At 45.8% G+C, this 144,179-nt stretch overlaps 1 protein-coding gene and 1 long non-coding RNA gene across 2 annotated transcripts; both read right to left on the minus strand.

Moving 5' to 3' along the window:
- Positions 1 to 5,281: 5,281 nt before the first annotated feature.
- On the minus strand, positions 5,282 to 105,681 carry LOC138657828 (uncharacterized). The gene is made up of 3 exons (XR_011317207.1): positions 105,545 to 105,681; positions 105,384 to 105,456; positions 5,282 to 5,416 (listed from the first exon to the last, which is right to left on the minus strand). It is a non-coding gene; the product is annotated as an uncharacterized lncRNA (long non-coding RNA).
- LOC138657827 (uncharacterized) lies at positions 95,743 to 97,436 on the minus strand. The gene is made up of 3 exons (XM_069745470.1): positions 97,296 to 97,436; positions 97,011 to 97,167; positions 95,743 to 96,884 (listed from the first exon to the last, which is right to left on the minus strand). The coding sequence occupies exons 2-3, from the start codon at positions 97,136 to 97,138 to the stop codon at positions 96,248 to 96,250; spliced, it is 765 nt and encodes a 254-aa protein (XP_069601571.1). The 5' UTR covers positions 97,139 to 97,167; positions 97,296 to 97,436; the 3' UTR covers positions 95,743 to 96,247.
- Positions 105,682 to 144,179: the final 38,498 nt, after the last annotated feature.

A 144,179-nucleotide genomic window follows, 5' to 3' on the forward strand; every position in this document is an offset into this window, starting at 1 on the left:
GAGCAGAGCATAGCGGTGACGTCACCGCTGTGCTCTGCTTTACGGCCGGCGCTGACAGTCAGTGCAGGGAAGCTGACGGTGGCGATGGCCATGACACGGGTGATCAGCGACCAAAAAAAGGTCCTGATCATTCCCCAACGACCAACGATCTCCCAGCAGGGGCCTGATCGTTGGTCGCTGTCACACATAACGAGATAGTTAGCGGGATCGTTGCTATGTCACAAAAAACGTGACGTTGCAACGATATCGTTAACGAAATCGTTATGTGTGAAGGTACCTTTAAGTCACCAGCCCTTCTCTATCCACATATCCTGTGAGTTTTAGACCCCCTGTTGCAGACATAATTAAATTTATGTTTTGAGTCTCTTTCAAATATCGAAAAACTCTCTTAATGACATTCCAGTCTTTTTGGCTTGGTTTTTCCACATATCTGCAGAGAATGTCAATTTGTGCTGAGATATCTGGTCAAGTCATAGTTGCTATGTGTAGAAGTGCCTCCAATACCTGTGTGTATTTCTCACTGTTAGGTAACAGATCATCTTTTCCTTCCAACTTTAAGTATGATAGGTCCATTGGGGTTGATATACCATTGGCTTCTGACATTCGAAACTGATTCAGAATTGAGTTGATTTTTGCACTTTGGTTGAGCAGAAAGCTTCCATCTTCTTCAATTTGGACCTGGATTCCTAGATAATATGTCACATTTCCAATGTCTTTACTGTAGTTTCAAAATGCTGATTCAGAATTTTAGCCATCTTTGCAAATTTTGTTTCTATGTGCCATAATCACATTCTCCACATATAAATAAGAGAATATACACCCACTTTCCATCTGTTCATATCGTGTATAAACACAGAACTGCTTGACCTCTTTAAAATCCTTCTTCCAATAAGATGTTGTTCATTTTGGTGTTCCATGCTCTTGCCCAGGGCCGCTATCAGGGCATTACTGCATTTACTGCTGTATGGGGCCTGGTGAGCAGAAGGAAAGAGGGAGGCCCAGACATGATGGCTGCCCAGACCCCTCCCCTCTTTGCTTCTGCTCCCTGGGCCCCAGGGACAAGGGGGGCGGTCATCGTCACTTGCCAACAGTAACACTGGTTTACTTTTTACAATTTTGCATGCAGCATCTCCCCTCTCCTGTCTTCCCAGTTGCTCCTCCTCCCATCCCATCCTGTCTGGCACCTGTTGTTAGATCACCTCCTTTTCCCTGCACACACTTCCAGCCTGTGCTGTTTAATCTGTGCAGGATTCTCATCCACACACAGTACCGATCAGAGAGCTCAGAGCTGGTGAAATGACTAGCTGTATTCTCTGACAGGCAGACTCCAGTCATCACTGCTGTAACAAATCCAGGCTGGGACTGACCCCATTGCCCAGTGAAGCCTTTATACACATATACTGGACCAGTTGTATTTATCACACAGGTACAATACATAGACACATACGTATAATACATAAATGTATAGTACAGGTCCTTCTCAAAAAATTAGCATATAGTGTTAAATTTCATTATTTACCATAATGTAATGATTACAATTAAACTTTCATATATTATAGATTCATTATCCACCAACTGAAATTTGTCAGGTCTTTTATTGTTTTAATATTGATGATTTTGGCATACAACTCCTGATAACCCAAAAAACCTGTCTCAATAAATTAGCATATTTCACCCATCCAATCAAATAAAAGTGTTTTTTAATAACAAACAAAAAAACCATCAAATAATAATGTTCAGTTATGCACTCAATACTTGGTCGGGAATCCTTTGGCAGAAATGACTGCTTCAATGCGGCGTGGCATGGAGGCAATCAGCCTGTGACACTGCTGAGATGTTATGGAGGCCCAGGATGCTTCAATAGCGGCCTTAAGCTCATCCAGAGTGTTGGGTCTTGCGTCTCTCAACTTTCTCTTCACAATATCCCACAGATTCTCTATGGGGTTCAGGTCAGGAGAGTTGGCAGGCCAATTGAGCACAGTAATACCATGGTCAGTAAACCATTTACCAGTGGTTTTGGCACTGTGAGCAGGTGCCAGGTCGTGCTGAAAAATGAAATCTTCATCTCCATAAAGCATTTCAGCCGATGGAAGCATGAAGTGCTCCAAAATCTCCTGATAGCTAGCTGCATTGACCCTGCCCTTGATGAAACACAGTGGACCAACACCAGCAGCTGACATGGCACCCCACACCATCACTGACTGTGGGTACTTGACACTGGACTTCAGGCATTTTGGCATTTCCTTCTCCCCAGTCTTCCTCCAGACTCTGGCACCTTGATTTCCGAATGACATGCAAAATTTGCTTTCATCAGAAAAAAGTACTTGGGACCACTTAGCAACAGTCCAGTGCTGCTTCTCTGTAGCCCAGGTCAGGCGCCTCTGCCGCTGTTTATGGTTCAAAAGTGGCTTTACCTGGGGAATGCGGCACCTGTAGCCCATTTCATGCACACGCCTGTGCACGGTGGCTCTGGATGTTTCCACACCAGACTCAGTCCACTGCTTCCTCAGGTTCCCCAAGGTCTGGAATCGGTCCTTCTCCACAATCTTCCTCAGGGTCCGGTCTCCTCTTCTCGTTGTATAGCGTTTTCTGCCACATTGTTTCCTTCCAACAGACTTACCATTGAGGTGCCTTGATACAGCACTCTGGGAACAGCCTATTTGTTGAGAAATTTCTTTCTGGGTCTTACCCTCTTGCTTGAGGGTGTCAATGATGGCCTTCTTGACATCTGTCAGGTTGCTAGTCTTACCCATGATGGGGGTTTTGAGTAATGAACCAGGTAGGGAGTTTATAAAAGCCTCAGGTATCTTTTGCATGTGTTTAGAGTTAATTAGTTGATTCAGAAGATTAGGGTAATAGGTCGTTTAGAGAAGCTTTTCTTGATATGCTAATTTATTGAGACAGGTTTTTTGGGTTATCAGGAGTTGTATGCCAAAATCATCAGTATTAAAACAATAAAAGACCTGACAAATTTCAGTTGGTGGATAATGAATCTATAATATATGAAAGTTTAATTGTAATCATTACATTATGGTAAATAATGAAATTTAACACTATATGCTAATTTTTTGAGAAGGACCTGTATATCACATATGCAGTAGACACAGGTGTTTATTATACATGAGCATATTCTATATGTGTGTATTATATAGATGAGCATATTCTATATGTGTGTATTATATAGATATGTACTGTGAGTGTACTTCATATATAGCTATACACTGATGCATTGATATAGGCAGCTACATCATTTTTGCCTACTACTAGTTTTGAAAAATCTCCCCAGGGTGTTTAAGTCCTTAATGAAATATGACATACTGGCGGGATCGGTGTTAGGGGCAGGCAGACCAGGCAGCCACCTAGGGTCCTCGCTCCTCCCGGGGCCCCCAGCTAGTAGTGGCACACCACACGGCCGCTATGGGGCCCCTAAGTAAGAGGGGACTAGCGGCGCCACCCCCTTGCATAGTGCCTTCAACTTATCTGCATCATAGATGCCGATACAGTTGAAAGCAGTGATGGAGGAGAGAGCATCATGTGACCTCCCTCTCCCATCACTCCCCCTCTGCCTGTGACTCAGCATGTGCCAGCAGTGGAGCTGATGAGACTCTAAGATGCTCTGCAGAAACCAGAGCAGCTGGAGAAGGAGGAAGAGAGGTAAGTATTGTGTGTGTGTATATGTGTGTGTTTGGTGGGACTGCACTATACTGTGTTGTTTGTATCTGCTGCCCTATACTGTGTGTGTGGGGGACTGCAATATGCTGTGTGTGTGTGTATGTGTGTGTGTGTGTGTGTGAAAGGGCTGCATTATACTGTGTGTGTAGGGGGACTGCACTATACTGTGTGTGTGAGCTGCATTATACTGTGTGTGGGAGGACTGCACTATACTTTGTGTGTGGGGGGCTGCATTATTCTGTATGTATGGGGGACTGCATAACACTGTGTGGGGGCTACATTATACAGTGTGTGTGTGGGGGGACTGCACTATACTGTGTGTGTAGGGGCTGCATTATACTGTGTGTGCGAGGAATGCACTATACTTTGTGTGGTGGCTGCACTATACTGTGTGTGTCTGCTGCACTATACTGTGTGTGTCGGGGCTGCACTATACTTTGTGTGGGGGCTGCACTATACTGTGTGTGGGGGGACTGCACTATACTGTGTGTGAGGGTGCTGTATTATACTGTGTGTAGGGGGCTGCAATATACTGTGTGTTTGTGGGTGGCTGAATTATACTGTCTGTGTGGGGGTCTGCATTATGCTGTGTGTGGGTCTGCATTATACTCTGAAAGGACTGCATTATAATGTGTGTGTGGGGCTGCATTATACTCTGAGGGGGCTGCATTATACTCTGTGGGGGGCTGCATTATACTCTGAGGGGGCTGCATCATACTCTGAAGGGACTGATGGCACCACCCCCTTGCATAGTGCCTTCAATTTTTCTGCATCATAGATGCCGATACAGTTGAAAGCAGTGATGGAGGAGAGAGCATCATGTGATGCTCCTTCTCCCATCTACTCTGTTCCATGGAATAACTGTACAAATGTTATATATATTTGTTTTTGTTTTTATACTGTGTGTGAGGGGACTGTATTATACTGTGTGTAGGGGGCTGCAATATACTGTGTGTTTGTGGGTGGCTGAATTATACTGTCTGTGTGGAGGTCTGCATTATACTCTGAAAGGACTGCATTATACTGTGTGTGGGGCTGCATTATACTCTGAGGGGGCTGCACTATACTGTGTGGGGGGCTGCATTATACTGTCTGTGTGGGGGTCTGCATTATGCTGTGTGTGGGTCTGCATTATACTCTGAAAGGACTGCGTTATACTGTGTGTGTGGGGCTGCATTATACTCTGAGGGGGCTGCATTATACTGTGTGGGGGGCTGCATTATACTCTGAGGGGGCTGCATCATACTCTGAAGGGACTGGTGGCACCACCCCCTTGCATAGTGCCTTCAACTTTTCTGCATTATAGATGCCGATACAGTTGAAAGCAGTGATGGAGGAGAGAGCATCATGTGATGCTCCTTCTCCCATCTACTCTGTTCCATGGAATAACTGTACAAATGTTATATATATTTGTTTTAATTTTTATACTTTTAAAGATAATGAATTAATGTATTATGTTTATTTAAGAATCACACATTCATATGCTTTTTAATAAATTAATAAATAGTTATTATTATTTCTAATGGTGGAAATCTCAACTACACACATATTTTAATTCATATATACTTTACATCCATTTTTTAGACCATACTCTATACTTAGTCTGGAAGTGTGGCTCATCAGCTTGCTGGGTTGGAGTGACCTTAGTCCATATATTTTTTGGAACAAGTTCGTGTCCACAATTTTTCTTTTTCGGTCTTCTTTTATATTTATTCTTTTCTTTTCTTCTTCTTTATGAATACATCTATAAATGAGAATACAGTGTTTTAATTATATAATATTAGTTTCAACAAAATTGTATAACCTGAACTGTCATTTGCTGTATCATGTGTCAGCTTCATTAACTTTGACACTATTGGACATGTGATTCCCTTTGGCTCCAGATTGTATGTGGAATCTATTTAAACAGTATGTAGAGATTTTGTACACTTATAGCATCTCCTGAGGAAGAAGTCCTATTGACTTCAAAACGCCATGAGAATAAAACACCATTTCCTATCTTCTACACACATGGACCGTTATTTGCACAGCAGCGTGGATGATATCCACAAGTTTTCCAATTTTAAAACTATGATTCAGTCATCAGTTTGATCGGTGGATCTGCAGTAGCTGTCAAACTCCAAGGAGTTTACACGCTTTGACATTAAAAAATATCAGGTGAGTGCAATATCAGGTGAGTGCAAACTGATTGTGAACTTGAAATAATCATCAGATAAAACCCTATTGGCGCTTTTCTCTCCTGTAGTGTTTTTTTTGGTCACAAACTCAAACAGTCACACTCCAAACTCCATTATGGTGAAGACCAAAGAGGCAGCCTGAGTGTATAAATGGGAATCTCCCATATAACATGGATATGCTCCAAGCTTTGCACCATTGGTAGTGTGTTTTTATAGAATTACCAATCAATCAGCTCCTTGACTATTAGGGTTTTGAATTTAGAAAAGATGTTGAAAAAACGCATTACGAATAGCATACGCATGTATTACAGATTACATAAAACCCACTGTCATGATCCAGTCCAGGGTTTGTTTTCTGTTATTCCCTCTCTGAACTTGTCATCCGGGGATTAACACCCTCTGCCTCGCTTTGGAGCTGGCTGGGCTTTTTCAGACCTCTGCAGTCTGCTGGCCAGCGTCAGTGATAGTTCATGTTTCCAGGCTAGAGCAGCTGACCCATATAGCCTGGTGATCCTTCTGCCTCTGACTTCCCATATTTGTGTGAGACCCATTCCCTATCCCTGACATAGTATTTGTCTGGTGATTTTCCTTACAGTGTATGGTTCGGCCTGATCTCTGAGCCCCGCCTCTTGCTTTCCATATCAGATACCTCGCTCCCCGACCAGCTTTGACTTCTGGCTTGTACCCCGACTTCGTCTTACGTCTCACGTTTTGGATACCACTCTACCGTTTGGCTCTGACTTCTGACTTGTCTCTGACTTCGTGCATGCTGTGACCTCTGGTACCTCTGCTCCTGACAGTTTCTGACTCTGCTCATCTGACCACTCTTTCATTACCTGTGACACCTGTGCGGCTGATCAGTGTTGCTACACTGTTAGTGTGCAACCTCTTTTCCCTCACCAGCACCCCCTGGTGGAGGTAGCGCTAAACTGCACCGCAGCCACATCACAACCATAAAATCGCATTGCACTTGCATCATGTATGGAATAACATGCGCATTTTTTATATGCTAGTGTGAACGTACCCTCACAGCCAGCTCTTAGAACGGCCTGAATCCCTCCGGGAAGGAATGGCAGAAAGCAGCCGTCAGGAAAGAAAACTTTGGACTACCACAAATGCCCCACCGGTTCCCCTCAGATACACCACTGATCCATAGTATACTCAGTGGGAAAAATAAGTATTTGATACACTGACGATTTTGCAAGTTTTCCCACCTACAAATGGAGAGGTCTTTAATTTTTATTGTAAGTACACTTCAACTGTGAGAGACAAAATCTAAAAATAAAAACTAGAAAATCACATTGTATGATTTTTAAATAATTAAATTGCATTTTATTGCATGGGATAAGTATTTGATAACCTACCAACCAGCAAGAATTCTGGCTCCCACATACCTGTTAGTTTTTCTTAACAAGTCCTGCACTCTACACTCATTACCTGTATTAATTGCACCTGTTTGAACTTGTTACCTGTATAAAAGACACCTGTCCACACACCCAATCAATCACACTCCAACCTCTCCACCATGGCCAAGACTAAAGAGCTGCCTAAGGAAACCAGGGATAAAATTGTATACAGAAATGAGTCCAGCTTACCGTAATAGACATCGATAGGTGTTCAGAGCACAGGAAACGCTGTGTCAAGGTATGGAGCAATCACAAAAAAGAAGAAAATCTAGCTCAACAAGCTTGTGAACAAACTTCTTTCATTATACACTGAAAGTACTCAGTAGAGGATAAAATAGCATCAGCGATGCAAGCTACATGATATGCGACATCAATGCGTTTCAGGTGACTACGCACCCGATTTTCAGTGAATAAAGAAAGAAGTTTGTTCACAAGATTGTTGAGCTGGTTTTCTTCTGTTTCGTGATAAAATTGTAGACCTGCATAAGGCTAGGATGGGCTACAGGACAATAGGCAAGCAGCTTGGTGGGAAGGTAAAAACTGTTGGGACAATCATTAGAAAATGGGAGAAACTCAAAATGACTGTCAATCTTCCTCGGTCTGGGGCTCCATGCAAGATCTCACCTCGTGGGGTAAGAATGATTCTGAGAAAGGTCAGTAATCATCCCGGAACTACAGTGGAGGACCTGGTCAATGACCTAAAGAGAGCTGGGACCACAGTCTCAAACATTACCTTTAGATACACACTATGCCGTCATGGATTAAAATCCAGAAGGGCAAGTAAGGTCCCTCTGCTCACACCAGCACATGTCCAGGCCCGTTTGATGTTTGCCAGTGATTATCTGGCAGATCCAGAGTAGGCATGGGAGAGGTTAATGTTATGTCAGATGAGACAAAAATAGAAATTTTTGTTATCAGCTCCACTCACTGTGTTTGGAGGAAGAAGAAGGTTGAGTACAACCCCCAAAACATTATCCCAACCGTGAAGCATGGTGGGGGGGAAAACATACTTTGCTTTTCTGCAAAGGGGACAAGACGACTTGATCGTATTGAGGAGAGGATGGATAGGGTCATGTATTGCAAGATTTTGGCCAACAACCTCCTTTCCTCAGTAAGTTGGGTCTTGGCTGGGTCTTCCATAAGAAGCATTTCAAGGTCCTGGAGTGGCCTAGCCAGACTTCAGACCTGAACCCAATAGAAAATCTTTGGTGGTAGCTGAAACTCAATATTGCCCAGCGACAGTCCCGAAACCTGAAAGATTTGGAGAAGATCTGATTGGAGGAGTGGGCCAAAATGCCTGCTGCAGTGTGTGCAAACTTGCTCAAGAACTACAAAAACGTATGACCTCTGTAATTACAAACAAAGGTTTCTGTACCAAATACTAAGTATCCAATACTTTTTTTATGCAATAAAACACAAATTAATTATGCAAAAATCATACAATGTGATTTTCTAGATTTTTTTCAAGATTCTGTCTCTCACGGTTGAAGACTGACCTCTCCATTCTTTGTAGGTGGGAAAACTTGCAAAATCGGCAGTGTATCAGATACTTATTTTCCCCACTGTACATGCTGCACATTTTAGATTGCAGACTTCCCTATGCATTAGACGTCACTGACAAGCATATGGTCTCTGACCACTAAATCCTGTATGAGCTTGTGTGATGACTGGCACCATGGTTGCTCACTTGTCAATTTTGAGTTCTCTAAAAAATTAATATACTCTAATAAAATATCATGTTAGCTTTAGCATTAATAAGTGCAGTGTTGGTAATTAGGTGAGTTACATCTAAAATGTTATACTCAGATGAAAATGACACATAATAAAATACAGTCATCAAATAAAGCTGTCTTGTTAATGTAATGAATATCATTAATGTACAAGTCTGTACAGGGCCGGTTTGAGACAAAGTGGGGCCCTGTGAAAAATTTAAAGGGGGGCCCAAATGCTCACAAATTGCACCATCACACAGACATTTTAGTTACATTTACATGCGCTTAGGTCAGGCCATTAAGCGAGCGTGATCAACAATATTGAAGTCATGCGACGCTTGCCTCTTTACACCTGAGGAAGAATGATGGGGACAGAACAATCACTAATAGATCAATCTGTCCCCATACAGTATCATGTTATCAGCAGTAGGGTTGAGCGAAACGGGTCGGCCATTTTCAGAAGTCGCCGACTTTTGGCAAAGTCGGGTTTTATGAAACCCGACCCGACCCTTGTGTGGGGTCGGCCATGAAGTCGGCGATCTTCTGAATCTGGTATCGGAATTCCGATCCCGAGTTCCGATATGTTTGCAATATCAGAAATCGGTATCGGAATCCATATTAAGTGTAAAATAAAGAATTAAAATAAAAAATATTGCTATACTCACCCTCTGACGCGCCCTGGTACTAACCGGCAGCCTTTCTTCCTTCGAATCAGCGCTTGCAGGACCTTGCGGTGACGTCGCGGCTTGTGATTGGTCGCGCGACCACCCATGTGACCGCTCGCGCGACCAATCACAAGCCGCGACGTCACCGCAAGGTCCTGCAAGCGCTGATTCTTAGGAAGGAAGGCTGCCGGAAAGAAGCAGGGCGCGTCCGAGGGTGAGTATATACCTAATAGGAATATACTCACCCTCGGACATGCCCTGCTTCTTTCCGGCAGCCTTCCTTCCTAAGAATCAGCGCTTGCAGGACCTTGCGGTGACGTCGCGGCTTGTGATTGGTCGCGCGACCGCCCATGTGACCGCTCGCGCGACCAATCACAAGCCGCGACGTCACCGCAAGGTCCTGCAAGCGCTGATTCGAAGGAAGGAAGGTTCCCGGTTAGTACCAGAGCGCGTCCGAGGGTGAGTATAGCGATATTTTTTATTTTAATTCTTTATTTTACACTTAAATATGGATCGCAGGGCCTGAAGGAGAGTTTCCTCTCCTTCAGACCCTGGGAACCATTGGAAACCCAATGCACTGCATTGGGTTTCGAATTTCGGCCGACCCCAACCCCGACTTTTTTATAGGATCGGCCGATTTCACTCGACCCGACTTTTGAAAAAGGCGGGTTTCGTGAAACCCGACCCGATCCTATAAAAGTAAAAGTCACTCAACCCTAATCAGCAGGATATCTGCAGTTTTCACTGGGTGATATGTGGCTGAGAACAATTATTTCTATTCCATCATAAACAATCCAATCACTAAATGAATAGGCAGAATTTTGCTTGGTTAGTATAATGCACTCAATAGTCCTCCATATAGCATAATACACCCCCCATAGTCCTCCATACAGTACAACGCAGCCTGACACAGGAGTACAACACAGACCCCCACACAAGAGTACAATGCAGCCCCACAGAATGTAATGCAGTCTGGCCAGCCCCCATAGCATGTAATAGTCAGGCCAGCCCCCATAGAATGTAATGCAGCCAGCCCTCATACAATGTAATGCAGACAGCCCCCATACAATGTAATGTAGCCAGCCGTCATACAAAGTAATGTTGCCCCCTTCAAACAAGACAATGACCCAAAGCATACTGCTAAAGCAACACTCGAGTGGTTTAAGAGAAATGTGTAAATGTTTTGGAGTGGCCTAATCAAAGCTCAGACATTAATCTAATTGAGAATCTGTGCTCAGAATTGAAGATTGCTGTTCACCAGAGGAAACCAACTTGAAGGAGCTGGAGCAGTGTTGTCAATGGTCAAAATCCCAGCGGCAAGATGTGGAAAGCTCATAGAGACTTATCCACAGTGACTTACAGCTGTAATTGCCGAAAAAGGAGGCTCTACAATGTACTGACTTTAGGGGAGGTGAATAGTTATGCTCACTAACGTTTTCAGTTCTTTTGTCCAATTTGTTGTTTGCTTCACAATAAAAAGAAAACCAAATGTCCACAGTTGTAGGTATGTTCTTTACATGAACTGATGAAAACTCAAAAAACAAGTGGAATTCTGATTGTGAGGCAAGCCACTGTCAATGTTACTCAAAATATAGAAAAATAGGAGTACAACGTCCAATTTAATAAGAAAATGTAGATTTTATTAATTACTTACAATTAAATTAAACAGACTAGAATCAGGTAGTGATGGCTTCCAGTGTCAAGACATACAGATATACCATTGGGCATAAGTAAAGTGCTTAGTGCATAGTAATATTAATTTATTTGTAAGTAATTAATAAAATCTACATTTTCTTATTAAATTGGACGTTGTACTCCTATTTTTCTATATTTTGAATAACATTTATCCGGAGTGTCCGTTAGGTGTATCTTTAAAGACAACCACATGGGGATTAGTCTTGTTGGTACCTTCTTATGTATGTGGCCCTTGGTGGTCTTGTTTTCTTTCCAAACCACTGTCAGTGGCAGATTTAATATCTAAGTACTTTGCAAATGTCAAAAGGCAGCTAACCTGAAGCGCCTTCCCTGCTTTTCTGTGACTTCGGAACTAATGACTTTGGCAGTAATATGTAACTAACCAGACATGAGAATATGAACCCTTCAGGTACAGTTATTAAGTCAATGTACATCGTGTGAATGTTCAATTTTGACCTAAGGTGTGTTCACATGGCGTTTATTTACAAAGATTTTGTAGTGGATCTGCTTCAAAACCCACATTGAAACCCCCTTCAAAAACTCTTTAATTTGTCATTTGAAGCAGGTTTGCTTCAAAAATCTAAAACAAAACACGCGTGTGGACATAACCAAATGCAAAAGTCACCTATGTCTCTTCCTTATGTGATGCTATAGCTTTTTCTGCTGCCAACCCTGTGAAGTTTGGACAGCCCTGACCTCTATAATTTCACAATTATATAAATAGATGAGAATCACCTCTGTGCTATCACTTTGCAATGATAGATAACAAAGAGGAATGGGTTCTTCCCTTTGGTAATGATAATGCAGAACTCAGCTACAGAACTTAGCAATTTTCATATTTTCAAAACTCACCAGTTCCTAATACTTATATAACAAAAACCAAAAAACCACATTTCCATTAAATAAATACTAGAAATATCTTATTGTTTTAGCTGATTATTACATTATTGTAATATCTGAAACATAATTGCTTTATGTGAGCAGATACTAAAAGCCTTCATGGCTGATGGATGGGGTCTGACCACTCGGACCTACAAAAATCCAGAGAAGGAACTTTGTCGAGCCTCATCCTGATTAGAGCAGAGGTGAGCATGCTCAAAGTTTGCTCTTCTTCTTCTTCTTATTATTATTATACATTTTTATAGCGCCATTTATTCCATGGCGCTTTACATGTGAATACGGGGCAAATATAGACAAATACATTAAACATGAGCAAAAAACAAGGCACACGGGTACATAAGGAGGGAGGACCCTGCCCGCGAGGGCTCACAGTCTGCAGGGGGTGGGTGAGGATACACTAGGAGAGGGAAGAGCTGGCTGTGCGGCTGTTCAGTAGGTTGAGGATCACTGCAGGCATTCTTACTAACTTTTACTAACAATTCTTACATTCTTACTAACTATAGGGTTGCTGGATGAGGCGCAGTACAGTGCTCGGCTTCATCAGGCACAGTCCCATAGAGAATGAATCGAGAGGTGGTCGAGGATATATATCTGCTCCGTTTCCACACGTGTTCAGGTCTCAGTGATTGGAAACCCAGCACTCTAGCAGTTATCACCTCGCCTTTAAGTACTGCCCATAAACCCATATAATGCTAATGTGGTGCCCCAGGGTCCTGGTCATCACTGTAGCATTGCTTTCCTCATGGGGAGAGTAATGTTACTCTTGGAGGCGATGAAAGATAACCCTCACCAGGTAATCACAATGCACACAACATGTTCACACTCCAAGGGGGAGCTTTTGATCCTATTTACTAGGTGACTCCCCTATATATATTGTGGTTTGGAGGGAAAGAGAGTTCAGATTGTCAGAGAGACAGAAGAGAGCAGATGGACCTAGAGGGTCAGAACACCTGAAGGGGCCATGTGGTCTGAAGTACCACAGCTCCTGGAAAGAGACTTACAGAAAGCCGAACATTGTTCAGTGAGCATGCAGGAGAGTGAAGCACAGGACGGTGATATCAGGGGAGACCAGCTAAGAGCAGGCTGCCTCCCTCTGAAGCATAGTTATCCGGTAGCCAGAACACCGAGGTTGTAAGGATCTCTACGACTTACAGCATAAACCGGCAGGACAGCTGAACTGCAGGTTACCTGTCCGTCTTAATACCCAGGAGGCAAGGTAAAACCTATAGAGTCCGGGCGTGCTAGAGTCCCTATAAACAGGCTCAAGTCACCAGTCATATGGGTTATTGTCCTATCCTATACGGGGACAGAGAGAGAACATCTGTGAGGACCTTATGTGAAGCCATAGGCAGTAAGGAACTACAACAACACAGCGCTATAGGAAGGCTTTTACCTCCACCTGGAAAAGGGGGACTCTGGATTCGCTTCCAAACTGGCCGAACCTTGCCTGTCCTGTGATCTGGTGCCCTGGACTGTGGCTGCCACGGGCTTCAGTAAACAAGGTAAAGAGACTGCAAACCTGTGTCCTCGTTCTTTACTGCACCTTCCACCATCTTCCATCTAGACACCGGAGCCCTGGGGATATACTTCACCTGTGGGAAATTATACCATCTAGCTGCCATAACATCACCCCAGAGGACCCCTTAAAGCAGCGTCGGTCCCCACTGACCGAATACCACAGGTGGCGTCACGAACATAAACTTCATTCCCTTTAAAGACCATTCCCTTTTACATGGGCGCCCAGGACCACGGACCAGGTCGCCACCGTGACATCCCCCTGTGAACATCGGACCCGGTACCGATTACCCCACGGCCCTGGCGGGGCGACTCACTAACGTGTTGAGTTGATGAGTATCAACAATGGAAATAGTTGTCCAGGTCATAATGCTGCTTAAAGAATCTGAAAAGGGGTTGTCTGGTCTAGGAATAAACAACTGCTGTCATTATTTGTGACTGAAGACTTCTGAATCCTTACAGTGTGCGTACCGCAATCTGCCAGCATTTTCCATTGTTGAGGCGAGATTCAGCAGTCATGTGACTGCAAAAGTATATGATTTGCATACTCTCGGCCACATTTTAACTAGACGTGGTTGGCCTCGCTCAATACAAATGTATACAGTGAGGCCGAACACATCTAGTCTGCACTTGACCGCATGTTTGGAAATGGCATACTTGTGGTCAGGTGACTGCACACCAGCAACACCAGAGAATCCTAACAACGTGCGGTACACACATTTTATGGATTCAGAAGTCTGCAGTCACAAATAGTGACTGCAGACTTTTATCATCAAACCCAACAACCCTTTAGTATTTATATAGCTCAGACTTCAAGGGATTTCTGTCTGATAAGAGGCTGAATTATGTTAATGGATACTTACAGTCTGCAGTATGCTTACTTAATGTGTGCTTTCCACCATATTTCCAATCTGTATGCCTCTTACCACAAAAAAGTTGATGCAACATTTCCATATTCTGAAATGGCTGCTTTAATGAACTGCACTACTCCCTGCTTATACAATAAGACCAAAATTGTGCCTGCTCGCTTGTATTACGCTTATAATCCTCAGAATATGATCTAATAGAAGCCTCAATCACTCAGGTCTTACCCCACCCACTCCAATATAGCGTGCTGAACAGGATAAACTCACTTGTAATCCTAGATATATGCACAGCTGTGCGACAGCACTTCCAAAAATGAACTACACTCAACACAAAGAATCACTTTACTTTTACAACCTGTCACATCATGATTGTGTTACCAGCAATTTTCTGTTGTATTAAATGAGTCAGGTGACATGGGTAATTGGGAAAATTAGTCAAAATTACTTTGTGTTATGTTTTATAGTTTGTTCCTGAATGGCATCACAGTGTAACATATATAAAAAAAAATATTTATACATGAAGATTAAAAAAACAAAACAACAACTAGAACAAAACAACCACAAAAAACAGCCTATAAACTTGCACTATGTTTATGGCTCATTGTCAAATGTCCAGAAGACCTAAATAAGGCCTTACTCAGACTAGTGCATTTTAGCACCCATGCTATAGCCACAAGCCCTGGTCATAGATTTGAATATTTAGGATCCCCTATGCTGCATCTAGATGACAGTTTGATGGGTTTGGATCTTCTGGCCTAAACAACTTGCAATGCTTTTTACTTTGCAATGCAGCCAGGCGAGGCAGAAAGGAGCACCACTGATACATTCAATTCCATCCATGTCCTTATGCAGTTCAATATATTAGTGGCATTTCAAGAAGCCGTGGCCAGCTTCCTACCTTCCTGCCTCTAAGGCCGGGGTCACACTGACGAGTGCAGTGTGAGAAACTCACACGAGTCTCTCGCATCAATACCCGGCACTGCCGCTGGCACTCTGGACCGGAGTGTTCAGTACATGTAGCCGCACGCTCCGGTCCCGAGTGCCGGTGGCAGTGCCTGGTACTGATGCGAGAGACTCATGCCAGTTTCAAATGTGACCCCGGCCTAAGACATAGCATATTTTTCAAACTCTAACATTTTTCGCCACTAAATTTGGGAGGAAAATGGGCGGGTGTCTTATAGTCTGAATGTAGCCAGGTTCAATGTGGGCGGCAGGGCTGTCAGCAGTAAAGCGGGGTCACAGGAGCAGGAAGCTGGCAGCAGGTCTTTTGTCATGCCACTGTTGTCTTCAGCAGCCAGCACGTCATGAGTTCATTGCTGTCGCGCTGGACAGGAGGAATTTGGCGGTGTCTGGTCCAGATCACGAGCTGCAGTGACGTAATAAAGAGGCAAGGCCTGAGCAGCACAGTACCGCCCCCTGCCTCGTCATTACGTCACTGCAGCTCGTGATCTGGACAGAAGATCGCCCACTTCCTCCTGCCTAGCGCGGCGACGGCAGAGAGAACTGACAATGAGAACTGTACTTAGAGAAGCTGTTAAGAGGCAAACGTTACTAAGCTCTAATAAAAAAAAAGAATAAAAGCACTCTACCCCTCCTGTGGTGAAGTACAACTCCCAGCATGCCATATTAGCTGCAGGACATGCTAGGAGTTTGAGTTCTGATCAAAGGCAAAAGGAGGATGGTTAAATATTTTACCACATTTTTTGCTTCAATTTTTTTTTACCTATTCTCCACCTAGAAAACCGAGGTGCATCTCATGGTCTGGTGCGCCTTATAGTCCGAAAAATACTGTAGGTGCTGAAATGATGTAATTGTACCATCTCCATCAATTAATAGGAGCTTGGTCAGTAGAAGCCAAGACAGCTAGAAGAATGTGCTGCACACACAGAAACTGAATGATTTCTCTTTTGGTTTTATTTCTGGGGCACTGTGGTTATTTAAAGGGAACCTGTCAGCACGTCTTTAAATTTGAGACATGAGAATAGTGGTATAGCTGGTATAGCACTTGTGATACTTTTTCTGTAAATATTTGATGTGCTAGTCATGAAAAATCATATTTGGAAGCCATATGAAAATCAGAGTTGAAGTGCATTGGGGGGTTGCTAGCAGGGCCGGACTGGGATAAAAAAAAGCAGCCCCTGCCACACAAACCACACCAGTCAGGGCTGGACTGGCCATCTGGCAATTCTGGCAAATACTAGAAGGGCCTGTCTGGTCATGGGCTGCCTTGTCTGCTATGTTGTTAACAGAATCAGTGTTCTCAAGACACACACACTGTTAAGAGTTGTGATGGAGCACAAAGTCGCTGACTCCGTCACTTACCCCAGCAGGTCACCAGTATCATTAGAAATATTGGTCTTGTAGAAAATCTTCCTTTCCTCCATCCAGGGTAATATTAGTAATATATCCTATCTAGTTCATGGGGATGGGGACAACATGGGCCTCTGTGATTTCAAATGCCAGGGCTGAATTTCAGCCCCAGTCCGTACCTGACACCAGCCCACATATTATAACACTCCCCCTACATCCGATCAGTGGATTTTGTTATACTTTGTCGTGCCCCTCAAAAGTCCTCTTAAGGCTATGTGCACACTTAAGAAAAGAGGTGCAGAATTTGTGCGGTTTTTATGCGGAATTGCTGCGGATTTTGTGCGGATTTTCTGCGTTTTTTGCCACTGTGGATTTTTTATCATGGAGGGGTGCAGAAACGCTGCAGATCTGCACAAAGGAAGTGACATGCACTTCTTTGAAATCTGCAGCAATTCCGCATTGATTTTTTCGCACCATCTGCACATATTTTTTTTTCCCATTGAAGAACATTGCACTGTACATGACAGTGCGGATCTGCAGCGTTTCTGCGCTGATAAATCCGCTGCGGATCTGCATCAAATCCACATCGATTCATAACCCTTTCAAAGACCAATGTCACTTCTCCAACAACAGGACAGGAGAAGTGGTGCTGTGCAGTGTATACAGGACAGGAGGAATGGTGCTGTGCAGTGCATACAGGACAGGAGGAGTGGTACTGTGCAGTGCATATATACAGGACAGGAGAAGTGGCACTGTGCAGTGTATATATAGGTGATTCTCCCAAATATAGAATATCATCAAAAAGTTAATTTATTTCAGTTCTTCAATACAAAAAGTGAAACTCATATATAATATAGAGTCATTACAAACAGAGTGATCTATTTCAAGTGTTTATTTCTGTTAATGTTGATGATTATGGCTTACTGCCAATGAAAACCCAAACGTAAATATCACAATAAATTAGAATACTTTATAACACCAGCTTGAAAAATGATTTTAAAATCCGAAATGTTGGTCTACTGAAATGTATGTTCAGTAAATGCACCCAATACTTGGTCAGGGCTCTTTTTGCATAAATTACTACATCATTGCAGCGTGGCATGGAGGCGATCAGCCTGTGGCACTGCTGAGGTGTTATGGAAGCCCAGGTTGCTTTGATAGCATCCTTCAGCTCGTCTGCATTGTTGGGTCTGGTGTCTCTCATCTTCCTCTTGACAGTACCCCATAGATTCTCTCTGGGGTTAAGGTCAGGAGAGTTTGCTGGACAATCAAGCACAGTGATACTGTTGTTTTTATACTACTGTTGTTTTTATACCAGGTACTGGGACTTTTGGCAGTGTAGACAGGTGCCAAGTCCTGCTAGAGAATGAAATTTCCATCTCTAAAAAGCTTGTCGGCAGAGGGAAGCATGAAGTGCTCTAAAATTTCCTGGTAGACGGCTGCACTGACTTTGGTCTTGATAAAACACAGTGGACCTACACCAGCAGATGACATGGCTCCCCAAACCATCACTGATTGTGGAAAATTCACACAAGACCTCAAGCAGCTTGGATTGTGTACCTCTCCACTCTTCCTCCAGACTCTGGGACCTTGATTTCCAAACTAAATGCAAAAGTTACTTTCATCTGAAAACAACACCTTGGTTCAATGAGCAACATTCCAGTTCTTTTTCTCCATGGCCCAGGTAAGACGCTTCTGACATTGTTTATTGGTCATGAGTGGTTTGACACAAGGAATGCGTCAATTGTAGCCCATGTCCTGTTTACATCAGCATGTGGTGGCTCTTGATGCAATTACTCCAGCGGCAGTCCAGTCCTTGTGAATCTCCCCCAAAATTTTGAATGGCCTTTTCATAACAATCCTTTCAAGGCTGCGGTTATCCCGGTTGCTTGTGCACCTTTTTCTACCACACTTTTTCCTTCCACTCAATTTTCGAATAATATTGGATTCAGCACTCTGTGAACAGCCAGCTTCTTTAGCAATGACCTTTTGTGGCATACCCTCCTTGTGGAGTGTGTCAGTGACTGCCTTCTGGACACCTGTCAAGTCAGCAGTCTTCCCCATGATTGTGTAGTCTACTGAAACAGACTAAGGGACCTTTTTAAATGCTTATGAAGACTTTGCAGGTGTTTTTTGTTAATTATTCCAATTTACTGAAATAATGACTTTTGGGTTTTTATTGGCTGTAAGCCATAATCATCATTAACAGAAATGAACACTTGAAATAAATCACTCTGCTTGTAATTACTCTATATAATACAAGTTTCACTTTTTGTATTGAAGATTTTAAATAAATTAACTTTTTGATGATATTCTAATTTTGTAAGAAGCACTTGTGTATGCAGGACAGGAGGAGTGGTGCTGTGCAGTGTATATATAAAAGACAGGAGGATTGGTACTGTGCAGTGTATGTATACAGGAGAAGTGGTACTGTGCAGTGTATATATACAAGAGAAGTGGTACTGTGCAGTGTATATATGCAGGAGAAGTTGTACTGTGCAGTGTATATATACAGGAGAAGTGGTAATGTGCAGTGTATATATACAGGATGAGTGGTACCAGGGTTGGACTGGCCATCGGGCACTTCTGGCAAATGCTAGAAGGGCCGGTGGCAGTAGTGGGCCACTCGCGTGTGCCGCTGTCAGCACACTCCCTCCACTGTCAGCACACTCCCCCCGCTGTCTGAACACTCCCCGCCCCGCATTCAACTATACCGGCGTTGGTACAGTTAAATGCAATGATGGAGGAGAGAGCGTCTGCTGTCGCTCCCTCTCCCATCATTCCCCGCTCTGCCTCTGACACTGCGGGTGCGCGATGACGTCACATCATGGCGTACCTGCTGTGTGCCGGGCGGGCAGACTGGAGCCGCTGAGACTGGAGCCGGGAGCAGCGCGGGCACGAGGAGAGGTGAGGAGAGTGTGTGTGTTTTTTAAATATATATCAATGAGTGATAACTGGACTGTGGGGCAATTGGGCCTGGCTGTATTACATTCGACGGGGGGGGGGGGGGGGGGGGCTGGGGGCTTTATTACATTCTATGGGGGCTGGCTGCGTTACATTCTATGGGGGCTGTGCTGTATTACATTCTATGGGGGCTGTGCTGTATTACATTCTATGGGGGCTGTGCTGTATTGCATTCTATGGGGGCTGTGCTGCATTACATTCTATGGGGGCTGTGCTGCATTACATTCTATGGGGGCTGTGCTGCATTACATTCTATGGGGGCTGTGCTGCATTACATTCTATGGGGGCTGTGCTGTATTACATTCTATGGGGGCTGTGCTGTATTACATTCTATGGGGGGCTTTACTACATTTTATGGGGGGCTTTATTACATTCTATGGGGGCTGGCTGCATTACATTCTATGGGGGCTGTGCTGTATTATATTCTATGGGGGCTGTGCTGTATTACATTCTATGGAGGCTGTGCTGTATTACATTTTATGGGGGCTGTGCTGCATTACATTTTATGGGGGCTGTGCTGCATTACATTCTGTGGGGGCTGTGCTGTATTACCTTTTATGGGAGCTGTGCTGTATTACATTCTATGGGGGCTGTGCTGTATTACATTCTATAGGGGCTGTGCTGCATTACATTCTATCGGGGCTGTGCTGCATTACATTTTATGGGGGCTGTGCTGTGTTACATTCTATAGGGGCTGTGCTGCATTACATTCTATCGGGGCTGTGCTGCATTACATTTTATGGGGGCTGTGCTGTATTACATTCTATAGGGGCTGTGCTGCATTACATTCTATCGGGGCTGTGCTGCATTACATTTTATGGGGGCTGTGCTGCATTACATTTTATGGGGACTGTGCTGCATTACATTCTGTGGGGTCTGTGCTGCATTACATTCTGTGGTGGCTGTGCTGTATTACATTCTATGGGGGCTGTGCTGCATTACATTCTATAGGGGCTGTGCTGTATTACATTCTATGGAGGCAGTGCTGCATTACATTCTATGGGGGCTGTGCTGCATTACATTCTATGGGAGCTGTGCTATATTACATTCTATGGGGGCTGTGCTGCATTACATTCTATGGGGGCTGTGCTGCATTACATTCTATGGGGGCTGTGCTGTATTACATTCTATGGGGGCTGTGCTGTATTACATTCTATGGGGGGGCTTTACTACATTTTATGGGGGGCTTTATTACATTCTATGGGGGCTGGCTGCATTACATTCTATGGGGGCTGTGCTGTATTACATTCTATGGAGGCAGTGCTGCATTACATTCTATGGGGGCTGTGCTGCATTACATTCTATGGGAGCTGTGCTATATTACATTCTATGGGGGCTGTGCTGCATTACATTCTATGGGGGCTGTGCTGCATTACATTCTATGGGGGCTGTGCTGTATTACATTCTATGGGGGCTGTGCTGTATTACATTCTATGGGGGGGCTTTACTACATTTTATGGGGGGCTTTATTACATTCTATGGGGGCTGGCTGCATTACATTCTATGGGGGCTGTGCTGTATTACATTCTATGGAGGCTGTGCTGTATTACCTTTTATGGGAGCTGTGCTGTATTACATTCTATGGGGGCTGTGCTGTATTACATTCTATAGGGGCTGTGCTGCATTACATTCTATCGGGGCTGTGCTGCATTACATTTTATGGGGGCTGTGCTGCATTACATTTTATGGGGGCTGTGCTGCATTACATTCTGTGGGGGCTGTGCTGCATTACATTCTGTGGTGGCTGTGCTGTATTACATTCTATGGGGCTGTGCTGCATTAAATTCTATAGGGGCTGTGCTGCATTACATTCTATGGGGGCTGTGCTGCATTACATTCTATGGGGGCTGTGCTGCATTACATTCTATGGGAGCTGTGCTATATTACATTCTATGGGGGCTGTGCTGCATTACATTCTATGGGGGTTGTGCTGCATTACATTTTATGGGGGCTGTGCTGCATTACATTCTCTGGGGGCTGTTCTGCATTACATTCTGTGGGGGCTGTGCTGTATTACATTCTATGGGGGCTGTGCTGTATTACATTCAATGGGGGCTTTGCTGCATTACATTCTATGGGGGCTGTGCTGCATTACATTTTATGGGGGCTGTGCTGCATTACATTTTATGGGGCTGTGCTGCATTACATTCTCTGGGGGCTGTTCTGCATTACATTCTATGAGGGCTGTGCTGTATTACATTATATGGAGGTTGTGCTGTATTACATTCTATGGGGCTGTGCTGTATTACATTCTATGGGGGCTGTGCTGTATTACATTCTATGGGGGCTGTGCTGTATTACATTCTATGGGGCTGTGCTGTATTACATTCTATGGGGGCTGTGCTGTATTACATTCTATGGGGGCTGTGCTGCATTACATTCTATGGGGGCTGTGCTGCATTACATTCTATGAGGGCTGTGCTGCATTACATTCTAAGGGGGCTGTGCTGCATTACATTCTATGGGGGCTGTGCTGTATTACATTATATGGGGGCTGTGCTGTATTACATTCTATGGGGGCTGTGCTGTATTACATTCGATGGGGGGCTTTATTACATTCTATGGGGGCTGTGCTGTATTACATTCTATGGGGGCTGGCTGCATTACATTCTATGGGGAAGGGCTGTATTACATTCTCTGGGGGCTACATTATATTCTGTGGGGGGCTGTATTATTTTCTATGGGGAGGTGGGCTGTATTATATTCTATGGGGGGCTGTATTACATTCTCTGGGGGCTACATTATATTCTATTGGGGGCTGTATTATATTCTATGAGGGGTGATTGCATCATACTCTATGAGGGGTTTACATTATATTCTATGGGGAGCTGCATTATACTATATGAGGAGGGCTGCATTATATTCTATGGAGGAGCTACATTATGTTCTATGGGGGGCTGCATTATGCTCTATGAGGGGGCTACCATATATTATATATGCAGGGGCTGCTTTATACTATATGAGGGGGCTGCATTATATTCTCTGGGGGGGTTACATTATACTCAGGGGGCTACAATATATTCTGTGGGGTGGCTGCATTATACTCTGGGGTGGCATCATTATGCTATATGTGGGCTGCGCTATACTGTATCGAGGACTATGGGGAATACATTATAATATATGAAGAACTATGGGTGCATTATAGTTTGGGAAGCGAATTGTACTACATGGATGACTATGGCGGTGCATTATACTATATGGAGCACTATGAGGAATGTATTACACTATTTGGAGGACCAAGGAGTGTATTGTACTATATGGAGGAATGTGATGGTAAATTATACTATATGGAAGACTGAGGAGTGTATTATACTATATGGAGGACTGAGCAGTGTATTTTAATATATGCGGGACTGAGCAGTATATTTTAATATATGGAGGACTGAGGAGTGTATTATACTATATGGAGGACTGAGGAGTGTATTCTACTATATGGAGGACTGAAGAGTGTATTATACTATATGGAGGACTGAGGAGTGTATTATACTATTGTCACAGGGCTACCGCGACAGAGAGGTTCCAGAGAACCACAGTGCTCTGAGCCTCGTTCACACACGATAAACAGAAGCTCTTCTCCTGAGTTCTGACCTGGCTGTCTTGTGCCAGCAGGGCAGGAGTTAAACCTTGTTACTGAAGGTGCTGAGAGCTAGGTCTCTCAGCTGATTAGGTTTTGGTAATCACTGCTCCTATATAGACTCAGCTTTGTCTTCAACTGTTGTCAGTGATCAGTTCTGCTGCCTGGCTTGGAGGTGGAAGGAGTGTGGTGTTTTGGAGCTTGGAGGTTTATTTACAGAGATTGGTGTCTGCTGTTTTGGTTGCATGTTAAACCTGTTTTGCTTCCTAATTTTTTCCTTCTCTTCCCTTCTCTGTGTTACCTCTGTGGTTGTGTGAGCATTTGGTGAGCTTGAGACTTTTAGTCACCTTGTCTGTATACCCTGTTCATTGTTGTATTTATACACTGGTGCAGTCCTCCTCCCTGGGGGGGAGAGGGGGCCACTAATAGGGCCTGCACAGGAGACAGGGATACGCTGGTGGCTCAGGCCTCCTAACCATCATAGGTACCCCTGAGGTAAGGGAAAGCCAGGGCCCCTTATAGTGGCAGGGACCGATGCGGGTCCCCGTACGCCGTCATGCCCCTTATCGCCATTATCGGCGTGACAACTATATGGAGAACTGAGGTGCACATTATAATATATGGAGGACTATGGGGTGTATTATACTATATGGAGGACTGAGGTGCACATTAAAATATATGGAGGACTATGGGGTGTATTATACTATATGGGGGACTGAGGTGCACATTATAATATATGGAGGACTATGGGGTGTATAAATACTAAACAAGCAAAATGCTGCCTATTCATCGAGTGATTGGATTGTTTATGTGGGAACAAAAATCCTTGTTCTCAGCAGCACATCGCCAGTGTAAACTGTAGATTTGCTGCTGATAACATGATACTGTGGAGCGCCCCCAGACACAGGGCCACGCGTTTCGGTACCCGGCCTCTCTTGTTTGGTTCTGAGGCTGTCACGGTGGCTAGACCCGGTCCGCGACCCTGCTAAGGGGCGTCCAATAAAGGTGGTGGTACAGTCTGTCAGGGGTTCGTGACGCCACCTGTGGTGTTCGGTCAGGGCGACCGATGCTGCTATGGGGTCCACTGGGGTGATGGAATGGCAGCTGGATGGTATACCTTCCCACAGGTGAAGTATGTCCCCAGGGCTTCCCAGTAAGGTAGATGGTGATGGTGTGAAGTACAGTCAATAATGAGGACACAAGGTTGCAGTCTCTTTACCTCTTTACTGAAGGCTCCAGGATCCGCTATCCAGAGTACGTTTAACAGGGCTCTCAGAGACCGGCCGGTCCGATGGGCACATCCAGAGTTTCCTTCACAGATGGAAATCGTTGCCTACCAATAGCGCCTGTGTGTTGTAGTCCTATCCTGCTGAGCATTCGGAATAGTCCTCACAACTGCTGTTCTCGTTCGTTCGTTCTCTACAGCTCTCTCTCGTTCTTTGGTTCCAGATGTTACTAGTTTCTAACGTCCCCCAGGTATGTTATGGCTAGGACGCCACCCGTATGACGGGAAGGCTTGGAGGTCTTCCGGGACCCTAGAGACGCCCCTCTCCTAATGTTGCCCCCTATGTCTTCGTAGGTGTAGTAAGGTAGACAGCCAACCTATAGCTAACTGTCCAGCGGAGTTTGAAGTAAGGCCTGAAGTCAGTTACTCCTACGGTGTTCCGGCCACCGACTACGCGCCTCAGTAAGATGCTGCCTCTCTCTCTCTCGGCACGACTCTTACTGGCTCTCCTTTGTGCTTGATCTCGTTTACACGGTTCCACAATATCCTTCCCTTCATGTCTCTTTCTTAGGATACCGCCGCTGGGTGTGCAGGCGCGGTTCCGTTACGTTCTGTTCTGTTCGCTAGGCACCTGCCAGGTTCCCACGCCCGACAGGGGCCCCCCTGTGCCTTCTCCCTGCAACACCCCCTGCCACGGGATGTTGCCTGAATTCAACCAAGTCAGCTTCTGACTAACTTCCTCCCCAGACCCTAGTTTTACCAGTGTGAGGAGTGGCCCAATAAATAAAGCCTTTTTCTCCCCCTAGTGGCCGGAGTGTGAAGTGTAATGTGTTCTGGTGATACCTGATCAGGAGAACTCCTTAGTGCCATCAGACGTACCGCTACTCCCCTTAGCGGCAGAGTGCCATACTGCAGCGACCAGGTCTCTGGGGCGCTGCACTCCCCCCCGGTTAAATCCAGTACTCCTGGACTGGGAAGAAGAACAACAATATAATACAGCAAAAGACATACAAATTTTTGGGATGCTTAGAACAAGTAAATAGAAAAGGTGCTTCCCTTTATGGGAGGTAAGGACACTTGAACGTTGCAAACAAAAACAAGGTTAAATATTTTTAAATAACATTTTGACTATAAATAACTCTCAGTACCCAACCGGGTATTCTACTAAGTGCAAACTCTGAACAATAGGTTAACTTTTCCTTTAATGGTGTATACGCTCAACCCACTAAAGGCTTACCATAAAATACTAAATAACTCAACTTCTCTTTCCGTTCCAACTTCACCAATGCAGGACCGCCTAGCTCCTCGGCTGGGCCTACTGCCATTGTGCCGACCATCTTTCTACATCTCTCAGGAGGACTCTCTCTCTAACCCCTATGGGTTCACTTCAAGCTTTCCTGTCCTCAATCTTTATTAACATTATCAAACTTTCTAAATTTTAACATTATTAACGTTCAACTTTTATTAGAGTCATCATGTAATCATTCCCTTTAAGAGGGACCCAAGTCTCTAGTGCAGATTCTCTCTCTGTCTGCCAGTACACCGAAAGCAAGACCTTCTGCGTCATATCTGGAAGCATCATCTTCGCAAAGTCTTCTCTCGCTTGTAAAACCAGTAGGGAGCACCATTAAGAAGGTGCAAACTATATACAAAAACAGTTTTGAATCATTCACTGTCCATGATCCGGCAGTCTTTTAAACAGTGATAACTTGTGCAAACGTAGAAAAGAAATAGAAAACATTAGGGATCCCGGGTAAACAAAGGGATCCCTAGGAGTTAACCCTGGACGGGTTTAAAGTAGCAGCAACAGCAGGAAACAGTTAACTATGTACATGTCGGATCTTTGAGGTTTACTTCTGCTCTGGTGGCTTCTGCCAGGGCCTAACCGGACAGGCAGACCTTGAGGGTCTGGGAAGCCTCAAATCCCGGCCTATTTCTCGCAGTGCGGGAGTCCAGTGAGCGATCCGAGGCACAGCAGCAGCGGCTGCCGCTGCTTCAGCCCGTTCTTCCTCCAAGGACTTGGCAGCAACCAGGACGGAGGTACAGCGCTGGATATCCCGAGCCCACCAACCGTGGCCCTTCTGGAATCTGCAGTAGCTTACCGCATCCCCCGGCAGCAGGACGGGGCCCTTACTGTCGCCCCGCAGGCCAGCCTCCACCACCTCCCGGGAGATATGGACCCTTATTGTCGATCCAATTTCCTGGACAAAGCCTCTTCCTCCCTGGGGCTGGTAAACGATCACCACTCCCCATTTAGGCAATGACCCATCCAGCAGCTCACCACGGGCCTTCCGTTCCACGTCCCTGGCATGCTCAGCTATGAGGTGCTTCCGATAATCCCCCCAGGGGAAGGAGCCCATGTCCCACTCACGCGTTTCCAGGTCAAATGATGCGGACTCCGGGACTCCACCAACCGAGCCGGTAGTCGGGTCATGCGTCAGCGGAACTCCGATCCCCGATCGGCCAAGGTACCGAGCTCGCTCGTAGGTGGGGGCTCTGGCAACTCCACGCCGTTCCTCAGGGGCGGCCACCTGGTCTGGCGCAGGTAGCGGGGGCTCTGCGGGCAGCTCCCAGGACTCAATCTTCTCCAGCGGCGGCATGCCGGTATAATCCGGTGATGGGGACCTAGACTGGGCCATCTTTCTCCGCAAGCTTCCTCGGCTTTCCAGCTCCACTCCGTCTGAGTCATAGTTTCGTTTCTTCGGTCTCCGCCCGCCATAGAAGATGAGAAGGCGGACCTCAGCCGCTGACGGACCCGCCCTCAGGATACAGCAATACTTAGACTGGGCGGCCATTATCTTTCGCGCTCTTCAGCTTACTCACGCCCACTTCCACGCCCTTCTTCTTCTCTTGCGCTCCTCGTGGCGCTATAATGGCGGCAGTTTTGGCGGGAATCTTGCGGCAGAGAGCAACACACAGTCTTTGCAATAAATCACAGTCCAACACGTTTCAATCACAGTTCCGAGGCACACATGACCCAATTCTTCAGGCTTAAGTACAATCCTGTTCGTGACGCCAAGTTGGAGCGCCCACAGACACAGGGCCACGCGTTTCGGTACCGGGCCTCTCTTCTTCGGTTCTGAGGCTGTCACGGTGGCTAGACCCGGTCCGCGACCCTGCTAAGGGGCGTCCAATAAAGGTGGTGGTACAGTCTGTCAGGGGTTCGTGACGCCACCTGTGGTGTTCGGTCAGGGCGACCGACGCTGCTATGGGGTCCACTGGGGTGATGGAATGGCAGCTGGATGGTATACCTTCCCACAGGTGAAGTATGTCCCCAGGGCTTCCCAGTAAGGTAGATGGTGATGGTGTGAAGTACAGTCAATAATGAGGACACAAGGTTGCAGTCTCTTCACCTCTTTACTGAAGGCTCCAGGATCCGCTATCCAGAGTACGTTTAACAGGGCTCTCAGAGACCGGCCGGTCCGATGGGCACATCCAGAGTTTCCTTCACAGATGGAAATCGTTGCCTACCAATAGCGCCTGTGTGTTGTAGTCCTATCCTGCTGAGCATTCGGAATAGTCCTCACAACTGCTGTTCTCGTTCGTTCGTTCTCTACAGCTCTCTCTCGTTCTTTGGTTCCAGATGTTACTAGTTTCTAACGTCCCCCAGGTATGTTATGGCTAGGACGCCACCCGTATGACGGGAAGGCTTGGAGGTCTTCCGGGACCCTAGAGACGCCCCTCTCCTAATGTTGCCCCCTATGTCTTCGTAGGTGTAGTAAGGTAGACAGCCAACCTATAGCTAACTGTCCAGCGGAGTTTGAAGTAAGGCCTGAAGTCAGTTACTCCTACGGTGTTCCGGCCACCGACTACGCGCCTCAGTAAGATGCTGCCTCTCTCTCTCTCGGCACGACTCTTACTGGCTCTCCTTTGTGCTTGATCTCGTTTACACGGTTCCACAATATCCTTCCCTTCATGTCTCTTTCTTAGGATACCGCCGCTGGGTGTGCAGGCGCGGTTCCGTTACGTTCTGTTCTGTTCGCTAGGCACCTGCCAGGTTCCCACGCCCGACAGGGGCCCCCCTGTGCCTTCTCCCTGCAACACCCCCTGCCACGGGATGTTGCCTGAATTCAACCAAGTCAGCTTCTGACTAACTTCCTCCCCAGACCCTAGTTTTACCAGTGTGAGGAGTGGCCCAATAAATAAAGCCTTTTTCTCCCCCTAGTGGCCGGAGTGTGAAGTGTAATGTGTTCTGGTGATACCTGATCAGGAGAACTCCTTAGTGCCATCAGACGTACCGCTACCCCCCTTAGCGGCAGAGTGCCATACTGCAGCGACCAGGTCTCTGGGGCGCTGCACTCCCCCCCGGTTAAATCCAGTACTCCTGGACTGGGAAGAAGAACAACAATATAATACAGCAAAAGACATACAAATTTTTGGGATGCTTAGAACAAGTAAATAGAAAAGGTGCTTCCCTTTATGGGAGGTAAGGACACTTGAACGTTGCAAACAAAAACAAGGTTAAATATTTTTAAATAACATTTTGACTATAAATAACTCTCAGTACCCAACCGGGTATTCTACTAAGTGCAAACTCTGAACAATAAGTTAACTTTTCCTTTAAGGGCGTATACGCTGAACCCACTAAAGGCTTACCATAAAATACTAAATAACTCAACTTCTCTTTCCGTTCCAACTTCACCAATGCAGGACCGCCTAGCTCCTCGGCTGGGCCTACTGCCATTGTGCCGACCATCTTTCTACATCTCTCAGGAGGACTCTCTCTCTAACCCCTCTGGGTTCACTTCAAGCTTTCCTGTCCTCAATCTTTATTAACATTATCAAACTTTCTAAATTTTAACATTATTAACGTTCAACTTTTATTAGAGTCATCATGTAATCATTCCCTTTAAGAGGGACCCAAGTCACTAGTGCAGATTCTCTCTCTGTCTGCCAGTCCACCGAAAGCAAGACCTTCTGCGTCATATCTGGAAGCATCATCTTCGCAAAGTCTTCTCTCGCTTGTAAAACCAGTAGGGAGCACCTTTAAGAAGGTGCAAACTATATACAAAAACAGTTTTGAATCATTCACTGTCCATGATCCGGCAGTCTTTTAAACAGTGATAACTTGTGCAAACGTAGAAAAGAAATAGAAAACATTAGGGATCCCGGGTAAACAAAGGGATCCCTAGGAGTTAACCCTGGACGGGTTTAAAGTAGCAGCAACAGCAGGAAACAGTTAACTATGTACATGTCGGATCTTCGAGGTTTACTTCTGCTCTGGTGGCCTCTGCCAGGGCCTAACCGGACAGGCAGACCTTGAGGGTCTGGGAAGCCTCAAATCCCGGCCTATTTCTCGCAGTGCGGGAGTCCAGTGAGCGATCCGAGGCACAGCAGCAGCGGCTGCCGCTGCTTCAGCCCGTTCTTCCTCCAAGGACTTGGCAGCAACCAGGACGGAGGTACAGCGCTGGATATCCTGAGCCCACCAACCGTGGCCCTTCTGGTATCTGCAGTAGCTTACCGCATCCCCCGGCAGCAGGACGGGGCCCTTACTGTCGCCCCGCAGGCCAGCCTCCACCACCTCCCGGGAGATATGGACCCTTATTGTCGATCCAATTTCCTGGACAAAGCCTCTTCCTCCCTGGGGCTGGTAAACGATCACCACTCCCCATTTATGCAATGACCCATCCAGCAGCTCACCGCGGGCCTCCCGTTCCACGTCCCTGGCATGCTCAGCTATGAGGTGCTTCCGATAATCCCCCCAGGGGAAGGAGCCCATGTCCCACTCACGCGTTTCCGGGTCGAATGATGCGGACTCCGGGACTCCACCAACCGCGCCGGTAGTCGGGTCATGCGTCAGCGGAACTCCGATCCCCGATCGGCCAGGGTACCGAGCTCGCTCGTAGGTGGGGGCTCTGGCAACTCCACGCCGTTCCTCAGGGGCGGCCACCTGGTCTGGCGCAGGTAGCGGGGGCTCTGCGGGCAGCTCCCAGGACTCAATCTTCTCCAGCGGCGGCATGCCGGTATAATCCGGTGATGGGGACCTAGACTGAGCCATCTTTCTCCGCAAGCTTCCTCGGCTTTCCAGCTCCACTCCGTCTGAGTCATAGTTTCGTTTCTTCGGTCTCCACCCGCCATAGAAGATGAGAAGGCGGACCTCAGCCGCTGACGGACCCGCCCTCAGGATACAGCAATACTTAGACTGGGCGGCCATTATCTTTCGCGCTCTTCAGCTTACTCACGCCCACTTCCACGCCCTTCTTCTTCTCTTGCGCTCCTCGTGGCGCTATAATGGCGGCAGTTTTGGCGGGAATCTTGCGGCAGAGAGCAATACACAGTCTTTGCAATAAATCACAGTCCAACACGTTTCAATCACAGTTCCGAGGCACACATGACCCAGTTCTTCAGGCTTAAGTACAATCCTGTTCGTGACGCCAAGTTGGAGCGCCCACAGACACAGGGCCACGCGTTTCGGTACCGGGCCTCTCTTCTTCGGTTCTGAGGCTGTCACGGTGGCTAGACCCGGTCCGCGACCCTGCTAAGGGGCGTCCAATAAAGGTGGTGGTACAGTCTGTCAGGGGTTCGTGACGCCACCTGTGGTGTTCGGTCAGGGCGACCGACGCTGCTATGGGGTCCACTGGGGTGATGGAATGGCAGCTGGATGGTATACCTTCCCACAGGTGAAGTATGTCCCCAGGGCTTCCCAGTAAGGTAGATGGTGATGGTGTGAAGTACAGTCAATAATGAGGACACAAGGTTGCAGTCTCTTTACCTCTTTACTGAAGGCTTCAGGATCCGCTATCCAGAGTACATTTAACAGGGCTCTCAGAGACCGGCCGGTCCGATGGGCACATCCAGAGTTTCCTTCACAGATGGAAATCGTTGCCTACCAATAGCGCCTGTGTGTTGTAGTCCTATCCTGCTGAGCATTCGGAATAGTCCTCACAACTGCTGTTCTCGTTCGTTCGTTCTCTACAGCTCTCTCTCGTTCTTTGGTTCCAGATGTTACTAGTTTCTAACGTCCCCCAGGTATGTTATGGCTAGGACGCCACCCGTATGACGGGAAGGCTTGGAGGTCTTCCGGGACCCTAGAGACGCCCCTCTCCTAATGTTGCCCCCTATGTCTTCGTAGGTGTAGTAAGGTAGACAGCCAACCTATAGCTAACTGTCCAGCGGAGTTTCAAGTAAGGCCTGAAGTCAGTTACTCCTACGGTGTTCCGGCCACCGACTATGCGCCTCAGTAAGATGTTGCCTCTCTCTCTCTCGGCACGACTCTTACTGGCTCTCCTTTGTGCTTGATCTCGTTTACACGGTTCCACAATATCCTTCCCTTCGTGTATCTTTCTTAGGATACCGCCGCAGGGTGTGCAGGCGCGGTTCCGTTACATTCTGTTCTGTTTGCTAGGCACCTGCCAGGTTCCCACGCCCGACAGGGGCCCCCCTGTGCCTTCTCCCTGCAACACCCCCTGCCACGGGATGTTGCCTGTATCCAACCCAGTCAGCTTCTGACTAACTTCCTCCCCAGACCCTAGTTTTACCAGTGTGAGGAGTGGCCCAATAAATAAAGCCTTTTTCTCCCCCTAGTGGCCGGAGTGTGAAGTGTAATGTGTTCTGGTGATACCTGATCAGGAGAACTCCTTAGTGCCATCAGACGTACCGCTACTCCCTTTAGCGGCAGAGTGCCATACTGCAACGACCAGGTCTCTGGGGCGCTGCAACTGTATGGGGACAGATTGATCTAATTGTGATTGTTCTGTTCCCTTCATTCTTTCTCAGTTGGTGTAAAGAGGCCAGAAAACAAGCAAACGACTTCAGTATTGTCTGACACGTCTAGCGGCCTGAGATCAGAGCATGTAAATACAGCAGAAATGCTTCACAGGGAGATGAGGCAAGGACGATGACAGTTGTAGTTAGCACCCGGCACCTGGGAATAGCGCTAACTCTACTGCTTTTCCCAGCCGCCAGAGCATTTAATTCTGGTATGTGTAATGATTTTTAGGGTTGATGTCAGCTGCTTAATGTCAGCTGATATCAATCCCTGGTGTAAGTGGAGAGGTGTCTATCAGACACCTCCACTACTAGCCCAGACCTGGCGTGACCCAGCGACTCTGAAGAGCGGTGACGGTAGTATCAGTACCGCTCTTCACAGTCGCCGAGCTCAGTGCAAGACCCGGAATATCTGAAGAGCGGTGACGCTACTGATGTCACCGCTCTTCAGAGTCACTGGGTCTTGTGCTGCGCAGCGGAACCAAAAGTGTCTGTAGGCAAAGTTTATGGAGCATCAGAATGAGATTCCACAATCCCTTCATTATCTACGAGATCCAGTTATGTAGGTAAAGTAGCGGCTTTTCTTGGTACTGCAACTAAAACCAGTAAATAGGACTGTGCTGTAATGCTGGATACAGTTATAGTTATATGCTATATAGTCGTGTTACACTCCCCTCACTTCTTGTAACCTACAAGTGTACAAAGAAATTATACACCATGTAGCAAGTAGGCCTGTGTACCTTCAAATGCCAGGGCTGAATTTTAGTCCTAGCCTGGCCCTGAGTGGTACTGTTCAGTTTACATATACAGGACGAGTAGTATTGTTCAGTGCGCATATACAGGACAGGAGGAGTGGTACTGTGCAGTGTTTATATACAGGACAGGAGGAGCGGTACTGTGCAGTGTATATATACAGGGGAAGTAGTACTGTACAGTGTATATACAGGACAAGAGGAGTGGTACTGTGCAGTGTATATATGTAGGATAGGAGAAATGGTACTGTGCAGTGTATACAGTGCCTTGCGAAAGTATTCGGCCCCCTGCAACTTTTCAACCTTTTTTCCAAGATATCATGCTTCAAACATAAAGATACCAAATGTAAATTTTTGGTGAAGAATCACAAAGGTCTGCCGAAAATTTTTTTTCAAGAACTGTTTTGGTAATTCCACGTAATCTTTATGTTTTTAAGTGCGCTGAATCCGAAAATGACCTCCGTTTTGTCATAGGACATCACGTTTTCTAACAATTTAAGTAACTATGTTAAATAAGACAATACTTCAAAATAAATGAAAATAGACTCATAAAATTATTTTTTTATTACAAATGTTTCATGAAAATAATTTTTTAACTGCAATGAGCTCACTAACACACACTAAAATCGATTCTTCTTCCCTGTGAGGCTTCTCTTGGTACATTTACGCTTGTGAGTAGCATCTGGAATGTCTCTCTGAAGCGTCCAACAGTAGTCTGCCATCATTGTATTGCTCCATCTTCCCTGGTATCTTCTTTCCATCTCTTTAATGTCCTGGTGGAATCGTTCACCTTGCTCTTCACTCACAGCTCCCAAATTTTCAGGAAAGTTGTCAAGGTGGGAATGGAGGAAATGCACTTTCAAACTCATCAGGCAACCTAAAGCTTGAAATGCTTTCAGCATTCGTCCGACGATTTTTTTGTAGTCAGGGTCTTTATTATTGCCTAAAAATTTCTCTATGACCTCTTTAAATGCAAATCACCCTTCTTTTTGAGGATATTCACCACAAATGTAACAGAAACTGTCAGGCGAATTAATACACTTCCGCTGAGCCATAATGCTAATTTTGGAAAACGCGATTGAATATGACGAGCTAACACGAACTGAGATGAAAAAGTGTGAGATCCATGATAAAACAATTGAATCAAGCCCGAGTATGTCAGAACCTGCTCGTTCAGCTTGCAACATGTTGATGCTGGTTTCATTAGCTCACTCTGAAAGTTCTTTTCTTTGAAAGTTATATTTTTTGGCATTGTACCGTATATACTCGAGTATAAGCCGAGATTTTCAGCCCAAATTTTTGGGCAGAAAGTGCCTCTCTCGGCTTATACTCGAGTCACGGTAGCGGTGGGGTCGGCGGGTGAGGGGGTGAGGGCGCTGAGGCATACTTACCTAGTCCCAGCGATCCTCGCGCTGTCCCTGCCGTCCCACGGGCTTCTGTGCTGCAGCTTCTTCCCCTCTTCAGCGGTCACGTGGGACCGCTCATTAGAAAAATGAATAGGCGGCTCCACCTCCCATAGGGGTGGAGCCGCCTATTCATTTCTCTAATCAGCGGTGCCGGTGACCGCTGATAGAGAAAGAATCTGCGGCACCGAAGACAGCTGTGACAGGCAGAGGGAGCCGGACGTCGGGACCAGGTAAGTATGTAATATTCACCTGTCCGCGTTCCAGCCGCCGGGCGCCGCTCCATCTTCCCTGCGTCGCTCCGCTCTGAATGTTCAGGTCAGAGGGCGCGATGACGCATATAGTGTGCGCGGCGCCCTCTGCCTGATCAGTCAGAGCGGGGAGACGCCAGGACCGGACGCTGGGAGCTGCAATCAGCGAGGTGAGTATGGCTTTTTTTTTTTTATTGCATCAGCAGCGGCCATGGCACAGATTTATGTGGAGCATCTATGGGGAATATGAACGCTGCAGAGCACTATATGGGGCACAGCCAAGGGGGAATATGGACAGTGCAGAGCACTATATGGGGCACAGCCAAGGGGGAATATGAACGGTGCAGAGCACTATATGGGGCACAGCCAAGGGGGAATATGAACGGTGCAGAGCACTATATGGGGCACAGCCAAGGGGGAATATGAACAGTGCAGAGCACTATATGGGGCACAGCCAAGGGGGAATATGAACGGTGCAGAGCACTATATGGGGCACAGCCAAGGGGGAATATGAACGGTGCAGAGCACTGTATGGGGCACAGCCAAGGGGGAATATGGACAGTGCAGAGCACTATATGGGGCACAGCCAAGGGGGAATATGAACGGTGCAGAGCACTATATGGGGCACAGCCAAGGGGGAATATGAACAGTGCAGAGCACTATATGGGGCACAGCCAAGGGGGAATATGAACGGTGCAGAGCACTATATGGGGCACAGCCAAGGGGGAATATGAACGGTGCAGAGCACTGTATGGGGCACAGCCAAGGGGGAATATGGACGGTGCAGAGCACTATATGGGGCACAGCCAAGGGGGAATATGAACGGTGCAGAGCACTATATGGGGCACAGCCAAGGGGGAATATGAACGGTGCAGAGCACTGTATGGGGCACAGCCAAGGGGGAATATGAACAGTGCAGAGCACTATATGGAGCACAGCCAAGGGGGAATATGAACGGTGCAGAGCACTATATGGGGCACAGCCAAGGGGGAATATGAACGGTGCAGAGCACTGTATGGGGCACAGCCAAGGGGGAATATGGACAGTGCAGAGCACTATATGGGGCACAGCCAAGGGGGAATATGAACGGTGCAGAGCACTATATGGGGCACAGCCAAGGGGGAATATGAACGGTGCAGAGCCCTGTATGGGGCACAGCCAAGGGGGAATATGAACGGTGCAGAGCACTGTATGGGGCACAGCCAAGGGGGAATATGAACGGTGCAGAGCACTATATGGGGCACAGCCAAGGGGGAATATGAACGGTGCAGAGCACTATATGGGGCACAGCCAAGGGGGAATATGAACGGTGCAGAGCACTATATGGCACAGCCAAGGGGGAATATGGACAGTGCAGAGCACTATATGGGGCACAGCCAAGGGGGAATATGAACAGTGCAGAGCACTATATGGGGCACAGCCAAGGGGGAATATGAACGGTGCAGAGCACTGTATGGGGCACAGCCAAGGGGGAATATGGACAGTGCAGAGCACTATATGGGGCACAGCCAAGGGGGAATATGAACGGTGCAGAGCACTATATGGGGCACAGCCAAGGGGGAATATGAACGGTGCAGAGCACTGTATGGGGCACAGCCAAGGGGGAATATGAACAGTGCAGAGCACTATATGGGACGCAGCCAAGGGGGAATATGAACGGTGCAGAGCACTGTATGGGGCGCAGCCAAGGGGGAATATGAACGGTGCAGAGCACTGTATGGGGCACAGCCAAGGGGGAATATGAGCGGTGCAGAGCACTGTATGGGGCACAGCCAAGGGGGAATATGAACGGTGCAGAGCACTGTATGGGGCGCAGCCAAGGGGGAATATGAACGGTGCAGAGCACTGTATGGGGCACAGCCAAGGGGGAATATGAACGGTGCAAAGCACTGTATGGGGCGCAGCCAAGGGGGAATATGAACGGTGCAGAGCACTGTATGGGGCACAGCCAAGGGGGAATATGAACGGTGCAGAGCACTATATGGGGCACAGCCAAGGGGGAATATGAACGGTGCAGAGCACTATATAGGGCACAGCCAAGGGGGAATATGAACGGTGCAGAGCACTGTATGGGGCACAGCCAAGGGGGAATATGAACAGTGCAGAGCACTATATGGGGCACAGCCAAGGGGGAATATGAACGGTGCAGAGCACTATATGGGGCACAGCCAAGGGGGAATATGAACAGTGCAGAGCACTATATGGGGCACAGCCAAGGGGGAATATGAACGGTGCAGAGCACTATATGGGGCACAGCCAAGGGGGAATATGAACAGTGCAGAGCACTATATGGGGCACAGCCAAGGGGGAATATGAACGCTGCAGAGCACTATATGAGGCACAGCCAAGGGGGAATATGAACGGTGCAGAGCACTGTATGGGGCACAGCCAAGGGGGAATATGAACAGTGCAGAGCACTATATGGGGCACAGCCAAGGGGGAATATGAACGGTGCAGAGCACTATATGGGGCACAGCCAAGGGGGAATATGAACAGTGCAGAGCACTATATGGGGCACAGCCAAGGGGGAATATGAATGGTGCAGAGCACTGTATGGGGCACAGCCAAGGGGGAATATGAACAGTGCAGAGCACTATATGGGGCACAGCCAAGGGGGAATATGAACGGTGCAGAGCACTACATGGGGCACAGCCAAGGGGGAATATGAACAGTGCAGAGCACTATATGGGGCACAGCCAAGGGGGAATATGAACGGTGCAGAGCACTATATGGGGCACAGCCAAGGGGGAATATGAACGGTGCAGAGCACTGTATGGGGCACAGCCAAGGGGGAATATGAACGGTGCAGAGCACTATATGGGGCACAGCCAAGGGGGAATATGAACGGTGCAGAGCACTATATGGGGCACAGCCAAGGGGGAATATGAACGGTGCAGAGCACTGTATGGGGCACAGCCAAGGGGGAATATGAACGGTGCAGAGCACTATATGGCGCACAGCCAAGGGGGAATATGAACGGTGCAGAGCACTATATGGGGCACAGCCAAGGGGGAATATGAACGGTGCAGAGCACTGTATGGGGCACAGCCAAGGGGGAATATGGACAGTGCAGAGCACTATATGGGGCACAGCCAAGGGGGAATATGAACGGTGCAGAGCACTACATGGGGCACAGCCAAGGGGGAATTTGAACGGTGCAGAGCACTGTATGGGGCACAGCCAAGGGGGAATATGGACAGTGCAGAGCACTATATGGGGCACAGCCAAGGGGGAATATGAACGGTGCAGAGCACTATATGGGGCACAGCCAAGGGGGAATTTGAACGGTGCAGAGCACTGTATGGGGCACAGCCAAGGGGGAATATGAACAGTGCAGAGCACTATTTGGGGCACAGCCAAGGGGGAATATGAACGGTGCAGAGCACTATATGGGGCACAGCCAAGGGGGAATATGAACGGTGCAGAGCACTGTATGGGGCACAGCCAAGGGGGAATATGGACAGTGCAGAGCACTATATGGGGCACAGCCAAGGGGGAATATGAACGGTGCAGAGCACTATATGGGGCACAGCCAAGGGGGAATATGAACGGTGCAGAGCACTATATGGTGAACAGCCAAGGGGGAATATGAACAGTGCAGAGCACTGTATGGGGCACAGCCAAGGGGGAATATGAACAGTGCAGAGCACTGTATGGGGCACAGCCAAGGGGGAATATGAACAGTGCAGAGCACTATATGGGGCACAGCCAAGGGGGAATATGAACGGTGCAGAGCACTGTATTGGGCACAGCCAAGGGGGAATATGAACAGTGCAGAGCACTGTATGGGGCACAGCCAAGGGGGAATATGAACAGTGCAGAGCACTATATGGGGCACAGCCAAGGGGGAATATGAACGATGCAGAGCACTATATGGGGCACAGCCAAGGGAGAATATGAACAGTGCAGAGCACTATATGGGGCACAGCCAAGGGGGAATATGGACAGTGCAGAGCACTATATGGGGCACAGCCAAGGGGGAATATGAACAGTGCAGAGCACTATATGGGGCACAGCCAAGGGGGAATATGAACAGTGCAGAGCACTATATGGCACAGCTATGGGGAAATAATGATCTATTTTTGTTTTTGAAATTCACCGGTAATGGCTGCATTTCCACCCTAGGCTTATACTCGAGTTAATAGGTTTTCCCAGTTTTTTGTGGCAAAATTAGGGGGGTCGGCTTATACTCGGGTCGGCTTATACTCGAGTATATACGGTGTATCTTCAGTGCATTAATGTGAATTCATTAATAGTAATTTTGACTTTCAAAACCCTAAGATAAAATTACCAAAAATTGAGAAAAATATACTAAATTTGAAGCTAATTTTGCATTTTGTGGCAAATCCTGACGTCCAGGATTTTTTTCAATATTGTTTTCATTTGCAGCACACCAAAATACATGGAAATTAGATGAAAATAAACAAAAAGCTTTTTAGTCGCAGACCTGTGTCAACAACAAGTGGGACACAATTATGAAGTTGAACAAAATTTATTGGTTATTTTAAATTTTTGTGGAAATTCAAAAACTGAAAAGTGGGGCGTGCAATATTCGGCCCCTTTACTTTCAGTGCAGCAAACTCACTACAGAAGTAAATTGTGGATCTCTGAATGACCAATGTTATCCTAAATGCCTAATGATGATAAATATAATCCACCTGTGTGTAATCAAGTCTCCATATAAATGCACCTGCTCTGTGATAGTCTAAGGGTTCTGTTTGAAGCACAAAGAGCATCATGAAGACCAAGGAACACAACAGGCAGGTCCGTGATACTGTTGTGGAGAAGTTTAAAGCCAGATTTGGATACAAAATTATTTCCAAAACTTTAAACATCCTAAAGAGCACTGTGCAAGCGATCATATTGAAATGGAAGGTGTAACAACCCTGCTGGCATCACTGCATGGCCTTCCATCCGCCATCTGCCTGATACATTAACTCACTCACCCTGTGCCATGCTATGAGATCTGTCTGCTGCCGGCTCTATGCTGTGTGCTTCATGGCCGCTTGCTCCGTGTACACTTCCTGGCTGTGTGCATAGGGAGGGCGGCACTGGCAAATCCAGATTCTTATTGAGACTGTGTGCACCTCCCTAAGGTGTCCCTGGCCAATTGCCTAGAGGCCTCTGATATTAAAGCCATCCTCACCCACTGGAGGATGCCTGAGAAAACTATTTCCCTCAGTTAGTATTTGCTACTGAGCTGTGTTCTGTCTCTGTCTCTGAGGGCTGCAATACACAGGCCTTTATCTGTGTTCTGTTTGTGTATCCGTTTCCGTTCCTGTCTGAACTCTGGTCTATGTCCGTTCCTGTCTGTACTCTGGTCTATGTCCTTTCCTGTTCCTTCTTTGTTTATTTGCCATTCCCACTCTGCTGTGTGTCCTCTGCCTTATCTCTCTGCTCTGTTTGCCACTACCAGTGGCTCTGCTGTTGTGAGTTCTGTTTTTGGGCTCCCTCTGGTGGTTGCTGATGGTACTGGGTGACTTGTCTTTCCTGGGTTTCTGGGTTCCACCTGTTCCATCAGCATATGGGAGTTTCCTATTTAACCTGGCTTTGCTGGCATTTCCTCGCCGGTTATCAATGTATCCAGTGTGTCTTGTTACCTCTGCTCCCTGCTCCTAGAACCTTCTGGTCAAGCTAAGTTTGGATTTTCCTGTTTTGGTGTTTTGCTTTATTTGGTTTTTAGTCCAGCCTGCAGATATGTGATTCTTGCTGCTGGTTGCTCTAGTGGGCTGAAATTGCTCCTCATGTACCATGAGTTGGCACATGAGTTCAAGTAATTTCAGGATGGTTTTTTGAAGGGTTTTTCGCTGACCGCGCAGTTCACTTTTGTATCCTCTGCTATCTAGCTTTAGCGGGCCTCATTTTGCTGAAACTGTTTTCATACTGCGTATGTGCTTTCCTCTCATTTCACCGTCATTATATGTGGGGGGCTGCTATTTCTGTGGGGGATTTCTCTGGAGGCAAGAGAGGTCTGTGTTTCTTCTAATAGGGGAAGTTAGATCTTCGGCTGGAGCGAGACGTCTAGGATCATCGTAGGCACGTTCCCCGGCTACTTTTATTTGTGTGTTAGATTCAGGGTCGCAGTCAGCTCAGGTTCCATCGCCCTAGAGCTTGTTTGTATCTGTGCTTGTCCTTTAGTGATCCCCTGCCATTGGGATCATGACAGTATAACCGGCCAAAGTGTTAATTGTATTGGCTGAAGTAGGAGGATAAGTAGTCTGAGGAAGATTTTTTTTTTTTTTTTTTTTTCTCTTTCCCTCAGAGTTTGCTGCCTAGCCTTATTGCAGCCTGGCTACTTCCTCCTCCTCTTAATCTTTGAATGGCTTTGATCCCAGCTGTTTATCATGGACGTCCAGAGTTTGGCTTCCAGCCTGAATAATCTTGCCACTAAGGTTCAAAATATACAGGATTTTGTTGTACATGCTCCTATGTCTGAACCTAGAATTCCTGTCCCAGAGTTTTTTTCTGGAGATAGATCTCGTTTTCTGAATTTTAGGAACAATTGTAAGTTGTTTCTTTCTTTGAAATCTCGCTCCTCTGGAGACCCTGCTCAGCAAGTCAAGATAATTATATCTTTCCTGCGGGGTGACCCTCAGGATTGGGCATTTGCATTGGCACCAGGGGACCCTGCGTTGCTTAATGCGGATGCGTTTTTTCTGGCATTGGGTTTGCTCTATGAGGAACCTAACCAAGAGATTCAGGCTGAAAAAGCTTTGTTGGCCCTCTCTCAGGGGCAAGATGAAGCAGAAATTTATTGTCAAAAATTTCGGAAGTGGTCGGTACTTACTCAGTGGAATGAGTGCGCTCTGGCTGCAAAGTTTAGAGATGGCCTTTCTGAGGCCATTAAAGATGTTATGGTGGGGTTCCCTGCGCCTGCTGGTCTGAATGAGTCTATGACTATGGCTGTTCAGATTGATCGGCGTTTACGGGAGCGCAAACCTGTGCATCATTTGGCGGTGTCGTCTGAACCGTCACCTGAGATAATGCAATGTGATAGAATTCAGTCCAGAAGTGAACGGCAAAAGTATAGGCGGAAAAAAGGGTTGTGCTTTTATTGTGGTGATTCAGCTCATGTTATATCAGCATGCTCTAAACGCACAAAAAAGGTTGATAAGTCTGTTGCCATTAGTACTCTACAGTCTAAGTTCATTCTGTCTGTGACTCTGATTTGTTCATTATCATCCATTTCCGTCGATGCCTATGTGGATTCAGGCGCTGCCCTGAGTCTTATGGATTGGTCATTTGCCAATCGCTGTGGGTTTAGTCTGGAGCCTCTGGAAGTCCCTATTCCTTTGAAGGGAATTGACTCTACACCTTTGGCTATGAATAAACCTCAGTACTGGACACAAGTGACCATGCGTATGACTCCCGTTCATCAGGAGGTGATTCGCTTCCTGGTACTGTATAATTTGCATGATGTCCTAGTACTTGGTCTGCCATGGTTACAAACTCATAATCCAGTCCTTGACTGGAAATCAATGTCTGTGTTAAGCTGGGGTTGTCAGGGGGTTCATGATGATGCACCTCCAATTTCTATCGCTTCATCTACTCCTTCTGAGATTCCTGTGTTTTTGTCTGACTATCGGGATGTTTTTGAGGAGCCTAAGCTCAGTTCGCTTCCTCCTCACAGGGATTGCGATTGTGCTATAAATTTAATTCCAGGCAGTAAATTTCCTAAAGGTCGTTTGTTCAATCTGTCAGTGCCAGAGCATACTGCTATGCGGGATTATGTTAAGGAGTCCTTGGAAAAGGGACATATCCGTCCATCTTTGTCCCCTTTGGGAGCAGGTTTTTTTTTCGTGGCCAAAAAAGATGGTTCCTTGAGGCCTTGTATAGATTATCGTCTTTTGAATAAGATTACCGTAAAATATCAGTATCCTTTGCCATTGTTGACTGATTTGTTTGCTCGCATTAAGGGGGCTAAATGGTTCACTAAGATTGATCTTCGGGGTGCGTATAATCTTATACGAATAAAGCAAGGTGATGAGTGGAAAACCGCATTTAATACGCCTGAGGGCCATTATGAGTATTTGGTAATGCCTTTTGGACTTTCTAATGCTCCTTCAGTCTTCCAGTCCTTTATGCACGATATTTTCCGTGAATATCTGGATAAATTTATGATTGTGTATTTGGATGATATTTTGTTTTTTTCTGATGACTGGGAGTCTCATGTTCAGCAGGTCAGGAAGGTGTTTCAGGTCCTGCGGGCCAATTCCTTGTTTGTAAAAGGCTCAAAGTGTCTCTTTGGAGTCCAGAAGATTTCTTTCTTGGGGTATATTTTTTCCCCTTCTACTATTGAGATGGATCCCGTCAAGGTTCAGGCTATTTGTGACTGGACGCAGCCTACATCTCTTAAGAGTCTACAGAAGTTCTTGGGCTTTGCTAATTTCTATCGTCGTTTTATAACTAATTTTTCTAGTGTTGTTAAGCCTTTGACGGATTTGACTAAGAAGGGTGCTGATGTTGCTAATTGGTCTCCTGCGGCTGTGGAGGCCTTTCAGGAACTTAAGCGCCGGTTTTCTTCTGCTCCTGTGTTGCGTCAGCCTGATGTTTCGCTCCCTTTTCAGGTTGAGGTTGATGCTTCCGAGATTGGAGCGGGGGCGGTTTTGTCACAGAGAAGCTCCGATGGCTCAGTGATGAAGCCATGCGCGTTTTTTTCTAGAAAGTTTTCGCCGGCTGAGCGGAATTATGATGTTGGTAATCGGGAACTTTTGGCCATGAAGTGGGCATTTGAGGAGTGGCGTCATTGGCTAGAGGGTGCTAGACATCGTGTGGTGGTCTTGACTGATCACAAAAATTTGATTTACCTTGAGTCTGCCAGGCGTCTGAATCCTAGACAGGCTCGTTGGTCACTGTTTTTCTCTCGTTTCAATTTTGTGGTTTCATACCTGCCAGGTTCAAAGAATGTGAAGGCGGATGCTCTTTCTAGGAGTTTTGTGCCTGACTCCCTTGGAAATTCTGAGCCCTCTGGTATCCTTAGGGATGGGGTGATTTTGTCTGCTGTCTCCCCAGACTTGCGACGTGCTTTGCAGGAGTTTCAGGCGGGTAAACCTGATCGTTGTCCGCCTGAGAGACTGTTTGTTCCGGATAATTGGACCAGTAGAGTCATCTCCGAGGTCCATTCTTCTGCGTTGGCAGGTCATCCTGGAATATTTGGTACTAGAGACTTGGTGGCCAGGTCTTTTTGGTGGCCTTCCTTGTCGAGGGATGTGCGTTCTTTTGTGCAGTCTTGTGAGGTTTGTGCTCGGGCTAAGCCTTGCTGTTCTCGGGCCAGTGGATTGTTGTCACCTTTGCCTATCCCGAAGAGGCCTTGGACGCACACTTCCATGGACTTTATTTCGGATCTCCCTGTCTCTCAAAAAATGTCCGTCATCTGGGTTGTGTGTGATCGCTTTTCTAAAATGGTTCATCTGGTACCCTTGCCTAAGTTGCCTTCCTCCTCTGAGTTGGTCCCTCTATTTTTTCAGAATGTGGTTCGTTTGCATGGGATTCCTGAAAACATCGTTTCTGACAGGGGATCTCAGTTTGTGTCTAGATTTTGGCGGACGTTCTGTGCTAAGATGGGCATTGATTTGTCCTTTTCGTCTGCATTCCATCCTCAGACGAATGGCCAGACTGAACGAACTAATCAGACCTTGGAAACTTATTTAAGGTGTTTTGTTTCTGCTGATCAGGATGACTGGGTTACCTTTTTGCCGCTGGCCGAGTTTGCCCTTAATAATCGGGCTAGTTCTGCTACCTTGGTTTCTCCTTTCTTTTGTAATTCGGGGTTTCATCCTCGTTTTTCCTCTGGTCAGGTGGAACCTTCTGATTGTCCTGGAGTGGACATGGTGGTGGATAGGTTGCATCGGATTTGGAGTCATGTGGTGGACAATTTGAAGTTGTCCCAGGAGAAGGCTCAGCAGTTTGCTAATCGCTGTTTGCTATTCATAATGTGTTTCATCGGTCGTTGTTGCGGAAGTATGAGGTACCTGTTGTTCCTTCGCTTGAGCCTCCTGCTCCAGTGCTGGTGGAGGGAGAATTGGAGTATGTTGTGGAGAAGATCTTGGATTCTCGTGTTTCCAGATGGAAACTCCAGTATTTGGTCAAGTGGAAGGGTTATGGTCAGGAGGATAATTCTTGGGTGGTTGCCTCGGATGTTCATGCTGATGATTTGGTTCGCGCTTTTCATAGGGCTCATCCTGGTCGCCCTGGTGGTTCTCGTGAGGGTTCGGTGACCCCTCCTCAAGGGGGGGGTACTGTTGTGAGTTCTGTTTTTGGGCTCCCTCTGGTGGTTGCTGATGGTACTGGGTGACTTGTCTTTCCTGGGTTTCTGGGTTCCACCTGTTCCATCAGCATATGGGAGTTTCCTATTTAACCTGGCTTTGCTGGCATTTCCTCACCGGTTATCAATGTATCCAGTGTGTCTTGTTACCTCTGCTCCCTGCTCCTAGAACCTTCTGGTCAAGCTAAGTTTGGATTTTCCTGTTTTGGTGTTTTGCTTTATTTGGTTTTTAGTCCAGCCTGCAGATATGTGATTCTTGCTGCTGGTTGCTCTAGTGGGCTGAAATTGCTCCTCATGTACCATGAGTTGGCACATGAGTTCAAGTAATTTCAGGATGGTTTTTTGAAGGGTTTTTCGCTGACCGCGCAGTTCACTTTTGTATCCTCTGCTATCTAGCTTTAGCGGGTCTCATTTTGCTGAAACTGTTTTCATACTGCGTATGTGCTTTCCTCTCATTTCACCGTCATTATATGTGGGGGGCTGCTATTTCTGTGGGGGATTTCTCTGGAGGCAAGAGAGGTCTGTGTTTCTTCTAATAGGGGAAGTTAGATCTTCGGCTGGAGCGAGACGTTTAGGATCATCGTAGGCACGTTCCCCGGCTACTTTTATTTGTGTGTTAGTTCAGGGTCGCGGTCAGCTCAGGTTCCATCGCCCTAGAGCTTGTTTGTATCTGTGCTTGTCCTTTAGTGATCCCCTGCCATTGGGATCATGACACTCTGCACCTCTTTGCTCTGCTTGCCACAATTAGTGGCTCTGCACCTCTCTGCTCTGCTTGCCACTACCAGTGGCTCTGCTCCTCTCTGCTCTGCTCGCCACAATCAGTGGTTCTACACCTTTCTGCTCTGCTTGCCACTACCAGTGGCTCTGCACCTCTCTGTTCTGTTCGCCACTACCCGTGGCTCTGTGCTTCTTTGCTTTGCTCGCCACAACCTGTGGCTCTGTGCTTCTCTGCTTTGCTCGCCACAACCTGTGGCTCTCCACCTTCTGGCTCTTGGCTTTGCCTCCTGCGGTTCAGATTCTTGGCTTTGCCTCCTGCGGCTCTTGCTCTTGGCTCAGCCTCCAGTGTCTCCGCTCTTGGCTCTGCCTCAAGCGTCTCTGCTCTTGGCTCCGCCTCCAGTGGCTCCGTCCTTAGCTCCACTTTCTCCTTCTCTGCCTTCTCCTTCTCTGCTCTTAGCTCCGCCTTCCTCTTCTCTGCTCTTAGCTCTGTCTTCTCTTTCTCTGCCCTCAGCTGCATTTCTGTTTTTGGCTCCGCCTCCTGCGTTTCTGTTCTTGGCTCTGCCTCCTGCTCTTAACTCCACCTCCTGTGGTTCTGCTTTGCATCCACACTTGTGGTCTTGCTCTATCTCCATTCTGCCACTTGTTGCACATGTTCTTACCTTTTTCCATACACCTGCCTGTATACCAGTTCTTACCAGAGTATCAGCCCTGTCCGTATGACCTGCCAGAGTGCCAGCCGTGTCCACCTGCCTGTGTCTCCATCAAGCCCGTCTGCCCATCTGCCCGTCTGCCTGTCGTACCCGTCCGTCAACCAGTGTCACAGCCGTGCCTGCCTGTGTCCTGTCCCCAGTGGGATCAGCATCCACAGCCAGACACCACCCTGGATTGGTACCTGGTAGCTACCTGCTGCACAAGTCTGACCTCACCATCAGAGGCTCCAGCGAACACCTAGGAAGCTACTTAGTTATGCCCCTTCCAGGGTAGTCTGTTCAGTGGTCCAGTGGGGCCACACCCCCGGACGCACATGCCAACCAGTCTGGGCGCGAGCATTACAAAAGGAGTATCATACCACTGCAAACCTACCAAGACCCGGCCGTCCCTCTAAACTTTCATCTCAAACAAGGAGAAGACTGATCAGAGATGCAGCCAAGAGGCCCATGATCTCTCTGGAAGAACTGCAGAGATCTACAGCTGAGGTGGGACAGTCTGTCCATAGGACAACAATCAGTCGTACACTGCACAAAACTGGCCTTTATGGAAGAGTGGCAAGAAGAAAGCCATTTCTCAAAGATATCCACGAAAGGTATCATTTAAAGTTTGCAACAAGCCACCTGGAAGACACACCAAACATGTGGAAGAAGGTGCTCTGGTCAGATGAAACCAAAATCGAACTTTTTGGCAACAATGCCAAACGATATGTTTGGCGTAAAGGCAACACAGCTCATCAACCTGAACACATCATCCCCACTGTCAAACATGATGGTGGCAGCATCATGGTTTAGGCCTGCTTTTCTTCAGCAGGGACAGGGAAGATGGTTAAAATTGATGGGAAGATGGAAAGAGCCAAATACAGGACCATTCTTGAAGAAAACCTGTTGGAGTCTGCAAAAGACCTGAGACTGGATGGAGATTTGTCTTCCATTAAGACAATGATCCCAAAAGTAAAGCAAATGGAATGGTTCACAAATAAACATATCTAGGTGTTAGAATGGCCAAGTAAAAGTCCAGACCTCAGTCCAATCGAGAATCTGTGGAAAGAGCTGAAAACTGCTGTTCACATACAATCTCCATCAAACCTCACTGAGCTCAAGCTGTTTGCCAAGGAAGAATGGGCAAGAATTTCAGTCTCTCGATGTACAAAACTGATAGAGACATACCTCAAGAGACTTGCAGCTGTAATCACAGCAAAAGGTGGAGCAACAAAGTATTAAGTTAAAGGGGCCGAATAATATTGCACGCCCCACTTTTCAGTTTTTGAATTTCCACAAAAATTTAAAATAACCAATAATTTCGTTCAACTTCACAATTGTGTTCCACTTATTGTTGATGCTTCACCAAATATTTACATATGGTATCTTTATGTTTGAAGCACGATATGTGGGAAAAGGTTGAAAAGTTCCAGGGGGCTGAATACTTTCGAAAGGCACTCTATATACAGGAGAAGAAGTGGTACTGTGCAGTGCATATATACAGGACAGGAGAATTGGTACTGTGCAGTGTATATATACAGGAGAAGAGGTACTGCGCAGTGTACAAATACAGGACAGGAGGAGTGGTACTGTGCAGTGTATAAATACAGAAACTTGGATTTACACCACACAGGAAATATACATATCATAACTGAGCAGCACCAAATCTTTAAGGGGTTGTCCACTACTAGGACAACCCCTTAAATGTTTGGCCACATTAAAATAATAAAGCCTATACTTACCTCCTGTGCTAGCACCGTTCCCATAGGGGCTCTGATGACGTCCTGGGGCTGTTATGTGGTTTTTTGACTTGTGTTGCCCGGCGCCAATCACTGCTGGTGTCACGGTCTCATTCTTCGGACAAACTGAACATAAAGAGGATGTGCAGGGTCAAGCAGCTCATCCAGGACTTCCTCTTGATGTTCAGTTTGCCCAAAGGCAGAGACACTGACACCAGCGTTGATTGGAGCCGGGCATCATATGTCACAATGTAACAAGGTGGCACGGGGTGGTAATCGCGGGTGAGTCCTCTAAGGTACATTCCGTCCTAAGAACACTTAAAAGTTTTGGTGTTATCATTCATATTCTCTGAAAAATGGCTAAGAAAGCAAAAGTTCTGCCGGGATACGTAAACTTTTGAGCACAACTGTATGTTCTATATATAAATCCTGTGGCAGAACGGCTCACTCGGCTGGATGCAGAGTATAACTGGAACACTGTTATAACACCCCAGGAATTCGTTTGTTACAGTGGTACTGCCTACCTCACGGCGGGTGGAGTGATGCCATGCCTGGAAGCAACAAGGATCCCTTTAACAGGTGACATGTACATACAACACTGCTCTGACTCTAGGCCAGAAAGGGGAGCTCTAGACCCAGTTTGAGGGTAGCTTCCCTATTTATTCTGGCTGGAGGAGGAGTTAGTAGCCAGTCTGTGAGGAGAGCTGGAGCTGAGCAGACATGCTGCTCTGCAGCTCCTGACAGGAGAGTCAGACAGTCTGTAGGAGACAGTGAGGGGAGAAAGAGCAAAGGAGGAGAGAGAAACTGGAGGGGAGCTGCGAGTGGGCTCCCTCCAGATCAAGCGCAAGAAACGGAGGCCGGAATTCCGAGGTTGTGGGGGTAACTGTATGCTCCACAGCAGAAACAGGCGGGCAGGAGATTCAAAGTCTTCTGGCCACCATTACACCCGAAGGCACAGCAACAGAGTCACCACAAGAAGGGACACCTGTAAAAAGGCTCGAGTTGCCAGCCATGCGGGTAGTGTCCACTTAAAAGGACAGAGAGAGAGAAGACCTTGTGTGAAGTCTCAGGCAGCCAGAGACTGCAATCTTGTGTCCTCCAATTCTTTCCTGCACTTCACCATCTATCATCCTTACCAACTACAGCAGGAGCCCTGGGGGCTAAGCTCCATCTCTGGGGAACTATACCACCTCTGTTACAATAACATCATCCCCAGAGGACCCCTTTAAGCAGTGTTGGCCATCCCTGGCCAAGTACCACAGGTGGTGTCACGAACAAAGTGCATTAGACTTTACTCCCATTTCTGTTAATTCCCCTTTTATTAGACGCACAGGGCCATGGACCGGGTCACTGCCACTGTGACACATCTCTTTAAGAACCGACCCAGTTCTGAGAATCCCACGGTCCTAGCGGGTGCTCCACTGTCTCTTTAAGAAAATGCTTGGTTTATTATAGCAGCATAAACCAAGTTGGAAAGTAAACACAGCCCTCAGGGCAAAACAATGAAACAAAAAACAATGTCCTTTTCCTAGAGGGATCAGCCCGCTCACAGGCAGTAATGTCCATGATGCTGATAGAGCACACAACTTCCTGGAGTCCTATCTCTCCAGGAACCACTAAACGGTGGAAGCTTTGGCAGTCAGCCATTTAAGCTCAGACCTTGCGACTCCTTCATCATGTGACTTATCACATGATCCTGACATCACACAGATCCTGTAAGAACACTGCAGATGGAGATACGTGGACCTCCTCTCACCCGCTCCATGGAGGTCCAATAAAACCAGCTCACTATATAACTTTATATAAACCTTCCCAACACGCAGTGTGCCGGAGGAAACTATTCTGGTTTCACATCACTGACACCATCATGCGCAGTGACATGTATCTCCTCTCCATCACTTCACCTGTGACTCTGTCACAATACTCACTCACACACAAACACACACACATACTCACATACTCACACACACATACTCACATACTCACACACTTTCACACTCACACACACATACATACACAAACACATACTCATACACACACACACACACACACACACACACACATACATACACACACACATAGGAATAGATGCTGAGAATTACACTATGTCCGCAGGACAGGAGAAGTATACACAGCTCCACAATATACTGTAGATGCGGAAAGTACGGTATTCAGACCCCTGTAAATTTTTCACTCTTTCTTTCATTGCAGCCATTTGGTAAATTCAAAAAAGTTTATTTTTTTCTTGTTAATGTACACTCTGCACCCCATCTTGACTGAAAAACCTCCAGAAATGTAGTAATTTTTGCAAATTTATTAAAAAAGAAAAACTTAAATATCACATGGTCATAAGTATTCAGACCCTTTGCTCAGTATAGAGTAGAAGCACTCTTTTGAGCTAGTACAGCCATGAGTATTCTTGAGAATGATGCAACAAGTTTTTCACACCTAGATTTGGGGGTCCTCTGCCATTCTTCCTTGCAGATCCTCTCCAGTACTGTCAGGTTCGATGGTGAACGTTGGTGGACAGCCATTTTCAGGTCTCTCCAGAGATGCTCAATTGGGTTTAGGTCAGGGCTCTGGCTGGGCAAGTCCAGAATGGTCACATAATTGTTCTGAAGCTACTCCTTTGTTATTTTAGCTGTGTGCTTATGGTCATTGTCTTGTTGGAAGGTGAGTCCAGAGCACTCTGGAAGAGGTTTTCATGCAGGATATCTCTGTACTTGGCCGCATTTATGTTTCCTTCAATGACAACCAGTCGCCCTGTCCCTGCAGCTGAAAAACACCCCCATAGCACGATGCTGCCACCACCATGTTTCACTGTTGGGATTGTATTGGGCAGGTGATGAGCAGTGCCTGGTTTTCTCCACGCATACCGCTTAGAATTATCACCAAAAAGGTCTATCTTTGTCTCATCAGACAAGTGAATCTTATTTCTCATAGTGTGGAAGTCCTTCATGTGTTTTTTAGAAAACTCTATGCGGGCTTTCATATGTCTTGCACAGAGGAGAGGCTGCCGTCGGGTCACTCTGCCATAAAAGCCTGACTGGTGGAGGGATGCAGTGATAGTTGACTTTGTGGAACTTCCTCTCATCTCCCTACTGCATCTCTGGATCTCAGCAACAGTGATTTTGGGGTTCTTCTTTACCTCCTTCACTGGACGGCCAGGAAGGAAGACTTCTGGTGATCCCAAACTTCTTTCTTTTAAGGATTATGGAGGCCACTGTGCTCTTAGGAACATTGAGTACTGCAGAAATTCTGTTTTTACCTTGGCCAGATCTGTGCCTTGCCACAATCCTGTCACTGAGCTCCTTGGCCAGTTCCTTTGACCTCATGATTCTCATTTGGTCTGACATGCACTGTGAGCTGTGAGGTCTTATATAGACAGGTGTGTGCCTTTCCAAATCAAGTCCTATCAGTTTAATTAAACAAATCTGGGCTCCAATGAAGGAGAACCTCAAGAAGGATCACAAGGAAATGGACATCATGTGACTTAAATATGAGAGTATGAGCAAAGGATCTGAATACTTATGACCATCTGATATTTCAGTTTGTATTTTTTATTAAATTTGCAAAAATGTCTACATTTCTATTTTTCTTCTGTCAAGATGGGGTGCAGAGTGTACATTAATGTGAAATTTTTTTAACTTTTTTGAATTTCCCAAATGCCTGCAATGAAACAAAGAGTGAAAAATGTAAAGGGGTCTGAATACTTTCCGTACCCACTGTATGCTAGAATCAATTATATACACACACATCTCCACACTATATACTGTGCAAAAGTGTATATATACAGTACAGGCCAAAAGTTTGGACACACCTTCTCATTTAAAGATGCTACTGTATTTTCATGACTATGAAAATTGTACCTTCACACTGAAGGCATCAAAACTATGAATTTTCACATGTGGAATTATATACTTAACAAAAAAGTGTGAAACAACTGAAATTATGTCTTATATTCTGGGTTCTTCAAAGTAGCCACCTTTTGCTTTGATGACTGCTTTGCAAACTCTTGGCATTCTCTTGATGAGCTTCAAGAGGTAGTCACTAGGAATGGTTTTCACTTCACAGGTGTGCCCTGTCAGGTTTAATAAGTGGGATTTCTTGTCTTATAAATGGGGTTAGGACCATCAGTTGTGTTGTGCAGAAGTCTGGTGGATACACAGCTGATAGTCCTACTGAATAGACTGTTAGAATTTGTATTATAGCAAGAAAAAAGCAGCTAAGTAAAGAAAAACGAGTGGCCATCATTACTTTAAGAAATGAAGGTCAGTCAATCCGAAAAATTGGGAAAACTTTGAAAATGTCCCCAAGTGCAGTGGCAAAAACCATCAAGCGCTACAAAGAAACTGGCACACATGAAGACCGCCCCATGAAAGTAAGACCAAGAGTCACCTCTGCTTATGAGGATAAGTTTATCCGAGTCACCAGCCTCAGAAATCGCAGGTTAACAGCAGCTCAGATTAGAGACCAGGTCAATGCCACACAGAGTTCTAGCAGCAGACACATCTCTACAACAACTGTTAAGAGGAGACTTTGCGCAGCAGGCCTTCATGGTAAAATAGCTGCTAGGGAACCACTGCTAAGGACAGGCAACAAGCAGAAGAGACTTGTTTGGGCTAAAGGGCACAAGGAATGGACATTAAACCAGTGGAAATCTGTGCTTTGGTCTGATGAGTCCAAATTTGAGATCTTTGGTTCCAACCACAGTGTCTTTGTGCGACTCAGGTGAACGGATGGACTCTACATGCCTGGTTCCCACCGTGAAGCATGGAGGAGGAGGTGTGATGGTGTGGGGGTGCTTTTCGGGTGACACTGTTGGGGATTTATTCAAAATTGAAGACATACTGAACCAGCATGGCTACCACAGCATCTTGCAGAGGCATGCTATTCCATTCGGTTTGCGTTTAGTTGGACCATCATTTCTTTTTCAACAGGACAATGACCCCAGACACACCTCCAGGCTGTGTAAGGGCTATTTGACCAAGAAGGAGAGTGATGGGGTGCTACGCCAGATGATCTGGCCTCCACACTCACCAGACCTGAACCAAATCGAGATGGTTTGGGGTGAGCTGGACCACATAGTGAAGGCAACAAGTGCTAAGCATCTCTGGGAACTCCTTAAAGATTGTTGGAAGGCCATTCCCGGTGACTACCTCTTTAAGCTCATCAAGAGAATGCCGAGAGTGTGCAAAGCAGTCATCAAAGCAAAAGGTGGCTACTTTGAAGAACCTTGAAAATAAGACATATTTTGAGTTGTTTCACACTTTTTTGTTAAGTATATAATTCCACATGTGTTAATTCATAGTTTTGATGCCTTCAGTGTGAATTTACAATTTTCATAGTAATGAAAATACAGAAAAATCTTTAAATGAGAAGGTGTGCCCAAACTTTTGGTCTGTACTGTACATATATATATATATATATATATATATATATACATATATATATATTGTAGCGTGGCTAAAGGGTGTCTAATCGACGGGAGATATGTGTCACATAGATGGCTTGCCGCTGTGATGTAACCATAGCTACCTATATGTGTTTCAGGACCTGTGGTGATGTCACAACCACATGTCTGTAATTAAGTAAATAGGGCAGCACACTGCAGCGCCAAAACATGCAAACTTGAAAACACAAAATTTGAACTGCATTACTGCACTGAAAATATGAAAAATGAGAGCTTTTAGCGCATAAAAATGGCCAATTTTATGTGTACCTCGTAGCCACGATAAGGCATCTCTCTTATACGAGGCCCTACGCTTGACCTACCTCTCTGAGAATAAACGTCTCCATCTGAATGGGTACATGTGAAACCTCTCCTTGGACTCAAATTCTCTCTCACTGTGGAGGGGTATTGGACCTATTATAATTAAAACACCTGAAGCTAGGAGGCGGGGAGTGCACGATCAGAAGGCTAGAGAATACATTTCAAAAAACCTGATCTGCACATCCAAACATAGACACAGTGTGAACAGGTGCTGAACCCAGAGTCGCCAACTCGTATATATTTAAGTAAATAGGGCAGCACACTGCAGCGCCAAAACATGCAAACTTGAAAACACAAAATTTGAACTGCATTACTGCACTGAAAATATGAAAAATGAGAGCTTTTAGCGCATAAAAATGGCCAATTTTATGTGTACCTCGTAGCCACGATAAGGCATCTCTCTTATACGAGGCCCTACGCTTGACCTACCTCTCTGAGAATAAACGTCTCCATCTGAATGGGTACATGTGAAACCTCTCCTTGGACTCAAATTCTCTCTCACTGTGGAGGGGTATTGGACCTATTATAATTAAAACACCTGAAGCTAGGAGGCGGGGAGTGCACGATCAGAAGGCTAGAGAATACATTTCAAAAAACCTGATCTGCACATCCAAACATAGACACAGTGTGAACAGGTGCTGAACCCAGAGTCGCCAACTCGTATATATTTAAGTAAATAGGGCAGCACACTGCAGCGCCAAAACATGCAAACTTGAAAACACAAAATTTGAACTGCATTACTGCACTGAAAATATGAAAAATGAGAGCTTTTAGCGCATAAAAATGGCCAATTTTATGTGTACCTCGTAGCCACGATAAGGCATCTCTCTTATACGAGGCCCTACGCTTGACCTACCTCTCTGAGAATAAACGTCTCCATCTGAATGGGTACATGTGAAACCTCTCCTTGGACTCAAATTCTCTCTCACTGTGGAGGGGTATTGGACCTATTATAATTAAAACACCTGAAGCTAGGAGGCGGGGAGTGCACGATCAGAAGGCTAGAGAATACATTTCAAAAAACCTGATCTGCACATCCAAACATAGACACAGTGTGAACAGGTGCTGAACCCAGAGTCGCCAACTCGTATATATTTAAGTAAATAGGGCAGCACACTGCAGCGCCAAAACATGCAAACTTGAAAACACAAAATTTGAACTGCATTACTGCACTGAAAATATGAAAAATGAGAGCTTTTAGCGCATAAAAATGGCCAATTTTATGTGTACCTCGTAGCCACGATAAGGCATCTCTCTTATACGAGGCCCTACGCTTGACCTACCTCTCTGAGAATAAACGTCTCCATCTGAATGGGTACATGTGAAACCTCTCCTTGGACTCAAATTCTCTCTCACTGTGGAGGGGTATTGGACCTATTATAATTAAAACACCTGAAGCTAGGAGGCGGGGAGTGCACGATCAGAAGGCTAGAGAATACATTTCAAAAAACCTGATCTGCACATCCAAACATAGACACAGTGTGAACAGGTGCTGAACCCAGAGTCGCCAACTCGTATATATTTAAGTAAATAGGGCAGCACACTGCAGCGCCAAAACATGCAAACTTGAAAACACAAAATTTGAACTGCATTACTGCACTGAAAATATGAAAAATGAGAGCTTTCAGCGCATAAAAATGGCCAATTTTATGTGTACCTCGTAGCCACGATAAGGCATCTCTCTTATACGAGGCCCTACGCTTGACCTACCTCTCTGAGAATAAACGTCTCCATCTGAATGGGTACATGTGAAACCTCTCCTTGGACTCAAATTCTCTCTCACTGTGGAGGGGTATTGGACCTATTATAATTAAAACACCTGAAGCTAGGAGGCGGGGAGTGCACGATCAGAAGGCTAGAGAATACATTTCAAAAAACCTGATCTGCACATCCAAACATAGACACAGTGTGAACAGGTGCTGAACCCAGAGTCGCCAACTCGTATATATTTAAGTAAATAGGGCAGCACACTGCAGCGCCAAAACATGCAAACTTGAAAACACAAAATTTGAACTGCATTACTGCACTGAAAATATGAAAAATGAGAGCTTTTAGCGCATAAAAATGGCCAATTTTATGTGTACCTCGTAGCCACGATAAGGCATCTCTCTTATACGAGGCCCTACGCTTGACCTACCTCTCTGAGAATAAACGTCTCCATCTGAATGGGTACATGTGAAACCTCTCCTTGGACTCAAATTCTCTCTCACTGTGGAGGGGTATTGGACCTATTATAATTAAAACACCTGAAGCTAGGAGGCGGGGAGTGCACGATCAGAAGGCTAGAGAATACATTTCAAAAAACCTGATCTGCACATCCAAACATAGACACAGTGTGAACAGGTGCTGAACCCAGAGTCGCCAACTCGTATATATTTAAGTAAATAGGGCAGCACACTGCAGCGCCAAAACATGCAAACTTGAAAACACAAAATTTGAACTGCATTACTGCACTGAAAATATGAAAAATGAGAGCTTTTAGCGCATAAAAATGGCCAATTTTATGTGTACCTCGTAGCCACGATAAGGCATCTCTCTTATACGAGGCCCTACGCTTGACCTACCTCTCTGAGAATAAACGTCTCCATCTGAATGGGTACATGTGAAACCTCTCCTTGGACTCAAATTCTCTCTCACTGTGGAGGGGTATTGGACCTATTATAATTAAAACACCTGAAGCTAGGAGGCGGGGAGTGCACGATCAGAAGGCTAGAGAATACATTTCAAAAAACCTGATCTGCACATCCAAACATAGACACAGTGTGAACAGGTGCTGAACCCAGAGTCGCCAACTCGTATATATTTAAGTAAATAGGGCAGCACACTGCAGCGCCAAAACATGAAAACTTGAAAACACAAAATTTGAACTGCATTACTGCACTGAAAATATGAAAAATGAGAGCTTTTAGCGCATAAAAATGGCCAATTTTATGTGTACCTCGTAGCCACGATAAGGCATCTCTCTTATACGAGGCCCTACGCTTGACCTACCTCTCTGAGAATAAACGTCTCCATCTGAATGGGTACATGTGAAACCTCTCCTTGGACTCAAATTCTCTCTCACTGTGGAGGGGTATTGGACCTATTATAATTAAAACACCTGAAGCTAGGAGGCGGGGAGTGCACGATCAGAAGGCTAGAGAATACATTTCAAAAAACCTGATCTGCACATCCAAACATAGACACAGTGTGAACAGGTGCTGAACCCAGAGTCGCCAACTCGTATATATTTAAGTAAATAGGGCAGCACACTGCAGCGCCAAAACATGCAAATTTGAAAACACAAAATTTGAACTGCATTACTGCACTGAAAATATGAAAAATGAGAGCTTTTAGCGCATAAAAATGGCCAATTTTATGTGTACCTCGTAGCCACGATAAGGCATCTCTCTTATACGAGGCCCTACGCTTGACCTACCTCTCTGAGAATAAACGTCTCCATCTGAATGGGTACATGTGAAACCTCTCCTTGGACTCAAAAAAATGGCCTCCTAGCTTCAGGTGTTTTAATTATAATAGGTCCAATACCCCTCCACAGTGAGAGAGAATTTGAGTCCAAGGAGAGGTTTCACATGTACCCATTCAGATGGAGACGTTTATTCTCAGAGAGGTAGGTCAAGCGTAGGGCCTCGTATAAGAGAGATGCCTTATCGTGGCTACGAGGTACACATAAAATTGGCCATTTTTATGCGCTAAAAGCTCTCATTTTTCATATTTTCAGTGCAGTAATGCAGTTCAAATTTTGTGTTTTCAAGTTTGCATGTTTTGGCGCTGCAGTGTGCTGCCCTATTTACTTAAATATATACGAGTTGGCGACTCTGGGTTCAGCACCTGTTCACACTGTGTCTATGTTTGGATGTGCAGATCAGGTTTTTTGAAATGTATTCTCTAGCCTTCTGATCGTGCACTCCCCGCCTCCTAGCTTCAGGTGTTTTAATTATAATAGGTCCAATACCCCTCCACAGTGAGAGAGAATTTGAGTCCAAGGAGAGGTTTCACATGTACCCATTCAGATGGAGACGTTTATTCTCAGAGAGGTAGGTCAAGCGTAGGGCCTCGTATAAGAGAGATGCCTTATCGTGGCTACGAGGTACACATAAAATTGGCCATTTTTATGCGCTAAAAGCTCTCATTTTTCATATTTTCAGTGCAGTAATGCAGTTCAAATTTTGTGTTTTCAAGTTTGCATGTTTTGGCGCTGCAGTGTGCTGCCCTATTTACTTAAATATATACGAGTTGGCGACTCTGGGTTCAGCACCTGTTCACACTGTGTCTATGTTTGGATGTGCAGATCAGGTTTTTTGAAATGTATTCTCTAGCCTTCTGATCGTGCACTCCCCGCCTCCTAGCTTCAGGTGTTTTAATTATAATAGGTCCAATACCCCTCCACAGTGAGAGAGAATTTGAGTCCAAGGAGAGGTTTCACATGTACCCATTCAGATGGAGACGTTTATTCTCAGAGAGGTAGGTCAAGCGTAGGGCCTCGTATAAGAGAGATGCCTTATCGTGGCTACGAGGTACACATAAAATTGGCCATTTTTATGCGCTAAAAGCTCTCATTTTTCATATTTTCAGTGCAGTAATGCAGTTCAAATTTTGTGTTTTCAAGTTTGCATGTTTTGGCGCTGCAGTGTGCTGCCCTATTTACTTAAATATATACGAGTTGGCGACTCTGGGTTCAGCACCTGTTCACACTGTGTCTATGTTTGGATGTGCAGATCAGGTTTTTTGAAATGTATTCTCTAGCCTTCTGATCGTGCACTCCCCGCCTCCTAGCTTCAGGTGTTTTAATTATAATAGGTCCAATACCCCTCCACAGTGAGAGAGAATTTGAGTCCAAGGAGAGGTTTCACATGTACCCATTCAGATGGAGACGTTTATTCTCAGAGAGGTAGGTCAAGCGTAGGGCCTCGTATAAGAGAGATGCCTTATCGTGGCTACGAGGTACACATAAAATTGGCCATTTTTATGCGCTAAAAGCTCTCATTTTTCATATTTTCAGTGCAGTAATGCAGTTCAAATTTTGTGTTTTCAAGTTTGCATGTTTTGGCGCTGCAGTGTGCTGCCCTATTTACTTAAATATATACGAGTTGGCGACTCTGGGTTCAGCACCTGTTCACACTGTGTCTATGTTTGGATGTGCAGATCAGGTTTTTTGAAATGTATTCTCTAGCCTTCTGATCGTGCACTCCCCGCCTCCTAGCTTCAGGTGTTTTAATTATAATAGGTCCAATACCCCTCCACAGTGAGAGAGAATTTGAGTCCAAGGAGAGGTTTCACATGTACCCATTCAGATGGAGACGTTTATTCTCAGAGAGGTAGGTCAAGCGTAGGGCCTCGTATAAGAGAGATGCCTTATCGTGGCTACGAGGTACACATAAAATTGGCCATTTTTATGCGCTAAAAGCTCTCATTTTTCATATTTTCAGTGCAGTAATGCAGTTCAAATTTTGTGTTTTCAAGTTTGCATGTTTTGGCGCTGCAGTGTGCTGCCCTATTTACTTAAATATATACGAGTTGGCGACTCTGGGTTCAGCACCTGTTCACACTGTGTCTATGTTTGGATGTGCAGATCAGGTTTTTTGAAACAACCACATGTCTGGTCATGTGATAGGTTCTGGGTGTGGTTAGACATATAAAAGAAAGCCTAATGCTTAACACAATGGATATGTGTGGAGGTGCTAGCCTCCAGAGTGTGTTAAGGGTCCAGGACTGAGCCTGATGGACTGGACACTTGTTTTTCTTTTCCTGAGCAAAAGGCTATTTGTTTTCTGTTATTTTTGCCATGTGGTTTATGAAGTAATAAACCCTGTGAACTTTTAAAGGAACATGCCTCCTGAGTGTCAGCCGTGGCACCTGAGTGAGTGAAATCCCTACAATTGGTGGAGAATGTGGGCAGCGTTCCCAGCGAAGACATAAGTCTACTATTGGATGTCCTGGGTCAAGTCTGTTGTAAGCCAGCAAGCATTGCCGGGAAAAATGGAGGAACTGCTGAAACACTTGGTCCAGTTGCAGTCACAGCAGCAAGAGACCAACAGGCTGTTGCAGTCACAGTAGCAAGAGACCAAGAGGCTGTTGATGCAGCAGATGCAACAGAACCAGCAGGAGCAACGGCAGCAGATGCAGCTTCTGGCAACCGCCATCCAGGGCAAGATGAGCGCCCCAACCCCAGGTCTGGCTGATGACACCCACGTCCGGAAGACGGTAAGACGCGCATTGCAGAAAATGACTCCCGGGGATGATGTTGAGGCCTTCCTGACGGTGTTTGAGAGGGTCGCTGAGAGGGAAAGACTTCCACCAGAGCAGTGGGCAGAAGTATTGGCGCCTTACCTGACGGGGGAACCTCAGAAGGCGTACTATGATTTGACCTTGCAGGATGCCAAGGAATATCACAAATTGAAATCCGAGGTTCTCGCACGTTTGGGGGTGACACTGACTGTTAGGGCACAGCGAGTTCACTGCTGGGCCTATCATCGGGACAAACCGCCTCGCTCCCAAATGTTTGACCTGTTGCACCTGGTCCAGAAATGGCTGCAGCCAGAGTCCTCTACGCCTGCACAGATGGTAGAACGGGTGATGATGGATCGGTTTGTGCATTCCCTCCCGAGGTCCATACAGACTTGGGTTGCCCAGGGTGATCCCCAGAATGCTGACGAACTGATCGGACTGGTCGAGAGATACCAAGGGATGGAAGGCTCCTTTGGGAGGCAGCCCATGATGTACTGGGGATCCCAGAAAGGTGCTGAGTCCCAAAAAGGGGTGGGGCATCCAAGGTCACAAAGGGCGGGGAAGGTGGTGCCCAAGGTCCCTACGGGTGATATTATTTGCTGGAGGTGCCACGGGCCAGGACATATAGCTGCCCGTTGTTCCCAGACCACTGAGCAGATGGACTGCAGCATGGGACGCCATAATTCATACTATGCATATCCAGCCTGCAGTGTAAACTCTCCGCCCAACGAGGGGCCTCAAGCGTGTTCTGTAAAGGTGAACGGTCGAGCAGTAACGGCGCTGTTAGACTCGGGGAGCTTAGTGACCCTGGTGACGGCCACTTTCCCTCTCCACCTGCTCCCAGGAAAGAAGGTTGGCTTGCGGTGCATACATGGTGATGCCAAGGACTACCCTATGGCCAGGGTGGATATTGAAACGGCGTGTGGCACTGAGTCCCATGAAGTTGGCGTCGTTCGGGACTTGTTGCACCCTATAATTATTGGTCGAGATTTCTGTTTGTCTTGGGATTTATGGGGTAAGGGTTCTGAGGTCGCTAGCAAGAGTAGGGAACCAATGAATCCTAAAAAGGTATCGCCACACCCAGAGTCAGACAGGTTTCCTTTTTGTGTTCTGGTTGGGGATGAGGAGGAAGTGTCCCCTGCATCTGATATTCTGGAGTTAGAGGTGACCGGTGAAAATTTTGGGACTGCCCAACATAGGGACCCCACTCTGAGGGAAGCCTTTAATAATGTCACAGTTATTGACGGGGTGGTACAGGAGCCAGGGGCGGACACAAGATTTCCCCATTTTCTAATGAGTGGGGAGTTGTTGTACCGGGTCGCGAAAATAAGGGAGGAGTTGGTAGAGCAGTTGGTAGTGCCGGGTCCATATAGACGGAAGGTGTTGGACATGGCCCATTCACACATCTTGGGTGGACACCTAGGGGTGGAAAAAACGCAGGAACGGGTTGTGCAGAGGTTCTATTGGCCTGGGTGTCACCGGGAAATAGTGAACTATTGCAGGTCCTGCCCTACATGTCAGCTAACTGCTCCCACTCCTCATTTCCGGACCTCCTTGTGCCACTGCCCATTATTGAGGTGCCATTCGAGAGAATTGCCATGGACTTGGTCGGTCCCTTAGTTAAATCAGCCCGGGGCCATCAGTATATATTAGTCATCCTGGACTATGCCACACGCTATCCTGAGGCAATTCCCTTGAGAAATTCTTCCTCAAAGAGTATAGCTCGCGAGTTGGTCCATGTCTTTTCCCGGACAGGTCTGCCGAAGGAGATCCTGACTGACCAGGGGACACCTTTCATGAGCAAGGTGATGAGGGAATTATGCAAAGCCCTGAAAATCTCCCAGTGGAGGACCTCGGTGTACCATCCCCAGTCAGATGGCCTTGTTGAGAGATTTAACAAGACACTGAAGAGCATGCTGAGAAAAGCTATAGAGAAAGACGGTAGAGACTGGGATTGTCTCTTACCCTATCTGATGTTTTCCATTCGTGAAGTTCCACAGGCCTCCACAGGGTTCTCACCGTTTGAGCTTCTATATGGCCGACATCCGCGAGGACTCCTGGATATAGCCAAGGAAACCTGGGAAGCCGAAGTCACGCCCCACAGAAGCGTCATTGAGCATGTGGCCCTGATGCAGCAGAGGATTGCAAAGGTGATGCCTATCGTGAAAGAACACCTCCTCTAGGCACAAGAAGCTCAGGCCAGAGTCTACAACCGGTCTGCAAGAGTGAGGCAGTTCAATCCGGGAGACCGAGTTCTTGTGTTAGTTCCGACGGTGGAAAGCAAGTTCTTGGCCAAATGGCAAGGGCCGTATGAGGTTGTCGACAAACTTGGTGAAGTAAATTATAAAATTCACCAACCAGGAAGACGGAAACCATTCCAAGTATACCATGTCAACCTCATCAAGCCGTGGCAAGATAGAGAGCCGACAGTAACTCCATCGTTGTTAAGCAACCCAGAAGGTGAGGTTGGAGCGGTTACTATAGCGGAGACGCTATCGAAGACCCAGAAACAGCAGTGTCGGGAGTTATTCCAGAAAAACAGGGACCTGTTTTCTGAGTTGCCTGGGTACACGAAGGTCATAGAGCATGAGGTCCTGACAGAGCCACATGTGCGCGTGAACGTGAAGCCCTATAGAATTCCTGAGGCCCGTCGAGAAGTAGTCTCCAAGGAAGTGGAGCGTATGTTGAAGCTTGGAGTCATTGAGGAATCCAAGAGCGGTTGGTCGAGCCCAATTGTCCTGGTCCCAAAACCTGATGGGGAGTGGAGATTTTGCAACGACTATAGAAAGTTGAATGAGGTCTCCAAGTTTGACGCATATCCCATGCCCCGCGTTGATGAGCTCATCGAAAGGCTTGGGCCCGCCAGGTACATAACCACCTTGGATTTGACGAAGGGGTATTGGCAGATCCCCATGGCACAGGAAGCCAAGGAGAAGACGGCGTTTTCCACACCAGATGGATGCTTCCAGTATGTCCGGATGCCATTTGGCCTACAGGGAGCTCCTGCCACCTTCCAAAGGGCTATGGATAGAATCCTTGCACCCCACAAGACATATGCTGCTGCGTACCTGGATGATATCGTCATCTTTAGCCCGGACTGGGAGAGTCATCTGGAAAAGGTCCAAGCGGTGTTTGATGCTATAAGAGAGGCGGGGTTTACAATAAACCCGAAGAAGTGTGCCTTGGGTAAAGAAGAAGCTAAGTACCTTGGATATATAGTGGGTCATGGAGAAATAAAACCCCAAATCAGTAAAGTTGAGGCAATTCAAACATGGCCATAACCAGTTTCCAAAAAGCAAGTTAAAGCCTTCCTGGGAATCGTGGGGTATTACAGGAGGTTCATCCCAAACTTCGCCACGATGGTTGCGCCTCTGACTGATCTGCTAAAAGGGACAAAATCAGTAATGGTTAAATGGTCCGAAGAAACAGAGTTAGCCTTCCAAGAGATGAAAGAGGCTCTGTGTAAGCAACCCGTTCTGATGGCCCCAAACTTCAAGAAAGAGTTTATCCTTCAGACAGATGCCTCAGATGTTGGGGTAGGAGCAGTCCTTTCCCAACAACTACACGGGGAGGAACATCCTGTTCTCTATCTGAGTAGGAAGCTGTCCTCATCTGAAAAGAACTACTCAGTCGTAGAGAAGGAGTGCTTGGCCATAAAGTGGGCGGTGGACACATTACGGTACTATCTGCTGGGACGTAAATTTAGACTGATATCCGACCATGCCCCACTTAGGTGGATGAGGGAAACGAAGGGTAGAAATGCTAGGGTCACCCGTTGGTTCTTAGCCGTGCAGGACTTCTGTTTCGATGTGGAACATAGGGCCGGAAAGCTGCACGGTAATGCTGATGCCCTGTCAAGAATCCCTTGTCTAGTGGGGGAAAGTGCCAAGCCCCACGGCTTTAGGCAGAGGGGGAGGTATGTAGCGTGGCTAAAGGGTGTCTAATCGATGGGAGATATGTGTCACATAGATGGCTTGCCGCTGTGATGTAACCATAGCTACCTATATGTGTTTCAGGACCTGTGGTGATGTCACAACCACATGTCTGGTCATGTGATAGGTTCTGGGTGTGGTTAGACATATAAAAGAAAGCCTAATGCTTAACACAGTGGATATGTGTGGAGGTGCTAGCCTCCAGAGTGTGTTAAGGGTCTAGGACTGAGCCTGATGGACTGGACACTTGTTTTTCTTTTCCTGAGCAAAAGGCTATTTGTTTTCTGTTATTTTTGCCATGTGGTTTATGAAGTAATAAACCCTGTGAACTTTTAAAGGAACATGCCTCCTGAGTGTCAGCCGTCGCACCTGAGTGAGTGAAATCCCTACAATATATATATATGTATATACCCTGCTAAAAAAAAATAAAGGGAACACTTAAACAACAGAATGTAACTCCAAGTAAATCAAACTTCTGTGAAATCAAACTGTCCACTTAGGAAGCAACACTGTTTGACAATCAATTTCACATGCTGTTGTGCAAATGGAATAGAGAACAGATGGAAATTATTGGCAATTATCAAGACACACTCAATAAAGGAGTGGTTCTGCAGGTGGGGACCACAGACCACGTCTCAGTACCAATGCTTTCTGGCTGATGTTTTGGTCATTTTTGAATGTTAATTGTGCTTTCACACTCGTGGTAGCATGAGATGGACTCTACAACTCACACAAGTGGCTCAGGTAGTGCAGCTCATCCAGGATGGCACATCAATGTGAACTGTGGCAAGGTGGTTTGCTGTGTCTGTCAGTGTAGTGTCCAGAGGCTGGAGGCACTACCAGGTGACAGGCCAGTACACCAGGAGATGTGGAGGGGGCCGTAGAAGGGGAACAATACAGCAGCAGGACCGCTACCTTAGCCTTTGTGCAAGTAGGATCAGGTGGAGCACTGCCAGAGCCCTGCAAAATGACCTCCAGCAGGCCACAAATGTGCATGTGTCTGCACAAACGGTTAGAAACCGACTCCATAAGGATGGTCTAAGTGCCTGACATCCACAGGTGGGGGTTGTGCTCACAGCCCAACACCGTGCAGGACGCTTGGCATTTGCCACAGAATACTAGGATTGTCAAATTCGCCACTGGCGCCCTGTGCTCTTCACAGATGAAAGCAGGTTCACTCTAAGCATATGTGACAGGCGTGACAGAGTCTGGAGACACTGTGGAGAGCAATCTGCTGCTTGCAATATCCTTCAGCATGACCAGTTTGGCAGTGGGTCAGTAATGGTGTGGGATTGCATTTCTTTGGAGGGCCGCACAGCCCTCCATGTGCTCGCCAGAGGTAGCCTGACTGCCATTAGGTACTGAGATGAGATCCTCAGACCCCTTGTGAGACTATATGCTGGTGCGGTTGGCCTTGGGTTCCTCCTAATGCAGGACAATGCCAGACCTCATGTGGCTGGAGTGTGTCAGCAGTTCCTGCAAGATGAAGGCATTGAAGCTATGGACTGGCCTGCCCATTTTCCAGACCTGAATCTGATTGAATACATCTTGGACATCATGTCTCACACCATCCACCAACGTCACATTGCACCACAGACTGTCCAGGAGTTGGCAGCTGCTTTAGTCCAGGTCTGGGAGGAGATCCCTCAGGAGACCATCCGCCGCCTCATCAGAAGCACGCCCAGGCATTGTAGGGAGGTCATACAGGCACATGGAGGCCACACACACTACTGAGCATCAATTCCTTGTTTTGAGGCATTTCCACTGAAGTTGGATCAGCCTGTAACTTCATTTTCCACTTTGATTTTGAGCATTATTCCAACTCCAGACCTCCATGGGATATTAGTTGTGATTTACGTTGATAATTTTTAGGTTTTATTGTTCTCAACACATTCCACTATGTAATGAATAAATATTTACAACTGGAATATTTCAGTCAGTGATATCTAGGATGTGGGATTTAAGTGTTCACTTTATTTCTATAGTATGTATATAGACTGCTGTACAAACATTATATAGGTGATACTGCAATTACAGTATATACAGCATTAAGCATGAAAGTCCAAAATCAAGTAATAAGGACACAAGTATGAAAATGGTTGCACTTTTCAAAAAAGTGTGAAACAACTGAAATTATGTCTTATATTCTAGGTTCTTCAAAGTAGCTACCTTTTGCTTTGATGACTGCTTTGCACACTCTTGGCATTCTCTTGATGAGCTTAAAGAGGTAGTCACCGGGAATGGTCTTCCAACAATCTTGAAGGAGTTCCCAGAGATGCTTAGCACTTGTTGGCCCTTTTGCCTTCACTCTGCGGTCCAGCTCACCCCAAACCATCTCCATTGGGTTCAGATCTGGTGACTGTTGAGGCCAAGTCATCTGGCGCAACACACCATCACTCTCCTTCTTGGTCAAATAGCCCTTACACAGCCTGAAAGTGTGTTTAAGGTCATTGTCCTGTTGAAAAATAAATGATGGTCCAACTAAACGCAAACCGGATGGAATAGCATGGCGCTGCAAGATGCTGTGGTAGCTATGCTGGTTCAGTTTGCCTTCAATTTTGAATAAATCCCCAACAGTGTCACCAGCAAAGCACCCCCACACCATCACACCTCCTCCTCCATGCTTCGCGGTGGGAACCAAGCATGTGGAGTCCATCCGTTCACCTTTTCTGCGTCGCACAAAGACACGGTGGTTGGAACCAAAGATCTCAAATTTGGACTCATTAGACCAAAGCACAGATTTCCACTGGTTTAATGTCCATTCCTTGTGTTCTTTAGCCCAAACAAGTCTTTTCTGCTTGTTGCCTGTCCTTAGCAGTGGTTTCCTAGCAGCTACTTTACCTTGAAGGCCTGCTGCACAAAGTCTCCTCTAAACAGTTGTTGTAGAGATGTGTCTGCTGCTAGAACTCTGTGTGGCATTGACCTGGTCTCTAATCTGAGCTGCTGTTAACCTGCGATTTCTGAGGCTGGTGACTCGGATAAACTTATCCTCAGAAGCAGAGGTGACTCTTGGTCTTCCTTTACTGGGGTGGTCGGTCCTCATGTGAGCCAGTTTCTTTGTATCGCTTCTTGTTTTTTTCCACTGCACTTGGGGACACTTTCAAAGTTTTCACAATTTTTCAGACTGACTGACCTTCATTTCTTAAAGTAATGATGGCCACTCGTTTTTCTTTACTTAGCTGCTTTTTTTCTTGCCATAATACAAATTCAAACAGTCTATTCAGTAGGACTATCAGCTGTATATCCACCAGACTTCTGCACAACACAACTGATAGTCCCAACCCCCTTTATAAGACAAGAAATCCCACTTATTAAACCTGACAGGGCACACCTGTGAAGTGAAAACCATTCCCGGTGACTACCTCTTGAAGCTCATCAAGAGAATGCCAAGAGTGTGAAAATCAGTCATCAAAGCAAAAGGTGACTACTTTGAAGAACCTAGAATAGAATATAAGACACAATTTCAGTTGTTTCACACTTTTTTGAAAAGTGAAAAATTTTGATGCCTTCAGTGTGAATGTACAATTTTCATAGTCATGAAAATACAGAAAAATCTTTAAATGAGGTGTGTACAAACTTTTGGTATGTACTGTATATGGATGTGTTATAACAAAGACACCGAAAGGAAAGCACATAGCACAAAATTACATATCATAACTATTATCTGGTAGTACTGTAGGTGGGAGTAGAGTTGAGTGACTTTTACTTTTTTAGGATCGAGTCGGGTTTCGCGAAACCTGACTTTGTCAAAAGTCGGGTCGGGTGAAATCGGCCGATTATTTAGAAAAGTCGGGAGCCGACCGAAACACGAAACCCAATGCAAGTCAATGGGGAATCAAAGTTGGCAGTGAGTGGAGGACAGGAAAACACCTACAGTGCCCATTTTAATGCCAAAAACATCAATTCTTATTTCTTAAGCTTGTCAATCTTAATTTACTTTATAATAATAGTTAGACATTGAAAACAGGGGGTCTGCATTTAGCCTACTGCATTTAGCCTAAAATGCATTTAGCCTACTTTTTTAGTTGGGCCTACTAACTGTGTCTGCGCCACTCATTACAGTTGTCCTCCACTGAACAAAGCTAGGCCGCCTGTTTAGTCCTGTTACCAATTTTGAACTGCTTTTAGCCTACTTTTTTATTTTGGCCTACTAACTGTGTCTGCGCCACTCATTACAGTTGTCCTCCACTGAACAAAGCTATGCCGCCTATTTAGTCCTGTTACCAATTTTGAACTGCATTTAGCCTACTTTATTATTTGGGCCTTTATCTGTGTTTCCTCCTCATCCTGCCCATTGCCCAGCCACTGCTAGATGAGTCTGCTGGTACATTGACCCAGACCACTACATTCCCCTTGCACTCTACACTGCCTGAATCTGACCCTGCGGAAAGTCAGGTTCCCCTTCCCGCATACTATACCACCTTACATGGGGACAAAGAGGAAGGTGCAGATGAAGTGCAGGTTCCTTCATCAGGTGGGGGGCATACTCATTGGCAACATATAACATATTACATAGTAACATAGTTATTATTCTTTATGGAGCATTATATGGTGCCCATTATTCTATATGGAGCATTATATGGTGTCCATTATTCTATATGGAGTGTTATATGGGGTCCATTATTCTATATGGATTGCTATATACATAGTAACATAGTAACATATTTATTTAGATTGAAGGAAGACTTTAAGTCCATCTTGTTCAACCCATAGCCTAACCTAACATGTTGATCCAGAGGAAGGCAAAAAAACACCTTGTGGCAAACAGTAAGCTCTGCATTGGGGAAACAAATTCCTTCCCGACTCCACATACAGCAATCAGACTAGTTCCCTGGATCAATGCCCTATCAAGGAAACTAGTGTATATAACCTGTAACAGTATGCTTTTCAAGAAAGGCATCCAGTCCCCTCTTAAATTTTAGTAGAGAATCACTCATACAACATCATACGGCAGAGAGTTCCATAGTCTAGCTGTTCTTACAGTAAAGAATAAAGAATCCACGTCTGTGATTATGCTTAAACCCTCTTTCCTCCAGACGAAGAGGATGCCCCCTTGTCAGGTCTACGAGTAAAAAGGTAATTAGAAAGGTCTCAACTGGCCAACATTGAGTTTCAGGTCTGGAGACTGGCTAGGCCACTCCAGGATCTTGAAATGCTTCTTACGGAGCCACTTCTTAGTTACCCTGGCTGTGCGTTTTGGGTCATTGTCATGTTGGAAGACCCGGGCACGACCTATTTTCAATGCTCTTACTGAAGGAAAGAGGTTGTTAGCCAAAATCTCACGATACATGACCCCATCCTCCCTTCAATATGGTGCAGTCGTCCTGCCCCCTTTCCAGAAAAGCACCCCCAAAGTATGATGTTTTCCTCACCATGCTTCAGAGTTGGGATAGTGTTCTTGGGAGTTGGACTCATCCTTCTTCTCCCTCCAAACACGGTGTGTGGAGTTGATACCAAAAAGTTCTGTTTTGGTCTCATCTGACCACATGACCTTCTCCCTATCACAAGGGTGTCACGTCACCCTGGGAGACCTGGAGTTAGAAGGTCACACCAGGTAATGAATTGCAGGTCCTCTTTAGATACAGTGTGATTCATGTCCTGTCCTATTTTAAATGGATTTCTTTTCCATCAGTGCTGAAGGGGTTAAAGATTATTTCCATGCTGGCTGAAAACATGCAGCATGGTTGTTCTAAGCTGCAACCGCTTATATCATTTACTCTCCTTAAATATACTGGCTGTGGGTGTTTCTTCCTTACCGGTGAAAGAATCTTCTTCCTGGAGAGAGTGGAGCTGTGTAGTTGGGAATAGTAGTTGAAGTGATCTGTGTGAGGTAGTAGTAGTAATATTTATCGCCTTGTCCTTAAGGTACCTTCACACATAACGATATTGTTAACGATATCGTTGCTTTTTGTGACGTAGCAACGATATCGTTAATGAAATCGTTATGTGTGACAGCGACCAACGATCAGGCCCCTGCTGGGAGATCGTTGGTCGCTGAATAAAGTCCAGAACTTTATTTCGTCGCTGGACTCCCTGCTGACATCGCTGGATCGGCGTGTGTGACACCGATCCAGCGATGTCTTCACTGGTAACCAGGGTAAACATCGGGTAACTAAGCGCAGGGCCGCGCTTAGTAACCCGATGTTTACCCTGGTTACCATCCTAAATGTAAAAAAAAAAAAACAGTACATACTTACCTACAGCTGTCTGTCCTCCAGCGCTGTGCTCTGCACTCCTCCTGTACTGGCTGTGAGCGTCGATCAGCCGGAAAGCAGAGCGGTGACGTCACCGCTCTGCTTTCCGGCCGCTGTGCTCAGTCAGTACAGGAGGAGTGCAGAGCACAGCGCTGGAGGACAGACAGCTGTAGGTAAGTATGTAGCGTTTGTTTTTTTTTACTTTTAGGATGGTAACCAGGGTAAACATCGGCTTACTAAGCGCGGCCCTGCTCTTAGTTACCCGATGTTTACCCTGGTTACCGGCATCGTTGGTCGCTGGAGAGCGGTCTGTGTGACAGCTCTCCAGCGACCAAACAGCGACGCTGCAGCGATCCGGATCGTTGTCGGTATCGCTGCAGCGTCGCTTAATGTGAAGGGGCCTTAACTCATATTTAGTTTGATTATTCCTCCATTTCTTTGTCCTCCTCCTTATTTGTTGGTGAGATTTTTTTGTATGATAGTGGTTTTTATTTATTCCTCTTTGTCTTTTGTGACTTGTTTCCCTTACATTTCTGTCCCATGCCTCATGGGGTGGGGCAAGGGAAAGATTAGAGTTTGACAGCAGCATAGTAAGGTCGGAGTCCCAGTTCCAGTGACGGTTTTAGGCCCCTCTCCCTTACTCAGGAATGTCACATCGTGACACTCCCATGCCTCCTATGGATCATCCAGATAGTCAATGGTTAACTTCAAATGGGCCTGGACATGTGCTGGTATGAACAAGGGGATCTTGCATGCCCTACAGGAATTTAATCCATGGCTGAATAGTGTGTTACTAATGCTAATGTTTAAAAAAGCTCTCTTAGGTTATTGACTAGGTCCTCCAGTGTAGTTCAGGGCCGATTCCTGACCTTTCTCTCCATCATCCTTATCCCATGAGGTGAGATCTTGCATGGAGCTCCAGACCGAGGATGATTGACAGTCATCTTGTGCTTCTTCCATTTTCTAATAATTGTGCTAACAGTTGTTGCCTTGTTAAGCTGCTTGCCTATTGTCATGTAGCTCATCACAGCCTTGTGTAGGTCTACAATTTTGTCCCTGGTGTCCTTAGGCAGCTCTTTGGTCTTGGACATGGTGGAGAAGTTGGCGAGTGATTGATTGAGTGTGTGGAAGTGTCTTTTATACAGGTAACGAGTTCAAAAAAGTGCAATTATTACAGATAATGAGTGCAGAGTAGGAGGGTATTTTAAATAAAAACTAACAGGTCTGTGAGAATTCTTATTAGTTGGAAGGTGATAAAATACTTTTTTCATGCAATAAAATACAATTTCATTATTTAAAAATCATACAATGTGATTTTCTGTTTTTTTTATTTTTAGATTCTGTCTCTCACAGTTGAAGTGACCCTACGATAAAAATTATAGACTTCTCCATTTGTTGTCGGTGGGAAAATTTGCAAAATCGGTAGTGTATCAAATACTTATTTTCCCCACTGTATAATCTACAAGAGAATCTGAAAAGTGCTCAGCTAACCTGCATGCTGCCACAGGCAATATGTAGCAATACACAGTGCTCATTGAAGTCAATAGGCTGTCCTTTTATTTAATAACAATAGTAATAATAATAATCTTTATTTATATAGCGCCAACATATTCCACAGCGCTTTACAGTTTGACAGTTTCAAACACAACAGTCATAAGTAACAACGTTAACAATAATACAATAATTAAAGCAAAAGTAAAGCGACCCTGCTCGTGAGAGCTTACAATCTACAATGAGATACAAAGTACAGGTGTGTGTTCACAATTATGTATTTACAATGATGGTCCAGCCATCTTGGGGGAGTTGGGGATAGATAGAGATGGTGAATGGGCTACACACACACTTACAGATAAAATGAATTTGATTAGGGAACGTGATAGGCCGCTCTGCACAAATGTGTTTTGAGCGAGCGCCTAAAACTATGCAAGTTGTAGCTAGTCCTAATTTCTTGGGGTAGAGCATTCCAGAGGATTGGCGCAGCACGGGAGAAGTCTGGGAATCGGGAGTGGGAGGTACAGATTAGTGCAGAGGTTAGTTGAAAGTCGTTTGTAGAGCGCAGCGATCGGCTAGGCCGATAGACAGAAATGAGGGAGGAGATATAAGGCGTGACGCACTTTGGAGAGCTTTGTGGGTGAGAACAAGTACTTTGAATTGGATTCTATAATGAATGGGCAGCCAGTGTAAAGACCGGCGAAGAGCAGATGCGTCCGAATATCGATTGGCCAGATGGACGACCCTGGCTGCTGCATTAAGGATAGACTGGAGGGGGAAAGTCGAGTGAGGGGGAGGCCAAGTAATAGAGCGTTACAGTAGTCCAGGCGGGAGTGGATCAGAGCAACAGTGAGGGTTTTTGTTGTTTCCATGGTGAGAAAAGTGAGGATTCTTGAGATGTTTTTTAGATGTTTTTTTAGATGTAAGCGGCAAGAGAGGGCAAGAGATTGTATATGGGATGTGAAGGAGAGATCGGAGTCAAATATAACACGCAGACAGTGCACCTGCTGCTGGGGTGTTATTATGGTGCCACCCACGGAGAGGGAAATGTCAGATTTAGGGAGGTTAGTAGTCGGTGGGAGCAGAAGAAGTTCATTTTTGGAAAGGTTGAGTTTCAAATAGAGAGCGGACATGATGTTGGAGACTGCGGACAGACAGTCAGTGTACTGCGGGGGTAAGGTCAGGGGATGACATGTCATGTATAGTTGTGTATCATCAGCATAAAGATGGTACTGAAAGCCAAATCTGCTGATGGTCTGTCCAATTGGAGCCGTGCAGAGAGAGAAGAGAAGGGGCCAAGGACTGTGCTCTGAGGTACCACAACAGTGAGAGGAAGAGGAGATGAAGTGGAGCCAGCAAACAAAACACTGAAGGAGTGGTCAGAAAGATAGGAAGAGAACCAGGAGAGAGCAGTGTCCTTAATGCCTAGTGACTGGAGCCTAGAGATTAAGAGATGTGGTCAACAGTGTCAAAAGCTGCAGAAAGGTCCAGAAGAATGAGCAGAGAGTGGTCACTGTTACATTTTGCTGTCAGAAGGTCATTTGGTCACTTTGATGAGTGCAGTTTTTGTCGAATGTAGAGGGCGGAAGCCGGACTGTGAAGGGTCTAGGAGGGAATGAGTGGAGAGGTAACAGGTAAGGTGGGAGTAGACCAGGCACTCCAAGAGTTTAGAGATGAAGGAGAGATTGGAGACTGGTCTATAGTTGTTTGTGCAGGATGGGTCGAGAGTGGGTTTCTTTAATAATGCAGTAGTGATAGAGTGTTTGAAGGAGGAGGGGAAAATGCCCGAAGGAGAGGGGGAGATTAAAGATTGCAGTTAGGTGAGTAGTGACGGCTGAAGAGAGAGAGACTGGAGAAGATGTGAGGGAATGGGGTCAGTAGAGCATGTAGTCGGATGAGAAGAAGAGAGGAGCCTGGAGACGTCTTATACTGTGATGGGATCAAATGTGTACTTCACAGATTACATTAGAAATTTATTTATCTTTCTCACTTATATGGTGAGAACTAATGCACCAAAATTATTATTTTTCATGTAAACATGTACTACATCAGACATGTTAGGGTGGCTGCCATGTCTTTTTAAAAGTTCATGATGTGTATAAGTATACTTATTGTACATTACTTAGCCAATATAGAAACAACATTATCAATCAAACTTGTCAGATGCTGCTCACTTTGAGTGTATGGAGGATCCTACACAAACCATTATAGCAATAAACCTTTTTGTGATCCCTTGAGAAGTGAGAGTATTTGCGGAAGAAGCATATTTGATTACTCACGGCTACGGGAAGGGCTTTTTTTAGATGTGAATAATACAAGCTGATAAGAGAAAACTATATTTAGAGGCTTTGTATCCCTTAAGGCCGGGATCACACATGCGAGAAACATGACCTAGTCTCGCATGTTAATACACGGCCCTGCCACCGGCACTCAGAAGTGGAGCGTGCGGCTCCATGTATTGTTATGCGGCTGTCCGCTCCGCTCCGGAGTGCAGGCGGCAGGGCCGGGTATTCACATGCGAGACTCGGCCGTGTTTCTCGCATGTGTGATCTCGGCCCAACACTGGCTATGTTTAATTTGCAAAATACATTCATCAGTATTTGTAAGCCAAAACCAGGAGTGGGTGATAAATACAGAAGTGGTGCATATGTTTCTGTTATACTTTTCTTCTAATTGTTCAACTCCTGGTTTTGGCTTACAAATACTGATGTAAAATACTGACCAAATACTGCTAGTGTGACGGCAGCCTCATAGTTGTGGTCTACCTATGATGTCAATTACAGGCCTCTCTGATCTTTTTAAGTGGGAGAACTTGCACAATTGGTCACTGACTAAATACTTTTTTTCCCCACTGTATACCTGGGTGACTTACTCCCACAATAGAGAAATCTGAAACTTTCATCCGGATAACTGAAAACCAGGGGGTCGAAATATGAATGAAAGAATGAAAATTGTTGACTGAAACTTGTGCAATTTTATTAAAAAATGTAATCACTAACATGTAAAGAAAACTTATCTATTTTTGAATGATACCATGTCATGAACATAAATCCGTTTTTTAAAGGATACTTCTCTAAAGAGAATGGGCAGACTTTTCCTATATCATCTACCACTTATAAGGTAAATAAAAGGAATTTTCACCACACATTACATTATACATACTGTACATATAAAATGGGTTAGAATAAAGTATTCAATTACATACCCAATGATAAAAGATAAAGCTCACAACTAAGTAGTATATGTCTATGTTGCAGATACATTAGCAGGAATATTCTATAAACAGTATAATGAGAATTAAAAGGCTATGTGCACACATTGCGGATTTAGATGCGGATCCGCAGCCTTTTTGAACGCACGGAATTGCATGAAATCCGCAGTGTAGTGCACAAGCAATGTTAGTCAATGGGAAATTGAGAATTTTTGTGCACATGCTGCGGAAAAAAACGCTCGGATTTGCAGCGTTTTATTTTCCACAGCATGTAAATTCTTTTTGCAGATCTGCAGCGTTTCTGCACCCATTGACTTCCATTGTGTCAGGCCAATCTGTAGCAAAACCGCAGGTTTAAAAAAGAGCTGCAGTTTTGATGCGGATGTGCCTGCGAGAAACGCTGCAGATCGGGTGGGGGAAGAGTGTGTGGGCGGAAGAGTGTGTGGGCAGAGACTGGTGTGTGTGCGGAGAAGATGTGCATGTCTGGGTGCGGTTGTCTGTGTGTGTCTGCGGGGGCCTGCGTGGGTCTGCGGGGTGTACCGGGCTGTGTGTATCTATGTGTGTGTGGGTCTTTGGGGCTGTGTGTGTGTGTGTGTGTGTGCGGGGCTGTGTGTGTGTGTCTGTGTGTAGGCAGGCATCGTCCGATGGGACTACTAGTCCCATCTGGCTATGCCTGCTACAGTGACAGCTAGCCGGATGATGGGACAGTAGTAGTCCCATCATCCAGCTACTGTGTTCAAGTGTAAAAAACAAAACAAAAACACATACATGCATATACAGTACATACATATAGACATACAGTACATACAGTACATACCACATACAGTATATACTCACCATACACCTAATCCCTGAAGCCCTTGAACACCTGTAAAAAAATTAAAAATAATAAACCAACAGTATACTCCCTGATCTGATGTAATCCATTTTATATCGAGTGTCCTGCGACGATCTCCCATGGAGAGCTGTCACATACGCAGATGTGACCACTCTCCAGGGGATCCGGTGATACAATGACGGAAGGTGTCCTTCCGCACTGTATCCCTCCGCCGTCAGAGGTCGCTGTCACTTGCGGCACCGCTGTGTGGGAAAATTCTCATGCAGCAGTGCCGTAAAGTGAGAAGATATTGAACCCTCAGTGATGACACTGCAGAAGCGATTGTCTCCTGTCAGTGTGTCAGTGGAGGCCTATAGAGCTGTCACATCTCCTAATGTGACAGCTCTATAGGGGAAATTGTCGTGGGACACTTGTTATTAAATGGACTGCGTCGAATCAGGGAGTATTTTTGTTGGTTTATCATTTTTTCTTTCTTTCCAGGAGATCGAGGGCATTGCATGGATTACCAGTAACAATAAAGGTGGCAAAACTGTGTGGTGTTTCTTTTCATTAAAATACTTTATTCTGCATGTGTGTGTTTATTTAACCCATTAACAACTATAGGATTAGTAACCGATAGGTATCTTATTGACACCTTGTTACGCTGAATGCGATGGGTACAAAGAGTAGACCCACTGGACCGTGGAACTGAACCTCCCTGAGCGAGCCCTCCAGAGTGGAACCAACCCCTATACAGGGACTGTTAGGATGCGAGCACAGGGATATCAAGTACCACGGAGGCCAGGACCAGGGATCGGCTCAAAGCAAAGGCAACAGGGAGAAACGGTGAGCAGAACTAAGAGGGGAGGAACGAAGGGAAGCCAGGCAAGGAAAAAACAGGAAGGAAGAGACGGAAGAAAACCTGGGTGAAGAGTGGTGAAGCTGAGGACCAGGAGAGCCAGAAAACTGAAGCAAGAGACTGATGAGGAGATGAGAACCGGACTGAGGAAAGGGAACACTGGAACGATGGAACACGGGAGCAGGTACTGAAATAGAGAAGGCAAACAAGGGGTAAATCAGAAACTAGAATGAAGAAGCACAGAGTAACAGCGCGGCCTAACTATGGCAAGGAAAACACAATAATCTGGCGCCTCCACTAAGGGAGGAAGGCCTGAAATACCTGACGCCAGACACCGATAGGCCAGGATGCACTGCCAGGTCAGGTCACGCAGGAAGAGAAAAGCAAAGGGAACGCGCGCGGTCAGCACCTACTGCTCCTGCGCAACCCATAGGAGCGCACAACCGAGTGCAGGGAGGACGTGTGCCAGGATGTCAGCACCGGGCCCTGAAGTGAGGAGGAGGTGGGGAGAGCTACCGACCTGGACCTGGCGGCAGCAGGCGGAGTGCCAGGAGCCGAGGTAACAGTACCCCCTCTCTTACGCCCCCTCCCTCTATTCTTAGACAAAAACTTCTTAAGAATGCGAGGAGCATTAATGTTCTCCCTAGGTTCCCAAGACCTCTCCTCAGGACCAAAGCCCTTCCAATCAACCAAAAAGAATGTCTTGCCCCTGACTCTCTTGGATGCTAAGTCATCCTCCACCTCAAAAACTTTATCTGCAGAGATTGGAGGAGGAGAAGAACTAGGAACGGAATGAAAACGATTAAGAATGACCGGCTTCAGGAGAGAGACATGGAAGACATTAGGAATACGGAGCGAGACAGGCAACCTGAGCTTGTAGGCTACATTGTTGATGCGCCGGAGGACTTCAAAAGGACCGCTATAGCGAGGTCCAAGCTTGTAAGAAGGAATCTTCAATCTAATATATTTTGAAGACAACCAAACCTTTTCACCTGGAAGAAAAGATAGAGCATCCAGACGCCTCTTGTCAGCATGTCTCTTCATGCGTTCACCCGTCCTCTCCAGGGCTTTCTGAGTCTCCAGCCAGATCTTGGAGAATTCCATAGTCACGGAGTCTGCTGCAGGAACCCTGGTGGTGGCAGAGATGGGCAATGGAACCCTGGGATGCATGCCAAAGACCACAAAGAATGGAGACTTGCCCCAAGACTCGCTAGGGTGATTATTGTAGGCGAACTCAGCCCATGGAAGAAGACTTGACCAATTATTGTGATGTGCATTAGAGAAATGGCGGAGATAGGACGCCAACATCTGATTGACATGTTCCACTTGACTGTTGGTTTGAGGGTGATACGTGGAAGAGAAATCCAGCTTGACCTCCAGAAGACCGCACAGAGCCTTCCAGAATCGAGAAGTAAACTGCACACGTCGATCAGACACCATGTGTGAAGGGAATCCATGAAGTCGGAAAACATGCTGGACAAAGACTTTTGCCAATTCAGGAGCTGAAGGTAGTTGCTGTAATGGAACAAAGTGTGCCATCTTGGAGAAGCCGTATACTACTACCAGGATGGTAGTGAAACCGGAACAACAGGGCAGATCCGTGATGAAATCCAAGCCAATGTGTTGCCAAGGAGTAGAGGGATCAGGCAATGGAAGCAAGAGTCCAGAAGGTAATTGTCTGGGAACTTTGACCTTGGAGCAAGAGGAGCAAGAAGCAGAGAAGTCAACCACATCTTGGCGGAGAGAGGGTCACCAGTAAAACCGAGAGATGAGTTCCAAAGTCTTTTTTACCCCGACATGACCAGAGATTTTGAAGGAGTGGCCCCACCGCAACACTTGAGTCCTTTTGGTCTCAGGAACAAAGGTCTTGCCAGGCGATGGAGTAATCAAGCTCACGGGAGCCACAGAGATTACCTTGACCGGATCAATGATGTGAGAGAGATCCTCCTCCAAGCCTTGAGGTTGAAGAGACCGAGATAATGCGTCTGCTTTGACATTCTTCAGACCAGGACAAAAATGTAATTCAAAATCGAAGCGAGCGAAGAAGAAGGACCACCTGGCCTGTCGGGGATTTAGCCTCCGGGCTGACTGGATGTAGTCCAGATTCTTATGGTCAGTGAAAATGATAAACGGATGAACAGCTCCCTCCAGCAAATGCCGCCACTCCTCAAGGGCCATCTTGATAGCTAGCAACTCTCGATCCCCAATAGAATAATTGCACTCCGCAGGGGAGAAGGCCTTAGAAAAGAATCCGCAGGCAACCAATCGACCGGAAGAGGACCTTTGGGATAACACTGCTCCAGCTCCGGTGGAAGAGGCGTCCACTTCCATGACAAACGGCTTATTAGGGAGGGTGCCGTGATTTTAGTTTTTGTATTAATAATTATTGATTATATAATCAATTATTTTTAATACAAAAGTAAATGTAGTACTTTAATACTTTTTTATTTATTCATTTTTACTTTTGCCACTGGAGGCCACCATTTTCATTAGTGTGGGTGTAAGTGTCTGGGCACGACACTTGCACACCTCACTTACGGCAGCCATGGGCATAGGAGCCAACAGTCGGGCTCCGACCGCTCCTCCTGCCTCTCAGCTGTGACCTGGGCACGCCCACTGGGCTGCTACGTCACAGCTGTGAGAGGAGATCGCGGCCATTTTGTTTTTTTCCTCTGTCATCGCACACACAGCTCAGTGTGTGCGATCATAGCAGGAGCTGCCAGGGAGAAGCTGCTGCTGGGAAGAGAGGTTCGAGGTGAGTATCTGCAGCCAGGAGCTGTGATTGCAGCCTGTACTTAGTATTACAGTACAGGCTGCAATCACTGCTCACTGCCGACCTGTTCAGAGCAGGGAGATTGTCACACTGCTCTGCCCTGAACATGATTCAGCACTTCCTGGGAGAGGACTGAAGGTAAGTTCAGAGTTTTTATTTTCTTATGCATCTACCACTGCTACCAGCCCCTATATACCACTGCTACTAGCCCCTATATACCACTGCTACCAGCCCCTATATACCACTGCTACCTGTCCCTATATACCACTGCTACCTGCTCCTATATACCACTGCTACCTGCCCCTATATACCACTGCTATCTGCCCCTATATACCACTGCTACCTGCTCCTATATACCACTGCTACCTGTCCCTATATACCACTGCTACCTGCCCCTATATACCACTGCTACCAGCCCCTATATACCACTGCTACCTGTCCCTATATACCACTGCTACCAGCCCCTATATACCACTGCTACCTGTCCCTATATACCACTGCTACCTGCCCCTATATACCACTGCTACCTGTCCCTATATACCACTGCTACCTGCCTCTATATACCACTGCTACCAGCCCTTATATACCACTGCTACCTGTCCCTATATACCACTGCTACCAGCCCTTATATACCACTGCTACCTGCCACTATATACCACTGCTACCAGCCCCTATATACCACTGCTACCTGTCCCTATATACCACTGCTACCTGCCCCTATATACCACTGCTACCAGCCCTTATATACCACTGCTACCTGTCCCTATATACCACTGCTACCAGCCCTTATATACCACTGCTACCTGCCCCTATATACCACTGCTACCTGTCCCTATATACCACTGCTACCAGCCCTTATATACCACTGCTACCTGTCCCTATATACCACTGCTACCTGCCCCTATATACCACTGCTACCTGCTCCTATATACCACTGCTACCAGCCCTTATATACCACTGCTACCTGTCCCTATATACCACTGCTACCAGCCCTTATATACCACTGCTACCTGCCTCTATATACCACTGCTACCTGCACCTATCTACCACTGCTACCTGCCCCTATATACCACTGCTACCAGCCCTTATATACCACTGCTAACTGTCCCTATATACCACTGCTACCAGCCCTTATATACCACTGCTACCTGCTCCTATATACCACTGCTTCCTGCTCCTATATACCACTGCTACCTGCCCCTATATACCACTGCTACCAGCCCTTATATACCACTGCTACCTGTCCTTATATACCACTGCTACCAGCCCTTATATACCACTGCTACCTGTCCCTATATACCACTGCTACCAGCCCTTATATACCACTGCTACCTGTCCCTATATACCACTGCTACCAGCCCTTATATACCACTGCTACCTGCCCCTATATACCACTGCTACCTGCTCCTATATACCACTGCTACCTGCTCCTATATACCACTGCTACCTGCTCCTATATACCACTGCTACCTGTCCCTATATACCACTGCTACCTGCTCCTATATACCACTGCTACCTGCTCCTATATACCACTGCTACCTGCTCCTATATACCACCGCTACCTGCTGCTATATACCACTGCTACCTGCCCCTATATACCACTGCTACCTGCCCCTATATACCACTGCTACCTGCCCCTATATACCACTGCTACCTGCTCCTATATACCACTGCTACCAGCCCCTATATACCACTGCTACCTGCTCCTATATACCACTGCTACCTGCTCCTATATACCACTGCTACCTGCCCCTATATACCACTGCTACCAGCCCCTATATACCACCTACCACTGCTACCAACCCCTATATACCACCTACCACTGCTACCAGCCTCTATATACCACCTACCACCGCTACCTGCCTCTGTATACCACTGCTACCTGCCTCTGTATACCACCGCTACCTGCCTCTGTATGCCACCTAACACTGCTGCCTGCCTCTATATACCATCTAGCACTGCTGCCTGCCTCTGTATAGCACCGCTACCTGCCTCTGTATAGCACCGCTACCTGCCTCTGTATAGCACCGCTACCTGCCTCTGTATAGCACCACCACCTGCCTCTGTATACCACCTACCACTGCTGCCTGCCTCTATATACCATCTACCACTGCTGCCTGCCTCTATATACCATCTACCACTGCTGCCTGCCTCTATATACCATCTACCACTGCTGCCTGCCTCTATATACCATCTACCACTGCTACCTCTGTCCTGTGTAGCTAATCTAGTCCTGTGTAGCTAATCCTGTCCTGTGTACAGTATCACACAAGATAGGATTAGATACACGGTGCAGCACAGTATCACACAGGACAGGATTAGATACACGGCTCAGCAGTCAGTATCTAATCCTCTCCTATGCACTCCTCTCCCCCCTGCGTGTCTTTCCCCATTGTGGTTTATTATTTTTGTTGTGGGAGATGAGGGAGTCGAGGATTATGCGTTCGGTATGGTATAAAAAAGATTAATAAAGGACTTTATTCTGGCCGAGCCTTTATTTACAATACATGTGAGATCTATGTGGCGGCATTATGGGTGATCTATATGGCGGTATTATGTGAGAAGCATATGGTGGTATGTGAGAACACTGGCGGTATTATGTGTGATCTATATGGTGGTATGTGAGAACACTGGTGGTATTATGTGTGATCTATATGGCGGTATTATGTGAGAACACTGGCGGTATTATGTGTGATCTATATGGTGGTATTATGTGAGAACTGTATGACAGTATTGTGTGATCTATTTGATAGTATTGTGTGTGATCTATATGGCGGTATTATGTGAGAACACTATGGCAGTATTATCTTCAGAAAGCGGACCCATTCTATGGTGGTTCTGGCTGAGCACCTGCACGCGGGTCTGGGGTAATAGAGGGGACAGCGTGACCTCCAGTTAGGTGTAGTCAGGGGAAGGCTGGTGAGGTAGCTGAAGAGAGGGGTCTCATTTTTATCGTTACTATATGGCTACATTTCCTTCCCAGCGTCACCCCGTACTTCGCCTGTCGCCTCGCTTTCACACATCGCCAGGACAGGATGGGGAAGACAGGATCTGAGGAGGGGAATGGGGTCTGCATGCAAAGTCTGGATCAGAACAGGCCATCAATCCGCAGAAATGTTTCCTGGATTTCTGTGGAGCAGATGGTCCATCCATGTGTATAAAAGACAGCGCCCTATGTACAATCCCTGGCTGCTCCGCGCACCAAACAGGGGGCCCCTATAGACCAGCACACTGCTCTCCTGAAATACTCTGTGCTGCTGTCACCCTGCTCCCTCCACCACATATCTCCCAGAATCCTTGCTGCTTGCCATCCTTGGTGACTGTCTACTTGTCAGTATAAGGCTGCCGTCACACTAGCAGTATTTGGTCAGTATTTTACCTCAGTATTTGTAAGCCAAAACCAGGAGTGGGTGATAAATGCAGAAGTGGTGCATATGTTTCTATTATACTTTTCCTCTATTTGTTCCACTCCTGGTTTTTGCTTACAAATACTGAGGTAAAATACTTACCAAATACTGCTAGTGTGACGGCAGCCATACTCTGCAGTCACCAACAAAATGGCTGCTCACTGTGTTCCTGAATATCATCCTCTCTAATCCCTTAGCAAACACCCAGAAGGGGAGGAGAGGAGACATCACACAGGTCAGCAGACTCCGCCCATAATTACTGCAGTGCAGTAATGTGAGCTAGTTGTACACTAGGTTTTTCTGAAATTTCAGCAGCTGCTCCCCCTATTGTTTAAAAGTGGAAATTCCAAAACTTTTCAAATTATTTTTCATATTTTACTAAATTATAAACAAATGATAATATTTTTTAAGAAAATGTAATCATTAATTCTTTACATTTTTACAATTTCTGAAAAAAATTTTTTTTGATGGCACCTTCCCTTTAAGACTAGAAAAAGCCTCTTCGGCCACTGGAGACCAAACAATAGAACTGGATCCCTTCCGAGTGAGATTGGAGATAGGCTTGATGATGGACGAGAAATGCGGAATAAATTATTGGTAGTAATTAGCAAAACCGAGGAAGCGTTGGATAGCTTCCACCCCTACCGGACAAGGCCATTGGAGGATAGCAGACAACTTCTCTGGGTCCATCTCCAGTCCATTCTCAGAGACAATATATCTTAAAAAGGGCAAAGATGATCGCTCGAAGCGACACTTTTCCATCTTCGCGTAAAGGCGATTCTCCCGGAGGCGCTGCAGGACAAGACGAACGCTCCTTCTGTGGGAAGACAGATCCAGTGAGAAGATGAGGATATCGTCAAGGTAGACCTTAACGCAGGAGTAAAGCAGATCCCGAAAGATGTCATTGAAAAATTCTTGAAAAACTGCGGGAGCATTACACAAACCAAAGGGCATGACAAGATACTCATAATGTCCATCCCGGGTGTTAAAAGCAGTCTTCCACTCATCTCCTGGGCAAATACGTACGAGATTGTAGGCTCCACGTAGGTCCAACTTTGAGAAAATTTGCGCGCCTCTCAAGCGATCAAAGAGCTCCGAAATTAAAGGCAGCGGCTATTTATTCTTTATGGTGATGTCATTCAGACCTCGGTAGTCGATGCAGGGACGTAAGGAGCCGTCCTTCTTTTTTACAAAGAAAAAACCAGCACCAGCAGGCGAGGAAGATTTTCTTATAAAACCCTTAGCGAGATTTTCTTGGATGTACTCGGACATGGCAGACGTCTCAGCAGGGGATAAAGGATAGATCCGGCCTTTGGGCAGCGTAGACCCGGGACGTAATTCGACAGGGCAGTCATAGGGCCGATGAGGTGGAAGAATCTCAGCCTCTTTCTTGTCGAAGACATCAGAAAAGGACCAATAGGCAGGGGGCAAACCCACAAGGCCAGAGGAGGATTGAGAAACCGTAACCGGACGGACTGAAGCTAAGCACCTCTCTTGGCACGGATGTCCCCAGCGAAGAATCTCACTGGAACGCCAATCCAGGACAGGTTTGTGAGTCCGAAGCCAAGGAAGACCAAGCAGAAGGGGATGAGACAAGTTGGGCAAAACGTAGAGAGCAATCCTCTCTTGGTGCAGAGCTCCCACTTGCAGAGTTACCTCCTCGGTAACCATAGAGATGGACTCTTGCAGAGGCTTGCCATCCACGGAAGCAATCATTCGAGGACATCTCAGGGTGACCACCGGAATCCGGTATTTCTTCACCTCCTTAAGCCGAATAAAGTTACCTGCCCCACCCGAATCCAAATAAGCTTGTTCTGAGCCACGTCTCTTACCCTGAACAATCAAAACAGAAAGAGTAAGAGGTGGAGAGGGTTCACACACACTTAGGGAGGCCTCTCTTACCTGACCTAAGTGGAGGCGTTTCCTCTCTGGACATGAGCGCAGGAAATGAGATGCGCCACCACAGTATAAGCAGAGACCAGGTGCCAGCCTCTCTCTTCTGCATTGATCCACCATCTTGACCCGATCTACCTGCATGGGTTCAGGTGCTGCACTGTTGGAAGGAACCAAAGGCCGAAGATAGAGAGGACTATGAACAGAAGAAGAAGAAGGGCGAATAGGCCTCCTCTCCCTGGCAGCCACTCTAGAGTGCTCGTGGAAGCGCAAATCAATGCGTGTAGCAAGTGAAATGAGCTCCTCCAAGGTAGTAGGAGTATCCCCTCCTGCGTGCTCATCCTTAATCTTTCCCGACAAACCACGCCAAAAAGTTCCTACCAACGCCTCGTTGTTCCACCCTAGTTCTGAAGACAGGGTACGGACGCATATGGCGCATTGCCCCACAGAGAGGGTACCCTGATGAAGGTTAAAAAGAGCCTCAGTCATGGAAGCGAGCCTTCCGGGCTCATCAAAAACCCTTCTAAAAGTGTCCAAAAAGGTGGCTATGCTGGTCACAATAGGGTCGTCTCGTTTCCAGAGAGGATTCACCGAGGAAAGAGCCTCACCCTCCAAATGAGACACAATAAAGGCGACCTTAGCCCGGTCGGTAGGGTACTGTTGGGGCAACAACTCGAAGTGTAAGCGACACTGGTTGAGAAAACCCCGACACAATTTAGGATCGCCGCTATAGCGAGACGGTGTACCCAAACGAGGCGAAGGCGCTGTGGTAGAATCTGAGAGCCGGGAAGAACCCTGCGAAGAAGCCGACTGCAAGGAAAGCAAGTGATCATCCACGGAAGCCATATAAGACAGGATGTGCGCCTGAGTATCATGCTGCTGATCCAGCTCATGCTGGAGGCTGGCCAACTGAGTAGCATTCCCAGGATCAGTGGTTTGTAAGGCAGACAACCGGGAATCCATTGTCTTCATGAAAGACATGATACGAGTCTGGTTTTCTCGCAAGAAAACCAACTCTTTCTGGGCTGCGGCCCCGGCAGGGTCCATGGCCTGATTATTCTGTTAAGCTGAAGGCGATGGGTACAAAGAGTGAACCCACTGGACTGTGGAACTGAACCTCCCTGAGCGAGCACTCCAGAGTGGAACCAACCTCTATACAGGGATTGTTAGGAGGCAAGCACAGGGCTATTAAGTACAACGGGTGCCAGGACCAGGGATCAGCTCAAAGCAAAGGCAACAGGGAGAACCGGGGAGCAGAACTAAGAGGGGAGGAATGAAGGGAAGCCAGGCAAGGAAAAAACAGGAAGGAAGAGACGGAGGAAAACCTGGGTGAAGAGTGGTGAATCTGAGGACCAGGAGAGCCAGAAAACTGAAGCAAGAGACTGATGAGGAGATGAGAACCGGACTGAGGAAAGGGAACACTGGAACGGTGGAACACGGGAGCACGTACTGAAATAGAGAAGGCAAACAAGGGGTAAATCAGAAACTAGACTGAAGAAGCACAGGGTAACAGCGCGGCCTAACTATGGCAAGGAAAACACGATAATCAGGCGCCACCACTAAGGGAGGAGGGCCTGAAATACCTGACGCCAGACACCGATAGGCCAGGATGTACTGCCGGGTCAGGTAACGCAGGAAGAGAAAAGCAAAGGGAGCATGCGCGGTCAGCACCTACTGCGCCTGCGCAACCCATAGGAGCGTGCAACTGAGAGCAGGGAGGACGCGCGCCGGGATGTCAGCACCGAGCCCTGGAGTGAGGAGGCGGGAAGAGCTACCGACCTGGACCCGGTGGCAGCAGGTGAGCGCCAGGAGCCGAGGTAACACACCTCTCCATTACTAAGCTGGCTTGATGTCACCTTACAATTCAAAGGTTACATTAACCTCCTATTATACCATATGCCACCACTGCAGGGCAGTGGGAAGAGAGAGGCTAAGTGGCGGAATTGGCGCAACTTACAGATGCACCATTTCTGGGGTGGCTGTGAGCTGGTGTTTGTAGCTGGGGGGGGGGAACAATATCCATGGTCCTTTCCCAGGCTATGAATATCAGCCCGCAGCTGTCTGTATAGAATTTTCTGGCTATTAATTATAGGGGGACCCAACATTATTTTTTTGGGGGTGTCCCCCTATTTTAATAGCCAGTAAAGGATAAATATACAGCTGCGGGGTGATATTCATAGCCTGGGAAGATCCATGGGTATTAACCCCTTCCCAGGCTCTAAACATCGGACCCTAGTTGCTGGCTTTCCCTCTCTGGCACAGAAAAGTGCACGGGAGTCCACGCCATTTTTTTAATTTTTTTAAAATAAATTAAACAGATATTGCATTTAAGGCCGGGGTCACAGTTGTGAGAAACTCACACGAGTCTCGCACCTCAATACTCGGCACTGCCGCCGGCACTCGGGACCTGAGCGTGCGGCTGCATATATTTCTATGTAGCTGAACGCTCCGGTCCCGAGTGCCGGCGGCAGTGCTGGGTATTGAGGTGCGAGACTCGTGCAAGTTTCTCGCGAGTGTGACCCCGGCCTAACGCAGATTTTGTGTGTGTGTCTATATTTAACTCTTTATATACCATTTTATTATGTTTATTACTAAACATCGGGCTTGGTAGTATCTATCCATCTATAGATATATATATCCATCTATCTATTATCTATTTATCTATCTATCTATTATCTATCTGTCTATTATCTATCTATTTATCATCTATCTATCTATCTATCTATCTATCTATCTGTGTGTGTAAACATTATTCCTCAATGGAGTAAGTAAATAAAGAGGTTGGACAAGAAATGACATCACAATTCTTTTTTTTTTGTTCAATAATAGATCTTTATTTAGCTTTCAAAAACGCATACAAATCTGCATGAAAAAAAAACGCATGAAAATCCGCATAAAAAAGGTATCAAATCCGCGTGGATTTTTACCTGCGTTTTCTGCCAAGAGATGCAGAAAATTCCTCAGGAAAATCTGCAAAGTGTGCACATACCCTAGCAATGGCCTGTACAACAGATCACCTACAGTGCCTTGCGAAAGTATTCGGCTTCCTGGAACTTTTCAACCTGTGTGTAATTAAGTCTCCGTATAAATGCACCTGCTCTGTGATAGTCTCAGGGTTTTGTTTGAAGCACAGAAAGCATCATGAAGACCAGGCAGGTCTGTGATACTGTTGTGGATTTGGAAACAAAATGATTTCCAAAACTTTAAACATCCCAAGGAACACTGTGCAAGCGATCATATTGAAATGGAAGGAGTATCATATCACTGCAAATCTACCAAGACCCGGCCGTCCCTCTCAACTTTCATCTCAAACAAGGAGAAGACTGATTGGAGATGCAGCCAAGAGGCCCATAATCACTCTGGATGAACTGCAGAGATCTACAGCTGAGGTGGGACAGTCTGTCCATAGGACATCAGTCGTACACTGCACAAGTCTGGCCTTTATGGAAGAGTGGCAAGAAGAAAGCCATTTCTCAAAGATATCCATAAAAAGGTGTTGTTCAAAGTTTGCAACAAGCCACCTGGGAGACACACCAAACATGTGGAAGAAGGTGCTCTGGTCAGATGAAACCAAAATCGAACTTTTTGGCAACAATGCCAAATGATATGTTTGGCGTAAAGGCAACACAGTTCATCACCCTGAACACACCATACCCACTGTCAAACATGGTGGTGACAGCATCATGATTTGGGCCTGCTTTTCTTCAGCAGGGACAGGGAAGATGGTTAAAATTGATGGGAAGATGGATGGAGCCAAATACAAGTTCATTCTTGAAGGAAACCTGTTGGAGTCTGCAAAAGACCTGAGACTGGGACGGAGATTTGTCTTCCAACAAGACAATGATCCCAAACATAAAGCAAAATCTACAATGGAATGGTTCACAAATAAATGTATGCAGGTGTTGGAATGGCCAAGTCAAAGTCCAGACCTCAATCCAATCGAGAATCTATGGAAAGAGCTGAAAACTGCTGTTCACAAATGATCTCCATCAAACCTCACTGAGCTCGAGCTGTTTGCCAAGGAAGAATGGGCAAGAATTTCAGTCTTTCGATATAGGTATACCATCTAGCTGCCATTCCATCACCCCAGTGGACCCCTAAGCAGCGTCGGTCACCCTGACCAAATACCACAGGTGGCGTCACGAACACTACCGTTATCTACGAACTCTGCCTTTTATTGGGCGCCCTTCATAGGGCCATGGTCTGGGTCGGGCCACCGTGACATCCTCGCTGAGGGAACTGAAGGACCCGGTACCGAGTACCCCACTGCCCTTACGTGGGGGCGATCCAGAAGAATGGGCAAGAATTTCAGTCTCTAGATTTACAAAACTGATAGAGACATACCCCAAGCGACTTGCAGCTGTAATCGCAGCAAAAGGTGGCGCAACAAACTATTAAGTTAAAGGGGCCGAATAATATTGCACGCTCCACTTTTCAGTTTGTGATTTTCCACAAAAATTTAAAATAACCAATAAATTTCGTTCAACTTCACAATTGTGTTCCACTTGTTGATTCTTCACCAAAAATTTACATTTGGTATCTTTATGTTTGAAGCATGATATGTGGGAAAAAGGTTGAAAAGTTCCAGGGAGCCGAATTCTTTTGCAAGGCACTGTACCTATTTTCTTATTACATATTATGACAAGAGTTTCTCATGCTCACATGCTGTCAGTAAATCTTTAGACAGTTTTCAAAAATGATTGTTTCCAGAACTAATGGTCTAAAGGTACCTTCACACTAAACGATATCGCTAGCGATCCGTGACGTTGCAGCGTCCTCTCTAGCGATATCGTTTAGTTTGACACGCAGCAGCGATCAGAATCCTGCTGTGATGTCGTTGGTCGGGGCTAGAGGGCCAGCACTTTCTTTGGTCGCTGGCTCTCCCGCTGACATCGCTGAATCGGCGTGTGTGACACCGATTCAGCGATGTCTTCGCTGGTAACCAGGGTAAACATCGGGTTACTAAGCGCAGGGCCGATGTTTACCCTGGATACCTTCCTAAAAGTTAAAAAAACAAGCGCTTCATACTTACCTACCGCTGTCTGTCCCTCGGCGCTGTGCTTTCCTGCACTCACTGTGAGCACAGCGGCCGGAAAGCAGAGCGGTGACGTCACCACTCTACTTTCCGGCCGCTGTGCTCACAGCCAGAGCAGAGAAGCAGAGCGCCGAGGAAGGTAAGTATGAAGCGTTTGTTTTTTTAACTTTTAGGATGGTATCCAGGGTAAACATCGGGTTACTAAGCGCGGCCCTGCGCTTAGTAACCCGATGTTTACCCCGGTTACCGGCATCGTTGGTCGCTGGAGAGCGGTCTGTGTGACAGCTCTCCAGCGACCAAACAGCGACGCTGCAGCGATCCGGATCGTTGTCTGGATTGCTGCAGCGTCGTTTAGTGTGAAGGTACCTTAATACAAGTGATAAGCTGTCACGGACGTGTCAGGTGTGACAGAAAGTTAACCTGGATCCAGCTGTAGAAGGTCTTTGCGATTAGCTCGAGCATCTTCTTGATTTTTTTCATCTGTTTTGGAGCGATATCCAAGATATATACAGGTCCTTCTCAAAAAATTAGCATATAGTGTTAAATTTCATTATTTACCATAATGTAATGATTACAATTAAACTTTCATATATTATAGATTCATTATCCACCAACTGAAATTTGTCAGGTCTTTTATTGTTTTAATACTGATGATTTTGGCATACAACTCCTGATAACCCAAAAAACCTGTCTCAATAAATTAGCATATTTCACCCATCCAATCAAATAAAAGTGTTTTTTAATAACAAACAAAAAAACCATCAAATAATAATGTTCAGTTATGCACTCAATACTTGGTCGGGAATCCTTTGGCAGAAATGACTGCTTCAATGCGGCGTGGCATGGAGGCAATCAGCCTGTGACACTGCTGAGATGTTATGGAGGCCCAGGATGCTTCAATAGCGGCCTTAAGCTCATCCAGAGTGTTGGGTCTTGCGTCTCTCAACTTTCTCTTCACAATATCCCACAGATTCTCTATGGGGTTCAGGTCAGGAGAGTTGGCAGGCCAATTGAGCACAGTAATACCATGGTCAGTAAACCATTTACCAGTGGTTTTGGCACTGTGAGCAGGTGCCAGGTCGTGCTGAAAAATGAAATCTTCATCTCCATAAAGCATTTCAGCCGATGGAAGCATGAAGTGCTCCAAAATCTCCTGATAGCTAGCTGCATTGACCCTGCCCTTGATGAAACACAGTGGACCAACACCAGCAGCTGACATGGCACCCCACACCATCACTGACTGTGGGTACTTGACACTGGACTTCAGGCATTTTGGCATTTCCTTCTCCCCAGTCTTCCTCCAGACTCTGGCACCTTGATTTCCGAATGACATGCAAAATTTGCTTTCATCAGAAAAAAGTACTTGGGACCACTTAGCAACAGTCCAGTGCTGCTTCTCTGTAGCTCAAAAGTGGCTTTACCTGGGGAATGCGGCACCTGTAGCCCATTTCCTGCACACGCCTGTGCACGGTGGCTCTGGATGTTTCCACACCAGACTCAGTCCACTGCTTCCTCAGGTTCCCCAAGGTCTGGAATTGGTCCTTCTCCACAATCTTCCTCAGGGTCCGGTCTCCTCTTCTCGTTGTACAGCGTTTTCTGCCACATTGTTTCCTTCCAACAGACTTACCATTGAGGTGCCTTGATACAGCACTCTGGGAACAGCCTATTTGTTGAGAAATTTCTTTCTGGGTCTTACCCTCTTGCTTGAGGGTATCAATGATGGCCTTCTTGACATCTGTCAGGTCGCTAGTCTTAAGGTACCTTCACACATAATGATATCGTTAACGATATCGTTGCTATTTGTGACGTAGCAACGATATCGTTAATGAAATCGTTATGTGTGACAGCGACCAACGATCAGGCCCCTGCTGGGAGATCGTTGGTCGCTGAATAAAGTCCAGAACTTTATTTCGTCGCTGGACTCCTGCTGACATCGCTGGATCGGCGTGTGTGACACTGATCCAGCGATGTCTTCACTGGTAACCTCTCACTCTGCTTTCCGGCTCCCAGACAGTACAGGAGGAGAGCAGAGAAGCAGAGCGCAGCGCTGGAGGACAGACGGCTGTAGGTAAGTATGTAGTGTTTTTTTTTTTTTACTTTTAGCATGGTAACCAGGGTAAACATCGGGTTACTAAGCGCGGCCCTGCGCTTAGTTACCTGATGTTTACCCTGGTTACCGGCATAGTTGGTCGCTGGAGAGCGGTCTGTGTGACAGCTCTCCAGCGACCAAACAGCGACGCTGCAGCGATCCGGATCGTTGTCGGTATCGCTGCAGCGTCGCTTAATGTGAAGGGGCCTTTACCCATGATGGGGGTTTTGAGTAATGAACCAGGCAGGGAGTTTATAAAAGCCTCCGGTATCTTTTGCATGTGTTTAGAGTTAATTAGTTGATTCAGAAGATTAGGGTAATAGGTCGTTTAGAGAACCTTTTCTTGATATGCTAATTTATTGAGACAGGATTTTTGGGTTATCAGGAGTTGTATGCCAAAATCATCAGTATTAAAACAATAAAAGACCTGACAAATTTCAGTTGGTGGATAATGAATCTATAATATATGAAAGTTTAATTGTAATCATTACATTATGGTAAATAATGAAATTTAACACTATATGCTAATTTTTTGAGAAGGACCTGTAGGCATGCAAATCTTTAAAATATAAATCAATTGATACTGGGTTTTCAAATCACTGAAGCCATAAGAATGAAACATATCTCCTCTCCAGCACCTTGCCAGTGACTTTGTCACAATACTTTTACATCGTATATATGTTGCTGCATACCTGAATAATTAGCATTTTAATTAAAATAAAAATTGATTCATTAAGTGCTTTGGGCAAGACAAAGCACTTAGGCTAGTTTCACATTTCACATTTACAGTTGAGTCCGCAGTATATCATCAGCAACCGCAAACGCATGCAAAAACACATGCAAACGCATCGCTTTTATCCGCATCAGCTTACGCATGACAGAAAAACGCTACGTTTTAATGCATTTGCATGCGTTTTTGTATGCGTTTGCGTATTTTATGCGCATGTATTTGATAGGAAAAAAAATTTCCAGGAGAATTTTCTTGACACAAGCCACGCCAAATGGACGTGCCTCATGGGATTTCTGTATATAGACTCTTGTACAGATGAAATCCTCAGATTTTGCTCTTGTACCCTGCGTCAAGATGGATCTTCGCATGGAGAGTTTCTATCGGAATCTGGATTTCAATGTCAACTTGTTTCTTTCCTTTGCATTTGCTTGTGAGCAAGAACAGAAAAAAAAAAAAAGAGAAGACGGCTTCGGTGCTTTTGGCAGCAAGCGATTGTTGAACTCCAACAGAGCCGTGGAGCCTACCACTCCCTATACAGTGAGCTCCGTAAAACCCGGAGAAATATTTTTAGGACACGAGGATGTCTCAAGACAGCTTCATGGATTTGCTGGTTCGTGTACAAGGAGCTATCAGCAGACAGGAAACCCAGCTCCGTAGAGCGATTCCTGCTGAGGAACGTCTGCTGGTGCCACTAAGGTACATAATATTTAAACATTAACACCTGTCATAATTATTATTGTTCTGCAATGTACTACTTAATATTTTTCCCTTTTTTTATTTTGCAAAAAACTGTACTAAACATTATTGTTATAAAAGCCACGTCCTTTTCTTTTCTTTTCTTTCTTTCTGTTTTGCAAAACCCCTGTCATAAATATTACTGTTCAGAATTTTTTTTCTTTCTCTGTTCGGCAGATTCTTGGCTTCCCCGGAAGAAGCAGAGGGCGAAACGCGCGTCGGGGAGCCGGAGGAGGACATCCACTATACGGGCACTTACCTGGTAAGGTGTGGGCTGTTTAGTACATCACCCTGGGCTATCACTATGCCGGTTCTTTGGCACTCTTAATGGTTCCCGTTGGTTCAGTATCATTGGGATGCGGTTCTTGCACTCATTATATATAGAGTTCCGATGGGCACTGTAGGAGTGTGCTTATGTGAATGAGGTGCTTTAGTCCGGGATAATTCTATGAGACAGCTTTCTTTGCCAGTACATTTATAGATTGTCTTATTAAATTCATATGTGTTGGCTTGTGGGTGGATGTCCCCCTCTGATTTGGGGTTATTGTTCGTGTTCAAGTATTTTTTGCATGTGGCTATTTGGATCTCTTTATATATTTCTAAATAAATGTTATATTTTAAATGACTCTTTGATTGGTTAGCTTCATTGAGCTGACCACCTATTTTGTGGTCACTCCAGTGTTGTACCAGAGAGAGCCTATCATCGCTCCATTTCCAGTTCCGGATAGGAATTTCAACACTATCTGGGATTGTCGCAGACACCTGCCGTGCTTTGTGGGATGTTCTCCATGAGGAATTTATCCTTGGAAATATGGCAGGAAACTGCAGAAAAATATTTTGAAGTTTGTAATTTCCCAAACTGTTTGGCAGCAGTGAATGGAAAACATATCCGGATTACCAAACCGGCTGGAACTGGATCCGAGTACTTTAATTATAAAAAATATTTTTCCATAGTGCTCATGGCGATAGCAGTTGTGGACTGTAGGTTTGTCACCATGGACATTGGATCTTTTGGCCGTGGTACTGACTCCAAGACATTTAAAAACTTGTACATTGGCCAACGGTTGTATGGGAGTCATTTTAATTTCCCCTTGCCATGACCTCTTCCCAACACCGAAGGCCCGCCAATGCCATTTGTTGTGGTTGGGGATGAGGCCTTTCAGATGTGTGGAAACCTCCTTAAGGAAACCTCCTTAAACCTCCTTAAACCAGTCGGGACTTGAACCACACAGAAAGGATTTTTAATTACCGACTGACCAGGGCACGAAGAACTGTGGAGTGTGCCTTTGGTATACTTGTCTCAAAATGGTGCATTTTAGGGACAGCCATTAATCTGAAAATTGAGACAGTCGATGAGGTGGTCAAGGCGTGTGTGGTTCTGCACAACTATATAATGGCTAAAGAGCGACCCAACATTGACCTTGATGAACCTGCTAGTAACCCATTGCCAGATTACCATCCTCACCCTCTGAGGACAACAGTTGAAGCTGCCCAAATTAGAAATACATTTGCGGCATACTTTGTTTCTGAGAACTGACGAGTGTCATGGCATGAAGAAATGGTTTAGTGAAATGCTCTTGTAATGTTATGTAATGTTATGTACCTGGAATGCTTAAATTTACCTTTCATGTTTGCTGAAAATAAAACGCCTCTAGTCAAACACCTGTTCCAAGTGCCCTCTACATGACAATCCTTTTTTTACAGTTTAATAAGGTGATCACCGGGTTCACAACTACAGTTTTTATAAAATCAACTCTCTGTTTAATGCAGATTGCATAAGACAGGGAGTGGATTTTATCCAAATTGGGTTATGTCACCCATGCTTTACACTACACCTCTTTTCTCCGAGGTCAGTGCTATGTTAGGTGACCTTGGATCAGCTCCATCGTCTCTTCAGTCAGCATTTCTATAGTCCAATAGATTAATGCAGACTGAAGAGATGATGGAGCTCATCCACCTCATATTTTTACTCACCTGCCCGTGTGTCAGAACTAGTGCACTCAGGATGCAGAAAATCCCAGCATCCTGAGTGCACTAGTGCTGACACCTGGGCTTGTGAGCATTGCTGACCACTGACCCTTTGTGCTGTATTAATATTTTTTTGGGAGGATCTTTGTGTTTTTGCCACCTCATAGCTCCATGACAGACACTTGAAGCAAAGCTGCAGTGTAAAGCAAATAAAGAAGAGAGGCAGCAGATTGTGTGTCATGGAGATATGAGGTGGCAAAAACACAGTGTTGGTGTAGATGGTGACGTGTGTGTTGATGGCGCACGGTGTGTGTTGTCGGCGACGAAAGAGACAAAGAACAAGCTGTGATGGGGAGAAACAACACAAATTTATTTAACAAAAAAAATATATATATTTTTGACGAGACATGGAGGGGGAAATAATATGAACATGGGGGTGTTGAGCTGGGAGGACTGGCTAGGTGTGGATGATGAAAGGGTTGCAGGGGAAGGGCTTGCTAAACTTGTGGGGTCTGGGAGGTCAAGGATGGAAGTAGACATATTAGAAGTGGAAGCATGGGACGGGAGAGACACATTGGAATGGAGAGATAAACTGGGCAACACAGACACATTGAGAGGTGAGGGTGAAGGTAGTTGGACAGTTCTGGTGGCACAACTCTTTTTAGATTTCTGTCCCGTCTTAGGCGGCTGCCTTCTTTTTTATGCCTCCTTAGGAGGGTGGGAGTTGTGGGGTCAGCAGGGCGTGCAGAATGTGGACCCGACCTGGTGGTGGTGGTGGACAGCCGTACAGGATCTTGACCCGGCCTGGTGGTGGCGATGGACAGCCGTGCAGGATCTGGACCTGGCATGGTGGTGGAGGTGAACGGCTGTGCAGGAGCAGGACTTGGCATGGTGGTGGTTGAGTGGCTTTTAGCAGCACCCGGCATGGTGGTGGCGGTGTAGTGGTGTGCTGCAGGACGGGGCATGGTGGTGGCCGTACAGTGGTATGCAGCAGAACTCGGTATTGAGGTAAACTGTGTAATTGTGTAAAGTGTGTACCACCTGTGGCTGCTGTAAGTATCGAGTCTGCTGCATAGCCTGAACGTAAGCAGCATTGCAGGCCTGTATCACATTGAGCTGGAGTTCAAGCGTAAGGTGTTCCGAGATGCCCTGCACTAACTGATTAAAAAAATGGTGTGCTGGTCTCCGGAGGTCGGCTTCCAGACGGTTAAGGTGTTGGTTGACATCCTGTGTGTTAATATGGGTCAGACCACTTTCCAGTCTCTCTCCCATCACCTTCAGGCCATTCTGGAAGACCGAGCTCAAGTGAAGAAACTTGGGCATGAGTGACCTGTCCAAGGCCTTCTGCCGCTTGTGGGAAGAGCTCCCCCAAAAAGAGGCAGAGGACTGGGAAAAGGGGACATCTGACGGACCAGCTGCCTGTTCTTCAGACCGTGACGTCGACCCACTTGCTGCTTCGCTGGTGGATGGCTGGGACTGGTCCGTGGCTGTTCGATGAGGGACCACTCCAGAGGACGATCCAGTTTCGAGGGTGCTGCTCCAGGTTCTGTGAAAAGAAAAGTAAAACATTACTAGCAAAAAATAACAAATTGTAAAAGCGCCAACTCCTGTGGAATAGCAAAATTCAGATTAGGGAATACAATACAATGGAATACAACACAAAAATACATACGTTCCCTGAGCAAGGACAGGTCTCAGGAACTCCAACAACCGGTGGTACTTATTTTTCCCGATCCTTGCTGCAGCACCACTGCGAACTTGGATCTCCTGTCTCAGGTCCTTGTTGAAGCGATCCTTCATCAAACGCCAACAGGGTTTGACTTTGTTCACTGTGAATAGGGAAAAAAATGTTAAACAATGCACTTTAGGCCGGGATCACACAACCGCGCATCACACACGGTTGTGTGATCCCAGCCTTCAGGTTCACTGCCGCATCAGACCACATTGCAATACTTACGAAATTCCTTTCTGACTTGTGACGTGGCGTTGTCCCAGTCATCCGCCTGCGCTTGGGCCACCTCATTCCACAGCCGCCGAATCACCACAGGGTCTGAGTGCTGCTGCTTCAGGTGTCCCACAATGCAACTCACTCCTGCACCAATGTGATGAGGAGGTCGTTATCAATGACTTCTTCCTCCCGTTGTGGAACCTAGAAATGAAAGAAAGACATTAATGTTGGAAAGATAAAATAATAATAATAATTTTATTCATATAGCGCCAACATATTCCGGAGCGCTTTACAAATTATAGAGGGGATTTGTACAGACAATAGACATTACAGCATAACAGAAATCACAGTTCAAAATAGATACCAATAGGAGTGAGGGCCCTGCTCGCAAGCTTACAATCTGTAGGACACTTAAAACACTCAAATAAACAAAAAACAGTCAAGAGTACCAAAAACAGTGAAGAATAAATAGAAACTGTCATGAATACTTACTCGCCGTCTTGCCACTGGAACTTGGGTCTGCTGCTCCTGCTCATCTGCACTGGAATGGTTCTGTAAAGAAAAATAAATATTTTGCCACATGTGTAAAGTCACAGTGAATACTTACCAATCAGTAGCAAATGTACTTACTTCAGTCTCCTGTCTGTTGTGAATTCTGTGGCTGAGTTCACTTCTGTGGTCACAAGTGGTATTGCAGTCTCTGGGCTTCCTCCCTCAGGTGTTTTGGTGAGCTCGTTGGCTGCCTTGCTATTTAGCTCCACCTGAGTCTGTCTTCCTTGCTCCTTGTCAATGTTCCAGTGTTGGATCTGAGGTACTGCAGTCTACAGAGATTCCACGTCTCAGAGCTCGTCCTATTGTTTTTGGTTATTGCCAGATCTCTGTATGTGCGCTGATTACTGCACGCTGTGTTGCCTGATTGCCAGCCATAACAGTACAAGGAGCCTCACCAATGATTCCCAATAGAGGGAAAAAAGAAATCCTGACATCATTTTTTTTTCTTAGCTCTGTCTTCAGTCTTTTTTTTCCCCTAGACATTAGAGTGCTTCAGGACACAGCTGTGGACATGGATATTCAGGCTCTGTGCTCCTCAATGGATAATCTCGTTGTAAATGTACAAAAGATTCAAGATACTATTGATCAGAAATCGATGCTAGAACCAAGAATTCCGATTCCTGATTTGTTTTTTGGTGACAGAACTAAGTTCCTGAGCTTCAGAAATAATTGTAAGCTATTTTTGGCCTTGAAACCTCATTCTTCTGGTAATCCTATTCAACAGGTTTTGATTATTATTTCTTTTTTGCGCGGCGACCCACAGGACTGGGCGTTTTCTCTTGCACCAGGAGATTCTGCATTGAGTAATGTTGATGCATTTTTCCTGGCGCTCGGATTGCTTTACGATGAGCCTAATTCAGTGGATCAGGCTGAGAAAAATCTGCTGGCTTTATGCCAGGGTCAGGATGATGTAGAAGTATATTGTCAGAAATTTAGGAAATGGTCAGTACTCACTCTGTGGAATGAATCTGCACTAGCGGCTTTGTTCAGAAAGGGTCTCTCTGAAGCTCTTAAGGATGTAATGGTGGGATTTCCTATGCCTGCTGGTTTGAATGAGTCTATGTCCTTGGCCATTCAGATCGGTCGTCGCTTGCGCGAGCGTAAATCTGTGCACCATCTGGCGGTACTGCCTGAGAGTAAACCTGAGCCTATGCAGTGCGACAGGACTATGACTAAAGTAGAACGGCAAGAACACAGACGTCTGAACAGACTGTGTTTCTATTGTGGTGATTCTACTCATGCTATTTCTAATTGTCCTAAACGCACTAGGCGGTTCGATAGCTCTGCCGTTATTGGTACTGTACAGTCCAAATTCCTTTTGTCCATTACCTTAATGTGCTCTTTGTCATCGTATTCTGTCATGGCGTTTGTGGATTCAGGCGCTGCCCTGAATCTGATGGATTTGGATTATGCTAAACGTTGTGGATTTTTCTTGGAGCCTTTGCGGTGTCCTATTCCGTTGAGAGGAATTGATGCTACACCTTTGGCCAAGAATAAGCCTCAGTACTGGGCCCAGCTGACCATGTGCATGGCTCCTGCACATCAGGAAGTTATTCGCTTTCTGGTACTGCATAATTTGCATGATGTGGTCGTGTTGGGGTTGCCATGGCTACAAACCCATAATCCAGTATTGGATTGGAACTCTATGTCGGTAACCAGCTGGGGTTGTCAGGGAGTACATGGTGATGTTCCATTTTTGTCTATTTCGTCATCCATTCCTTCTGACATCCCAGAGTTCTTGTCGGACTTTCAGGATGTATTTGAAGAGACCAAGTCTGATGCCCTACCTCCGCATAGGAATTGTGATTGTGCTATCGATTTGATTCCTGGTAGTAAATTCCCTAAGGGTCGTTTATTTAATTTGTCCGTACCTGAACACACCGCTATGCGCAGTTATGTGAAGGAGTCCCTGGAGAAGGGACATATTCGCCCATCGTCGTCACCATTGGGAGCAGGGTTCTTTTTTGTAGCCAAGAAGGATGGTTCGCTAAGACCGTGTATTGATTACCGCCTTCTTAATAAGATCACTGTTAAGTTTCAGTATCCCTTGCCATTGATTTCTGACTTGTTTGCTCGGATTAAGGGGGCTAGTTGGTTTACTAAGATTGATCTTCGTGGTGCGTATAATCTGGTGAGAATCAGGCAGGGAGATGAATGGAAAACGGCATTTAATACGCCCGAGGGTCATTTTGAGTATCTGGTGATGCCGTTCGGACTTGCCAATGCTCCATCTGTTTTTCAGTCTTTTATGCATGACATTTTCCGTGAGTATCTGGATAAATTCTTGATTGTTTACTTGGATGACATTTTGATCTTCTCAGATGATTGGGAGTCTCATGTGAAGCAAGTCAGAATGGTTTTCCAGGTACTGCGTGCTAATTCCTTGTTCGTGAAGGGATCAAAGTGTCTCTTCGGTGTGCAGAAAGTTTCATTTTTGGGGTTCATCTTTTCCCCTTCTACTGTCGAGATGGATCCGGTTAAGGTTCAGGCCATCCAGGATTGGACTCAGCCGACATCTCTAAAAAGTCTGCAGAAATTCCTGGGCTTTGCTAATTTTTATCGTCGCTTCATCTGTAATTTTTCTAGCATTGCCAGACCATTGACCGATTTGACCAAGAAGGGTGCTGATTTGGTTAATTGGTCTTCTGCTGCCGTGGAAGCTTTTCAGGAGTTGAAGCATCGTTTTTGCTGTGCCCCTGTGTTGTGTCAACCTGATGTTTCTCTTCCGTTCCAGGTCGAGGTTGATGCTTCTGAGATTGGTGCAGGGGCGGTTTTGTCACAGAGAGGTTCTGGTTGCTCAGTGTTCAAACCATGTGCTTTCTTTTCCAGGAAATTTTCTGCTGCTGAGCGTAATTATGATGTGGGCAACCGAGAGTTGCTGGCCATGAAGTGGGCATTCGAGGAGTGGCGTCATTGGCTTGAGGGTGCTAAGCATCGCGTGGTGGTATTGACTGATCATAAGAACCTTACTTATCTTGAGTCTGCCAAGCGCTTGAATCCTAGACAGGCCCGTTGGTCGTTATTTTTTGCTCGTTTTGATTTTGTGATTTCATACCTTCCGGGCTCTAAAAATGTGAAGGCGGATGCTCTGTCTAGGAGTTTTGTGCCCGACTCTCCGGGGTTATCTGAGCCGGCGAGTATCCTCAAGGAAGGAGTCATTGTGTCTGCCATCTCCCCTGATTTGCGGAGAGTGTTGCAGAAATTTCAGGCTAATAAACCTGATCGTTGTCCGGCCGAGAAACTGTTCGTCCCTGATAGGTGGACTAGTAAAGTTATCTCTGAACTTCATTGTTCGGTGCTGGCCGGTCATCCAGGAATCTTTGGTACCAGGGAGTTGGTTGCTAGATCCTTCTGGTGGCCATCTCTGTCACGGGATGTGCGTGCTTTTGTGCAGTCCTGTGGAATTTGTGCTAGGGCTAAGCCCTGCTGTTCACGTGCCAGTGGGTTGCTTTTGCCCTTGCCGGTCCTGAAGAGGCCTTGGACACATATTTCGATGGATTTCATTTCTGACCTTCCCGTTTCTCAAAAAATGTCGGTCATTTGGGTGGTCTGTGATCGCTTTTCTAAAATGGTCCATCTGGTGCCCTTGGTTAAATTGCCTTCCTCCTCTGATTTGGTGCCTTTGTTCTTCCAGCATGTGGTTCGTTTACATGGCATTCCTGAGAATATTGTTTCTGACAGAGGTTCCCAGTTTGTCTCGAGGTTCTGGCGAGCCTTTTGTGGTAGGATGGGCATTGACCTATCTTTCTCCTCGGCCTTCCATCCTCAGACTAATGGCCAGACCGAACGAACCAATCAGACCTTGGAAACATATCTGAGATGTTTTGTTTCCGCTGACCAGGATGATTGGGTGTCATTTTTGCCGTTGGCTGAGTTCGCCCTTAATAATCGGGCCAGCTCGGCTACCTTGGTCTCTCCATTTTTCTGCAATTCTGGGTTCCATCCTCGTTTCTCTTCAGGACAGGTTGAGGCTTCGGACTGTCCTGGTGTGGATTCTGTGGTGGACAGGTTGCAGCAGATCTGGACTCAGGTAGTGGACAATTTGACCTTGTCCCAGGAGAAGGCTCAGCTTTTCGCTAATCGCAGACGCCGTGTGGGACCCCGACTTCGTGTTGGGGATTTGGTTTGGTTATCTTCTCGTAATATTCCTATGAAGGTTTCCTCTCCTAAATTTAAACCTCGTTTTATTGGTCCGTATAGGATTTCTGAGATTCTCAATCCGGTGTCTTTTCGTCTGACCCTCCCAGACTCCTTTTCCATACATAATGTATTCCATAGGTCGTTGTTGAGGAGATACGTGGCACCTATGGTTCCATCTGTGGAGCCTCCTGCCCCTGTTTTGGTGGAGGGGGAATTGGAGTATATTGTGGAGAAGATTTTGGATTCTCGTGTCTCTAGACGGAAACTCCAGTATCTGGTCAAATGGAAGGGTTATGCTCAGGAAGATAATTCCTGGGTTTTTGCCTCTGATGTCCATGCCCCAGATCTTGTTCGTGCCTTTCATGTGGCTCATCCTGGTCGGCCTGGGGGTTCTGGTGAGGGTTCGGTGACCCCTCCTCAAGGGGGGGGTACTGTTGTGAATTCTGTGGCTGAGTTCACTTCTGTGGTCACAAGTGGTATTGCAGTCTCTGGGCTTCCTCCCTCAGGTGTTTTGGTGAGCTCGTTGGCTGCCTTGCTATTTAGCTCCACCTGAGTCTGTCTTCCTTGCTCCTTGTCAATGTTCCAGTGTTGGATCTGAGGTACTGCAGTCTACAGAGATTCCACGTCTCAGAGCTCGTCCTATTGTTTTTGGTTATTGCCAGATCTCTGTATGTGCGCTGATTACTGCACGCTGTGTTGCCTGATTGCCAGCCATAACACCTGTCCACTCTGTGAGGTCTGCTTCCAAAAAAGATGCTGCAATGTTTGTAGAGTCTTGAGAGTAATGGACTTCCACTGCCCACACCTTCTTTTATAAGATTTGTTTGGGGGGTGGCTTAAAACCAGTTCCTAGACATGTTTACTCATTAAAACTCATGCATACGCAAACTCAACCGTACGCATGTCCTTGCGTACCCATGCGTTCCCATAGACTGCAATGCATTTTTTTTTACACACTCCTTCAGCAAGCGTACGCATGCATATGACGGCGGAAATTTGCTGTCACAAAAAAGTGCAACATGGTGTGTTAGCTGCTCCCCGCGAAACAACGCATGCGTAAGCAAACGCAGGCGAGCGTATGCAAATGCATGAACCTATGTCCACAATGTTAAAGATATGAAATCATGACGCATGCGGATGTATGCCTCAGAAACACTGCGGACACAACTGCAAATGTGAAACCGGCCTTAAAGGGGTTGTTAAGGCCAAACTGTTAAGTCTACAGTCACTCTATTTGACTGCAGACCTATAATTTCCCCCAATGAATGGACTGTGCGCTGCGGGGATTCACTGGTTTCAGACCTGGGACCAGAGTGTATGTATGAGTTATACATACTCAATGGGTGCGCCCTTACTCTCCATAAACTTGTATTTGTATAGAGCAAGGCAGCGCCCTCTAGCTGGCCATGTCCCTAGTTGGGACGCTGCCTTGCTCAGTGCAAGTGTATGGTGAAAGGCCACGCCCACATACATAACACATGTATACCCTCTGATCCTGAGTCTGAAACCAGTGAATCCCTGGGGGGGACTCGTAAGTCTGCAGTCACACAGAGTGACTACAGGCTTATTGATTTGACTGGACAACCCCTTTAACTAACCTCTGCCTCCCCAAGTTGTTTCCCTGTTCAGCACCAGCCTCTTTAGCTGGATTGATAGTGCACTGTCTGTGTGATGTCAGACAAATAAATCAGGACAGTGATGTATCAATCAAACTAAAGAGGCTGAGGCTGGTGCTGGGCTATACAAGTGCTTTGTCATGCCTAGAGCACTTAACACCTCATTTGTGTAGTAATTAAAATGCTAATTTCTCAGGAATGCAGGAACAGATCTAGAGGTGTCCATTGATTTACATTTCTAAGACCTGCATGCTCATATATGCATTTTGGGAGTGGGCAGGAGGGTAGGGGGATTGATTTTACTTACAGATTCCCTTTAAGTGTTAATTTTCTACATTGTGATATCCTTATGTCTTAGTTTAAAATATGTTATGTGCATAGATCTATGTGTAGTAAATTACTATAGGAAGAGTCTGTGTATTCTGCATGTTGGGACTGTTACCACCAGGGAAGAGGATGTAAGAGCGGCGGGTGAGAACAGTAACTGAAACCCTCGTTATTTTGAAACCTCGACAAAAACTGAAGCTGGTAGAGGAACTAACCTTACTAAGGGGAAGTTAAAACTTTGTCCTCACCTTAAACTTTTTGATGTCAGAGCAAACCATTGTTTAGGCTTCAGACCATGGTTGCCCAATAGAGTAAAATGCTTTGCTGATAAAAGAATTGTCAGTAACTCCATAACAACTTATTCCTGTCATAGGTCGCTAAGAAGCTGATCCCGATTCAAATTGTGCAGGCCGTATTACACAGCCAGCATCTGCTTATTAAAGGGAACCTGTCACCCCGTTTTTTCAGATTGAGATAAAAATACTGTTAAATAGGGCCTGCGCTGTGCGTTACAATAGTGTATGTAGTGTACCCTGATTCCCCACCTATGCTGCAAAATACATTACCAAAGTCGCCGTTTTCGCCTGTCAATCAGGCTGGTCAGGTCAGGTGGGCTTTCCGTTGGTGGCGTAGTGGTGTGCGCATGTCCAAGTGCCGAATCCACTGCGCGCAGGTGAAGAAAAAGCGCGCGATCTGCGCTATTACCCTTGTCATCGGTGGGGGTGGCCATCTTCCTGATGCTGCGCGTGTGCAGATGGAGTGCTCTGCTGCACGGGGCTTCAGGAAAATGGCCGCGGGATGCCGCGCGTGCGCAGATGGAGATCACAGCGGCCATTTTCCTGAAGCCGAGATGCAAACGCGGGATCCCCGCCTCCCAGCCAGAGACTCTCACACTTGTCCTGGTTGACCTTGAACTCGGATGCCTCCGAGTAGCTCTCCACTTCTGACATCACCACCATCGCCTCCCCTTGAGAAGAAACAAAGACGATGACGTCATCCGCGTAGGCCACTACCCTCAGGATAGCCTCTGGCGCCACCCCGCCCATCCTCACCCACGCCAACGGTCCACAATCAACCCTTCTGAGGAAGGGATCGATCGTAAACGTGTAAAGCAAAGGGCTAAGAGGGCAGCCCTGGCGGACACCAGATCCTACCCCGAAAGGTTGTCCAATCCACCCGTTTACCGGAGGGAAAGTCTCAGCCCCTGTGTATAAGGTCTTAAATCCACAACATGTGCACATACCCTAAGAGTCAGATACACCAAATTCACTGTCAGAAATGTTAGTTTTACAAGTAGGTGCAAACACGCCCCATACCATCCCGAATCCTTCCCAGCTCTACCCATTTAAGCAACGTTGCAAATTTTTTGCACAACTATAATTCCAAACCCAAAAGGCTTACATTACAATATATGAATAGAATTACGTAAAAACCATATGTAGCTGCTAAGTGGTGGACTTACTAGAGTCTGTGTGCAAGGCCTTTCCTCTTTATCTGATTGATGATTTCTATCATATCTTGTCTTGGGCTGCAGTCTGTTAAGAAGGAGGAAACATACAGTCATACGGTAATTTAAGTGATAAATGTGATCCATAGTGTAGTTGTCCTTTGTGTGGAACTCACAGTAATTAGATTGTGATACAGCAAAAGTCTCAGAACTTCCTTTCCCATATTAACTTAGTTGCATTAGGGTTTAGGAAATATTGCAGACCTATTTTGTACTGTACGTCAAGACAATGACAAGACCCAGTGTCTGTAACTGCATACCCAGCACATTCTGTGCCTCGGGCAGCTCCAACTGAATTGCAAATTCATGAGACTAAGCGCCTATAAAATGTCTTGTACTGTATGTACCCTGTATTTTCCCAGCGTTTTACATGAAATATCAACCGCATCACAAACATTAACCCTTACCAACACTACCAGGACAGGATACAATCCAGGATATTTCTGTGTATCTCTGAACTTTAGTGACTGTCCGATCATATTTTAAAGGGGTTTTCAAGTTTAAAGGATGTTTTTTTCAATAGTCTAGCAGAAGTATAATGTAACAAACAATGTGTACTCACTTTCCCCTGCTCCACGGAAAGAGATGAGGTTGTTCTTCTTTGGGCCCTGATTCATCATTGCTCTTGTGCCTGTTTTTTGGCTAGTTTGGTGTGTTTTGCACCACTTTTTTTGTTTGCATTCATTATTCTATTTGCACTTTTTTTGAAGACTATTTTATATGTGTGCTCTTTTTTTCTGCTTTGTGACTGGAGCAATTTGACATATTTTTTCAACCTGATTCATCTATTGTGACTTTTGAAAAGTTGCAAAATTTGGAGAAACGTTGCTCCAATCTCGTACCCCTGGTATATTTTTTAGTACGCCCACATCTCAGAGCATTATTGCGACTTTTGGCACCACCATTTGACTTTTGGCTCTAAAAGTTAAAAAAGCAGTTCAAGACAGAAAGAAAACCCAATTATGACTTTGCGCCATGAATTGCATGTGCGATTTTGATGAATTTGGTGCCAACAACTGCAGCGAATAACACCAGTAAAAAAGGAAAGCGACTTTACAAAATACAAATGAAGAATCAGGGAATAAGTGTTAAAACTCTCCTGTCAGACAGAAAATCAACAAGAAAAAAGAGAGTAAATCACTCTATATCGGGTCATAAGACGTCTTGAGATATGTATAACTGTAATAGTACAGTATATGCTGCAATTAGCATATTTTTAACAAATATGGGGAAAAAGTATTTTGAATTCCGAAAATATAGCAATTTTCCTTTTTTCCTTTTTTACTCTGTAATTAACTTACAAACAATAACCAATCTCATATTTTCAAGGTAATTTTCAGCACCACAAAATTATGTAAAATTCCTTAATCATGTCTCCATTACAAAATAAACTTTCTATTTTTTTTGTATAACAGTGTCACTAATAACTATACGCCATATAGCCTTTCATAGATTGGATAACGGCTGGAAAACAAAGACTATTGGTCAGAATGCTCTAGTAGTGTGAGCCACAGATACTCCCTAAACACCAGCAATATGGTCGTGCTACATGGTCATGCTACATGGTCGTGCTACATGGTCGTGCTACATGGTCGTGTGTATGAGGCCTAATGGTTTTATTAAGAGGCTGTTGCAATGAGAAATCAACCAGCCCCCAAAATAGATTTTTGCACAGAACTAGCATGCATTTTCTACCCTTAAGGTACCGTCACACTAGACGATATCGCTAGCGATCCGTGACGTTGCAGCGTCCTGGCTAGCGATATCGTCCAGTGTGACAGGCAGCAGCGATCAGAATCCTGCTGTGATGTCGTTGGTCGGGGAAGAAAGGCCAGAACTTTATTTCGTCGCTGGCTCTCCCGCTGACATCGCTGAATCGGTGTGTGTGACGCCGATTCAGCGATGTCTTCGCTGGTAACCAGGGTAAACATCGGGTTACTAAGCGCAGGGCCGCGCTTAGTAACCCGATGTTTACCCTGGTTACCATCGTTAAAGTAAAAAAACAAACACTACATACTTACCTACCGCTGTCTGTCCTCGGCGCTCTGCTTCTCTGCTCTGGCTGTGAGCGCCGGGCAGCCGGAAAGCAGAGCGGTGACGTCACCGCTCTGCTTTCCGGCCGCTGTTCTCACAGCCAGAGCAGAGAAGCAGAGCGCCGAGGACAGACAGCGGTAGGTAAGTATGTAGTGGTTGTTTTTTTACTTCAACGATGGTAACCAGGGTAAACATCGGGTTACTAAGCGCGGCCCTGCGCTTAGTAACCCGATGTTTACCCTGGTTACCGGCATCGTTGGTAGCTGGAGAGCTGTCTGTGTGACAGCTCTCCAGCGACCAAACAGCGACGCTGCAGCGATCCGGATCGTTGTCGGTATCGCTGAAGCGTCACTTAGTGTGACGGTACCTTTACATTTGCTAAGAGGAAAGTGCATTTGTTTTCCAGGTGAAGGTCAATTCTAGGTTAGTAAGAGCATGTAATACAATGCAGCAGTTTGTGTCTGGGAAGTAATTGGGAGTTTTAAAATTACATAAGCTGAAACTACGCACTTAGATTAAAAGCAAGCGGTAATAGCAGGTAATAACAATAGTTTGCCTGAGTCTGGAATTTTCTGTAACAGGAGATTCTTAAGGTATAATTATTTTGAAGCTCTTAGGTTACTGAAGAACTTTATAGGCTGCATATCTCTGGTTTTACCAAAGGAAGTTGAACTGTTGCGTAATTTTGCAGTCTGCAAGATAAAATCGTTTAAAGGGTCAGATTTACCCTATGATAAACAGCCAGGTTACTAATGGTGCATGGTTTCTTTAAAAGTGAACCTGTCAGCAGGATTGTGCTGAGTAACCAACAGACAGTGTCAGGTCGGCGCCGTTATACTGAATAAAATGATTCCTTTGATGATGAAATCCGTCTTGTGGTTGTTGTTTAATCTTCATTTTTAGTTTTGTGTTAATGTTATGCTCGTGCTCCGGGGCGGCCTGTAGGGGTCGTCATGTGGTGCTCTGATTAGGTATTCATAATACAGACTGCTGACATGTCACTGATCCCTCACTGACCTGCCCCCTAGTTTACATACTGAATATTATATTTATTGAAAAAAAAAAATCACATTCAGCAGGCAGATGCTGGCGGCAGCGCCTGTGCTGCAGCATGATTGCATCTATAATATGCATTAAATTATTCTATTTAGTGATATACATTTATTCTGAAAAAAATCTGTTTCAAAATGGCACCGGCCTGCGAAGTAGCAGTTATCAGTGATCCAATAGATGCTAGTGTGCAGGCGCCACAGTGCCATTCTGTTAGAGGAAAAAAAATTGTCTCCACCAAGATGGCGCCTGCACAGTAGCATCTATCGGATCAGGGGGAACCCGGAAATTTTTTTTTATAGGGTCCCCCTATAAAATCAAACCAGCAAAGACTAGGCAGACAACTGCAGGCTGATATTAATAGCCTATGAAGGGGCCATAGATAATGGCCCCTCCCAGACTAAAAACCATCAGCTCTCAGCCACCACAGAAAAGGCGCATCTATATTATGCGCCAAATCTGGTGCTTAGCCTTGCTCTTCCCACTTGCTCTGTATTGATGGCCTGTAGGGTTGATATTTGTGGGGTTGATGTCACCTTTGTATTGTCAGGTGACATCAAGCCCACAGGTTAGTAATGGAAAGGCGTCTATAAGACACCACAGTGATATTGTACAAAAACAGTCACCCAGAATAAAGTCCTTTATTTGAAATAATGACACAGACTCCTATAATGAATCTTAATTAAAACATACTCACCGAACGCCTAATCCATCGATGCCAACATCTCCTGCAACAAAAATAATATAATAAACCACAATATTCCTCACCTAATAAAAAAGAGAAAACATACCAGCGCCTATAATCAATAAGAAATATCATAAATCGTAGAACCTGGCACTGAATCAGACTATAGTGGACAGACTGCAACTCAGAATAACATCAAAAACCACAAGAAAAAAAGCAGTCAAACAGTCCAGTTATATGCAAATGATCAAAAAGTCTTTATTAGAAAGTATAGGTGAACAGACAGCAGGGAATGGATTCCCCATGATAGCCTCAACACATATAGATAGGGCACAGGTAGGTGTGCAACAGAGTATCCGATGCAAGGTATAATATACCACCCATTAAAAACATGTATAACAGTCAAGTGACATGAATCACCATGAAGCATAGATACTTGGATGGTACATACCCGTAGCTGGAAATAATGGTCACTGAGCACTCCCTATCGCGCCCACCCCGACGCGCGTTTCGGTGGATGCCTTTCTCAAGGGGTACCATCTTGTACTAACGGATTTAATTTATAGCTCCCAGACACTCCCGATTTGTGCAAACACGGCTTCCTATGATGTCATCAGCTCCGGACACCGGCGCACAGTGCGGCGACACCGGAAACACATGGGCCCATGTGATCCAGGGTCACCAGCACTGCAGCGTCCGAGGCCGGAAGTGACGTGCGCGCAAGCGCACATTGCAAAATCGGCGCCATGATAGTATAGAGGGCTGTGACATACAGCCATCCGGCTACAGCCATATCCGCCCACAACGTCCGAAACCAGAAGAGAGGTGCCCACATATGCGCACATCGTAGGAACAAGCGCCATATTGGTACAGGAGGCTGTACAACACAACCATCTTGGTACAGTGCGGAGATATATAATCCTATATCTAACCACCATGTACAACAAGTGGCAGACCGTACCAGACTCAGTGCAAATAAATCATAGACGCATGTAAAATCTATCATCCACCAGTGTAAGCATATCCCACCTGGTAGATCAATCAGACGGGGGCGGATCTAGGATATATCTGAAGCATATATATAGTACATACACAGCTAATCATATATTATGGAACACAAGACTAAAAACTATTAACACACATATATACATACATCAAAGGGACAATGGAACGAAGGAACATCTATGCATGTCCACATTTATTTGCACTGAGTCTGGTACGGTCTGCCACTTGTTGTACATGGTGGTTAGATATAGGATTATATATCTCCGCACTGTACCAAGATGGCTGTGTTGTACAGCCTCCTGTACCAATATGGCTGCAGTGCTGGTGACCCTGGATCACATGGGCCCATGTGTTTCCGGTGTCGCCGCACTGTGCGCCGGTGTCCGGAGCTGATGACATCATAGGAAGCCGTGTTTGCACAAATCGGGAGTGTCTGGGAGCTATAAATTAAATCCGTTAGTACAAGATGGTACCCCTTGAGAAAGGCATCTGCCGAAACGCGCGTCGGGGTGGGCGCGATAGGGAGTGCTCAGTGACCATTATTTCCAGCTACGGGTATGTACCATCCAAGTATCTATGCTTCATGGTGATTCATGTCACTTGACTGTTATACATGTTTTTAATGGGTGGTATATTATACCTTGCATCGGATACTCTGTTGCACACCTACCTGTGCCCTATCTATATGTGTTGAGGCTATCATGGGGAATCCATTCCCTGCTGTTTGTTCACCTATACTTTCTAATAAAGACTTTTTGATAATTTGCATATAACTGGACTGTTTGACTGCTTTTTTTCTTGTGGTTTTTGATAATATTCCTCACCTGTCTGCAGGGAAGATAATCCATAAGGTCCCACGACGATCCTAATTACTTTGATAGAAGTCACTGATGTGAATGCTACCGATACACTGACAGGAGGTAATCACCCCGCAATGTATCACTGTGCTGTCGTGAGAAAGTTCTCATGCAGCAGTGACATAAGTGAGAGCATCGGAGGTTATGAACTCCAGTGAACTCTCTCACGGCAGCTCAGTGATACACTGCGGGAGCGATTACCTACTGTCAGTGTATCGCCGGTGGCCAGGTAGAGCGATCACATTTCCCGATGTGACTGTTCTATACGTGAGCTCGCCGTGGGACACTTGGGATTACGTGGACTGTGGTGGCAGGTGAGTATATGTTGGTTTATTTTTTTTATTATTTCTAAAAAACATGGGCGTCGGGGATTTGGCAGTAGGTGAGTATAATAGGTTTTTATTTTTATTTGAATGTGTATGTAATTATTTTACTTTTTTATTTTCGTCTGTGAGCACAGGCGCTGGCCAGCAGATGAGACTACATCTCCTATCAGGGGCACCTGCTGTCACTGATATCAGTGACAGCAGATGTAGCCCCATAGGAGCACTAGACTCATCAGCCTAGGCCTGCTGACCTGCGATAAGCTTTTTGCCACATGTCACCGCTGTGGGTGACAGTCATAGCTGCGGCTCACGCTGACATCTGACAGCAAGACCCCGCAGTGCTCTGACTGAAAGTCTGCGGTAACGTTACTGCGGGTCACAGTCACCAACTGCAGGGTCACGCTGACATCTGACAGCATGATCCCACATCGCTGACTGACGGTCTTACCGACCGTAGCGTTACCGCCAATAAGAACCACTGCACCGGTGTTTCCCATGCTGTCACACAGATGACAGTGTGGGAAACACCATAGGAAGCTGGTAAAATTATTTTTTCTGTCTGGAATACTCTGTTAAGTGAGATATTTACATAACATAACATAATAATCTACCATCTATCTATCAAATGTGCACAGTCCGGTGTGTAGATCTATTTTCTGCTTACAGCCTACAGTATATGTAATGCATGAGGAGGAAATGTCAGTATTGCGCCATTTTAAATAGTCCGTTATTTAAGCAGATTACCAGAATTTGGGTAAAGTAGATGTACAGTCATGGCCAAAATGTTTGAGAATGACACCAAAATTATATTTTCACTTGATCTGCTGCCCTCTGGTTTTTATTAGTGTTTGTCTGATGTTTGTATCACATACAGAAATATAATTGCAATCATATTATGAGTACCAATAGGTTATATTGACAGTTAGAATGAGTTAATGCAGCAAGTCAATATTTGCAGTGTTGACCCTTCTTCTTCAAGACCTCTGCAATTCTCCCTGGCATGCTCTCAATCAACTTCTAGACCAAATCCTGACTGATAGAAGTCCATTCTTGCATAATCAATGCTTGCATTTTGCCAGAATTTGTTGGTTTTTGTTTGTCCACCCATCTCTTGATGATTGACCACAAGTTCTCAATGGGATTAAGATCTGGGGAGTTTCCAGGCCATGGACCCAAAATCTCTATGTTTTGTTCCATGAGCCATTTAGTTATCACCTTTGCTTTATGGCAAGGTGCTCCATTATGCTGGAAAAGGCATTGTTGGGCGCCAAACTGCTCTTGGACGGTTGGGAGAAGTTGCTGTTGGAGGACATTCTGGTACCATTCTTTATTCATGGCTGTGTTTTTAGGCAAGACTGTGAGTGAGCCGATTCCCTTGGCTGAGAAGCAACCCCACACATGAATGGTTTCAGGATGCTTTACAGTTGGCATGAGACAAGACTTGTGGTAACGCTCACCTCTTCTTCTCCGAATAAGCTGTTTTCCAGATGTCCCAAACAATCGAAAAGGGGATTCATCAGAGAAAATGACTTTACCCCAGTCCTCAGCAGTCCACTCCCTGTACCTTTTGCAGAATATCAGTCGGTCCCTGATGTTTTTTCTGGAGAGAAGTGGCTTCTTTGCTGCCCTCCTTGAAACCAGGACTTGCTCAAAGAGTCTCCGCCTCACAGTGCGTGCAGAAGCACTCACACCAGCCTGCTGCCATTCCTGAGCAAGCTCGGCACTGCTGCTAGTTCGATCCCGCAGCTGAAACAGTTTTAAGGTACGGTCCTGGCGCTTGCTGGTCTTTCTTGGGCGCCCTGGAGCCTTTTTTACAACAATGGAAGCTCTCTCCTTGAAGTTCTTGATGATGCGATAGATTGTTGACTGAGGTGCAATCTTTGTAGCTGCAATACTCTTCCCTGTTAGGACATTTTTGTGCAGTGCAATGATGGCTGCACGTGTTTCTTTAGAGATAACCATGGTTAACTGAAGAGAAACAATGATACCAAGCACCAGCCTCCTTTTAAAGTGTCCAGTGATGTCATTCTTACTTAATCATGACTGATTGATCGCCAGCCCTGTCCTCATCAACACCCACACCTGTGTTAATGGATCAATCACTAAAACGATGTTAGCTGCTCCTTTTAAGGCAGCACTGCAATGATGTTGAAATATGTTTTGGGGGTTAAAGTTCATTTTCTGGGCAAATATTGACTTTGCAAGTACAGTAATTGCTGTTAAGCTGATCACTCTGACATTCAGGAGTATATGCAAATTGCCATTAGAAAAAATGAAGCAGTAGACTTTGGAAAAAATAATATTTGTCTCATTCTCAAAATTTTTGTCCATGACTGTAGAGAAATATATGGCCTACTTCCTGCCAAGACCCTTGCTCTTTGATTGTGGGTTAATAACTTGTGTCACCTGACACAGACTGGTAAAGCTGGAAGTGGTGCCTGCAAGTACATAGAAAAAAGAAGTATGCAAAAAGAGGGATCACCTAAAAATAGTTCATGTTTATAAACATACAAGCCAAACAAGACAAATTAAAAACATTTAAAAAGCACAAATGGCTATAACATGAATTTTTCTAGAACCGAGCTATCGTGCTAGAATCTAACCTGTCCATCAAAAAAGTAATTTAGGAAACCAAAAGTTAATGCCACCTTAATACAGATATATTATAATAGGAACAGGAACACATGGGCTACTTGCACAGTGAACAAGTCTGTATGAACATGTTCACACACCACCAAGAAACCTGAAGACACAAAAGAGAATAGTAAAACCAAAAACACTCAGTTTGAAAAAAAAAAAAAGAGCAGCTTAGTATACATTTTTTGCAAAAAACGTATCAACCAAATACCCTGTTTTTTACATCTTTTACTAGCACTTGCGGATTACTGCAACATTTTTTCAAACTGAGTGTTTTTGGTTTTACTATTCTCTTTTGTGTCTTCAGATATATTATAATGTAGCCCAAATCACAACTACTGTATATCAACAATGTAAAAATTGCTATATCAATGACTTGGGCCCTAAAATAAGGGTCAGTAGTTACATAAAGTGCATGGAGGGTTAAAGATATATATGCCCAATAAATAATGTACAAAATGCACAAAGTAACAGATGATAAAGAGGAGTATATACAACAATTGTATGATAGAATAAAAAAGTGGCACAAAAATCATACTGCCAGCACAATAGCAAATAGCTACGCAGAGTAATGATAAACGTAATAAATCAAATATTAAGCTGATGGAGGTCAACGGTTAGGACAGGGACAAAAAGACCCCATGCGTATCTCCACTAGCGGTGTGGCTTTATCAGGGGCAGAAGTGTAGCCATAAACATTACCTATTTTTAGGTGATTCCTTTTTTGTATACTTCTTTTTTCTGTGTACTTTTTAGATCTTTTAGTATCCGGTAGGAGAGAATATTGGGTCAATTATGCAAATCACACCCTGATTAGAGTTTGATAACAATGTGATCTGATTTTGTTGGGTGAAGAGAAAACGGAAAATAAAAAGTTTCTTTCTTCTCCATTCTGTCAGTCTGAGAAAATTAGTTCTCATATGTCATCTGAATGCAGTCCGATGTTTGCCACTGACTCACTTACTTGCATAGCCAAGTGCCATCTAAATATGGAATCAAACTCAGGCATGTTGCAATTTTTTTCTATGACAGACTTGGTTCGAGGAAAAAGTCAGACATGTGCACAGCCCCATAAAATAACATTGGTCGGAGTGTGATCAGATGTTTTGTCGGATCACACTCGGATCCAAAAATACAGGCATTTGCATGAGCGTTAGGCCATGCTCACACGTTCAGTATTTGGTTAGAATTTTACAGGATTCCTCTCCCCTCTGTACCAGTCTGTGATTGTTAGTTTGTTTACTGTAAACGATATCTATAACCCTGTACGTAACCCCTTTCTCATGTACAGCACCATGGAATTAATGGTGCTATATAAATAATAATAATAATAAATCATTATTTATAAGCCAAAACCAGGAGTGGGTGATAAATACTGAAGTTGTGACGTGTTTCTATTATACTTTTCCTCTGATTGTTCCACTCCTGGTTTTAGCTTATAAACACTAAGGTAAAATACTGACCAAATACTGATAGTGTGTAGTCTAAGGCCGGGGTCATACTAGCGAATGTGATGCGAGAAATTCGCACGAGTCTCTCACATCAACACCCGGCACTGCCGCCGGAACTCTGGACTGGAGAGTGTGGCTGCATGTATTTCTATGCAGCCACACGCTCTAGTCCCCAGTGCCAGGGGCAGTGCCGGGTGTTGATGCGAGAGACTCGTGCGAATTTCTCGCAACACATTCGCAAGTATGACCCCGGCCTTAGTGTCAGTATTTTGCATCAATATTTGTAAACCAAAATCAAGGGTAGAACATAGAAAAACTATTAGAGAGATCTGTAATTCTATTTGCATGTTTGGACTCTCCTGGTTCTGAACTATACTGACTTTTTGGACAAACACTAATATAATATACTCAACACAGTACATGAGTGTGACTAGCGCCAAAGGTTAAATTTATAAGGACTAGGATAATTTTGAAATATGTTTGTTCATTTCCTGGATTCAAAAGCCATAATATTTTCACTTTTCTGGCATAGTAGCTGTATGAGGGATCGCTTACACCAGCGTATAAATTGGATGATTGCAATTGGATAAAAAAATCATATTGCGCTAGGACCAATGTTATTCTACAACCCGTGGCAAAAATTATGGAATCACCGGCCTTGGAGGATGTTCATTCAGTTGTTTAATTTTGTAGAAAAAAGCAGATCACAGACATGGCACAAAACTAAAGACAATTCAAATGGCAACTTTCTGGCTTTAAGAATCACTAAAAGAAATCAAGAACAAAAAATGTGTTAATCAGTAATGGTTACTTTTTAAACAAGCATATGGAAAAATTATGGAGTCACTCAATTCTGAGGAAAAAATTATGGAGTCATGAAAAATAAACAAACAAAAAAAAAAAACACTCCAACACATCACTAGTATTTTGTTGCACCACCTCTGGCTTTTATAACAACTTGCAGCCTCTGAGGCATGGACTTAATGAGTGTCAAACAGTACTCTTCATCAATCTGGCTCCAACTTTCTCTGATTGCTGTTGCCAGATCAGCTTCGCAGGTTGGAGCCTTGTCATGAACCAATTTCTTCAACTTCCACCAAAGATTTTCAATTGGAGATCCGAACTATTTGCAGGCCATGACATTGACCTTATGTGCCTTTTTTCAAGTAATGTTTTCACAGTTTTTTGTTCTCTGGCAGGATGCATCATCATCTTGAAAAATGATATCATCATCCCCAAACATCCTATCACTTGATGGGATAAGAAAAGTGTCCAAATATCAGCATAAACTTGTGCATTTATTGAAGATGTAATGACAGCCATCTCCACAGTGCCTTTACCTGACATGCAGCCCCATATCATCAATGACTGTGGAAATTTGCATGTTCCCTTCAGGCAGTCATCTTTATAAATCTCATTGGAACGGCACCAAACAAAAGTTGCAGCATCATCACCTTGCCTAATGCAGATTCGTGATTCATCACTGAATATGACTTTCATCCAGTCATCCACAGTCCACAATTGCTTTTCCTTAGCCCATTGTAACCTTGTTTTTTTTCTGCTTAGGTGTTAATGATGGCTTTTGTTTAGCTTTTCTGTATGTAAATCCCATGTCCTTAAGGCGGTTTCTTACAGTTCGGTCACAGACGTTGACTCCAGTTTCCACCCATTCATTCCTCATTTGTTTTGTTATTAGTGTTGAGCATTCCGGGTATCGGCCGATATTTGCTGTATCAGAATTCTGATACCAAGTTCCGATATTTTTGCGATATCGGAAATCGGAATCGGAAGTTCCTATAAGTTCCCAGTCATCTTCGGCGTGTGCGGTGCGTATGGTTCCCAGGGTCTGGAGGAGAGGAGACTCTCCTTCAAGCCCTGGGATCCATATTCATGTAAAAAATAAAGAATAAAAATAAAAAATATGGATATACTCACCCCTCTGGCGAACCCTGCCTGTCACCGCTGCGAGCGTCTGCCTCCGTTCCTAAGAATGCAGTGAGTGAAGGATCTTCGATGATGTCACGGTCACGTGAGTGGTCAGGGGACCGGTCACCAGTAAGGGACTACACCGCTACAGCGCAAAGGAAGGCTTCTATTTTCCACCTGGATAAGGGGACTCTGGACTTGCCTCCAAACTGGACGGACCCTACCTGCCCTGTGATCATGTGCCCTGGACTGTGGCTGCTGAAGTCTTCAGTAAACAAGGTAAAGAGACTGCAAACCTGTGTCCTTGTTCCTTACTGCACCTCTCACCATTCTACCATCTACACACTAGGAAGGTCTGGGGACATACTTCACCTGTGGGAAGGTAAACCATCTAGCTGCCATAACATCACCCCAGCGGACCCATTAAAGCAGCGTCGGTCACCCTGACCGAATACCACAGGTGGCGTCACGAACATAAACTTTATTCTCTTTAAAGACCTTTCCCTTCTACATGGGTGCCCTGGGACATGGACCGGGTCGCAGCCACCATGACATCCCCCTGTGAACACTGGACCCGGTACCGAGTACCCCATGGCCCTGGCGGGCGACTCATCTTGGCGTCACGAACAGGATGGACTGACCATGAAAATCGGGTCATGTGCGCCTAAAAGACTGTGCCTAACTGTTTTGTGCTGACAGACTGTGTATAGTAAAATACCGCCAAAATTGCCGCCATTACAGCATCATGTGGCATGCAGGAGGAGTGGGCCAAGTACCTCACAGCCCTGGCGGGCGACTTAGAGACATATTGCTTTAAGTTTCCGGTCTTGACGCTTTGAAGTCTTCCTTCGTCTACCAGTACGTTTGCCTTTAACAACCTTCCCATGTTGTTTGTATTTGGTCCAGATTTTAGACACATCTGATCTGAACAACCAACATCTTTTGCAACATTGCGTGATGATTTACCCTCTTTTATGAGTTTGATAATCCTCGTGTTGGAGCCATGATTCATGTCAGTCCACTTGGTGCAACAGCTCTCCAAGCTGAAAATTTACAGGATGATTCCATAATTTTTTCCTCAGAATTGAGTGACTCCATAATATTTACCCTGGTTAAAAAAAGTAACCATTACTGACTACCACATTTTTTGTTCTTGATTTCTTTTAGTGTTTCTTAAAGCCAGAAAGTTGCCATTTGAAATGACTTTAGTTTTGTGCCATGTATGTGATCTGCTTTTTTTCTACAAAATTAAACAACTGAATGAACATCCTCCAAGGCCGGTGGTTCCATAATTTTTGCCAGTGGTTGTATGAGGCAGTGCAGATCTGTGTATTCGGCATGAGTAAAATAAACAGATTGCATGCAGACAGCACACGGATGACAAGTGAGAAAAAAATTGTCCCAGTCTCCTTGATAAGAATGGGATTGATTTTTTTTAATATGCTCGTGTGAACGAGCCCTAAGGTCTTATTATCGGTCTGTCTTTATTTATATTCCATGTAATTGAAACAAAAAATCCACAAGAATTACACAATTTGTGTGTGGTATTAATAATATGCTAATATTATTCTATTGGACCTTTCAATTGTGGGGATCCCTAATGATATTTTTATGGTAAGCTTTTTTTATGCAATTATCTTTCTTTTTATAAAAAAACATAATTTTTTCAGGTTATGAGGCTTTTGTTACATCTAACCTAAATCTACATCTAACAGTGCTTGTCCATGGTCTGGATTGTCGGTGCTTTGGACGGAGCGGAAAACCTGCTGCGCCCAAAGCCCCGCCCCCTTCTGTATGCACGGTGAGTTCGGATGTGTTCATTGCACACATCCGGAATCGCCGCACTCTCTAACTAGGACCCTGTTACTTGCCTTGCGGCGATGGAGTGTTGCCGCAACGTAAACAGGCAAGCTACGTTCTAAAAATACGCGCCGCATGTCCGTAAACGCAGGGCCGCCGGATGCGTGTTCACACGCATAGTGGAGACGGGATTTCATAAAATCTCTTCCACTATGCTGTAACACCTGGACCCTGCGGGTTGAGCGTTGCGGTTGTATGCAGTATCCAATCCGCAGCTACTCCGGATGTAATACGGCCTGTGTACACATGCCCTAAGGCCACATTCACACTATCAGTATTTGGTCAGTATTTTCCATCAACATTTGTAAGCCAAAACCAGGAGTGGAACAATCAGAGGAAAAGTATAATAGAAACATGTCACCACTTCTATATTTATCACCCACTCCTGGTTATGACTTACACATACTGAGGTAAAATACTGACCACTTACTGAACGTGTGAATATGGCCTAAGAGAGGACAAGATTCAAAGTAATCCCCAACAGGCATGGGGTATTGATTTATCGTAGGTCTTTTATTGGAGATTCTGTAGGGTGAAGTTCTGAACGTTGGTGGAGGCTTTATTAACCTGTTATGAGTGTGTGACTCATTTCAGTGTAATTTTTTTCTGTTATTTGCCTCATAGTTTGTGGCAGCCGAAATGCAGTCCAGAAAGAAGTATGAACAGCTCTTGAACTTGACAATAAATTTCACAAACCTGAAAATTCTCTAAAAGGGTAAAAATAAAATCATCATTGTTATCACCACTTTATTCTACATATAACAGTGAACGGGCATGTAGTAGATATGAATATCATACAGTACATTTTAGTTAACCCCTTGTAGGGATTCCACTCACTCAGGTGCGACGGCTGACACTCAGAAGGCACGTTCCTTTAAGGTTCACTGGGTTTATTGCTTCATAAACCATATGGCAAAACAACAGAAAGCAAATAGCCTTTGGTTCAGGCAAAGAAAAACAAGTGTCCAGTTCATCCGGCTCAGTCTTGAAGCCTTAACACACTCAGGAGGGTTTCACCTCCACACATATCTGCTGTGTTAAGCAGTAGCCTGTCTTATATAAAGCCAACCACACCCAGTAACCCATCACATGATTAGCCATGTGGTCTGACATCACCACAGGTCCTGAAACACATATATATATATATACATGGTTATGTGCAACAAAGAAATACTCCGGGCTACATTACAGCAACAAGGCACTTATGTGGCACATACCTCCCGTCGACTACACACCCTTTAGCCATGCTACATACCTCCCCCCTCTGCCTAAAGCCGTGGGGCTTGGCACTTTCCCCCACTAAACAGGGGATTCTTGATAGGGCATCCGCATTACCGTGCAGCTTTCCAGCCCTATGTTCCACATGGAAACTGAAGTCCTGTAGAGCTAAGAACCAACGGGTGACCCTAGCATTTCTACCCTTTGTTTCCCTCATCCATCTAAGTGGGGCATGGTCAGATATTAGTCTGAATTTACGACCCAGCAGATAGTACCGTAACGTGTCCACCGCCCACTTTATGGCCAAACACTCTTTTTCCACGACTGAGTAGTTCTTCTCAGATGAGGACAGCTTTCTACTCAGATAGAGAACAGGATGCTCCTCCCCATGTAGCTCTTGGGAAAGGACTGCTCCTACCCCAACATCTGAGGCATCTGTCTGAAGAATAAATTCTTTCTTGAAGTCTGGGGCCATCAGCACGGGCTGCTTACATAGAGCCCTTTTCAACTCTTGGAAGGCTGACTCTGTCTCTTCGGACCATCTCACCATCACCGACTTTGTCCCCTTTAGCAGATCAGTCAGAGGCACAGCCACTGTGGCGAAGTTCGGGATGAACCTCCTGTAATATCCCACGATTCCCAGAAAGGCTTTAACTTGCTTTTTGGAGAGTGGTTTCGGCCATGTTTGGATTGCCTCCACTTTCCTGATTTGGGGCTTTATTTCTCCCACTATATAGCCTAGGTATTTAGCTTCTTCCTTACCCAAGGCACACTTCTTCGGGTTTATTGTAAACCCCGCCTCTCTTAGAGCATCAAACACCGCTTGGACTTTCTCCAGATGACTCTCCCAGTCCGGGCTAAAGATGACGATATCATCTAGGTACGCAGCAGCGTAGGCCTTATGGGGTGCAAGGACTCTATCCATAGCCCTCTGGAAGGTCGCCGGAGCTCCCTGTAGGCCAAACGGCATCTGGACATACTGGAAGCATCCATCAGGTGTCGAAAAGGCCGTCTTCTCCTTGGCTTCCTGTGCCATGGGAATCTGCCAATACCCCTTTGTCAAATCCAAGGTGGATATATATCTGGCGTGCCCAAGCCTTTCGATGAGCTCATCAACGCGGGGCATGGGATAAGCGTCAAACTTGGAGACCTCATTCAACTTCCGATAGTCATTGCAAAACCTCCACTCTCCATCAGGTTTTGGGACCAGGACAATTGGGCTCGACCAACCACTCTTGGATTCCTCAATGACTCCAAGCTTCAACATACGCTCCACTTCCTTGGAGATAACTTCTCGACGAGCCTCAGGAATACGATAGAGCTTCACGTTCACCCGCACATGTGGCTCTGTTAGGACCTCGTGCTCTATGACCTTCGTGTATCCTGGCAATTCTCAAAAAAAAAGGTCCCTGTTTTTCTGGAGTAACTTCCGGCACTGTTGTTTCTGGGTCTTCAATAGTGTCTCTGCTATAGTAACCGCTCCAACCTCAGCTTCTGGGTTGCTTAACAACGATGGAGTTACTGTCGGCTCTCTATCTTGCCATTGCTTGATGAGGTTGACATGGTAAACTTGGAATGGTTTCCGTCTTCCTGGTTGGTGAATTTTATAATTTACCTCACCAAGTTTCTCGACAACCTCATATGGCCCTTGCCATTTGGCCAAGAACTTGCTTTCCACCGTCAGAACTAACACAAGAACTCGGTCTCCCGGATTGAACTGCCTCACTCTTGCAGACCGGTTGTTGACCCTGGCCTGAGCTTCTTGTGCTTGGAGAAGGTGATCTTTCACGATAGGCATCACCTTTGCAATCCTCTGCTACATCAGGGCCACATGCTCAATGACGCTTCTGTGGGGCGTGACTTCGGCTTCCCAGGTTTCCTTGGCTATATCCAGGAGTCCTCGTGGATGTCGGCCATATAGAAGCTCAAACGGTGAGAACCCTGTGGAGGCCTGTGGAACTTCACGAATGGAAAACATCAGATAGGGTAAGAGACAATCCCAGTCTCTACCGTCTTTCTCTATAGCTTTTCTCAGCATGCCCTTCAGTGTCTTGTTAAATCTCTCAACAAGGCCATCTGACTGGGGATGGTACACCGAGGTCCTCAACTGGGAGATTTTCAGGGCTCTGCATAACTCCTTCATCACCTTGGTCATGAAAGGTGTCCCCTGGTCAGTCAGGATCTCCTTCGGCAGACCTGTCCGGGAAAAGACATGGACCAACTCGCGGGCTATACTCTTCGAGGAAGAATTTCTCAAGGGAATTGCCTCAGGATAGCGTGTGGCATAGTCCAGGATGACTAATATATACTGATAGCCCTGAGCTGATTTAACTAAGGGACCGACCAAGTCCATGGCAATTCTCTCGAACGGTACCTCAATAATGGCCAGTGGCACAAGGGGGTTCCGGAAATGAGGAGTGGGAGCAGTTAGTTGACATGTAGGGCAGGACCTGCAATAGTTCACTATTTCCCGGTGACACCCAGGCCAATAGAACCTCTGCACAACCCGTTCCTGCGTTTTTTCCACCCCTAGGTGTCCACCCAAGATGTGTGAATGGGCCATGTCCAACACCTTCCGCCTATACGGACCCGGCACTACCAACTGCTCTACCAACTCCTCCCTTATTTTCGTGACCCGGTACAACAACTCCCCACTCATCAGAAAATGGGGAAATCTTGTGTCTGCCCCCGGCTCCTGTACCACCCCATCAATAACTGTGACATTATTAAAGGCTTCCCTCAGAGTGGGGTCCCTATGTTGGGCAGTCCCAAAATTTTCACCGGATACCTCTAACTCCAGAATGTCAGATGCAGGGGACACTTCCTCCTCATCCCCAACCAGAACACAAAAAGGAAACCTGTCTGACTCTGGGTGTGGTGACACCCTTCCAGGGTTCATTGGTTCCCTACTCTTGCTAGGGAGTTCAGAACCTTTTCCCCACAAATCCCAAAACAAACAGAAATCTCGGCCAATAATTATAGCGTTCAACAAATCCTGAATGACGCCGACTATGTGGGACTCAGTGCCATATGCCGTTTCAATGTCCACCCTGGCCATAGGATAGTCCTTTGCATCAACCTTCTTTCCCGGGAGCAGGTGGAGAGGAAAAGTGGCCCTCACCAGGGTCACTAGGCTCCCCGAGTCTAACAGTGCCGTTACTAGGGTTGAGCGAAACGGGTCGTTCATTTTCAAAAGTCGCCGACTTTTGGCAAAGTCGGGTTTCATGAAACCCGATCCGACCCCTGTGCGGGGTCGGCCATGCGGTACGCGACTTTCGCGCCAAAGTCGCGTTTCAATGACGCGAAAAGCGCCATTTCTCAGCCAATGAAGGTAAACGCAGAGTGTGGGCAGCGTGATGACATAGGTCCTGGTCCCCACCATCTTAGAGAAGGGCATTGCAGTGATTGGCTTGCTGTCTGCGGCGTCACAGGGGCTATAAAGGGGCATTCCCGCCGACCGCCATGTTACTGCTGCTGATCTGAGCTTAGGGAGAGGTTGCTGCCGCTTCGTCAGAAGCAGGGATAGCGTTAGGCAGGGTCCATTAACCACCAAACCGCTTGTGCTGTAGCGATTTCCACTGCCCAACACCACCTTCGGTGTGCAGCGACAGTGGAAGCTACATTTTTTTTTTTTCCCCTCAGCGCTGTAGCTCATTGGGCTGCCCTAGAAGGCTCCCTGATAGCTGCATTGCTGTGTGTACGCCGCTGTGCAAACCAACTGCTTTTTTCAAAGCACAAATCCTCTTGTTCCTTCCTTTCTGCACAGCTATCTTTTTTGTTTGTCCACACTTTTTATTTAATTTGTGCATCAGTCCACTCCTTATTGCTGCCTGCCATACCTGGCTGAGATTACTGCAGGGAGATAGTAATTGTTGGACACTCCCTGTTTTTTTTTTTTTTTTTTTTTGTGGGAGATTAAGATTGACATTTCTGCTAGAGTGCCATCCCTGTGTGTGCCATCTCTCACTCAGTGGGCCATAGAAAGCCTATTTATTTTTTTGCTTGATTTTGGTTATAAAATCTACCTGAAAAAATCACTACATCAATCAGTGGGAGAAAAATATTGGCCTCAGGGCTTGAGTGCCACTCCTGACTCCTGTGTGCATCATCACTCACTCAGTGGGCCATAGAAAGCCCATTTTTTTTTTTTGCTTTATTTGGGTTCTAAATTCTACCTGAAAAAATCAATAAATCAATCAGTGGGAGATTAATATTTGCCTTTGGGCTTGTGTGCCAGTCCTAAGCGTGCCATCTCTCTCTCTCAGATAGTGGGCCATAGAAAGCCTATTTATTATTTTTTTTATTGGGTTTATAAATTTTCCCTGGAGCAAAAAAAAAAAAGTGGGAGATTAATATTGGCCTCTGGGCTCGTGTGCCAGTCCTGAGCGTGCCATCTCTCTCACAAATAGTGGGCCATAGAAAGCCTATTTTTTTTTTTTTTTTGGTTTTATAAATTCTCCCTGAAAAAAAAAAGGGAGATTAATATTGGCCTTTGGGCTTGTGTGCCAGTCCTAAGCGTGCCATCTCTCTCTCTCAGATAGTGGGCCATAGAAAGCCTATTTATTTATTTTTTTTTATTGGGTTTATAAATTTTCCCTGGAGCAAAAAAAAAAAAGTGGGAGATTAATATTGGCCTCTGGGCTTGTGTGCCAGTCCTGAGCGTGCCATCTCTCTCACAAATAGTGGGCCATAGAAAGCCTATTTATGTTTTTGGTTGATTTGGGTTCTAAATTCTACCTGAAAAAATCAATAAATCAATCAGTGGGAGATAAATATTGGCCTCTGGGCTTGTGTGCCACTCCTGACTCCTGTGTGCGTCATCTCTCACTCAGTGGGCCATAGAAAGCCTTTTTTTGTTTTATTTGTTTTCTAAATTCTCCCTGAAAAAATCATTTTATTTTATTTGGTTTCTAAATTCTTCCTGAAAAAATCATTTTATTCTATTATTTTTTTTTCCTAAAGTCTCCCTGAAAAAAACAAACAAAAACAAATCAGTGGGAGATTAATATTGCCCTTTCTGCTTGTGTGCCAGTCTTGACTCCTGGGTGTGCCATCTCTCTCTCTCTCTCTCTCTCTCCCCAATTGTGGGCCATAGAAAGCCTATTATTTTTTTAGCTTGATTTGGGTTCCAAAATCTACCTGAAAAAATCACTACATCAATCAGTGGGAGATAAATATTGGCCTCTGGGCTTGTGTGCCACTCCTGACTCCTGTGTGCGTCATCTCTCACTCAGTGGGCCATAGAAAGCCTTTTTTTGTTTTATTTGTTTTCTAAATTCTCCCTGAAAAAATCATTTTATTTTATTTGGTTTCTAAATTCTTCCTGAAAAAATCATTTTATTCTATTATTTTTTTTTCCTAAAGTCTCCCTGAAAAAACAAACAAAAACAAATCAGTGGGAGATTAATATTGCCCTTTCTGCTTGTGTGCCAGTCTTGACTCCTGGGTGTGCCATCTCTCTCTCTCTCTCCAATTGTGGGCCATAGAAAGCCTATTATTTTTTTAGCTTGATTTGGGTTCCAAAATCTACCTGAAAAAATCACTACATCAATCAGTGGGAGATAAATATTGGCCTCTGGGCTTGTGTGCCACTCCTGACTCCTGTGTGCGTCATCTCTCACTCAGTGGGCCATAGAAAGCCTTTTTTTGTTTTATTTGTTTTCTAAATTCTCCCTGAAAAAATCATTTTATTTTATTTGGTTTCTAAATTCTTCCTGAAAAAATCATTTTATTCTATTATTTTTTTTCCTAAAGTCTCCCTGAAAAAAAAAAAAAAATCAAATCAGTGGGAGATTAATATTTACATTTGTGCTTCAGTGACAGTCCTGCGTGTGTGGCATCTCTCTCATTTCTTGCCACCAACAACAGAGTGTGTAACATTGTGCCTGATTTTCGTTGTGGTCTCACTCACCTGTAAAGGGGTAGCTAAATCATACTGAAGTTATAGCTCACCGTGTAAGTTGTGTGACAGCAACAAATACCGTTAGTTTGTTTACGTTTTTAAAACAATGAGGAAGTCTGGTGGAAGAGGTCGTGGCCGGGGGCGTTCATTGTCAGCTGGTAATGAGGGTAGTGGTAGTGGTGGAGCATCAGCTGGTCGTGGGAAAAAAAATATTGCACCTAAGTCTGGAGCTGTGGAGCCAGGTTCGTCGTCTGGCTACACAAGGCCTCGAACGCTCCCTTTTCTGGGAGTAGGAAAACCGCTTTTAAAGCCGGAGCAGCAAGAGCAAGTTTTGGCTTATCTTGCTGACTCAGCCTCTAGCTCTTTTGCCTCCTCTCGTGAAACTGGTAAATGTCAAAGCAGCGCGTCGTTAGTGGATGTTCACGGTCAGGGACAAGTCGCTTCCTTGTCCTCTTCAGCAAAAACAACAACAGAGAAGAATGCAGCAGGCGACACAACGGGTTACTCCATGGAGCTCTTTACACATACCGTCCCTGGCTTAGAAAGTGAAGCAGTTAACAGTCCATGCCCATTACAAGTTGAATCTGACATGGAGTGCACTGATGCACAGCCACAGCCAGACTACTATGCTGGTCCTTTGACTCAGACCACAACATTGCCCTCGCAGGGTAATGATCAAGAATCAGACCCTGATGAGACTATGTTGCCCCATCACGAACGCTATACCACCGACCGACACGGTGACACAGACGAAGTTGCACACGAGCTACAAGAAGAGGTAATAGATGACCCAGTTCTTGACCCCGATTGGCAGCCATTGGGGGAACAGGGTGCAGGCGGCAGCAGTTCTGAAGCGGAGGAGGAGGGGCCGCAGCAGGCATCAACATCGCAACAGGTTCCATCTGCCGGGCCCGTATCTTGCCCAAAACGCGTGGCAAAGCCAAAACCTGTTGGAGGACAGCGTGGCCATCCGGTTAAAGCTCAGTCTGCAATGCCTGAAAAGGTATCCGATGCTAGAAAGAGTGCAGTCTGGCATTTTTTTAAACAACATTCAATTGATCAGCGCAAAGTCATCTGTCAAAAATGTTCAACTACCTTAAGCAGAGGACAGAATCTGAAAAGTCTCAATACAAGTTGCATGCATAGACATTTAACCACCATGCATTTGCAAGCCTGGACTAACTACCAAACATCCCTTAAGGTTGTAACACCCTCGGCCAATGAAGCTAGTCAGCAACGCAACATCCCTTCCGGCAGTGTAGGGCCACCATTTTCCGCACCACCTGCAGTATCTGTGCAGGTTTCTTTGCCAGGCCAAAGCAGTCAGGGTCAGGGAATCACCAGTTTCGTAGTAGGAAACACTGCATCTAGGGCACCGGCGGCAACAATACCATCTCCCACCGTCTCTCAGTCTGCCATGTCCACCGGCACCCCCGCTAGTTCCACGATCTCCAGCTCTCCAGTCCAGCTCACCCTACATGAGACTATGGTTAGAAAAAGGAAGTACTTAGCCTCGCATCCGCGTACACAGGGTTTGAACGCCCACATAGCTAGACTAATCTCGTTAGAGATGATGCCCTACCGGTTAGTTGAAAGCGAAGCTTTCAAAGCCCTGATGGACTACGCTGTACCACGCTACGAGCTACCCAGTCGACACTTTTTTTCCAGAAAAGCCATCCCAGCCCTCCACCAGCATGTTAAAGAGCGCATCGTCCATGCACTCAGGCAATCTGTGAGCACAAAGGTGCACCTGACAACAGATGCATGGACCAGTAGGCATGGCCAGGGACGTTACGTGTCCATCACGGCACACTGGGTGAATGTTGTGGATGCAGGGTCCACAGGGGACAGCAAGTTTGGGACAGTTCTGCCTAGCCCACGGTCTAGGAAACAGTTGGCTGTAGCCGTTCGCACCCCCTCCTCCTCCTCTTCGTCCTCCTGCAGAAGCGAGAGCTCGTCCACAGACCGCAGTCGCACAACCACTCCATCCGCAGCTGCCACTGTTGCACACCAGGTCTCCCATTATGGGGCAGCTACTGGCAAACGTCAGCAGGCTGTATTGGCTATGAAGTGTTTGGGCGACAACAGACACACCGCGGAAGTTCTGTCCGAGTTCTTGCAGAAAGAAACACAGTCGTGGCTGGGCACTGTAGATCTTGAGGCAGGCAAGGTAGTGAGTGATAACGGAAGGAATTTCATGGCTGCCATCTCCCTTTCCCAACTGAAACACATTCCTTGCCTGGCTCACACCTTAAACCTGGTGGTGCAGTGCTTCCTGAAAAGTTATCCGGGGTTATCCGACCTGCTCCTCAAAGTGCGTGGACTTTGCTCACATATCCGCCGTTCGCCCGTACACTCCAACCGTATGCAGACCTATCAGCGTTCTTTGAACCTTCCCCAGCATCGCCTAATCATAGACATTGCAACAAGGTGGAACTCAACACTGCACATGCTTCAGAGACTGTGCGAACAGAGGCGGGCTGTTATGTTTTTGTGGGAGGATACACATACACGGGCAGGCAGTAGGATGGCAGACATGGAGTTGTCAGGTGTGCAGTGGTCGAAGATTCAAGACATGTGTCAAGTCCTTCAGTGTTTTGAGGAATGCACACGGCTGGTTAGTGCAGACAACGCCATAATAAGCATGAGCATCCCCCTAATGCGTCTGCTGATGCAAAGTTTGACGCACATAAAGGATCAGGCGTCTGCAGCTGAGGAAGAGGAAAGCCTTGATGACAGTCAGCCATTGTCTGGCCAGGGCAGTGTACAGGACGAGTTAGCGGGCGAAGAGGAGGAGGAGGTCGAGGAGGATGATGGGGATGATTATATTTTTAATGAGGACGCTTTTCCGGGGCCACGGGAAATTGGTGGCGCGGCAAGGCCGGGTTCTGGTTTTTGGAGGGACACAAGTGACGTGGATTTGCCTGAAACTGCCCCTCAACCAAGCACAACCGCAGATTTGAGAACTGGAACTTTGGCCCACATGGCAGATAATGCCTTACGTATCCTCAAAAGGGACACACGCATAACTAAAATGATGAACGATGACGATTACTGGTTGGCCTGCCTCCTTGATCCTCGCTATAAAGGCAAATTGCAAAATATAATGCCACATGAGAACTTGGAACTAATATTAGCAACCAAACAATCAACTCTTGTTGACCGTTTGCTTCTGGCATTCCCTGCACACAGCGCCCGTGATCGTTCTCACACGAGCTGCAGGGGCCATCAGACCAGAGGAGTTAGAGGGGCAGAAATCAGAAGTGGCGTTGGCCAGAGGGGTTTTCTGACCAGGTTGTGGAGTGATTTTGCTATGACCGCAGACAGGACAGGTACTGCAGCATCAATTCAAAGTGACAGGAGACAACATTTGTCCAGTATGGTTACAAACTATTTTTCATCCCTTATCGATGTTCTCCCTCAACCGTCATTCCCATTTGATTACTGGGCATCCAAATTAGACACCTGGCCAGAATTGGCAGAATATGCATTGCAGGAGCTTGCTTGCCCGGCAGCTAGTGTCCTATCAGAAAGAGTATTCAGTGCTACAGGTTCAATACTAACAGAAAAAAGGACTCGTCTGGCTACCCAAAATGTAGATGATCTAACCTTCATTAAAATGAACCACAACTGGATTTCGAAATCTTTTGCCCCACCTTGCCCGGCTGACACCTAGCTTTCCTATGAAAAGGTCTTGCCTGTGGACTATTCTGAATGCCTTTTCCAATCTCGTAATTTTCTGCACCTGATTGTCCAGCATACGACATGTTTACACCTCACTAAATGGCCAAACTCCCCACACGGGGCCGTGGTATCGACACTTGGCGACAGCACCCGTGAGAGTGCTGTTTGTCTGAAGAGGTGGGTGTGCCCGCTTTTGGTCGACGGCACTGCCACTGGGTCCCTCCTAGTACAATAAAGTGTCTCTGGCGGTGGTGGTGCGCACCCTACGTCAGACACACCGTTGTAATATGAGGGGCCCTGGGCCTGTACCGCCGGCCACAAGACAGTTCCCCCCCCCAGCTCAAACAGTGCTCTACCACTTGCAAAATTATCTCACAGCTCCACCAATGTTTAGTCTATGCGCTGACATCCTTCAATGCCTGCCACTGACAATACCATTGTATTGACATTTTTGTTATGTTAGGCCTTCGAAGCCTGTCTGCGGTCACTCCTTCCACTAGGCCTCCACTGACCACACCACTGCTGCCCGTGTACCCCTGGAACCAATTTAAAATTGCCTACAGCCAGCCCAATTTTTTTATTTTAGGCCTTCGATGCCTGTCTGTGGTCCATTCTTTCTACTACTACTACACTGATCAAGCCACTGCTGCCCGTGTACCCCTGGAACCAATTTAAAATTGCCTACAGCCATGTGTTATTATTTTAGGCCTTCGATGCCTGTCTGCGGTCACTCCTTCCACTAGGCCTCCACTGACCACACCACTGCTGCCCGTGTACCCCTGGAACCAATTTAAAATTGCCTACAGCCAGCCCAATTTTTTTATTTTAGGCCTTCGATGCCTGTCTGTGGTCCATTCTTTCTACTACTACTACACTGACCAGGCCACTGCTGCCCGTGTACCCCTGGAACCAATTTAAAATTGCCTACAGCCATGTGTTATTATTTTAGGCCTTCGATGCCTGTCTGCGGTCACTCCTTCCACTAGGCCTCCACTGACCACACCACTGCTGCCCGTGTACCCCTGGAAACAATTTAAAATTGCCTACAGCCAGCCCAATTTTTTTATTTTAGGCCTTCGATGCCTGTCTGCGGTCCATTCTTTCTACTACTACTACACTGACCAGGCCACTGCTGCCCGTGTACCCCTGGAACCAATTTAAAATTGCCTACAGCCATGTGTTATTATTTTAGGCCTTCGATGCCTGTCTGCGGTCACTCCTTCCACTAGGCCTCCACTGACCACACCACTGCTGCCCGTGTACCCCTGGAACCAATTTAAAATTGCCTACAGCCAGCCCAATTTATTTTATTTTAGGCCTTCGATGCATGTCTGCGGTCCATTCTTTCTACTACTACTACACTGACCAGGCCACTGCTGCCCGTGTACCCCTGGAACCAATTTAAAATTGCCTACAGCCATGTGTTATTATTTTAGGCCTTCGATGCCTGTCTGCGGTCACTCCTTCCACTAGGCCTCCACTGACCACACCACTGCTGCCCGTGTACCCCTGGAACCAATTTAAAATTGCCTACAGCCAGCCCAATTTTTTTATTTTAGGCCTTTGATGCCTGTCTGCGGTCCGTTCTTTCTACTACTACTACACTGACCAGGCCACTGCTGCCCGTGTACCCCTGGAACCAATTTAAAATTGCCTACAGCCAGCCCAATTTTTTTATTTTAGGCCTTCGAGGCCTGTCTGCGGTCACTCCTTCCACTAGGCCTCCACTGACCACACCACTGCTGCCCGTGTACCCCTGGAACCAATTTAAAATTGCCTACAGCCATGTGTTATTATTTTAGGCCTTCGATGCCTGTCTGCGGTCACTCCTTACAATATGCCTCCACTGACCACACCACTGCTGCCCGTGTACCCCTGGAACCAATTTAAAATTGCCTACAGCCAGCCCAATTTTTTTATTTTAGGCCTTCGATGCCTGTCTGCGGTCACTCCTTCCACTAGGCCTCCACTGACCACACCACTGCTGCCCGTGTACCCCTGGAACCAATTTAAAATTGCCTACAGCCAGCCCAATTTTTTTATTTTAGGCCTTCGATGCCTGTCTGCGGTCCATTCTTTCTACTACTACTACACTGACCAGGCCACTGCTGCCCGTGTAACCCTGGAACCAATTTAAAATTGCCTACAGCCATGTGTTATTATTTTAGGCCTTCGATGCCTGTCTGCGGTCACTCCTTCCACTAGGCCTCCACTGACCACACCACTGCTGCCCGTATACCCCTGGAACCAATTTAAAATTGCCTACAGCCAGCCCAATTTTTTTATTTTAGGCCTTCGATGCCTGTCTGCGGTCCGTTCTTTCTACTACTACTACACTGACCAGGCCACTGCTGCCCGTGTTCCCCTGGAACCAATTTAAAATTGCCAACAGCAATGTGTTATTATTGTTAGGCCTTCGATGCCTGTCTGCGGTCACTCCTTCCACTAGGCCTCCACTGACCAGACCAATGCTGGCCGTGTACCCCTGGAACCCAGCTGAAAGTGCATGTAGCCTCCTTTTTTTCTTTGTTTTATATTTAGAAAGCCCAGATTAACTACGCTGTGCAACGGTTCAAGCTACCCAGTCGACATTTCTTTTGCGAGAAAAGCCATCCCAGCCCTCCACCGGCATGAAACAGTCTGCATTGTCATAGCACTCAGGCAATCAAACAGTAGAAAGGTGCACCTGACAAGAGACGCATGGACCAGTAGGCATGTCCACAAAAAGTTACGTGTCCATTACGGCGCACTGGGTTAATGTGTTGGATGCATGGTCCACAGGGGACAGCCTACAAAGTCTGTCTGCAGTCCCTAATTCCAATTTTCCTCCGCTGACCACACCACTGCTGCCCGTGTACCCCTGGAACCAATTTTACAGTGTCTACAGCCTAATTTTGTTATGTTAGGCCTACTACGCCTGTCTGCGGTCCCTCCTTCCAATACTCGTCCACTGACCACACCACTGCTGCCCGTGGACCCCTGGAACCTATTTTTAATTGCATAGAGCATCCTTTTTTTAATAGTAGGCGTACAAAGTCTGTCTGCGGTCCACTATTGAAATTGTCCTCCACTGCCCAGAGCACTGCTGCTTGTGTACCCCTGTAACTTTTTTAAGCTGCAGTGAGCCACATTTTTGGGTTAAGTCCTACTACCTGTGTCTGTCTGCGCCACTCAATTCAGCTGTGTTCCTTTGAAAAAAGCTGAGCGTCAATAGTCTTGTTTTCAGCCTCTAGGAATTTTAAAACTGCATTGGCGGTACAACTTTGGTAGGGCCTACTAACGGTGTCTGCCTCCCCAAGGTGTGCCCCAGGTTTCCTCGCCATTGCTTCGATCTTAATGCTCTCGTTTAGTAGTTGTTGGAAACTACACTGCATTAGGCCTTCAAATTGGGTATGGGGTGTAGAGAGATGGTGTGTTCCACTCCAAGGTGTTCTCCAGGTTGCCTTTCCTGAGCTTCGATCTTCCGGCTCTCGTTTAGTAGTTGTTGGAAACTACGCTGCATTAGGCCTACAAATTGGGTATGGGGTGTAGAGAGATGGTGTGTTCCACTCCAAGGTGTTCCCCAGGTTTCCTCGCCAATGCTTCGATCTTCATGCTCTCGTTTAGTAGTTCTTGGAAACTACACTGCATTAGGCCTACAAATTGGGTATGGGGTGTAGAGAGATGGTGTGTTCCACTCCAAGGTGTTCTCCAGGTTGCCTTTCCTGAGCTTCGATCTTCCGGCTCTCGTTTAGTACTTCTTGGAAACTACACTGCATTAGGCCTACAAATTGGGTATGGGGTGTAGAGAGATGGTGTGTTCCACTCCAAGGTGTTCTCCAGGTTGCCTTTCCTGAGCTTCGATCTTCCGGCTCTCGTTTAGTAGTTGTTGGAAACTACGCTGCATTAGGCCTACAAATTGGGTATGGGGTGTAGAGAGATGGTGTGTTCCACTCCAAGGTGTTCCCCAGGTTTCCTCGCCAATGCTTCGATCTTCATGCTCTCGTTTAGTAGTTGTTGGAAACTACACTGCATTAGGCCTACAAATTGGGTATGGGGTGTAGAGAGATGGTGTGTTCCACTCCAAGGTGTTCTCCAGGTTGCCTTTCCTGAGCTTCGATCTTCTGGCTCTCGTTTAGTAGTTCTTGGAAACTACACTGCATTAGGCCTACAAATTGGGTATGGGGTGTAGAGAGATGGTGTGTTCCACTCCAAGGTGTTCTCCAGGTTGCCTTTCCTGAGCTTCGATCTTCCGGCTCTCGTTTAGTAGTTGTTGGAAACTACGCTGCATTAGGCCTACAAATTGGGTATGGGGTGTAGAGAGATGGTGTGTTCCACTCCAAGGTGTTCTCCAGGTTGCCTTTCCTGAGCTTCGATCTTCCGGCTCTCGTTTAGTAGTTGTTGGAAACTACGCTGCATTAGGCCTACAAATTGGGTATGGGGTGTAGAGAGATGGTGTGTTCCACTCCAAGGTGTTCTCCAGGTTGCCTTTCCTGAGCTTCGATCTTCCGGCTCTCGTTTAGTAGTTCTTGGAAACTACACTGCATTAGGCCTACAAATTGGGTATGGGGTGTAGAGAGATGGTGTGTTCCACTCCAAGGTGTTCTCCAGGTTGCCTTTCCTGAGCTTCGATCTTCCGGCTCTCGTTTAGTAGTTCTTGGAAACTACACTGCATTAGGCCTACAAATTGGGTATGGGGTGTAGAGAGATGGTGTGTTCCACTCCAAGGTGTTCTCCAGGTTGCCTTTCCTGAGCTTCGATCTTCCGGCTCTCGTTTAGTAGTTGTTGGAAACTACGCTGCATTAGGCCTACAAATTGGGTATGGGGTGTAGAGAGATGGTGTGTTCCACTCCAAGGTGTTCTCCAGGTTGCCTTTCCTGAGCTTCGATCTTCCGGCTCTCGTTTAGTAGTTGTTGGAAACTACGCTGCATTAGGCCTACAAATTGGGTATGGGGTGTAGAGAGATGGTGTGTTCCACTCCAAGGTGTTCTCCAGGTTGCCTTTCCAAAACTTCTATCTTCAGGCTCTCATTAAATTGTGGTTAAACGGAACAAATGCATTTGGCGTACTAGTTGGTTTGGGGCCTACTATCGGTGTCTGCCACTCCTTGCTGTTCTCCTGGTTTCCTGTCCTGAAATTCCATTTTCAGGCTCTCGTTAAGTAGTTGTTAATGTTAGACTGCATTTGGCCTACTAGTTGGGTTGGGGCCTACTATCGGTGTCTGCCACTCCTTGCTGTTCTCCTCCACTGAACAAAGCTGTGCCGCCTGTTTACTACGGTTGCCAATTTTGAACTGCATTTCGACTACTTACTGATTTGGGCCTACTCTCTGTGTCAGCCTCTCATTCCAGTTGTCCTCCACTGCAATGCCCCCTGGTTAGTCCTGTGTTACCAATTTTGAACTGCATTTAGCCAACTTTATTCTTTGGGCCTATATCTGTGTTTCCTCCTCATCCTGCCCATTGCCCAGCCAGTGATAGATGAGTCTGCTGGTACATTGACCCATAACGCAAAATTCCCCGTGCACGCTACACAGCAAGATTGTGACCCTGCTGAAAGTCAGGTTCCTCTTCCCGCATACCATACCACCTTACACGGGGACAAAGAGGAAGGTGCAGATGAAAGTGCAGGTTCCTTCATCAGGTGGGGGGAGGAATACTAGTTGGCGACGTCACTGGCACAGGGCCTCTCATAGTACGCAAAAGTGTTGCTGCCGGTGGGAGGCGCCCCCGCCATGCAAACACACCGCTGTACTTTGAGGGGCCCTGTGCCAGTGCCAATGCCAACGAGTGGGCCCCCCCTGCTTGCTCAGGATCACAGCACTTGCAAAGTTGAAATACTTACCTCTCCCTGCTCCACTGCCGTGACGTGGTCCAGATTTACTGGGCCCACTAATTACTTGAACCAGCCCTACCCCCCACAACTTTAGCCAAATGACCCCCAATTTCAAATGCCTTCCAATTATTATAAGGTAAATTACGATTGACAAGCTTCTTTAACAAGAATGGATGTTTTTGCCATTAAAATGGGCAGTGTAGGTGTTTTCCTGGCCTCCACTCACTGCCGACTATGCTCCCCCATTGACTTGCATTGGGTTTCGTGTTTCGGGCGATACCCGACTTTTCGCGATAATCGGCCGATTCCACTCGACTCGACATCTAAGATAGTCGGGTTTCGCGAAACACGGCTCGACTCTAAAAAGGTCAAGGTCGCTCAACCCTAGCCGTTACTGCTCGACCGTTCACCTTGACGGGACACGCTTGAGGTTCCTCGTTGGGCGAAGAGTTTACACTGCAGGCTGGATACGCAAAGTATGAACAACGGCGTCCCATGCTGCAGTCCATCTGCTCAGTGGTCTGGGAACAATGGGCAGCTATATGTCCAGGCCCATGGCTCCTCCAACAAATAATATCACCCGTAGGGACCTTGGGCACCACCTCCCCCGCCCTTTGTGACCTTGGACGCAGCACCCCTTTTTGGGACTCAGCTCCCTTCTGGGTCCCCCAGTACGGAATGGGCTGCCTCCCGAAGGAGCCTTCCAATCCTTGGTATCTCTCAACCAGTCCGATCAGCTCGTCGGCATTCTGGGGATCACCCTGGGCAACCCAAGACTGTATAGGCCTCGGGAGGGAATGTACAAACCGATCCATCATCACCCGTTCTACCATCTGTGCAGGAGTAGATGACTCTGAGAATAAAATGAGAGCTTTTAGCGCATAAAAATGGCCAGTTTTATGTGTACCTCGTAGCCACTTTACGGCATCTCTCTTATATGAGGTCCTACGCTTGACCTACCTCGCTGAGAATAAACGTCTCCATCTGAATGGGTACATGTGAAACCTCTTCATGGACTCAAATTCTCTCTCTCTGTGGAGGGGTATTGGACCTACTGTAAAGTGGCTACGAGGTACACATAAAACTGGCCATTTTTATGCGCTAAAAGCTCTCATTTTTCATATTTCTAGTGCAGTAATGCAGTTCAAATTTCGTGTTTTCGAATTTGCATGTTTTGGCGCTGCAGTGTGCTGCCCTATTGACTTAACTATATACGAGTTGGCGACTCTGGGTTCAGCACCTGTTCACACTCAGTCTATGTTTGGATGTGCAGGTCAGGTTTTTGAAATGTATTCTCCCGTCAGGTATGGCGCCAATACCTCTGCCCACTGCTCTGGCGGAAGTTTTTCCCTCTCAGCGAACCTCTCAAACACCGTCAGGAAAGCCTCAACATCATCCCCTGGAGTCATTTTCTGCAATGCGCGTCTTACCGTCTTCCGGACGTGGGTGTCATCAGCCAGACCTGGGGTTGGGGCGCTCGTCATGCCCTGGATGGCGGTTGCCAAAAGCTGCATCTGCTGCCGTTGCTCCTGCTGGCTCTGCCGTTGCTCCTGCTGGCTCTGTTGTATCTGCTGCATCAACAGCCTGTTTGTCTCTTGCTATACCTGCTGCCGTTGCTTCTGCTGTGATTGCAACTGGACCAAGTGTTTCAGCAGGTCCTCCATTTTCCCCGGCAATGCTTGCTGGCTTACAGCAGACTTGACCCAGGACATTCAAAAATAGACTTACGTCTCCACTGGGAACGCTGCCCGCACGTCTACCACCAATTGTAGGGATTCCACTCACTCAGGTGCGATCGCTGACACTCAGAAGGCACGTTCCTTTAAGGTGCACTGGGTTTATTGCTTCATAAACCATATGGCAAAACAACAGAAAGCAAATAGCCTTTGGTTCAGGCAAAGAAAAACAAGTGTCCAGTTCATCCGGCTCAGTCTTGAAGCCTTAACACACTCAGGAGGGTTTTCACCTCCACACATATCTGCTGCTTAAAGCAATAGCCAGTCTTATATAAAGCCAGCCACACCCAGTAACCCATCACATGATTAGCCATGTGGTCTGACATCACCATAGGTCCTGAAACACATATACTGTATATACATGGTTATGTGCAACAAAGAAATACTCCGGGCTACATTACAGCAACAAGGCACTTATGTGGCACAAACCTCCCGTCGACTACACACCCTTTAGCCATGCTACACCCTCTACTAACATCCGCCATACAGTGCAAATTGGTAGTGTCTCTATGTAGTGGCCTCAAGGGGTGAATCCCGCCCCTGACCAGTAGATAATGGCTGTGCCTCTAACAGACATGGGAGAGGTGGTGGTCTACCCACAGCTATTAAATGGACTTTGTCAGCACAGAATGAATGTTGAAATCAAGCACAGACACTTTGTGTACCCTTGGTGTGGTGAATCATTGATATACACCTTCCCATCTCCTTGGTTTCCATTTATCTCTAAACTTCTCTGGCCCTATGTCAATCAAAGAAGGGATGGGTGGACCTAGAGGGAAAACAATCAGGTCAGAATGTGTATTTAAATCATTGGCCACGCCATTAAACATCGATCACCTATATGGGTTTCAACAGTCATTATGTGCTGACAGAGTGCTTTTAAATGCCGCTGTCTAAGGCCGGGATCACACTACAGCGAGATAGCAATACATGGAGCCGCCCGCTCTGCTCCGGAGTGCCGGTGCCAGAGCTTATTTTTAACCTGCGAGACTCGGCCGTATCTCGCTGTAGTGTGACTCCGGCCTTACTCTGACACGGGATTAGCAGTGCTACTTCAAAATCCAGATTAGTAAACACTGTAAACAGAAAAAAAATCAAAATCCTAAAATTGTATTTTTTGGTTGCTGGAGTTAAAAAAAATGCTATAAAAAGCAATCAAAATATTCTTTCTGTTCCAAAATGGTATCAAGAAAAAACTAATCTCACATCGCACAAAATAAGCCCTCACACAGCTCTACTGACTGAAAAATGAAAGTATAAGGCCGGCGTCACACTTAGCGTAGGGAAATATGGTCCGTTTTTTACGGCCGTAATACGCAGAAAAGCTCCTGAACATTGATCCCTATTCAATGCGAGGATGCGATTTTTTTCTCCAAAAATTATCCGTGTGTCATCCATATGGCATCTGTACGGCGAGATTTTCTCGCCGGCTTGCAAAATGGACATAAAATGGATCCATGGGCTCAAATATTCGTGAAAACATATATGCAGTCTATATATATATATGTCAGTGAGACACATATATATACATATATTTATATTTAATACAGCGCTAGATAGCAGAAAAGCCGGTAATTCAATTGCCGGCTTTTGCTATCTCCTTCCCAAGCCCAACAGGATATGAGACATGGTTTACATACAGTAAACCATTTCATATCCCCCTTTTTTTTTACATATTCCTCACTACTAATGTTAGAAGTGTATGTGTGCAAAATTTTGTGGCTCTAGCTGTTAAAATAAAGGGTTAAATCACGGAAAAAATTGGCGTGGGTTCCCGCGCAATTTTCTCCGCCGGAGTGGGAAAACCAGTGACTGAGGGCAGATATTAATAACCTAGAGAGGGACGATGGATATTGGCACCCCCCGGCTAAGAACATCTGCCCCCAGCCATCCCAGAAAAGGCACATCTGTAAGATGTGCCTATTCTGCCACTTAGGCCGGGATCACACATGCGAGAAACACGTCCGTGTCTCGCATGTGAAATCCAATCTCTGGCGCCGACACTCTAGAGCAGAGCGTGCGGCTCCATGTGTTCCTATGCAGCCGCACGCTCCGCTCTGGAGTGCCGGCGCCAGAGCTTGGATTTCACATGCGAGACACGGACGTGTTTCTCGCATGTGTGATCCCGGCCTTAGCCTCTCTCTTCCCACTCCCCTGTAGTGGTGGGGGTAATAAACGGTTAATATCACCTTGCTATTGTAAAGTGACATTAAGCCTGGTTAATAATGGAGAGGTGTCAATAAGACACCTATCCATTATTAATCCAATATTAATAAAGGGTTAAAAACACACACATTTGGAAAAAAATACTTTAATGAAATAAATACACATGGTGTTGTAATATCTTTACTATACACTCAATCAAATTGAAGACCCTTGTCACCTGAAACAAAACTAAAATAAAAAAACAACAATATCCCATACCTTTCCGGCACTCAGTCATGTCCCACGAAGTAAATCCATCTGAAGGGGTTAAATCATTTTACAAGCAGGAGCCTGCTAATGCAGCTGTTGCCCCTGCCTGTAAAAACTGGGGAATGAATGGAATGCAGGGCAACGTAGCATCGTAGACTTGCGTTGCTGCGCCCCCTGCTGGCATAACTTCATATGAACTCTGTGTATTTATTTCATTAAAATGCTTTTTTCCAATTGTATGTGTCTTTTTTAAACCATTTATTAACCCCTTCACCCCCGGAGCTTTTTCCGCTTTTTCATTTTCGTTTTTTGCTCCCCTCCTTCCCAGAGCCATAACTTTTTTGTTTTTCCGTCAATATGGCCATGTGAGGGCTTATTTTTTGCGGGACGAGATGTCCTTTTGAACGACATCATTGATTTTACTATGCCATGTAACAGAAAATGGGAAAAAAATTCCAAGTGTGATGAAATTGCAAAAAAAGTGCAATCTCACACTTGTTTTTTGTTTGGCTTTTTTGCTAGGTTCACTAAATGCTAAAACTAACCTGCCATTATGATTCTCCAGGTCATTACGAGTTCATAGACACCAAACATGTCTAGGTTATTTTTTATCTAAGTGGTGAAAAAAAATTCCAAATTTTGCTAAAAAAAAAAAAAAAAAAAAAACGCGATTTTCCGATACTCGTAGCTTCTCCAATTTTCGTCATCTGGGGTCAGGTGAGGGCTTATTTTTTGCGTGCCGAGCTGGCGTTTTTAATGATACAATTTTGGTGTAGATATGTTCTTTTGATCACCCGTTATTGCATTTTAATGCGATGTCGCGGCGACCAAAAAAACGTAATTTTGGCGTTTTGATTTTTTTTCTCGCTACGTCATTTAGCGGTCAGGTTAATCCTTTGTTTTTCTTGATAGATCGGGCGATTCTGAACGCGGCGATACCAAATATGTGTATGTTTGATTTTTTTTTAATTGTTTTATTTTGATTGGGGCGAAAGGAGGGTGATTTGAACTTTTATATATTTTTTATTTTTTTAATATTTTTAATCACTTTTTTTTTTAATTTTAGCATGCTTCAATAGCCTCTGTGGGAGGCTAGAAGCATGCATAACTCGATCGGCTCTGCTACATAGAGGTGAAGTACAGATCACCTCTATGTAGCAGAAATGCAGGGTTGCTTTGAACGCCGACCACAGGGTGGCGCTCAAAGCAATCGGCCATCAACAACCATAGAGGTCTCAAGGAGACCTCTGGATGTTATGGCGATGCACTGCTGACCCCCGATCATGTGACGGGGGTCCGCAGTGCGAGCAATTCCGGCCGCGCGGCCGGGAGCGCTAGTTAAATGCCGCTGTCAGCGCTTGACGGCGGCATTTAACTAGTTAATGGGCTCGGGCGGATCGCGATTCCGCTCGCGCTCATTGCGCGCACATGTCAGCTGTACAAAACAGCTGACATGTCGCGGCTTTGAGGTGGGCTCACCGCCGGAGCCCACCTCAAAGCAGGGGATCTGCCAGCTGACGTACTATTCCGTCAGCTGGCAGAAAGGGGTTAATATTGGATTAATAGACACCTCTCCATTATTAACCAGGCTTAATGTCACCTTACAATAGCAAGGTGACATTAACCCTTTATTACCCCATATCCCACCACTACAGGGGAGTGGGAAGAGAGAGGCTAAGTGCCAGAATAGGCGCATCTTACAGATGTGCCTTTTCTGGGGTGGCTGGGGGCAGATGTTTTTAGCCAGGGGGGCAATAGCCATGGTCCCTCTCTAGGCTATTAATATCTGCCCTCAGTCACTGGCTTTCCCACTCTGGCGGAGAAAATTGCGCGGGAGCCCCCCGCCAATTTTTTCTGTGATTTAACCCTTTATTTTAACAGCTAGAGCCACACAATTTTACACACAGACACTTCTAACATTAGTAGTGAGGAATATGTAAAAAAAGAAGGGATATGAAATGGTTTACTGCATGTAAACCATGTCTCATATCCTGTCAGGTTTGGGAAGGAGATAGCAAAAGCTGGCAATTGAATTACCGGCTTTTCTGCTATCTACCGCTGTATTAAATATGAATATATACAGTATATATATATGTGTGTCTCAATGACATATATATATATATATATATATATATACATATATATAACCTGTCAGTGTGATTTTACTGTACACCGCGCTGAATTGCCGGCTTTTCTATAGAGCACCGCTGCGTATTTCTCGCAAGTCACACTGATGGTCCATGTGTAATCCGTATTTTTCTCGCCCCCATAGACATTCATTGGTGAATTTTTTGCGCAATACGCTGACAAATGCAGCATGCTGTGATTTTCTACGCCTGCAAAATACAGCTGAGAAATATACTGCAGATAGGAGCTGCCCCATAGAGAAACATTGTCTAATAAACAGACAATCTTTGCTGCGAATCATGCAGCCATAGGGACTCGAACATATTATTCGAACACACCAAAGACACTCGGTTAGCACCCGAGCATGCTCAGATAACACATTTGCTCGTCGCTAGCAAAAACGGAAATTTTTCATGCTGGGAATGGGTTGATATGGTTAGTTAGTTAACAAACAGCATTAAGTAGTTTGGAGCCCGGTGTTTTTGTCTCGGGTCTCTTTACTTCTAACTCTTGTTACTCATGTTTCCATATTAGGACCAAAGAATGTAATTTCTTGTAACTTTATAAGAAGTGTCATAATAAGTTCTACAAAAGTTCAAGTTAGTTTAGCGCTCAATCATTCCATTCAGTGCAGCAGTATTAGTTATTTTACAAATTTTAGTAAAAACCTTCAACTGCTAATGTTAGAGCTTGTCACCTTCTCCATTACAGTATATTACACATGGCCTGTAGCTTAATGCAGTGTGCAGGAGTAAAGTAACAGGTCTGGATATTTACGTGACATGCAAGGGTAGCCCAAAGGAAATTTCCAAAAAGACATATGATGCACATGATGATACACTGTCTCAATCACCATGAGCAAAGTTTCTTTGTGATCCGTTCTTTTGCTCTCTGTTCATAAACTAAATTGGGTATCTCTTCTTAAAATGAATCTGTCCCCTGAAAAACATGCTATTAACCTGCAGATGTGGGGTTCATATGCAGGTTAATAGCATTGTGAACCTGCCTGGCGCATGCACTGAGCCCCACGCTGCCGGGAGGAAATTAACTTTATTTCTACTGGCAGCATTCCGGTTTCAGTCACGGCGGCGGCTCTGGAGACTGGTTTAGTCTCTGCTCTGTGTATATAGTAACCATGCCCCCAGCACTAAACAGCTCAGCATTAGAAATCATACACAAAATAAAGATTAAGATAGCCAAAATTAATAGAAATATAGTTTTATTAAACAACACGATACAAAATATGCAAATCGGGTAAAAGGGGATGTTGAAACAGAGGTGAACTCCACACTTTGCACCTATACAAGTAAATTAATTGTTGCCAATCCCAAAAAGAAAATATTATACAATACCATATTTTATACAGTAATGGCGAAAAGTGTTGGGCACCCTTGAAATTGTTCCAGAAAAAGAAGTATTTCTCCCTGAAAATTCTTGCAATTACACATGTTTATTTCCTTTGTGTATATTGGAACAATGCAAAAAAACTGAGAGAAAAAAGCAAATTGAATATCATTTCGCACAAAACCCCAAAAATGGGGCGGACAAAATTGCTGGCACCTTTCCAAAATTTGGGGTAAACAATTTTGTTTCAAGCACGTGATGCTCGTTCAAATTCACCTGTGGAAATTAACAGGTGTGGGCAATATGAAAATCACACTTGAAACCAGATATAAAGGGGAGAAGGTGACTCAATCTTTGCATTGTATGCCACACTAAACATGAAAAACAAAAAGAGAAGACGACTTGAGAATCAAAATTGTTGAAAATTATAAACAAACAATCTCAAGGTTACAAGTCCATCTCCAGAGATCTTGATGTTCCTTTGTCTAAGGTGCACAACATAATCAAGAAGTTTAGAATTCATGACACTGTAGTTAATCTCCCTGGACATGGACAGCAGATTAAAAGTGATGAAAGATTGCAAAACAGGACAGTCCAGTTGGTGGATAAAGAGCCCCAATCAAGTTCCAAAGAAATTCAAGCTGTCTTACAGGCTCAGGGTGCATCAGTGTCAGCACAAT

The sequence above is a fragment of the Ranitomeya imitator genome, chromosome 1 (assembly GCF_032444005.1).
Source record: "Ranitomeya imitator isolate aRanImi1 chromosome 1, aRanImi1.pri, whole genome shotgun sequence".
Lineage (NCBI taxonomy): Eukaryota > Metazoa > Chordata > Amphibia > Anura > Dendrobatidae > Ranitomeya > Ranitomeya imitator.

Excerpts from the sequence above, each read along its gene's own strand:
- LOC138657827 (XM_069745470.1), bottom strand. The coding sequence starts at position 97,138 with ATGAAGGATCGCTTCAACAAGGACCTGAGACAGGAGATCCAAGTTCGC. Across the intron at positions 96,885-97,010 it reads CCTGTCCTTGCTCAGGGAAC|AACCTGGAGCAGCACCCTCG; the intron begins GTATGTATTTTT and ends TTCTTTTCACAG.